This window comes from Barbatula barbatula (assembly GCF_947034865.1).
Source record: "Barbatula barbatula genome assembly, chromosome: 16".
Taxonomy (NCBI): Eukaryota; Metazoa; Chordata; class Actinopteri; order Cypriniformes; family Nemacheilidae; genus Barbatula; species Barbatula barbatula.
Genome location: NC_136779.1, coordinates 15,797,425 through 15,941,603, shown reverse-complemented (window position 1 = coordinate 15,941,603; position 144,179 = coordinate 15,797,425).

Genomic DNA, 144,179 nt, shown 5'->3' with positions numbered 1-144,179 from the left:
CTGTCATTTGAGAACCAGGTCGCCAACACCTGTAAGATTGCGTTTTTCCATCTTAAAAATATATCTAAATTACGTCATATGCTGTCATCATCAGATGCGGAGAAGCTTATACATGCCTTTATGACATCAAGACTAGATTACTGTAATGCACTATTAGGTGGTTGCCCTGCAGGCCTATTACAAAAACTCCAACTGGTCCAAAATGCGGCAGCTCGAGTTCTTACACGTACAAAAAAGTATGAGCATATTAGCCCGGTTCTGTCAACCTTGCACTGGTTACCTATAAAGCATCGCATAAATTTTTAAATCTTACTTATTACCTATAAAGCCTTGCATGGTTTAGCTCCTCACTACTTGAGAGAACTTCTTACGTATTATAGTCCATCACGTGCACTACGCTCTCAGGTGTCAGGTCAGTTGGTAATACCTAGAATTTCAAAATCAAGTGCAGGCGGCAGATCCTTTTCTTATCTAGCGCCTAAACTTTGGAACAGTCTTCCCTGCAATATCCGGGAGGCGGACACACTCTGTCAGTTTAAATCTAGACTAAAGACGCATCTTTTTAATCTTGCATACACTACATTATCATAATATATGTATTTCAAAGATCTAGGCTGCACTAGCTAGATCAACCGGAACCAGGGACACTTCCAATAACAACTGATGCATTTGTTGCATCAAAGAGTGCAGAACAGTACTCTACTCTCAGCCAGTCTTGTCTCATTGTTCCAAGGTTACAAGAGCGGAGCGGGCAGGGCGCAATCCATTCCTAGACCTGACAAATGCTGGACGAAGGAAGTGACGTCCCTACAAAACTTCAGCCACTATTAGATTATTAATGATAATTTTAAATCAAATTTTTTTTATTTTTGCCTTGTGTGCAAGCACTGTTGAGCTTGTGCAGAGGCTGCAGTTTTTGCCAGAGGGGAACTGGAATCCCCTGGTTAGGCCTGGTTTCCCTCCGAGGTTTTTTTTTCTCCTCCAATGGAGTTTTGGGTTCCTCGCCACCGTTTGCATACTGTTTTGCACTGTTTTGCCTGGCCGGGGGGGCTGCTAGAATTTGGTAGTCTTATTTAATTAACACTGCATATAGGAATTTATTGTGTGCCTGATATTTGACCTGTGTTTTGAATTCCATAACCTTTTATGTTTTACTTATAGTCATTTTTTCTTGTACAGCTGCTTTGTAACAATGAAAATTGTAAAAAGCGCTATATAAATAAAGCTGACTTGACCTGACTTGCTCTGTGTTCTCCAAAGTACTCGTTGGTGTCCCGGACTGCTCCATCCACTACCACCAGTCATCGCTCTCCAGGTGCAGGACTATTCTCCACGGCGGTGCCAGACTTTCTTTCGGGTCGGGGGTTATCCCTGCACCGTGAGCTCAGTGGTCAGTGTCTGGTCTTCGGAGGGTCGAGCCGCTCCCCGCTGATCTCTGTGCTGCAGGTGGTTCCGGTTATTGTAGACTTGTGTTAATAAGTTATTTTAAATCCCTGCATTTGAGCTGTTTTCTTTTGTCTACCATGTCAAGTCCCCATCTACAAGGTTTCTGGTATTTTGAGAAACTTGCCAAAACCATAAAATCAATATGTGCTGTTTGAAAGTGGATTACAATTTACCTTTTTTTTCCACATGTATCATCATACCACGTCTTCCTGCCAGAGGTGTATTAATTTGCAAATATTCCCTAATTTAGGAAGCCAAAAACTGCATGTGCAGTAACATAATGAGAAAGATTAGCAGGGCATCGCGTTGACATATTATACCATCCACCCAATTCTAAACCAGTGTAAGTGAAGAAATGTAATCTTCCACTGGAATTGTAAGTCTGGGCGCCTGTTTCAGAAAGGAGGTTTAGTGAAAACTCTTGAGTATATTAACCCTGAAATGAGACAAACTCTGGGTTTTCTGTTTTAGAATGCAAGGTTTGTCAAACAAGAGAAAGCGGGGTTACTCAAGCCCGTTTCTAAAAAAGAGGTAACTTAACCTAGGAGTCAGTAAACCTAACTTACTCTATGAACCTAACCTGGTCGGGAGCAGGATTTCTTTAGTAAACACTGGGTTCCTCCCACTTTTTAAAGCGCAAGTGGTGTACATCATTCATTCATTCATACATACAGTCATTCATGGCACACATTTTGATCACACAGAGACAAACTGTGACTATAAAATGTGATTATAAAATGTGACCATAAAATGTAATATGTGCTTTTATACAGGACCCTGTTTGTGAAGACAGAGGCTGCATTAATTCATAGTTATGTGCTTTGATTTCAGGAGATGAATTTAGGACCAGAGTGGAATTATGTCATTTTCCTGTGCATTTTTATTTAACTGTACTTTTTTACTTTACAGTGAATTAGATACATCAAAACGTATCATCCATCATTACATCAATAACATCAGCCATCTTGCGTGTATTACATAAGAGCATAGTTTTCTATGGATGATAAGAAATTACTTAAAGTGGCCCTGCAACGGTGTTTCATCCATTCCGACTTACTTACAATGTACAACGTGTTGGCTTCTCATGCTTGACATGGACAAATTGTCAAAAAACTAGTTGGACGTATGACGTAGTATTTCTGTGCTCAATGCACTCCCCCAGTGTTTGTACAGGTTTCTGAATTTTTTTTGAACATGAAAAATTGTTATGTAACAACTTTCTTAGTTCCTTATTGGACAAATCTCATGCAAAAGAATGCGGCACACCCACGCATCAATCAAGGAGAGCGGGAGAAGGAGCATGCACACAAGTCACTTTCATTGTGTGCAGAAGAGAGAGAGAGAACAATGTTCGCAAAGTTCAGCTGTGTTTGTCTGTTCATTGCATTTGGGTGATGTATGTCATGCCAGCCGGAATAGCTAAATGATGCCAGACATGAACCGAACCGTTTTGTTGGAAATGTGTGCTCACGTGCTTTAGTTCCGCCTCCTCCCCCCCACAAGCGAAATAATCGTAGAGCTGTATCTGTATTTTATAAATGTGATCAAACTAAAGACTCTACGGATATTTGAAGGGTGTGATACTATTCTGTAAGTACTCAAGATTAACATGAGATATGCGGAAGCTCTGTGTGTTATTGCCGCTTTAATAAAGTGTATAAATGAAGTGCATGAATAAACAAAAATATGAATACAGACATAAATGCAGAAATGAAGCAGTAAAGTAAATAAACAATCAATTTAGACGTGCAGCCATTCCCACTCAAATCTGCTCCGAGCAGGGTTCGAACCAGCGATCAGTCTTACTTTGACACGAGAGTCTAAAAGTGTCCTATCCACCATGATGTATCACCCTTCTAACTAACTTTATTATTTCTGTTTTATTTCGGTTGTTTCATTCATTTACTGATAAATACATTTGTTTTTTGGTATTTATCTATTACACAGTTTGAATGTAGTTGGATTAGTTTTTAAACATGTGGTACATAATGAACTGATTTTTTTATAAATGATTTTTTACATACTTTATGATCAAATATTCTTTCAAAAGTTCCTTGTGAAAAATATGGAAAAACATATTTAACGGTTAATGGAAAATGTACCTAAAGTTGTTTGGGCAAATGGGGATTTTTGCATAAAAGCCAGCTGCCCATTTGATTCTTATCTCACACATTCAGTTGACTCCAGTCCAACAGTATGGTTGTGTCAGTAGTCATACAAGGCCTGTGTGCTGTGACTCAGCATCTATGGACATGTATAACAATAATATACAACAGCCACAAGGCGGTGACTAAATCAGCCACACCTACTGCAATGCAAAAAAAGGCAGCTACTTGATAAAGATAGAACATTTTATGCTCTCAGGGAGAACTAGGAAACATCGTATTTAGTTTTTTGTAAACAATTTACAGAATGATAAAGCAGCCAATGATTGTTTTAAGCAGAGTAAATACAAACATTAAAAACTTTAATTATTGTACAAACAGAGGGGATCTGGATTAGAGAACTACCTCTAGAGCCAAGTACACTGATTACTGAATGAGTCATTGCCTTGAACCCGCCCTCTTGACAACATCCAAAAACTCTAAAGAGAGTTTGATTATGCCATAATCTCTGAATCAGAATGAAGAGGTTGAGTGGACCTGTGCCAAATGCAACTGATCGTGTAAACAGATACACATACGTATGTCATTTAAAGTGGCGTGCAACAAATCTTGCTCCCCTACCCTGTAAACAATGTCCTGGCCGCAATTAGTGACATCATACGCAACCAATTTTATCAGGGTGATGGTATCACTCATGAAGAAAGGTAGTAATTTTATTTTGACAATTTAGCTATCTCTTTAAAAAATGTCTCTATTATTCCCTATTATTTTGCTTTTTACATCTTAAATATGATTCATTAAGAAAATGTACATTAGATGAGGTTAAGGTTCGAGGTTAGAATTAGGCAAACACATGATGTAATATGTGTTCTGCAGCGAATACATTGATTTTGTTATATTTATTTCTGGAACTTACATTAAAATGCTTTTATTGTGTGCTGAATCAACAATAAACATTGTCATTGTTTTCCACATCTGTATTTAATTTACATTTATTCATTTGGCAGACACTTTTATCCAAAGCGACTTACAAGTAGTTTTTTTACAGTGGCACATTACTGCAGAGTAATCAGGGGTAAGGTGCCTTGCTCAAGGGCACTTCAGTCAGCTGGCACTGAGATTCAAACCGGCAACCTTCTGATCACAAGCCCAACACTCTAACCTTCTGATCACAAGCCCAATGATCTAACCACTAGGCCACTGCTGACAATTCACATGTAAGAATACATCTTACCAGCCTTCAAGTATCACAGTCGGATTTACATTTTAGTAATGGAATCATGGAGCAATCCAAAATGGGCAGAATGTTGACAATGCCACCTACAGGTATAACCCTGCCGAACAAGTTCCTTGCATTTAAAAGACAGAAAACATGCTGTTAAATAGGCAAACATCACCTGAGAAAATCTCAAAGTATCATTCATGCCAACGTAATCTTTAAACCAAAAACATATTTAAAAAGTAATCATGTTGGCCACCTTCTTGACAGAAATCTTGCTTGCTTGGTGGGCAATTTATGGATAATTACTGTGAAAAAAAAAAACATTTCAAGCTAAACATTTTATGAGGATATAAATCATACATTTTGTGCTAAATGAAGACAGTATTGTGACATTTTATGGTTGTAAACCATTAATAGAACAAGTCCATAATTACAGAAACATAAATTCACATTAGGAACTTGAAGGTACAATAATTGAGTTCAAACATCCAATAAAAAACATGCACTCTAAAAATGCAGGGATATTTTTTACCCTGCGTTGGGTAAAAAGACTACAAACCCAATTGTTGGGTTGTAAAATGTACCTATGCTGGGTTGTTTTAACCCAAAATGCTAGTTTGTTTCAACACATTTTTGCATCAAACATCAACATTTTATAGGTTTATTCAACCCAACGGCTGGGTTTGTACTCTTTTTACCCAACGCAGGGTAATATAACAGTGATGTTTGTGATCATTTGTTTGCAGATGCCAATATGTTTAAAAATACTTTGTGTCTAACACAATAGCACTCAGACTTTTTAGGTGTGACTGAACTTCCAGGCTCACATATATTACGACAGCACATTGATTGACACAAACCTAATTTTGAGGATCTGATTTGTCCTAAACAGAATGTCTATGGTAATTGTTTCCAGGAAGAGGGGTAGGGGCTTTCTGACCCAGGAAGTGAGGATCCAAATATGCCAAGATTAACATTATCCAAACTGTTTGGGCAAGAACGATACTTGTCTGCCAGCAACCCACTATGGAGAACTAGAAGTCCAGCAGGGAGATTGGAGAAGACAAATGGAGAGAAAAAATTAGGTAGGAAATACAATGTTGCTGTCTGCCATTTGTTCTGCACTACAAATTGTCCAGTATACTGGAATGCACATTATAAATCATTACCGTATCATTTTTCACAGGAGCTCTACATCCTCTCAGAAGGCCAAACAACACAGATCTTCTCCAGATCTGCTCATGATAACCTCTGCCATACACTGCGTATTAAAATAATTTGTGGCTATCTAGAATCTTAGTTTATTTGACCAGGTCATTTTGCAGTCTTGCCAAATGAGGTCAATTGAATTTGAACACACACCGTTTTAATTGTGGAGTGCTGGAAATCATTATCAATTCTTTAAAGGTCTTGCTAGTCTTAATACCCTTACCCCAGGAATATCAAATTATACTCATCTGATCAACTTGATTAGAACAGAAATGATACCCTTCATTCATGATAACTTGTGATACGTGTCATGACCTGGATAACTGACATATACAAGTCTTCTTTACCATGGCAACAGTCCAAAGTATGCCTTATAAACAAAGAAAGTATGTAGCTGTATACCTGACAGCTTTGTGGTCCATTGCATTTGCAATAGAAGTTGTGTGCCCAGACCACAAAAGTCCCAGACCACAAACTACTTGCAAAAAACTTGATCGTGACTTATTTTCCATTTTACAAAGACCGCTGATGACTTTGTGTCTGGCTTTTAAATTGAAAAGTAGACAATGCTGTTGTTAAACATTGCATCACTGATCTGCCTTCTGTTACAAAGTGAATACAGGCATCTTGAGTTATTTGTGTCTTACCATCTGGCTTTTATCATTAGGCTTTGGTTGGCAAATCTTAAATTAAATTTTTCACCAGCATTTATTTTGGGCTATTTTATTAATATTATCACAAGGGTTTTGGACTTTAATCTCACAATCGATTATTTTTACATTTAAGATTAAATTTCATGAGGCATACACGTGTGTTTTGCCTTTGGCCAAAAGTGGACATTTAAGCCTGGCTAGTTGTTTTTCAGTTTTTGTACTCATGAACTCTTGCCTGTGGGGTAATATTTTAAAATGAGTCCATTACTAGAATCTAGCCTCTTCATCGGGAAATGGCCCGCTCACCATTTACCTAAAAAAAAACATGAGCTCAGCCTTATGGTCATTTTGCAGAGGCATTCCATGTTGGGGCCTGGCATTTTGACAGACCACTTTGACACACTATATTTGGTATTTTGTCCTGCAGGTGATGTGATTTATTCTGGAGCGTAAAGAAAGTGCTCCCCCAAATAAGACGAAAAGTCAAATTCACTTAAGTCCAGCGGTTTGGGCAACATGCATCAAATTAACAGGAACTTGTTTCATTCTAGTGTTTCAATCACTTCTGCCCTGTTCCGTGCTCAGTGGCTGAGTTTTGTTTCAAACGATATGCAGCTGTCTAATCTGTAGAATGAGAAGTTGGCATTTTCTTGGCATTGTGTGGCATCTTCAGAATTTGATAACGCACACTGTAGCCCTCGCGGGCTGATTTGTCAAATATCCATATGTATGCTAAAACCAGAGAATATCAGGATTGCTAAAATGTTTACATACTTTTAAGTAATGAATATCTCTGAAGGTTTTAATAATATCACAAAGAAAAAAAGAATCACTTTTCTAATACTCCCCGTGCTGTAACTATTCCCATACTGTTTCACATAATAGATATTTTTGACTTAGTTCACTTGGTCCAACGATATTTTATGACTCTTATGGCTAAATGCAGCCAGTATTGTTCCTCTCATTCTGATCTCATTGCAAGGTAAACCTTATACACTGCCATTGGGATTTATTCCTAAATACAGAAAACTCCCCTTAATGGCCATGTACTGTGGGCTGTAAAGATGACAGTCAGGTTAGCTTTGTTTTATTAGCATCAGAAAGTGTGTTATAAGGTCTTGGACTCAGTATTTCACTTCAATTTCCTGTCCATATGAATTCATATTTAGACCTTCGTTTATGTGTTTTTGACCTGCAATGAACATGACGTGAGAACACTTGTATGCTATTTGTATGTTTACATGGACTCTCTAACCGTTTTTAGCCAGTTACTGGTTGCTACCTTGCTGAAGCACACAATGACATTAAATTTAATTACATTCCCTATCGTCTCAGGATACCTGTACCTCATGCACATCGGTTTACCATTTTTGTAGCATTAACACTATAAAAACGATGAGAGCTTTAGATTTTAAAATGCTTCTCTATAGCGCTGAAACCTAAAGTTGGCTGAGTTTTGATACTGAGCTGCCATTGGCTCATCTGCGTTTGGGGCTCAATTACAAGACAGACTTTTCTGTTTTTCTGTTTTGTGGTCAGATATGTTTGTTTACAAGTGACCAAATGTCTGTTGGCACTGTAGTGACATCTGATGACATATATTATGGAGCATAGAGAAAGTTTGTTTACGAAAAATATTGAAAATGAAACAATGCACATTAAGTAGATTGCTAACCTGAAATTAACTTAAAACTGCATAAAAATGGTTTGAAATGAAAACAAACAAACATTTTGCTCAACAGATAAACTTCTACTTTAAACTGATCATAGTAACCAATATTTGTATCACAATTACTACTGTAACAGTGGTAAATTTAGCAAATTAGGTTGAGATGGATAACGTCACCAGTCCACACTCATACAGAATGAAGCTTAATGCTGAGTGATTGATCCGAAGTGTAATCCAAAGCACTGTGTGTCACTTTTCACACACTGAACTTTGTCCTTTTCTCTGGTCCATAGCTTCTATAAAACCCCAGAACTACATTTTACAATCTCACTGCGATTCACACTTACTGATTCCATAAATCTCCCGGCATTGGATGCTGCATACGGGTGTGGGTCAGGGTTCATGAGGCAATATGTGGCTGAACTTAGAGAAGATTTGACAATTTCATGGTCGCTGGGGCGGCTTGAGGGTCTCGGGAGGCGGTGAAACAAAAAGTGGTTCTGGGTGCAGGGTTGCTCATGCGTGATTATCACTTGCTCCAGTGGGTCCGAACTGTACTTTTAACGGCAGTCGTTTAATGAAGACCACAGGCACGCAGTGACCGTGACTATCCTGAACTGGGCAAACAGACCATGCAGTACAGAAATTGGCCATATTTCAATAGTTTATCAAAACAGTTGGACCTAATGGGTCAGTTGCTGTGAACACCAAATGGAGTATTATTGCCAGGCCACTGAATGCATTAAAGACCCTGATCTGCAGCTGTGTGTGAAGAGTTATTATGGGTCTTTGAAATTGACCCAATGTTCTCCATGAGATCTCCGTTCGGCCATGATATAATGAAACTTTAAAGAATTCCATAAGGGCTACGGACAATACCAAACTAAAGAACAAATCAGTAATATGCAAAAATAAGAAATAATGACTTAAATAAATAAAAAGACTTAGACCATTCTGAAATATAAGTGTTTTTTAATCATTTTATTTGATTTTTTGAAGTACTGTAGCTGATGCCCAGCACTTTGACCTCTCAGAGCGGCTCCTCTTCCGTGGCCTGCCTTTCATAGCTCTTTAAAACAGCAAATGCAATAATTGTACCCAGTTTGCACATTCATGGCCACCACTTGTGGTTATCATTTAATACAAATTGCAAATACTGTAACTGAAATTATTTATTTATGGTTATCCTCTTTACAACAAGCTTTCCTTTAGCTCAGTGGTTAGATCATGGTGCTAGCAAAACCAAGGTAATGGGTTCAATTCCAGGGATTGCAAATCCTCAGGAACAAATGTATAGTCGCTTTTGATAAAAGCGTCTGCCAGATGCGTAAATGTAATTCAGATGTTATTGTATATTGACAGATGTTGTAATAATACACAATGTGTTGTTCTATTGTATATATATATATGTGTGTTTAATTTAATATGATGTACTTTCATTTATAACATGGATTAAACAGTATTTCTAGTTGACACACTGATTAGACATGGTGGAAAATCTACTATGTGGTTTTATAATAGATGGGCAATTCCGTGAAAATGTAAACCTTACCATGAAAATTTTTTTTTTACCAAAGGTTTTTACAAATAGCAAAGATGTCAACGTTTGGTGGTTCAGATACCCATTTCAGGTCTATGCTTTTGTTTTATTTTAGTGCATGATTTTCCATAGCCAGGTAAGTGTCAATTTATGGAGAGTAACTTTCATATAGATACATATTCCTCATGGACACATGAACGTTAAAATAAAGTAACTATTTTATGTTCTGTGAAGAGGCATCCCTTCTCAATTTATTGTGTATTATTGTTTCTGGTTTGTACATTTGAATTCAAAGAAATCCAAAGTTTGTTGTCTCCCCAAAACCATGTCCCTTTTTTTCACATCCATAACGTTTGTTTATTTCCCTCTTTTAATAATAAAAATCTTGTACATATACTGATAGTATTCTAATGTTTAAACTCCATCAACAAGGGTGTAGTAAGATATAAACCAATATTTAGCTATATTTGTGTCATGATTCCGCTATCATGTCATGTTTATTCTTGCAACGGAGTCATGGCATAGCCTTACCACTTGCCATGTGCTTTCTCGTGTCTCGTCTGTGTTTCCCGTCCTTTTGTCTCGTTAGCCTTCCCATTAGTGTTTCCTTGCTTGTGGTCAGGTTCTTTGTGAATTGGTGTGGTCTTGCCTTGCCCGCGTGCTTGCGTGGGTGGTTGCATGCGCACGTGTTAGTCCGAGAATATTTTTTTGCCCCTTTGTGGGAAGTCTTGTTTTCAGTTTGGATTTGTTTTGTCAGTGTTTTACCCCATTGCAGGGGTTTGTTTTGTGTTTTCATTATTAAAGTGTTGTTAACCCCTTCATCGTCGCTGCCTGCAATTGGGTTCTTTCTACCACGACCGTGACATATTTGTAACAAATACTTTCTCTGAGAGTTTATACTGTATGTCACATCCATGACTCTGGAATTGCTCATACAGTATGTGGTTTTATAGATGTCTTGTACTAAGCCGAAATACACTTAGACATTTGAAAAAAGTTTTTCCCCAAAATTGTACAAAGAAAATCTAGCCAGAAAGATGCTACACGATATATTCTCTGATCTTAACATATTTGTTCTCTTGGAATCTTGTGTAATGGAGACAATCTAGCTGTGAGTGAGATCCGTCTATAACCTCAGCAAGGGCAAAAAGAAAATCTCACATCAGACAGAGCAGATCCTAGAGGCATAAGTATCAGTTTGTATGGAGATGTTAAAGTATTTCAGCTCCAACTATAAGATCATCAAGGCTAATCCTTGCTGTGAGCCTGCCACTGCACAGGGTGAGTTCAGAACAAACCTTCTCCAAATCCTCCTTACAGTGTTTGGAACATGGTAGCTGGTTTCTAGCTGGTTCAAGCTATTTATTCACAGGTCCGAGCAGGTTATTAGCCATCCACCAAGTTCCAAAAAGTAACTTGACCATCTCAAATCCATTTGACCTGCAGGTAGCTGATTTGTCCCTTGTCCAAGAGTGAGAGCACCAGCTTTCAACCGGCTAATGACTAGTTTAGACCACCTAGAAACCAGCTATCATGTTCCAAAACACAGCCACCATCTTAAACTAGATTTTCCAGCGGGGACCACATGTCTGCTACTCTTCAGGCATGGAAGAAAGAACCAGAAAGACACAAAAAACTGAGAAAACAAAAAGCCGACAAAGAAGAAGAAACAACAATGTTTGTTTGAACAATAACTGCCCAGACTGTTCATCATAGGGTTTAGCTCACAGTGAGATATATCCCTGGCAAGCAATTTCGGAATGGCTCTGTCCTTGTTTTAATTATTTCCTTAAGAAAACAGAGAAAACAAGATGGAGAGAGGTGTTCCCGGGAAGAGAGAGGAAGCTGGCTGTTTGGTAAGGGCTTTAGGCCACGTGCTCCTGGTGAGGCCATGTCTCTGTGACTTCCTACTGCTCTGTTCTGACTGGGGTCGGAAGTGTGGGGGTGAAGAGGAGATAAGAGAATGTGTCCTGTCTAATGTGTTCAAGGCCGTCTGAATGACACATGCACCCACACACACACATTAATACTTCAGACCTGCATGAATGTCCATGCAGCTTCAAGCTGGTTCGTGCCCGCTTGGTGCTTATTTGGTCTAAAGGTCGCAGCAAAAATGTTGATAAACCAACATTACTTTCTTGTGAAGCTGGTTGACCCTGGACATTTTGCTGGTTTCAGGCTCATGCAATACGATGACATTTGTATTATTTTTGCTCTGTACTCCGAAGCTAACCAACTAAGCAGCAGTGGGTGGATCAAAGAGGTGATTATGTACAGCAGTGGTCTACATGAGGCTGTCAAGGCATCAGTCAATGGTAAGGAATCGGCAAACACGTCATTCAGGCAGTCTGATTTTAGGAAAAGCCCTTTAACGTAAAGGTTTTAAGGTATCTCGTTCTGAAGACCAGTATTGTAGGTATTTTAAATAGGGTTGACATAGGCCAACCGCACACCCCAAATAGTCAGTTTTCCTGTAGCATTTGTCAGGTTCCTTGGCAAACTGCTAGTAAAATACAGTCCAAGAAAAATCCATCCATGTGTGTTATGTCAAGTATGCCCCCCACCACACATTCACCATAATAGCCATTTGATAGAGGCAATCATTCTTAAATGATAATCATTCATTTAGCCAGCCGTTTGAGTGAATGTGTCAGTGTTGCCATTCCCTGTTGGTCCTCATTTATTTCTTCTCCGTTCTAGGCTTGGCCTTGCAAGAACTTGAGTCTGTCCAGGCGCCCTGTGCAATCCACTGGGGTAAAATTAGGTGTGAGGACCGGCTTTCTTTCACAAGGTTTTTACTGGATTAGATGATGTTTAAGTTATTGGACAACTAATATGCATGATTAAAACCATTGATGGTTGCACAAAATGGACAATTATATTGGCCTCCCAAGAGAATGTGCCCTTACAGCCATTTTGGTGAAGGTGGAGATTATAACACTTTATTTAACACTTGATCTCTTGATAGCAGACCCTAGTCTTCCAATGAGACTGAGACAGAATGAGTATGTGAAAGTGCTTTCTCGGCGTAAACACATGGTATAGCAAAACACTTTGTTAAAGGTCTATGTCAGGTTTTGTGTCTTTTTAAAAAAAATCTAATAATTTATCTGCACTGCAAAAAGTATTTATATGTGAAAGGGAGTTTGAAATGAACAAGGCAATACAGGAAATAAAACACAAGGCTTACAGATATGGGCTACTTTTGTTGATATTAGTGTAATAACTTTCTGTTATGGCTCTGGTTAACTTTATTCTGATGGCCAGTTGTGACATTCCAAAGTCCCAGATAACAATCGCATAAAACTGAGTCATTGTGACCTTAAAATCTCTTAACTTAACAATGACAACATGTATTTGCCACAAAAGAGCTAATCAAATATTTCAAATTAATATTTCATGTCCAAAAACTCTCATGTGCCAATAAGGTATCCTAAAATTGGAGTTCAAGATTGGATTAGGTCAATAGAGGCTGATATGAGGTGACAGACATTCAGAGGGCCTGGTGCGCAGCTTCCTTGTCTACTTCTGGGCCTGGTGCTGTTAAACAGTAATATTGATGCATTATCTCGGCTCATGCATGGTGGTGAAAGATGGAAAAATGTATTATAGCCAGATATTATTTAGCTGCCTGTTTATTGACATATTTTCTGTATATAGGCCTTAGATAGTTGGTTGGACATGCAGCCAGTCCTCAGGCAAAGGTTTGGCACATCTGTTTTACACCTAATCTACTCAAATCATCACATTTTCTCAATGAAATGACGTTCTGTCTTGAACGCATTGTCTCTGTCATTCTATTTCCTTCCTGCATTCACTGCACGCTTTTAGGGTGATTTTGTCTAGTAATTTGTCACATAGAGTTGTAATTGCAAAAGCAGATATCTACTTGCTAGTTAGTATGGGTTTCTCAGGACCACTGAGAACAGCTTGGAGAGATAGCTTCAAACCACTAGAAAATTTACAAGGTCCCACCGTTCTTTTTTTCACTCAAAACTTGTACGTAATCCAAACGAAGGCACCATTTATTTAACACTAGCTTATTTAAGGATGTGTGACATGATTTGCGTTTACCTAAAGTCATTACCCACCTTATGGAGTTGGAGTACATTGACTACCTGGCAGTCATGTAAAAAGCCCTAAAGAAACAATGACTAATCACTGTAACTGGCAGAGGCACCGTGACAACATTCGACAGACAAGCATTTAATTCAGTGGATTTCTGATTGATTTCTCTGGATAGCTACATACCTATTTTGCCTCTCACAGTCAAGACAGAAGTTGGACTAGCCAAGACATGCAAACCATTGAGGTAGTACTCAACTATAATAAATCAGTTTAATCCACTCATGCTTGATAACACTCAATTGGCTTAGACATTTCACATCCCAGACTTGCAACAACAGGTGGTTTAAGTTTCTCAGCCAAATGTAAAAATAGATTGCATATTTATTCCACAATTCCATTTTAATAGACTGTGGAAAGAACCGGTTTTATTTGCACCGAATCCACACTAATAATATTGACCGAGTGCTTTTAGAGAAATATGTTTAGGAACCTCTAAAGGCTTAGGAAAATAACACAATGTGTTTGCTGGCACGGAATTAAACTCGGAAACTAATGAGAATGCCTTTTCAAAGAATACCAGGATTAACGCTTTTATCAATCCGAACACCTTATAATTCAAAGCATACATTTAAATGTTGCACGCAGAACACACATTTGCGCCAGTTATTACTGGAAATTGTTTCTGCAGGTCTAAAAAGCCATCAACAGTTGAGAGCTGCACATGATCAGTTGGACACTTAGCAGAGCCCATTGTGTTTATTTCCCTTTAAGCCTTGGTCTATCACACTGCAACTGGGTTTGAAAGGAACCACAGAACCAAATCTAAACTACAGCCAAAAGTAACATCAAGCTATAACAGTGAAGGCGTCGCCATGGCTTGGAGATTCTCCAAATTTTGGCAGAATGAACCAAGATCTGGGTGGGTGACTCTGGCAGCATAGATATGTGCTTCTGAGACAGATTAAATGTTCATGAAATAATATTCAGATAATCTGCTCAGCAGTGAACGCTATTTGGCACACTTGATACATTGTCTTGATCGATGCCTAAAGGCATGGCTTATATTTTCAGTGTTTCAATTTTCAGCATCTTCTGATTTACGCCCATCCTTGTGTTGGCTGGCACAACTGTTCAAATAAACATAAAGAACCAATGATAATTGCATTGTTGGGAGCAGACCTTTCCAGAGTTTAGAGGACATGGCTAATTAATCAAGGTCTCTTTGTGCAAATCTTTATGGGTAATGACCAGAGTGTTAACATTCACACATGTAGAAACCATTTTGCCCCCCCTTTTCAAAATTGAGGCTACCTCTGTTTTGTATGCCTATGCTGTATTATTAATAGCAATAATAAGTGTTGCACCTCCAGGGCCTGTCTAGGAGGTTTATTCTCACTAATTTCTGTCTTATGATGGCCTTGTTTCTGGCCTGTCCACTGGGCACCCTAGTGTGTGTTTGTGTGTGTGTGTGTAAAGAAAACACAAGGTACCAACGTATGGAGCCAAATTGAGTGTCTCTAATATAAATTCATACAAACATATTAGCAGAATCTTGTCAGCATATATTTTCACAACTCTTTAAAGAGGCAGTACAACCGTTGCAGCTCCCGTCTCCGACCATCAGAGGTCTCACTCTCCTGAATATTGTCTCTTCCAATTTTACTACATTTCCCATAAACCCCGGACCTGGAACTCATTACTTACACCTGTTAGCTATTCACTCTCCTTTATAAGAATCACTCAGACTCTCATCCTTTGCAAAGTCTTGTTTTGCTCCAGTGAACATTCTTGAGCGGTTAGTCCTGTTTTTGATGACTTGTTTTGACTGTGCTGTTTTTCCACTTTATATAAAAAATGGCCAGGTTGGTTCTTCCAAAAGTGTTCAGTTAAGCCTGTGATGCATGTTATGGTACAGATGACCACTTACGTGGTCGCCAATATTTTGCACACAATTATAAGGTTTGGGAAAATACCAATGGCTAAAACAGGTCAGTTCTGTGGCCCTGTGGTTTATTAAAACAGGGACTATATAGTTTGACCATTGAATATGCATGTCCATGTACTCTTTCTGGAATAAGGAAACAATCTGCACATGCATTATTTCTGTAAATAAAAGCAGCCACCCACATCCACCTTATGTATACCTCAATGCTAATGCTAAATGTATGTGGGCAAGCTTGGTTCAGTTTGTTTCATATCAGAGCTAAACTCTTGCTGACAACTATTCATTTGCTAAACAAGGTGGATTTTTTATTTTTATTTCAATAAACAGCTATAATGTCAAACTAATGATATTCTAATATGTGTGGTTGCAATGATAATTTGGCTGGTTTACTTAAGACTTGTTCATTCCGATGACGTAATTGGTTATGGTCCTATCTTCTGTTAAAATATGTTTTAATTTGTCTAATTAAATCTACTTTGTTGCCGCTTAAAACAAATATTCTGCAGGGAAGCATTTCAATGTTATTAATATGAGTAGTGTATCTCTAGAAATAAAGAATACATCATATTCTGAAGAAAAGGAATGTTGATTAAAAAATGTAACTATAAATGTGCATTTTGCATGTTTCTCTTTCTTTATTACCAGTTCGTACGGTTGTTTTCCGCATTCCATCGCTTATATGAATAAAATGTAAGCTAACTTTTCTGAACAAGGTTGTTTTTTTACCCACATTGCAATGCTAATGAACATTGCTGTTCATGCTGCCATAAATCGTCCAACTTTTATTAAACATAACAGCCTTACTGTTGTTTTGTTTGTCGCTGTCAGTTTAGAGCTTTAAATCTAACTACTGTGTTTAAAATTTTTAGGTGGCTTTGCAAAAGCTGATTTAGATGTTTTTTGGAATTGCATGTAGTGCAGTTCCTTGTCTTTTCAGATTTTGGTTGCATGGGTTTTCACTTTAGAGTAAGAGTGGTGCACAATGGCTTTGAAACAATGTCGGTTTAAATGTCTAGTATATGAAATATCTTATTGAAAAGGAAAGATTAAGAAGGAGTTAAAAAGCACCCAAGTAATCGCTGTATGCTGCTTTATAATTGGTAGCACATGTGGAAATAAAAAGTTAGACGTGGAGTGAATTAATCAGTGGGACTTTTTGAGTTTCGATCTCATTGTCAAATAATTTAATAAAAAATATCTGCAAAAATGTATTTACAAAATGTGATGAGGTTAAAGACTAAAAGAGTATCTGATATGAGAAGAACTTAAACAAAAATAAAAATATGATCATGCTAATTATGCTGTATGGCCTGGAAGGTCATGGATTAGGTTCTTTTAAACACATTAAAACTTAGTTTGTACTCTTAATCGCCAGTTCTTTGACATGGTTTCAAAGGTCAGACGTTTGCTGACAGCACGTGGTTTAAGCCGGAGCTCCATCAAACGTATTCTTAAAATATCGTTTATTCTTGTTATATCTTAAACATTTGTGTTTTAAATTGTTATTTCATAGAGGGTTAAACTTATTCTTAAGTGTATCCCATACCAAAATCGTCCTAAAATGCACTGATAAATTATTTGTATCCGATCATTCACTATTAGCCCTCATGCTGTTAGCATTATCAGCCATTACTTATTGCCCTTACTGCTTAACTCACTGTTCTTATTATTACATCACTAATAGCTAATTATTTCAGACATGTGTGTACTTCTGAGTGCAGATGAGGAAACAATTGCACTTCATTTGGAACTGGAGGCTGCGGAGAAGCAGATTTACTAGAGAAGGCACAGCTGCGAGAACGTAAAACGGTGCTGGAAACATCCTGGGCTGACGCTCGCAAATCCGTGGTAAGTTTCTCTGCGTGTTTCTCTGCACAGAGCCCAGGCTTCGAGAATACGACCAGCCCAAATGATCTTCACTCACGCACCGGCACACCCGGCCTTCTAGATACTGACCAGGAATCGCTTTGCCGGCCCCTGCGAGACGGAATGCAGCGCTGTGGTCATCAGAGACTCAATCGTCCAAAACTTACGCACTTCCTCTACTCAAGGTAAGGTGCACACTCACTGTTTACCTTGCGCTCTGAATTCTCTGAAAAATCTTTAGAGTCTTTCTTACTGTAACTCAGAGAACATACATTTAAACAATTGAATTTATTTTTGTATTGGCTACTGTGTATAGACTCCCTGGGTCCTACACATATATTTTTTAAAGAGATTGCAGACTTCTTATCGGACCTATTGGTCAGCGTTGATAAAGTAATGATGGACTGAGATTTTAATATCCATGAAGATGCATTAGCAGTGGCGTTTACAGAGCTACACTCTTTTGGAGCAACACAAACATCAATAGACCCAATCATCGATTTAATCATACACTACACTTGATTATGTCTTAGACTTATATTAGTATCAACTATCACCCCAAAAGAAAAGCTACAGTGTTTCTCACCTATAAAACAGGAAGATTTAATTAAAATTATTGCCACATCTAAACCTACAACATGCTTATTAGACCCCATACCAACTAAATTAATTTAAAGAGTTACACCTGTTGCAATTAAGCCAATCAACCGTCAATTAATCTGGGCCATGTTCTAGAACCCTTTAAGATGGCTGTCATTTAGCCTCTTATCAAGAAACCAAACGTAGACCCCATTTAACCAAGAAGCTGTAGACTGATTTCAAATCTCCCTTACATTTCTAAAATACAAAAAATAATACAAAAACTCCATCACCAACCAAGAGCAAAGTTTCCCTGCTTATAGTCAATGAGTGCAGCTGTGACACATCAGAGGGGACCTGGCCTTCCCGGCTGAGACCGGATTCTCCCGAGGTTTTTCTTCATTTATTTATCCTTAGAGTTTGGGTTCCTAGCCACAGGGCCTTGTTGGCTTGATGGGAGACTACATTTATTAGATATAATTTGCTAGAAGGATCCTGATTGTTCTATAAACACCATGCACTGTGCTGTGTTTTGCCTTTTCTGTGTTTTTCTTATTTTCTCCTGTATAGCTGCTTTGGAAAAATGCACATTGTGAAAATCGGTATATAAGTAAATTGATTTGAAAAAATTTAATTGTTTTCTTATTTGGCATATGAAATTAAAGAAATGCGCAAGAACAGGCGAAAGATGAAGCGCGTTTCTAATCAGCAGGGGCCTCATGTATCAACCCTGCGTTCGCACAAAAACTTTGCGTACGCCAGCTTTCACGCTCACGGTCGGATGTACTAACGGTGAAATTAACGCGAGAATGTGCGTTTCTCCAAGCCAATTTCATGTCTGGCGTACATACATTTTTCATTGTTTTTGTCCGTTGGCGACTCTTACAGGCAATGAAGTGAAGTTGTAAACATTACACAATTATTTGTTCTACAAGTCTATCGCACCACCACCTGTGGGAAGCATTGCTATTAATTAGCAATTTATAAATAATTTACATATATTGTCTCACAAGCCTTATGGGATTATATTAATTATATCAATTATGCAATTACATAAGAACATATAAAAGCATACCGGTATGCAAATTGATACAACCCTTAGTCTATGGCAATGGCAGCTTTGGCTTTATTAGAGGACATTGCTAATGGCAGAATCCGAATAGAACGAGTTTTTAGGGACCACAGTGATTTTCTGGCCTAGGATGATTACTGGCTTATCAGCTGTTTCAAATTTCCAAGGGCTATCCTCTTGGAGCTCTGTGCTGAGTTGGGTCCGAATATAGAGAGAGAGACAGCGAGGAGCCATGTAATACCCGTTCCCTTGCAGGTGCTGACAACACTTGGTTTCCTGGCAACTGGTTCTTTCCAAAGGGAACTGGCAGACCGCTCAGGAATAAGCCAGTCGTCTTTGAGCCGCGCAATGCCAGCGATATGGGACGGGATCATCCGCATGTCTACCAGGTATATAAGGTTCCCATATGATGCAGTTGACCAGCCAAACATTAAAACGCAATTTGCAGCGATAGCCGGTTTCCCTAATGTAATCGGAGCAATCGACTGCACACACATTGCTATAAAGGCGCCATCTGAAGAAGAATTTGCATACGTGAATCGGAAACATTTCCATTCAATAAATGTGCAGATAATATGTGATGCACAAATGCGCCTAACAAATATTGTGGCAAGGTGGCCTGGGTCAACCCATGATTCATACATCCTTACAAACAGCATGGTTGGGATGAGGCTCCAAACTGGCAGGGTGCGTGATGGGTGGATTCTTGGTAAGTGATGTTAATAAAGTTATGCTTTATCTATATTATATATTGTTTTGCATTTAATTATTGAATAACCCTTCAGGAGACCGCGGTTATCCACTAAAGACGTAGCTTTTAACCCCCCTCACCAACCCACAAACTGACCAAGAGCGCAGATACAATAATGCCCATTCTCGCACTCGGTCAGTTGTAGAGCGTGCGATTGGGCAGCTGAAATGTCGGTGGCGCTGCCTTGACAGGAGTGGGGGGATGCTGTTATACCGCCCTGACAAGGTGTGGCGCATTGTGCTGGCCTGTGGTGTGCTGCACAATGTCGCGCACAGGCATGGCATACCACTTAGTGAGGTGGCAGCACCGCCAGATGACCCTGACCCAGGACCAATGTATGTGCAGCCCAACCAACAAGCTATTCAGGCCCGTCAACATGTGATTGCAACAATATAAATGGTAATCGGAGACAAAGTTCATTTTTTTACCAATTGCCTTATGATTCCCAAATCTGCATCACTCAATGACAAACTAAATATTGTTCAGATTTCATAAAAGGTTTTATATGGTAGATATACAATGTGCTACAGATCAGGTAACTTACTCTCAGGCCCCTATAATCAGATCTGCCATCACTTCAGTTGCCCATCAGAAACCACCTGATTTAGAGCACAGCCGTTTTATGTGTCACCGAGCAAAAGGGATCAGGTTCTCATCATTTCAAAAGAACGTTTTGTATTTTGAGACTTTTGCAGGCAATTTAATAATTTGATGTAATTTAAACTACCCATAAATTCTAATTTATTAGGTCAGCACCATTGATTTCTTTGTTTAGAAATGTGGTACTAACAGTGCTACTTTGAGTGCTACTTGTTGAGCCACTTACAAACTGAGACATGAATTGCATCTGACTAGAAAAGGTTTGTTACATATTTACATCATTTGGCAGATGCTTTAATCCAAAGCAATTTACATTAGTATACATTGTATCTGAGTATGTGCAATCCCCTGGGATCGAACTCATGACCTTGGCAGTGCTAACGTCATGCGGTATCCACTGAGCTACAGGGCAGCATGAAGATATATTTAAATGACTAATATGTTAGTTACTTCAGGGACCCTTAAACTCTTCAATCTGTGAATTTCTAAACTTTGATCGGCAAGCAGAAAGGATTTTGCCAATATGGGAGGATGACCTTCATACAACATGCCTTCATTTTAATTATCAGAACAGTAACAGGACCTTATATTCTTTGTCCCTGCAAACGGCTGTAACTGATCTCACGCTGCTCTGTAATTTTATTTTTGTATTTACTCTCCACTTTTCTTCTGGCAACAAGGTTCTTCTGGGTCTTTGGAGCCCCAAACTGAAACTTAAGATTTGGTCCGTAGCCTATGATGCAACAGTATGAAATAGCAAATGCTAAGTTGAGGCTGAAACTGGATATGACAATATGTCTGTCTGCCTTCTACAGCGGGATAAAAGTGTAAAACTGGATTTTATTACTTTGTTGAAGCCATCAACTTTAAAACCACGCTATAAGCTGTGAAATTGTTGGAATATGCCTATGGTCTTTTTTGATCAATAAACTGGGACCCCATGCAGACCCCAAAGTGCTGCTCTGCATTGGATAAAAGTGTTTTACAGTTTTATAGAATGTATTATTTTCTGGCATTTTCGTCGTCGGCCCTCTGGATTAGTTCCTCATTATGAATTACATTGATGAGGTCTTTGATTCCAAGAACGTAGTGTGCAGCTGGCATACAGGCATTGATGTTAACATTTATTGTTCCCATTTTTCCTGAGCCCCTAAATGATGCTGCAGGCCTCTGTGTAGGAAGCACTGCTTCATGTCTCCGCACACCAATAATAAGCTTTAAAAAAATGTATTCATCAGAGATTAGAAGCTTTGCTTAATTGTTAATTTCACCTAAGAATCTAAGCCGAACATGTACAAATGAGCAAAATTTAAATCCACATGGCTTTGCATACAGAATACAGAAACAGATGCTCTGTTTGCATACATGCAAACATGATACAATTGAAAATTGTCAAAATATGAATTTATCCTTACAGCAGCGTTGTCATCCTCCCCATGAGAATAACATGAAGATCCATCAATATTTTTACTAAAGACATAAGTTCTGATGGATGTTGCTTACATAAGTCTATGTGATTTATCAGGTTAACACTGTTAAACTGTTTGCAGCAGGTTTCCCAATAATTTACTGTAGATTGAATTTAAAATTTTGATTTAAACTTATATTTACCTATTTTGTATATTATATAAGACTAAATACAGTATCTAAAGTCACTTTTCTTGTTATGTAAATGTATTGTTCAGAAATTAAATAGTTTTACTAGAAAACAAGACAAAAATTCTTAAGAAGAATGTCATATAACTTCTAATTCCAGTAATGAGACCCTTCTCTTCTTGCTCATTTTGAATCTCAAAAGTCAAAGTGTTTTAATTTTGATTAAAGTAAAGTTTGACTCAAATTGAAAACAGTACTAAGTAGTGATTAAATCTACAGTAGTTATTCGAAAGCTGCGGTGGCCAACTGGTGCACAACAACTGGCGCACAATATAACTGTCACAACGTGGACTGAGGAGAGATGAGGACACCAGCCGGGGTAACGGGAATCAGGTAATTTAATAGTTCAGTTCAGATCATCAGGAAGTACAATCCCTTCAAAAGTACTTTGCAGGTAAATTCCAAAAAAAGCATCAGGTAAATAATCCACAGGTAAGTATTTCCAAACCAGGAATTTCGGATACAACATCAAAACAAGGAAACAGGTAGGTAATCCAAAACAAGATTTCAGGTATAATAGTCCCAGGTCTTTACTTCCATATAATCCATAGCGCAGTACAAAACGAAATTGATGACAAGAAAACTCAGTGGAAAACTCAGGCTTAAAGAGTGTGTATCAAATGAACAACAGGTGTGGTGCATGAACAATCTAAGCCGGCGGGTGAGTGTGCGGTGCATGTTGGGAATTGAAGTCCTTTAAAAGTCCAGAGATGAAGATCGTTTGTAACCAGCAGGGGGCGATGATCTGGGGGTTGTGATCGGGGTTCTTACAATAACATGTATATTTTAAATATCCAGAAGGCAATGGCTAATATTAATGACACTCATGTTAGCCACAGTTTACTATGGCATTTTGCAAATATAATGTATTTTAACTTGCAAATCAACCCACTCTTTATTTAAATCTGTGTATTTGTCTTCTTTTTGTAAGGTCATATAACTCAGAGAACATAGTTTTAATAATGTAATTCCCAGTGTTTTGAGCTCAGTAAAATGTTGATAGGTTTAAGCCAGCGTGGATGCTGCTCACGAAAATAGTGCTTGCTGCTGAGAGCCGGGCCAGTGAAAATGGCAGGATTTTGGCCACAGCTTGCGCACCTCCAATGAACCACTCACTGACATACCAGGGTATCATAGTATCTGAGATTTATGTGTTTAAATGCTAGAAGCTGTATTGTGAGCTATACATTGGTCGTATTTACAATATGCTAAATGAAATAATTTAATGAAAATATGTTTTTCATGCTTTGCTTCTATTGTATTTAGTTTTATTTATGAATTTAAATAATCGAGACTTTAAACGACTAAGGACATTTTTGTCTTTAAAAAAACTATTTAATGAGAAATGAAATGATGAGCAATGAAAGGAATATATATATATATCCCCTTCCTTGAACCGCCACCATAACGTGGTGGAGGGGTTTGAGTACCCGAGTGACCCTAGGAGCTATGTTGTCGGGGGCTATATGGCCCTGGTAGGGTCTCCCAAGGCAAACAGTTCTTAGGCGACGGGTCAGACTAAGAGTGGTTCAAAAATCCCTTATGATGTTAAATATACCAAGGACCGTGACATCGCCCGGTATGGCGCAACCGGGGCACCACCCTGGAGCCAGGCCCAGGGTTGGTGCTCGTATGCGAGCGCCTGGTGGCCGGGCCTTTCCCCACGGGGTCCGGCCGGGCTCAGCCCGAAGGAGCGACGTGGGGCCGCCTTCCCGTGGGCTCACCACGTGCAGGAGGGACCATAAGGGATCAGTGCATAGTGGATCGGGCGTCAGTCGTAGGAGAGTGCCTCGACAGCCCGATCCCTGGATACGGAAGATAGCTCTAGGGACGTGGAACGTCACCTCGCTGGCGGGGAAGGAGCCTGAGATGGTGCGTGAAGTTGAAAGGTTCCGACTAGAGATAGTCGGGATCACCTCTACGCATGGCTTGGGCTCTGGAACCACAATCCTCAAGAGAGGATGGACACTTCACCACTCTGGAGTTGCCCATGGTGAGAGGCGGCGGGCTGGTGTGGGTTTGCTTATAGCCACCCAGCTCTCCCGGCATGTGTTGGAGTTTATCCCGGTGAACGAGAGGGTCGTTTCCCTGCGCCTATGGGTCGGGGTTAGGTCTCTCACTGTTGTTTGTGCCTACGGGCCGAACGGCAGTGCAGAGTACCCGACCTTCTTGGAGTCCCTGGGAGGGGTGCTGGAAAGTGCTCCGACTGGGGACTCCGTCGTCCTACTTGGTGACTTCAACGCCCATGTGGGCAACGACAGTGACACCTGGAGGGGTGTGATTGGGAGGAACGGCCCCCCTGATCTGAACCCGAGCGATGTTCAGTTATTGGACTTCTGTGCTAGTCACAGTTTGTCTATAACGAACACCATGTTCAAGCATAAGGGTGTCCATCAGTGGACGTGGCACCAGGACACCCTAGGCCACAGGTCGATGATCGACTTTGTGGTCGTTTCATCTGACCTGCGACCATATGTTTTGGACACTCGGGTTAAGAGAGGGGCGGAGCTGTCAACTGATCACCACCTTGTGGTGAGTTGGATCCGATGGCGAGAGAGGAAGCTGGACAGACTCGGCAGACCCAAACGTACTGTAAGGGTCTGCTGGGAACGCTTGGCCGAGTCTCCTGTCAGAGAGATCTTTAACTCCCACCTCCGGCAGAGCTTCAACCAGATCCCGAGGGAGGCTGTAGACATTGAGTCCGAGTGGACCATGTTCTCCACCTCCATTGTCGAAGCGGCCGCTCGGAGCTGAGGCCGTAAGGTCTCCGGTGCCTGTCGAGGCGGGAATCCCCGAACCCGGTGGTGGACACCGGAAGTAAGGGAAACCGTCAAGCTGAAGAAGGAGTCCTAGCGGGCCTGGTTGGCTTGTGGGACTCCTGAGGCAGCTGACGGGTACCGGCAGGCCAAGCGGACTGCTGCCCGGGTGGTTGTGGAGGCAAAAACTCGGGCCTGGGAGGAGTTTGGTGAGGCCATGGAGAAGGACTATCGACTGGCCTCGAAGAGATTCTGGCAAACCGTCCGGCGCCTCAGGAGAGGGAAACAGTGCCCTACCAACGCTGTTTACAGTGGAGGTGGGAAGCTGTTGACCTCAACTGGGGATGTCGTCGGACGGTGTAAGGAGTACTTCGAGGATCTCCTCAATCCCACCGTCACGTCTTCCATTGAGGAAGCAGAGGCTGAGGGCTCAGAGGTGGACTCGTCCATCACCCAAGCCGAAGTCACTGAGGTAGTCAAGGAACTCCTCGGTGGCAAGGCTCCGGGGGTGGATGAGATTCGCCCTGAGTACCTCAAGTCTCTGGATGTTGTGGGGCTGTCTTGGCTGACATGCCTCTGCAGCATCGCGTGACGGTCGGGGACAGTGCCTCTGGGATGGCAGACCGGGGTGGTGGTGGTCCCTCTTTTTAAGAAGGGGGACCGGAGGGTGTGTTCCAACTATAGGGGGATCACACTCCTCAGCCTTCCCTGGGAAGTCTATGCCAGGGTACTGGAAAGGAGAATACGGCCGATAGTAGAAACTCGGATTCAGGAGGAACAGTGTGGTTTTCGTCCGGGCCGTTGAACGCTAGACCAGCTCTATACCCTCTACAGAGTGCTGGAGGGTTCATGGGAGTTTGCCCAACCAATCCACATGTGTTTTGTGGATTTGGAGAAGGCATTCGACTGTGTCCCTCGCAGCATCCTGTGGAGGGTGCTTCAGGAGTATGGGGTCTGTGGTCCTTTGCTAAGGGCTGTCAGGTCCCTGTACGACCGAAGCAGGAGCTTGGTTCGCATTGCCGGCAGTAAGCGGGCTTGTTCCCAGTGTATATCGGACTCCGGCAGGGCTGCCCTTTGTCTCCGGCTCTGTTCGTAATTTTTATGGACAGAATTTCTAGGCGCGGCCAGGGGCCGGAGGGTGTCAGGTTTGGGGACCACACGATCTCGTCTCTGCTATTTGCGGATGATGTTGTCGTGTTGGCCCCTTCAAACCAGGACCTTCAGCATGCACTGGGACGGTTTACAGCTGAGTGTGAAGCGGCTGGAATGAAAATCAGTACCTCCAAATCCGAGGCCATGGTCCTCAGTCGGAAAAGGGTGGCTTGCTCACTTCAGGTTGGTGGAGAGCTCCTGCCTCAAGTGGAGGAGTTTAAGTATCTTGGGGTTTTTTTCACGAGTGAGGGAAGGATGGATTGGGAGATTGACAGACGGATCGGTGCAGCTTCTGCAGTAATGCGGTCGATGTACCGGTCTGTCGTGGTGAAGAAATTTCAATTTACCGGTCAATCTACGTTCCTACTCTCACCTATGGCCATGAGCATTGGGTCATGACCGAAAGGACAAGATCCCGGATACAGGCGGCCAAAATGAGCTTCCTCCGCAGGGTGGCTGGGCGATCCCTTAGAGATAGGGTAAGAAGCTCGGTCACCCGGGAGGAGCTCGGAGTAGAGCCGCTGCTCCTCCACATCGAGAGGGGTCAGTTGAGGTGGCTTGGGCATCTGTTCCGGATGCCTACCGGACGCCTTCCCCGGAAGGTATTCCAGGCCCGTCCGGCCGGGAGGAGACCCCGGGGAAGACCTAGGACACGCTGGTGGGACTATGTCTCCCGGCTGGCCTGGGAACGCCTCGGTGTCCCCCCGGAAGAGCTAGAGGAAGTGTCTAGGGTGAGGGATGTCTGGGCATCTCTGGTTAGACTGTTGCCCCTGCGACCCGGCCCCGGATAAGCGGAAGAAAATGGATGGATGGATGGATATATATATATATATATAATTTTTATTCTATTTCTTATTTTCTTTAGTAAATGCAGAACAACAACTGTCAAACGGAATACGGAAATAAATAGCTGTGTCCACATTTATCTATAATTGTGTACACTTTTTAATGTATTCAAAGATTTAACTTTGAATACATTAAATCTAAAACCGAAAGTAAAAAAGCAAACGTTAACATTGTGCATTTATATATGACTGAATTTACTCTACACAGAGTGTAAAACAATATAAACATGTTTTATATTTTCGTCTGCCACCTGCAACAGTTATGGATGGATTGGAAATGTTGAACAGACCGAGAGAAATGCTGACAAAAATGAATAAGCTATCATTGGGTTATTATTATATAGATCTTTTTAAATGACAAAGATGGCTGTTTTCGAGAAAAATGCACGTTTTATTTGTCATGATTCTGCCACATCATGTCAGGTTTCTCTTGGTCTAGTGGCATGACAGAACCTCATGTTTAATGTGGAGAGAGGCAATTATTGTTGATTTGGTTTACCATACGCTCTCTCCGGTCTCGTCTCTGTTCCTGCCCTCTTGTCTCCTCGTTATTGATTTGTGCCCTACACCTGTTCATCTCTTGATTTAATACTTTATTTAAAGCCCTCTTGTGCTGGTTCATTGTGGTTGTGTGGTGAGTTCCTGTGTCTTGTTAGGACAGTTTAGTGTATTTTGTAGTCTCGTTTAAGTGTAGTTAGTCTTAGTACTGTCTTGTCATGTTATTGTATCCATTCCTTTTTTGTTATTTAACCACCTTGTGGGTCTTTGTTTCGCAATTCATAATTAAATATCTGTTAACCCTTACCTGCTGTCTGCACCTGGGTCCTCCATTTATTATTTATAGATGCAGAAAAACACAAAGCAGCATGTGCTTTTTCTTCATGAAAAAGAATAGACATCTTAAATAAATAAATAAATTAGACGCTGTGTGTGTTGCGCAACTGCACATTTTCAGAGGGTTAGGCAAGATCAGTTTTGAAGCTCCCCATCCGCCACCCCAACACAATACAGACAATGCAAAAATAAAGTTTTATATTTCCTTTGGAGTCATTCTAGTTATATTTTATATCATGTCAATACATAATTGACATGCACAATGTCACAATAAATTAAGCTGCAATTTATGATTATTTTGATAATCGAATAATCAGACGATTGATCAAAGGCTAAAAAATTTTGAAAAAGATTTTTTGCTTACAACTAAATAAAACTCCAAATAAGGGTATTTATTTTCTTCTGTGAAAAGTGAGTTTCGCTTAATCTATAATTTTGTACCTTTAATGAAAAAAGCTTGTCCAGTTTTAAACAATAAAACTTTTTAAAATATCACAAATAAAGGTAACAACAGAGTTGTAGCCCATTAGATGTGCTGGTCGGGGAATTTTCCCAGTGAATAATAAACTTTTTTTGATCTTAAATGAAAGACATTTAGATTATTCCCTTTAATACAAAAAGTATTATTAACATTATTCATTATTATCAAAACGAATAAGACTCATTTAGCCTACTCGCCTTCTAGGCTAAAAAAAATTTTTTTCCCACGATTGCTTGGTTTGTGGTTCATTAATAGCTATTTAAACATTTTTAAACTGCATTTTACATTACATTCCACGTCAAGTGTCTTGACTAAAACAGGGTTAAGCAAAAGCATATAGGTTGCAATATGTTGACATAGTATTTACTTTTTCATGAATAATTGTATTGTTATATCTTATTATTATTAATAGTAGTAGCAGTATTATTATTGTTAAAACAATTTTTTAAGTTATCCATGTAATTCGTGTTCCACACTCCAGTCCAGTCATGGCGGTAATGCACCTTAAGCTGGTTTGCCAACCGCCAATAAACCCTAAAGAAGAAGAAGTGTCTTGCCCGGTGGTTTGCATCACTGCCGGCGGTTTGTTTGTATCACTGCACTTGCACTTTCTTTAATATTAGTGTATTTTACTCGTAGTATACGGTACATTGTTACTTATCACTGTCATTACTAAATTATCCTGATATCTCAATAACCCTGTCCTGGGTTATTTACTTGAAGATCTTAAACCAAAATTGATAGTTAACTCAGCGCCGTTAGCATAGAATTAGCGGGCTTTCTGTTTACCCTGTTAAATATCATCTTGCCTTCTTGTTGTCTTGTGTGCTAACGTTTAAGCGTATACACTAAGATTCATCGAGCAACCATTCTGATTACAGTCTCAAACAGGTTTGCACCACTCTGTAAAGCACCAACTGAGAAACATGCTGAAAGTGCCATAGTTATTGGTGATTCTATTGTTCGGAATGTTAACTTAGAGGCACCAGCCACCATAGTCAAATGTTTACCGGGAGCTAGAACGCCTGACATCAAGTCAAATTTAAATGTGCTGGCTAAGGCTAATCGTAAATTCACTAAGATTGTTATTCACGTCGGCACAATGATGTTCGAATATGATAATATTAACGAGGTGTGTGAGCTAGCTAGCACGATTTCAGACACTGTAATTTTCTCTGGCCCTCTCCCTGCTTAATGAGATACATAGCAGATTATCATCACTAAATGGCTGGTTGTCTGAGTGGTGCTTGCAGAATGATATAGTTTTTATAAATATTTCTTCTGTCTAGAAATATGGCACATAGTCTTAACTAGACTCACTGGGACCCAGGTCAGGAAGCAGACAGAATGGCATAACCAATGGTCTGCTTGCCGTCCCACATCGCAGAACACACAAAGTGCACAACAGCGATAATCCTTTCTCCCAAATATCATAAAATAGAGATTGTGTCTGTCCCCCGGATTAACAAAAATAAAAAAAAGGGGTTAACCTCTCAATACTGTTTTACGGTATAAATGTGGACGACTTAAAAATCCTTCAGCAGAGCGAAGACATTTCGGATCATTATCTGGTATCATGCTTGCTTCACTAACCTATGGCTGCAAATCTAACTCCTTGTTACAAATATGGCAGAACAATAACTTCAACTACAAAAGGTGCGTTTCTTGATAATTTGCCTGAATTGTCTCAAATCTCTAGAATGAGTAATAACGTTGAAGATCTTGTCAATTTTAACGCCACCTTCTCGGAAAACGCAAGACACAGTTGCTCCTCTGCGCTTAAAGAAGATTAAAAATGACAGCCCGACACTGTGGTATAATGGTATAATGAACACACTCAGGCTCTAAAGACAGAAAATAATTTTGTACAGCATGGAAGGATAGTATTCGAAAATACAGGAAAGGCCTAAAAACGTCTAGATCTGCCTACAAGGGACGTGCACTGGGTTGCTCAGGTTGCCCGGGCAGCTGCCCCTATGCCCTTCTCGACTTACGTTGCCCTTCCGAGGTGGAAAAATATATAAAAATAAATCGTACAATCGATGCAGAACAATCATCATCATCAAGTTTTATGAAATGAATTAAAATCTTCATAAATCCAGGCTGAGTTTGCCACGTTTAGCCTAAATAATAAGACAGATAGCTTGCAGACAAGCAGCCTAGGCTACTATTTTTTTTTTTGGTAGGCATTAGGCAAACTAAATGTAGCAGTGTGAAGTAGGGTCCTGGTGGGTTATTGGCCAGTGTCGTGTAGATCTGTGAGCCAATCAGGGAAGTGTTTAAAAGACTGTTTTGTTGTGGTACCTGGGATGCGTCATTTACTGGGACTGCCCCTCTTGCAGGAAACACCGTTGTGAATGAGTGGTGTATCCGATTGATGTTCGGCTGCTGTGCCTTGCTGTGCTTCCAACAGTCACAGTTGGTATTGGTATGCACCTAGGACCTCCCAGGATGAGTGATACTATATAGGATGACACTGTGACTTATTCATGGTCCAAGGTTAAGTCAAGTCAAGTCAGCTTTATTTATATAGCGCTTTTTACAATTTTCATTGTTACAAAGCAGCTGTACAAGAAAAAATGACTAAGTAAAACATAAAAGGTTATGGAATTCAAAACACAGGTCAAATATCAGACACACAATAAATTCCTATATGCAGTGTTAATTAAATAAGACTACCAAATTCTAGCAGCCCCCCCGGCTAGGCAAAACAGTGCAAAACAGTATGCAAACGGTGGCGAGGAACCCAAAACTCCATTGGAGAAAAAAAAAAACCTCGGAGGGAAACCAGGCCTAACCAGGGGATTCCAGTTCCCCTCTGGCAAAAACTGCAGCCGCTGCACAAGCTCAACAGTGCTTGCACAACAAGGCAAAATAAAAAAGTTAGATTTAAAATTATCATTAATAATCTAATAGTGGCTGAAGTTTTGTAGGGACGTCACTTCCTTCGTCCAGCATTTGTCAGGTCTAGGAATGGATTGCGCCCTGCCCGCTCCGCTCTTGTAACCTTGGAACAATGAGACAAGACTGGCTGAGAGTAGAGTACTGTTCTGCACTCTTTGATGCAATAAATGTATCAGTTGTTATTGGAAGTGTCCCTGGTTCCGGTTGATCTAACTAGTGCAGCCTAGATCTTTGAAATACATATATTATGATAATGTAGTGTATGCAAGATTAAAAAGATGCGTCTTTAGTCTAGATTTAAACTGACAGAGTGTGTCCGCCTCCCCGACATTGCAGGGAAGACTGTTCCAAAGTTTAGGCGCTAGATAAGAAAAGGATCTGCCGCCTGCACTTGATTTTGAAATTCTAGGTATTACCAACTGACCTGACGCCTGAGAGCGTAGTGAACGTGATGGACTATAATACGTAAGAAGTTCTCTCAAGTAGTGAGGAGCTAAACCATGCAAGGCTTTATAGGTAATAAGCAAGATTTTAAAATTTATGCGATGCTTTATAGGTAACCAGTGCAAGGTTGACAGAACCGGGCTAATATGCTCATACTTTTTTGTACGTGTAAGAACTCGAGCTGCCGCATTTTGGGCCAGTTGGACTCCACCTAATAGTGCATTACAGTAATCTAGTCTTGATGTCATAAAGGCATGTATAAGCTTCTCCGCATCTGATGATGACAGCATATGACGTAATTTAGATATATTTTTAAGATGGAAAAACGCAATCTTACAGGTGTTGGCGACCTGGTTCTCAAATGACAGAGTACTATCGAATATAAAGCCAAGATTCTTAGCTGAAGATGAGGGTTTTATGGAACATCCATCAATAGTTAAGCAGTATTCTTGGTTGTTACGTAGGGCGGTTTTCGGTCCGATAAGTAGCACTTCAGTTTTGTCCGAGTTCAGTAATAAAAAATTGCTACTCATCCACTTTTTTATATCGACTATGCATTCCACTATTCGATGGAATTGCTGTGTTTCGTGAGGCTTCGAGGAAATATAAAGTTGCGTATCATCAGCATAGCAGTGAAAGCTTATTCCGTGTCGCTTTATTATATCTCCTAGAGGTAACATGTCTAATGCGAAGAGCATAGGCCCTAGTACTGAGCCCTGTGGTACACTGTACTGGACTTGCGATTTGCGTGATACCTCATTGTTTATTTTTACATATTGGAAATGGTCGCATAAATAAGATCTAAGCCATTTCAAAGCTATTTCCTTAATACCGACATCATTTTCAAGTCTATGTAGGAGCATGCTGTGGTCAATGGTGTCGAATGCAGCACTAAGATCTAGCAGCACCAATAAGGAGATACAACCTCGGTCAGACGCCATAAGCAGATCATTTGTAACTCTAATCAGAGCAGTCTCTGTACTGTGATGTGCTCTAAATCCAGACTGGAAATCTTCATTAATCTCATTCCTTTGGAGGAAGGAACATATTTGAGTTGAGACTACTTTTTCCAGAACTTTAGATAAGAAAGGTAGATTCGAAATAGGTCTATAGTTAACTAGTTCTCCAGGGTCCAGATGGGGTTTTTTGACAAGGGGCCTTATAACAGCCACCTTATATGCTTTAGGCATATGTCCTAATGTCAGAGATGAGTTAATAATGCTAAGTAGAGGATCTATAATTTCTGGGAGCATCTCTTTCAGAAGATTTGTAGGTATAGGGTCTAGCATGCATGTAGTCGATTTAGATGATCTAATGATTTTCGATAGTTCATCGTGATCTATAGTAGAAAATAAACATAATTTCTCCTTAGGGGTGCTGTAGTTAGTCATATGTTCAGCAGGTTTCGCATCTGGTTGCATAGTTATAATTTTCTCTCGAATATCTTGGATTTTATTTGTGAAATAGTTCATAAAATCATCACTGCTATGCTGGTATATAGCATCAGAAGTCGCTGACGATTTATTTTTGGTTAATTTAGCCACTGTATCAAATAAAAACCTAGGGTTATTTTGGTTTTCTTCTATTAATGATGAAATGTAGGCGGATCGAGACGTTTTTAGGGCTTTCCTGTATTTTTTAATACAATCCTTCCAGGCAGTACGAAATACCTCTAATTTAGTCTTCTTAAAGTTGCGCTCCATTTTTCGTGCCGCTTTCTTTAGAGCCTGAGTGTGTTCATTTTTCCACGGTGTCGGTCTGTCATTTTTAATCTTCTTTAAGCGCAAGGGAGCAACTATGTCTAGCGTTTCCGAGAAGGTGGCATTAATATTTTCAATGGTAAAGTCAAGATCTTCAACGTTATTACTCATGCTAGAGATTTGAGACAATTCAGGCAAATTATCAAGAAACGCACCTTTTGTAGTCGAAGTTATTGATCTACAATATTTGTAACTTGGAGTTTGATTTGCCACCATTGGGTATTGAAGCAAGCATGATACCAGATAATGATCTGAGATGTCTTCGCTCTGCTGAAGGATTTTAACATCGACCACGTTTATACCGTAAAACAAAATTAAATCTAAAGTATGATTACGAAGGTGAGTAGGTCCTGACACATGTTGACTAACGCCCATGGAGTTAAGAGTGTCTTTAAAAGCCATTCCTAAAGCATCTGTATCATTATCTACATGAATGTTAAAGTCCCCAGCAACAAGGACTCTGTCTGCAGACAGTACTAGTTCTGATAAGAACCCACCAAATTCTTTAATAAAATCTGTGTGGTGCCCTGGAGGCCTATATACAATAGCCAGAGTAAATTTTAAAGATGTTTTGTCCTTAGTATTAGGTATTGATGCATCAAGTACCATGACTTCAAAAGAATTGTAGTTAGGATTAGACTTCTGGGAAATGCTAAAAGAGTTACGGTAAAGTGCAGCAACACCTCCCCCTCTGCCTTTTAGGCGAGGCTCGTGTGTATAATAGTAATCTTGGGGGACAGACTCATTTAACACAATATAATCATCTGGCTTTAGCCATGTTTCTGTCAGACAGAGCATGTCTATTTTATGATCTGTTATCATATCATTAACAAAAATTGCTTTATTAGAGAGAGATCTAATATTTAGCAATCCGAGTCGTAACAGTTGATTATCTTTATTATGTATTAAGGGTTTCAGGACTTTGAATTCTGTGGCGTGGGAAGTGAATCCCGCTGAAATGATGGCACTGCTGCTTTGCCCAGGACTTGTTTTGGTTCTTTGAGAGCTTTTATTTAAAGGCGATTGTTACACGTCTACATGCCTGTCTCGTTCACTCGATCTGGGAATTCGGAAGCCGAGATCAAGTTCGCTGGTTTCAGGAGCGTAGCATATTTGCATGTTGTCATTGTTTTCTTTATTTGTTTGATTACTGACGTGTAACCATTTCCTTGTTGTATGCATCTGTTTTCTTTATTGTGTATGTCTGCATGTTTCAGTTAGTCTCCTCCCGTTGGTTCGCCAACGGAAGCGTGACAAGGTATTGTGGCATGAAAGCTCTTCCTGAATGCTGAAATCTCACTATTATAAATGCACTTTTGTTAAAATGCTTTGATTGCAGAGATATTTTGTGTTCAATTATTGTTTCGGTTATTTTTCATATTTTCCTTTGGTTTGTTCTGTTAGTTGATTTCTACAGATGTTTGTGATTTAAGTTCATTTGCATTGGTGTGGAGACGCTGGCGGTGGGTGAAGGTTCCTTAAAAACTTTGCGTGAAATGTTGCCGTGGTTTACCAGTGGCAGGTCCGTAGCCAGCCTATTGAAAGGGGAGGTTCTTTTTTTCAAAAAGTGGACCTTTTTGTAGTTTTTCTCCTCATTTGTATTTAATTATGAGGTTCAAATACTTAATTTTGGTGACCTTTAATGCGCTTATTTGTGCTGGATTACCTTGTCTGCTGGTATCTTAATGAGCGCTTTTTGATGCACCTAAAATATTTATTGCATTGTTGTCAAATTGCTTCCTCATGTAACACTTTTGTCAGTCCATACACAGTTCATAAGTTTAAAGCCCACACTAACAACAGAATGGATTTAATGAACTTTACTGAAATATTAATAATAATTCTTCTCATCATCATTTCTTAACCCTCTGTCAATGCCTCTTTACCATGTTTTATTATTATAATTACGCTACGTTTATATGGCTATTATATTGTTGACCGGGGTCCCCAAACTATTTTCTGCAAGGGCCACATAATTCTCCCTGTCTTTAATGGTGGGCCGGGTCGGTTTGTAACAGAAAATTACATGGGCCGGAGGTACTACTTGAATTATTGTGGAGATTTAATTATGATTTGAAATGTATTTATTATGCCTCCTAATGGTAGAATAGTTTATTAATAATTAATAGTTTACTGCTACTCAAATTCAAAAAAATTCTTATACATATTAATGAACCTTTCTCTTTCCCAATCGCTTGGCCATTTTGTCATCTCTTTGAAATTTTCCGATGGTTCGCGCGTCAGTTCTATCGCAATGGTACGTTATGAATTTAACAAATAATTCGGCTATGTGAGTAACTTAATACATTTTGGCTTTCAGACCCAAATTTCATTATCAAATATAGACATGAAATAAGTGAAACTGTAGGCCTATATTAAACATTTTCATTTGTCTCATAGAGTGTTCAAAGCGATTTTGCGTCATGGGAGGGGCTTCTGATGCTCGCTCATGGCCCTACTATAGCAAGCTGCTGATTGGTTAACGCGGTGCGAATGTTCGCCAAAGTTCAGATATTTCAACACATGCGAATCATGCGAGTTGAGTTCACACTACTCTGCCCCGCAAGTAGGTCATCGCGTCTTTGCATTGACTGGGGTGTGAAGAACTAGCGGCCCCTGCTGGTGTTCTCTTTCCAGACTGATCTTGTTGTTTAACTTTTGTTTTGTATTTTGTTTAATTATTTTGGGACCTGGAGTAAATGTTTTTGTGTGTTCCTTGTAATAAGGTTTTATATTTTTCTATTTAAATTCTCTTTATTGGTTTATTGCTCACTTCATCACGACAACGAACCTGTGTGTTTCTTACTTACTTTGTTGGCATAGTCGAGCAATTTTATTCATAAATCTCTTGTGGTAGCCCAGCGAGACCCTTGCTAAAGCTTCTATTCGTCACATAAGCTACATGTCTGCTGCAGTTAGTTTCTCCCATTTCGTTTTAGAATAATTGATGTGGGGATTTTCATAACTCAAGTCATGTCTTTCTGTGTTTTTATTATTAGTAATGTGATTGAGTGCTGTATTTCAGTGTTTTACTTCTTTGTTTATATTTATTTTAATAAAGACCCTGTTATTCTCAGTCCTTCATAAAGAACAGGGCCCACCTAGCTTGACGGGTGTTAAGTCGTCGGGCTTACTTGAGGTACTCGAGGTTCCTGTGATCCGTTATCACAGAGAAGGAATGACGGGCCTCTTCTAGCCAGTGTCTCCACTCTTCCAGAGCTAACTTAATCGCCAGAAGTTCCCGGTTACTCACGTTGTAGTTCCGCTCCGAGAGGGATAACTTACGGGAGAAGAATGCACAGGGGTGTAGTCGTGGCGGCGTCCCCTGCCGTTGAGAGAACACAGCCCCTACACCAGTGGAGGAAGCATCGACTTCGACCACGAAGGGGAGGTCAGTATCAGTAAGACTAGGGTAGGAGCATCAGCGAAGGCTTGTTTGAGTCTTTCGAAGGCAGTTTCTATGGTAGGCGACCAGCTCAGGTACTTGGGCTTCTTCCCAGTCATCGCAGAAAGGGGCGCTGCAATAGAGCTGAATCCAGAAATGAACCGTCAATAAAAATTTGAAAAGCCTAGAAAACGTTGTAGTTCTTTCACCGTCTGTGGTACCGGCCATTTCCGTACCGCGTCTACCTTGCGGGGATCCATGGTAACATGGTTGTTGGAGATTATGTAGCCCAGAAAATGAATGGTCCGTACATGAAACTCACATTTCTCTAAGTTTTAGTAGAGGTGATAACGTCGCAGGCGTTTCAGAACTGTGCCGACATGCTCCTTGTGGTCAGCTAGAGATCGGAAATAGATGAGAATATCATCTAGATATATTACCACGAACCGACCCAGAACATCCCTGAAGATCTCGTTCATAACGTTTTGGAAGACTGCCGGTTGACTCTGCTCCGGAATCGATAGTGGATATATCCGTCCCTTGGGCATGACAACGCCAGGTAACAGCTCGATGCCGCAATCCCAGGGACTGTGAGGTGGTAGTTCAGTGGCCTTCTGCTTGGAAAACACATCCATGTACTAATGATAATGCTGGGGTACCTCAGGTTCTTGGACGGATTTCGGGCTCTTGACTGTGGTCGACTGACAGGACAAGTTGGGACATATCTGTACCGGCCTGGACCGCTTCTTAAGGGATATGAATGCCGGGGACGTATGGGGAAATTGTATCTCTCCAGTCTGCCAGTTAACTATGGGGTTGTGTTGGATTAACCAGGGTCTGCCCAGTATAAGATCTGCTGTCGAACCCTCCAGCACCCAGAACGACCTCCTCTCAAAGTGCTCGGAACCTACACGGAGGGAGATGATCGGAGAATGTTGAGATATTGTGCCTCGACCCAACGGTTTTCCCAGAATGTTCTAGATATACATCCTTCTCTGGTTAGGAATCTTCGATAATCCTAGACAATGAAGTAGGCGAAGGGATATGAAATCTCCGGCAGTACCCGAATCAATCAGAGCTTCCGCTGGGAGAGACATGCGTGGAATAGATGCGGGAGTGTGGATGGCACCGAGGTTCTTCGTGGTCCACAATACAAACACAGGTTTTCAGAATCCTCTGCCATTAAGCGATACTGATCCACCTGCATGGGTTCATGAACAGTACATTTACATTTAGTCATTTAACAGACGCTTTTATCCAAAGCGACTTACAGATGAGGAAACATTGGAAGCAATTATAACAACATAGGCAACAAAATTACGATTGGAAAGAATTAGGATAAATCAAACAGCGAAGTGTTGACGGAAGAGATGCGTTTTTAGGCGTTTTTTAAAAATGGCAACAGAGTCTGCTGATCTTGTAGCAGCAGGTAGATCATTCCACCAATGTGGAACAGATCCAGAGAAGGTACGGGAGAGTGACTTTTTTCCTTTTTGGGATGGTACCACTAGTCGTTGAACTTTATGCGGGCGGCAACAGGGAGCCAGTGTAACCTGATGAAGAGCAGAGTTACATGCGCTCTCTTCGGTTCATTGAAGACCACTCTTGCCACCGCATTCTGGATCATCTGGAGAGGTTTGATTGTGCAAGCAGGAAGTCCAGCCAGAAGCGCATTGCAATAATCCAGTTTAGACAAGACAAGAGCCTGGACTAGGACTTGCGTAGAGTGCTCTGATAGGAAAGGTCTAATTTTCCTAATGTTGTAGAGGATGAATCTACAGGACTGGGTGGTGCTGGCAACATGACTTGTGAGGTTAAACCGATCATCGATTACCACCCCCAGGTTTCTGGCTGTGCTGGACTGTGTAATAGTTGATGAGCCTAGTTGAATGGCAAGGTTGTGGTGAATCTTTGGGTTGGCTGGGATCACAAGCAGTTCCGTTTTTGCAAGGTCCAGCTGCAGGTGATGATCCTTCATCCAAAGCGAGATGTCACTCAGGCATGCCGCAAAGCGAGCAGAGACTGTCGGATCGTCCGGTTGAAATGACAAGTAGAGTTGTATGTCATCCGCATAGCAGTGATAGGAGAAGTCCAAGCACTGAGCCCTGTGGGATCCCCGTGTTGAGCTGTTGGGACGCGGAGACCTCATACTCTCCAGGATACTCTGAATGACCTACCCGAGAAGTAGGACTCGAACCATTGCAACGCCATTCCAGAGACACCCATAGCACTGAGAGAAGCAGGAGGATGTGATGATTCACAGTGTCAAAAGCAGCAGACAGATCCAGTAGGATGAGCACAGATGACATGGATGATGCTTTTGCCAGTCTCAGGGCTTCGATGACTGAGAGCAGTGCAGTCTCTGTGGAATGACCAGTCTTGAAACTCTGATTGCTGTCCAGGAGGTTGTTTCGCACGAGAAAGGAGGAGAGCTGGTTGAACAGAACTCGCTCTAGGGCTTTGATGGGAAGAAGGGAGACAGGCCTGTAGTTTTCTAGCATTGTGTGGTCGAGGGTGGGTCCAGATGTAAGATGGCATAGGTTGTCCAAGCAGGATGCAAGCGTGGAACACAGAGTGTCTGTGGCATTGTCTGTATTAAAAAAGAGAGCTCATCAGAGGGGGGGGAGTGCAGAGTAGACAGTAGAGGAAAAACAGGAGGGAGGGAGGGGCCGCAGGTTGCGCCGGAAAGTGACCATCGGTAAGACATCTGCGATGTCCGAAGCAGTGAGGTCGAGGGTGACGAAGAAGTGATCAGACGTGTGCAGTGGGGTGACCTGAGAGTGATGAGTGGAGCAGTACCTAGTGAAGTTTCCCTCTGAGGTTTTTTTTTCTCCTCCAATGGAGTTTTGGGTTCCTCGCCTCCGTTTGCATACTGTTTTGCACTGTTTGCCTGGCCGGGGGGGCTTCTCGTTTTATTTAATTAACACTGCATATAGGAATTTATAGTCTGTCTAATATTTGACCTGTGTTTTGACTTGCATAACCATATTTTGCTAATAGTCAATGTTTTCCCTTACAGCTGTTTTGTAAACAATGAAAATTGTAAAAAGCGCTATATAAATAAAGCTGACTTGACTTGACATTAATTTACGTATACATAAATACATTAATATACATAAATTAAACTACATTTCATCATTCATAGCACAATTTGAAGTTAGCTGTTCGCTGTTCGGTGCTACTTTCTGGTCAAAAATAATAAATTTGCCTGATTCTGAGCTAATCAGCGTTACACAACAAATTCCGTTCTTATGCCTGGATTCCCATCCTATATTCAGATCTGTGCCATACACACAAAGTGAAACACAGGGCTGTGTCCATTTTTTGCTGCTGTAAATTGATACCAGTGGCTAAGTGAAACAGCGCAAGTGTATAGGCCCATTACAATTATACAAATTTTCACCCTCACTCGCCCATTTTAACTCCTCTTTCTCTCTCATTTATGCAGACCCAGACACACACATACGCACAACGCTGTCTGCTATGACATTTACAGCCTCCAAGTTTGAGTCATCCATTAGCCAGTAAATAAAACAGATGTTCTCACAATACAAATACAATAGTCAAGGCTGATTGCTCTGGCACCAATTCACAGCACGAAAGAAGAGAATCTCGTAGACATTTAGCATGAATCCCAGTTCCCTTTTAATGTGTGCCTAAACGAGTCAATACATGAAACCCTAGTTAAGCTGACACATTCTCACACTCTGGCAAAACTAGACGACAAAATTTACCCACACCCATGCACATACACACACTACTAGCTTAAATGTCTGCTGGCAGTTGTATTTTGATTCTCGACTGACTCCATACTACATTGACTTGGCTTGAATTGGATAAGACAGAGCTGACTCAATCTGACACTCATTATAATGATTAATTTAACAGCTCAACAAGTGATACAGCATCCCAATGCTCTTTCCAGACACAACTTCCCAGAAACTGGAAGTAAAATAAGCACGGGGGTTGGTTAGATTAAGGAGACAAGCCAATATTTAGTTAGGAAAGTGTATGTATGTACCCAGAGGGAAATGTTTTTGCTCTTTCATAACTTGGTAGATTTTTAGGAGAGTTTTATTTCAACTTTGTCTCTGATGATTCCTTTAAAACTCCTGAGGATGAATACAAATTGAATAAGACATTTTCAATGGTAGAAATGCCGATCTATGCAGAAAATAAGATACATTTTTGCAGTTTGATCTGAGAAAAGTTGGTGACATTGCTTCGAGACATGTGAGCCACTCTCACTTTGTAGACAGAAAAGAAATTGTAGACAGCCACATAACACAATAACTTTAAGACCAAACAGATGGCAACCACTCACTACCACAGTAATATAAAGGAATGCGCATCTGTAAAATGATATCAATGTGAATATATTGAAAAATGTTATCACAATTATTTAGTGTTTTCACAATTATTGAGAAAACTAACCTGACTTGGAGAGAGATCGTGGGCTGAGAGAGTAGCTCGGTTTGATAGAGATTGCGGGCTATAATCAGTCATTCACTCCAGAAATGTCCGATAAAGCAAGTGTTACGAGCATCTGAGGTTCTAGGCTGTGGCCATGATTATTGTTGATCGTGCTAGACAGAATGAGCCAAGAACCCACGGAAATAGCGCCAATCACAGACCCACGTTTTACACTGGTGGCAGTGGTGGGATCAGCCATGGGCGCCGTATAGGGGGGAAAGTTAGGACAATTCCAAGGGCCCCTGATTGACAGGGGCCCCAACAAATACAGAAAAAAACTAATTAATTTTTTTATTATATTATACACTATATAAATCATCATCATTTAGTATATTTCAAATAATAATACATTAATGATATCTTTTATTTTACTTATTTTGGCAATAAAAGTTAAATATCCCCAATTGACCAAAAAGTAAACATCCATATTGACCGAGCACCCCCGTGTCTGCATGAAATGGTTCGGTCCTACCTCAGCGCATTCATCAGTGACGGTGTTTACTTGCAGAAAGTCGCGACGCCAGACCACTATGTTGCGCAGTAAAAAAATCGGGTTTTCAAAAAAGAAAAAAAAAGACAATTGAGAGAGGAGAGACAAAAGAAAGGGTGTCAATCTCTATCCCAGTTTTTCACCAAGAAAGGTGTTTAGCATTCAGTCTGAGTAGTATTAACCTGTCCATAGTGAAATAAACTAGCTAGCTGCACGCTAGTCTCAGCCAGCATTTCAATAACATTTAATCAGTGCAGGGAAACGCTTAGCAAGATATTCATATGAAATAATTGTCCATGCCCATCTTAGCAGACTTAACAACAGATGAGTCAGCAGCACCCCAGTCTCCCCATAACTGCACCCCTCCCTGTCCCAGTGAAGAAGGTGAGCAACATTGTGTTAATTACTTAACATCATTCCAGGGAGTCTGTGTGGGGTTCTCTGTCTCTCTTGCTCTTTTTACCATAACAAAAAAGAAAGTGGAATATTTATGAATGACAGAAATCAAACACAAATTATTTTCTCACATAATGACCATTATGACATAAAAAAAGAACCTCTTGTCGGTATTAGATGCATTTAGAAACAATCAACCTGCATGCAAGTTACAGACAATATTAAAATAATCCAGTTTGATGCGTTCATTTAGACATAATTTTGGCCGTTAAATGACATCTATAGATACAGGCCTTATTACTCCCACCATGAAGGGCAGTGTATTTGAGAAGCTTGCACACACACAAATCTATCATATCTAATGTATGTAATCAAGTGATGATAATACAGAACTAGGTAATTTGGGTCAATGTTCTGTAGTGTTAGTGTCATTTATTGGTATATATTTCCATTGTTCTTATTTGTACCATGTTAACTTACCTTTTAATTTGATGTCACTAGTACTGTTAGTTTTGTTATGACCATATTCCAAACCTAGAAAACCTATTGATTTAGTGATCACTTGATCTGTTTTGTAGCACTATAATAACCCTGATGTGGAAATAAGTTGTTGGCATATATGTGCAGTTAAGTAAAAAATCATCTGTTTTCATTGTTTTGAAATGATGATGTTAATTTATTTTGATTAAAAGTTAATATATATTTAGGTTTTTTCTTTTTTTAAATCTGTCAATATTTTTACAATAAAAATACATTGAGAATGGACATTGTATGGTGGCTTTTAATCTTGCATCAATAGTGAACTGCATACTGTATGCAGACTTGCATTTACAGATCACCAGCAGTAAATATTTTGCTAGTTCTAGTATTGAACTACAAGAAGCAAGACAGTTGCAAGCCTTTGATTAGAGTTATTTAAAACTTTTGATTGGACAGTTAGGTCCTAGAGATATGGTGCCAACAGCTGCACCAAAGGGGCCCAATTAGATTTTTTTGTCACGGGGCCCAAAATTCCTGGCAGCGCCCCTGGGATCAGCACCTCCCACAGGTTGCATTAGCTCAAAACACTACTAAACACTCCAGTACAGGATTTACACCCTTCTTATTGGCTCACGACCGGAAGGCTTGTGTCCCTCTGAAAACACTCCTTCAAAATAGTAATGCTGCTAGCTCAGTAAGAGTGGGTACATCGGCAGAATATGCTTACTCGCTGTGTAACAGGTTGACTTCTGCATACCATTCTGCAACTGCTCTCTCTCTCAAGCCCAGCAACAATTCAACTATGATCGTCAGGTAAATTACACTCCTTATAACTGCGGTTATTTGGTGTTAGTGGATGATCCTGCTAACCATTAGCACAAGTTGTGTTCACGTTGGGATGGTCCATATGAGGTGTTACGACCTATTTGCACCACCAACAGCTCCTTTTCATGAAACCATACATCACTGACTCAAAGAACACACATACCCTCATTCCACCTCCCAATACACAGGTACCCCAGGACTCCACATGCCACAACCCTCTCCACCACCACTACCCCATTTACAGTAACCTGACATTCCACAACCAGCAGTGCCGCCACAAAATACAGCGCCACCACCACCCCAGTTTCAACTTGACACAGCAGTATTTTCCAGCTCTATGGACAAGATCACTGTATCGCCCAGAATTCTGAACTGTGTTCCCCGACACGTGTGCAACTGAACCGGGTGTGGTAGCAAATGTTTCAGAGTTACCTACCACTCCGGTGTCCACTCCAAATATGCCCACCATGTCACATGTTGTCCTATATTTGGTATGTTATACATATTGTTGCGAGAGCTCCAGCCTTTGACTTGGAGAGAGATCACGGCCGCGGGCTGAGAGAGCAGCTCTGTCTGAGAGAGATTGCAGGTTTTAATCAGTGCTTTGTATTATTATTATTATTCATGCCAGAAATATCAAATAAAGCGAGTGTTACAAGCATCCATGCTTCTAGGCTGTGTCCCTGATTATTGTTGATCGGTGTAGACAGAACGAGCCAAGAACCACGGAAGTAGAGCCGGGTAAGAGTAGTTAAAGTACACACACATGCACAAACCCGTGTTACAGTAGTGTGCACAGGAATGTACTATTGCTCTTTTATGACATACCACTTATTGCTCCCCAAACTCTTTGTAAGTCGCTTTGGATAAAAGCGTCTGCTAAATTACTTAATGTAAATGTAAATGTTCTAGATAGCTTTTAGGAATGAGAAGTGTTTTTGTGAAGACTGGTCTTGTTACCTATAAAGAACAAACTTGAATGTATCTAAATGTGTTCTGTCCAATAGACAATATATTAATTGTGGTAAAATATGCATTATGTGCCAGTACTATTTTTTTATCTAGACAATGAAACATAGTATTGACTACGTGTTTGATCTTATTGGCTTTCTGAGTGTGTTTAATATTTTAAATATAAAAATTTCAGATTAGCAGTATTCCAGTGGGAAACCACTACATTGTCACTAACATTTGTGCTCACATTAGTCTGCATGTGCATCTGTACGAGTGATGGCATACCTCAGAAACTTACAGTGCAGGGTGAAATATGCCACCTGTCTAAAAAATGACAGTTGAGTTGGGAAGGATCCTTAGATGTACCCTTATACTTTGTAAGCAAATTATATAATTACAATTTTAAAATGTACAAATTATTTTTTTTATAAATATTGAAGTTTCTGTAAAGAATATTCAAGTATTTGAAATAGCAATAAACTAGTGAACTTCATGTTCACATACTGACCTGCATGTTTTTCATTCTGATTTCCCACATCATCCACTACACTGCATTTTATGTCATTTGTAAAATTTATTCAAATAATAAAAATGCCAACAAATGCATCAACAAGTAAATGGCACCTCCTGTCTCCTTTCTCCTTGTGACAGCCGGACTCAGAACTCCTAGTTCCTGTAGTCTGTCGTCTCCCCTTCTCAGAAACATCTGCTTCTCATTAAAATGTTCCTCGACCAGGAGATGTGAAGTTAAAATAAAGCATGAAATGTGGACAGACGCCCAGTTGCCTCCCTTTGTTATGGATAAACAGACACCCTGGAGTCGGAAGCGCACTTCAGATGGCCTACACTTGGGTTTTATGCTTCTTTATATTGTGTTTTCTTTTCAGTCATCAGAGTTCATGATGTTCAACCGGGCACATGTTGTGGTTTTTTTTAAACACTTTACATTAAGGTACTATTATTTAACAATCAGTTTTTGCATTAGCTAAAATGAACAATACTTATACAGCATTTATTAATGTTAGTTTATGTTGATTTCAGCATTTACGAATACATTATTAAAATCAAATATTGTCACTGTTAACATTAGGTAATGCACCATGAACTAACATAAATAACTGTATTGACATGAACTAACATTAAAAGGGATTAATAAATACTGAAAAACTAAATTGTTCATTGTTAGCTACTGCATTTAATACTGTTAACTAATAGCACCTTATTGTAAACATTGTGTTGCCCTTTACATTTATGCAAAGCGGCTTACATTGCATTATACTATATATTTGTATCAGGATATGTTTAGAATTTATGTTCTACTGTATATCACACTGTTATTAATCAGCAAACAATTAATTGTGGATATGCGTGTCACAAAAAAGCTAACTGTGCTGGGTATTTTGCTTTTAAAGATTCCCCAAATCTTTCTCTGCAAATCATTGCCAAAATGGTATATTGTGCACTGGTCTGATTTCGGCAATGATGGACAAACTTGCTCTGCCTGCTGCAAAAAAACTTTGTGGACACATTAAAATGTTTCTCCACCTTTATTTCCCCTGACACCGTAGGCACTGTTTCTTCTGGTCTTAAATTGTACCGGAATCTGCTGTTTGGTCTGTGTGGCTGTGAAAGTTTGGAAAAAGCTTTGCCTGCATCTGTCAGCACGACCTTTTCGGGACACGCAGGTCTCCAGTCCTGGAACCGTTCCTTTTCAACACCCGTTCGCGCACAGGACATGTGTTGCTTATATTTTCTCTTCAAACAGCGAAACTGTCATGATTCTGCCTGCTCTTGTCTTGATTTTCTGGTCTAGGGGCAGAATCATGACAGACCCACGTGTTTTATGTGGAGAGGATCATATTATGGTCAATCAGGACATAATATGCGTTCTCTCCTGTCTCGTCATTTGGCCCTGCCCCTCTCGTTTCTAGTATTGCTCTCCTCCTGTGTCGCATTACCCACACCTGCCTATCGTTATCCCCTTTGTTAGTCTCCCTATATAATACCCTCTTGTCTATTGTCTTGTGCTCGTTCGTTGTACATGTTTCATGCTTTTTGCCATGCCATGTCTTGGAGTCTTTGTCATTGTTATTTGATAGTCTAGTCTAGTCTAGTCAAGTCAAGTCAAGTCAAGTCAGTGTGAGTGTTTTGTTAGTCTAGGTGTTTTTGTAGTTGTAGTTCTTGTCAAGTGTTAGTCTTCAGTTTATTGTGTTCCCTGTTTACCCCCTCGTGGGTTTTTGTTTTGTTCCTGTTTATTATTTATTAAAATCCTGTTTAAACCCTGTTTCGCTGCCTGCACTTGGGTTCTCTTTCCGCGTTCCTGACAGAACGAACGAGCCACTACAGAACCCAGCGGCAGCATGGACACTGACCGGTCCAGCTTGGCCCGTCGCCTCTGCAGTCTTCGCCAGGGGAATGAGACTGTGGATGAGTATGTGGGGAGGTTCCTGGACATCGCGGAACAAGGTGCGTTCGGAGAGGGGGAGCTGGCGGTGCTTTTCAACGCCGGTCTCAGAGAGCCACTCTCTCGCTCCGAGATGAGGGCGATGAGGCCGTTGGATTTCGACGCCGTGTGGGTAACTGCCGCAGAGCGTTCGGAGTCCGCGACCTCATCGAACCCATTTTGCTCATCTCCGCTGGTAGCGATACCCGAGAGTGGTCCTCTGCAGATGGGTGTTGTGGGCATTGCCACGCACCACACTCCAGCCTCGGCAGCCTCTCCACAACCGCCCAGTCTCACTGGCAAGCGGGGGAGACGGGAATCCTGGGGGTCCTCGTCCGAGGCCTCCAATCCTGAGCCGCCCATCCCATTCACTTCGTTCCTGCAGCCGACCACCAGGCGGGTGGCTCGGCAGAAGAAGAAGAGGCAACGGAGGGCGGCTCGGAGTCCGGTGGTCCCGGTGGTCCCGTCAAGTCCGGTGGTCCCGGTGGTCCCGTCAAGTCCGGTGGTCCCGGTGGTCCCGTCAAGTCCGGTGGTCCCGGTGGTCCCGTCAAGTCCGGTGGTCCCGAGTCCGGTGGTCCCGTCAAGTCCGGTGGTCCCGAGTCCGGTGGTCCCGTCAAGTCCGGTGGTCCCGAGTCCGGTGGTCCCGAGTCCGGTGGTCCCGAGTCCGGTGGTCCCGCAGGCGCCCAGTCCTGTTCCTCAGCCGGCCTTCCAGCCGGCCTCAAGCCATGTTCCTCAGCCGGCCTTCCAGCCGGCCTCAAGCCATGTTCCTCAGCCGGCCTTCCAGCCGGCCTCAAGCCATGTTCCTCAGCCGGCCTTCCAGCCGGCCTCAAGCCATGTTCCTCAGCCGGCCTTCCAGCCGGCCTCAAGCCATGTTCCTCAGCCGGCCTTCCAGCCGGCCTCAAGCCATGTTCCTCAGCCGGGGACTCCTACAGCCCCTGGGACTTCGCGCTCTCGAGCGCCGCCCCCCAGGGTGTCCCCTAAGTCCCCTGGGACTCCGCGCTTCCGAGCGCCAGGGACAAGCACTGTTCCCCCTTATTCCAATCCCTACGGATTTACCCCCCCGGACTCTTGTGTTCCCCCAATGAACTCTTGTGTTCCCCCACCCCCCCCTCCCCTGTTTGTTATTTTTATTATGTCACCCCAACCCATTGATTATTCTTGCCTGTCTGCCCTTGTTGTTTTTTACCATGTTTTGTTGGATGTTGTCCGTTTCCCACTCAGTCTTGTCTCGTTAGTCTGCTCCTTTGGTGAACGCCAGGGGGCGTTCATTAAAGGGGGGGGTCCTGTCATGATTCTGCCTGCTCTTGTCTTGATTTTCTGGTCTAGGGGCAGAATCATGACAGACCCACGTGTTTTATGTGGAGAGGATCATATTATGGTCAATCAGGACATAATATGCGTTCTCTCCTGTCTCGTCATTTGGCCCTGCCCCTCTCGTTTCTAGTATTGCTCTCCTCCTGTGTCGCATTACCCACACCTGCCTATCGTTATCCCCTTTGTTAGTCTCCCTATATAATACCCTCTTGTCTATTGTCTTGTGCTCGTTCGTTGTACATGTTTCATGCTTTTTGCCATGCCATGTCTTGGAGTCTTTGTCATTGTTATTTGATAGTCTAGTCAAGTCAAGTCAAGTCAGTGTGAGTGTTTTGTTAGTCTAGGTGTTTTTGTAGTTGTAGTTCTTGTCAAGTGTTAGTCTTCAGTTTATTGTGTTCCCTGTTTACCCCCTCGTGGGTTTTTGTTTTGTTCCTGTTTATTATTTATTAAAATCCTGTTTAAACCCTGTTTCGCTGCCTGCACTTGGGTTCTCTTTCCGCGTTCCTGACAGAAACAGGACGGTGCCCTCACACACACGTGACCGCCCAACTGTTATCAACTCATTTGATCGTCTCTTGTTGTAATCCCATTTTAAATCTGCCTATAATTGCAGTAAAGCTTTCTCAGGGTTGAATTTCACTCTTCCATGCCGGTTCTTGGCAGCTGTGGTTTTGCCCTGACCAATGTTTTGTGTGATAAGTAGTCCATAACCCAGGTTAAGCTGGGCAGATTATATACAGTATGAAGTAGGCCGCTGCGGACCACCTCCTGTGAGGATGGAAACCTGACCTGCACGTGTGTGGTTTACAGTGCCTCGGTTATGATGGAAGACAACTTGCTTTGGCTCTATGTAAATTGTTTGGTTGGTCAGATGGTTCGAGTTAGCCTACCCCCACAGCCTAAAACAACCAACCAGGTGACTGTTAGAGCTAAACAAAGACACAGCACCAGAGGGCTGGAAATGAGTTCAGTATTTATCTCAGAATGATACGGGATCATCCAGGGGAGTAAGGTTCGAAGATATGCAGTAGTTTAGGTTTCGCTAATTCAATCAGGCTTACCCTACTCATATTTCGTTGTTCTGTGGGACAAACAGGTTTGAAAAGTACATTTTGTGTTATCGGAACCGTTTTGAGGGAAATAAATACAGCTCATGCATATCTCCCTGATAACTTGACCTATGAACACTACCACTTGGGCAGAATAGGCAAGAGGTGAGGCAAATGCACAACAGTTATTCATATTTAACTCCCAACCACACATAAAATGTTTGGAAATTGTTTTGCAGTCATACACATGTGCTTGCTTTGGTATAATTAAGAAGCTGAACCAAAACACCCCTGAAGAAGGATTTATTTCCATAATCTCTGCAACTGTTGCTCTGCATATCAATGTGATTTTGTGTCTAGTTCATTCCGGAATGCTTAAAGGGACAGTTCACCGACAAATGAAGATTCTTTCATCATTTACTCACTCTCAGGTTGTTCAAAACCTGTATAGATGTCTTTGTTCTGCTAAACACAAAAGAAAATATTTGGAAAATGTCAACAAACAAACTGCATGACTGCAATAGTATTTTTTCCATACTATGGCAGTAAATGGGGGGTGAGATCTGTTTGGTTGCTGACATTCTTCTAAATATCTTCCTTTGTGTTTAGAAGAAAAAATAAATTCATACAGGTTTGGAGCAACCTGAGTGTGCGTAAATGATGACACAATTTTCAATGTTAGATTAACTATCCCTTTAATTTATGTTACAAGCTCTATTCCTAAAGGCCGGTTTACACTATGATTAATAACTATAATTTTAACCTTATCAATGATAAATTAAAATGTGTGAAGTCATTTCTTAGAAAAGGATAGAAAACACTTTTTAATCACTTTAAAGTATTCAGATGTTTGTCTAACTGTGCTGGGGCACCAAACAGATTGTGCTAGACAGTGGTCTGTGGCAAACCAAAGTCTTTTTATAGATAGTCAGTCACTGTTTTGGTTAATATATTATGTGATTTAAGTAGGCCTGTAGAATGGCCATATGCTACTAACTGTAATCAGAAACAGTAAGTGTTTGATGAATCAGATGGGAAAAATGGTTTTGTGACCTTCACTAGAACTAAAACCCTTCTGAGAATTTCAGTATTTGAGTTAATCTAAAGAAAAATATACTCTTCAATACATGTTCCGGTAATGTGTAATTTTCTCTGCTGTTTCCAGTAATATATAGATTTTGTGTATAAATAGACTTGCCATTCACTGTGGTATGTGGCAGTGATTTCAATTCAAAATATACTAAAGATACAGGCATCAATGACCCATGGTTAAACTTTTCCACTTTTCTCAAAAGAGGGCGCTACTGAATCTCCCTTCACACCCATGCCTTTACTTACACAATGTGATATGTTTTGAGGGAAACATATCACCAACAGGAACTTTTTAAGGCTTTAAAAATGACACTGACATCATTTAAAAACGTGCGTCACTGTTTTTCTTGCACTGAAATTCTATACACAAAAGTGCCACACAATTTAGGGAATTTGCCCAAGCCCTCAGTAAAAAAATTCTTCAGCACACATTTAGTCATGTTGACAATTTGGCTTTGTATTGAACATTAAACATTTTCTTGTGTCAGGTCAAACAGCAACTTTGAAGAGAAAACCCAGGGAAGAACAGTCCGGGAGGAAAACAACAGCTAACCTGATATTTAGACTGTTGGATGGAGGACTTAACGTCTTGTGAAACAGAATTCAAACCTCAAAAAGACTTTAATACTCTCTACATTCCAAACAGACTATTACATTTACATTTTTGATCCTGTGCCAAACAGAGTTAAAATATCACAGAAAGAATCAGATTAACTGGGATTCATCATCGTCCTAATAAATTTGGCACCTATTTCTTTAAAGCTATAATGTTGATGCTGTTTTGATTTTGCTTTCCAATACATATTGTGTTCACTGAACCCCATTGTGGTGTTAGCATCCACCTCAAAAAGAGTCTAGTACAAATAAATTATTTATGATTGACCATGGAAAGCCACCACTGGCCATTTTTACGAATCAGTCATGCCAGTCATTGCATGCAGTTGAACTGGCATCATAAATATCAATGCTGGTTGAACTTGAAAAGATAACAAGGGAAGCCAGAATAAGTCCAATTGAAATATATATATATATATATATATATATATATATATATATATATATATATATATATATATATATATATATATATATATATATATATATATATATATATATATATGTGTGTATATTATCAGCTGTGGATAATTTTACCCGTTCCTAGTAAATATATCACAAACTTTACACAAAAACTCACATACTTATTAAGTTATTTTGTGGCTTGTGAATGTTACAGCTCCTGTCTTGCAATGAATCCGCTGGTTGAGCATGATGCGTTTTTTTAAACAAGTAGAGGAACAACAATTCTTAATTATTATAATTTTTTGTCCAACTTAAATAAACCTTGATTTAATGTTACCCCAGGTCAGAATTGTGATTTTAGCTCTGAACAGGCCTGGGCCTTGTCAAGGTAATTGAATGAGAGATTGACTAAAAACTGAAGTTAACAAGATTAGCAGCTCCGGAAAAGACATTCTGCAGAATTCATTCAAAGTTTATATGATTAATAATGCTGGATGATGTTAAGCATTCTATTCAACAATCTCAAAAAATAACAACAAACACTGCAAAAACTATTTTGCCTATTTTGAGGAGAAACGTTAATAAGAACTGTCAATTTTTAACTCACATTTGTTGATGCAGAATGCTGGAAAAATGATCACAAATGACTTCCTTTTCAATTTTTTGGCCTACAATTTTGTGACACAAATGGTACTCGCAAAGTTACCTCATGTAGAAGCCTACCCTTTTCTTTTTTTAGAAAGACTACCAATTTCTAAACAAACACTGTGTGAGCCAACGACAAAACTGTCATCTGTGCGCTAATTGCCTTGGACTATACTAAGCCAAAAGGGACACAGTGCTCGTGTATAATAATTTCTGATTATTGGGCATGTCTGACGCCGATACTAAAATATGTGGTAAATATTTAGTCATAGCATGCATATGTACTATTTCAACATTTATTTTAAAGTAGGTCTTATTCAAATATTTACTCAAATGATGCCTCCATACCAGTCCATAGAGGTCTGGTTAAACCCTGAATACCCACAGACCCTAGAACTGCCCTTGGAAATTGGAAATTGTTACAAGCAATTAGTTTAATCAGTTTTACACGTTTACTTGCTACTGCAAACAACTCAATGGAACTTATTTGGTCGGCCTACAGAATCTGGTAAATAATTAAATTAATTTTCATAATAACATGGTGCCATGTAACTGAAACCTTTAACCTATTTGGTGCGACTTGTCCATTTATGAAACAAATTCTGTCCATCTACTGCAACATGATGTTTTTAAAACAACTCCTTCATGCAGAAATTATCATCAACTTAGTTTTACCTAGTTACCTTATATAGAATTAGTCCAATGGAAAATTAAAGTTCTTGAGAATTCTTAGCTATTTGTTGACCTAAAGGCAACATCATTTTGTTTCTAATTTCAAAAATAGAAATGTTCACAGTGAGATGATTCAACGCTGTTGTGATTCAATGAATGTTGGAAACACCATCTTCCAGTCTGTGCATGTGTGATTGTACAAATTTGGGTTTAGACATACACTGTAGATGCAGTTTCTGGCAGTGACCAAACTGTGTGAGGCTGTGTGCAGCATGTGTTCCTGCTTTCTCATGAACTCTTCTGACCTCCTGTGAAAACCAGCTGCTTTCCATGAAGAACATGAAATTTGGGAGCCTCTCCCCATAAAATTCTCAACCGGAGCAGGTAAAAGCTGAAATATTTGTGTCTCTGTGTTCGAATAGTGTGTACACTTCTGTAAAGGAACTGGACAAATTTCTTGTTAATGTCCAAAGCATAAACATTTGACGTCAGTACGGAAGGTGGCGCCTCTCTGCCACCTAACATTTCCATTCCAGACGCAAGTAACCCCCAAATTGCTCTCTCCGGGGCCAAGGTGTAGCGTGAGGGGAAAAGGCTGCCTTTGTGCTCTTTGCGACACGTAGCTGTGGTCCGTAAACAAGAGCTTGTAACTGGTAGCGTGTTGCTGTGGACACGCCGTTGTGGATGATGTCACCAGTGTTTTTCCACCTTGGGCGTATTCAGCACAGTGTTGTGGACTCCGTAAACTTTGCATTGTCACTCTGGAGGTTTTGACACTTAACCTGGGTCTCGAGCCCGCACCCTAGCTACACCCAGAGTTTCCAGGTGACTGTGTGTTTATGCTGTCTGCTGTAACGGCTGGCTGACACAGCACACTGAGCTAATAGAGCAGAGCAAAACAAGCCTAATGCACTTCTGCTGAGCAGTCTGACTCAGCCCTGCCTGCTATGGGGAAATGTCACAGTGACACTTCTGTATCATTCAGGTTGACATGTCAGGTTGAACAGGTTAATTTGTTCACAAATATATTTATATTATTTATCTTAATCTTTATGTGCCTAATCTTACATTTCCTTCGTATGAGATGTTAAACCGACGTCCTGTCTGTCTGTGGTCATTAAAGATCCCATGGCACTTACCAAAAATGTAAGGGTGAAACCCCAGGGTTCTGGCCAGATTCCCTCCCTGGCCCTTGTCAAATCATGGCCTCCTAATAATCCTCACCCTCTGAATCGGCTCTATCTCTCTCTCCACTTATAGTTGGTGTGTGGTGAGCGCACTGGCGCCATTGTACTGTGGCTGCCGTTGCATCATCCAGGTGGATTCGATCAAGTGCAGAGAGTAGAAATAAAAACGATTCCCAATCCCGCCCACTTATGCTGAATTTTTTTCCTGTCCCATCCCTATCCTTGATCAATAGTGATTTTGTTTCCGAACCCGCAGGATTCCCGTGACCCGCGCGATTCACGAAACTCTACCTCTACTGCACACTAGGTGGTGGTTGAGGAGAGATCCCGTTGTATGATTGTAAAGCGCTTTCGGTGTACAACTATACACAATACAACGATATATAAATGCCCCATTCATTCATTCGTGTCCAAAGAGATCTTGACAGTATAACAAAAGTATATGTTACGATGCCGAACAAGACATTAAATCAGTCAAGAAACTAAACAAGCTACTATATTAAATGCATAAACCTTTAACAGAGCTTCCATTATTTTACAATTTGTGAATTACATGCATTTATAATATTAAGAAATGTTAAGGCGTTTACTGTTAATATTTCTCACGGTAGGCCAGGGGGCATTTCCATAGCACCAGGAGCTCATTGGGGTGACTGTGATATAATGTGCAAGAAAAAGAACAGGCTTTGATAAACTCTTTGTGTTGACTTGTATGCAGAAATATTACTTACAGTAAATGCAACTATTTAGGTATATGTGTCACATTTTTTCATTCTTTAATTGAGTTGCAGATACGCCTCTCTAATCTACTGACAAAAATGTAAAACTGTCTCTCTACATGTAGACTATTCATAACAAGCTTTGTTTCAAAATAAAGACTGCATGTCCAGTGTATGAGATTTAACGGCATCAAGTGGTGAGGTTGCAAATTGCACCCAATGTCTCATTCCGCCCCTCTCTTATGAAGTACTATGGTGGCTGACATTAAGATGTCATCATGATTTCACTTTGCAGAATGAGAGAACATATTTACGCAACGCTCTCTGTAAAGCAGTTTGTCCGTTCAGGGCTACTGCAGAAACAACATGGTGAATTCAACACAAGGTGAGTCGCAGTGTAGAAATAGCTAATTCTAAGGTCATTAAAACATAACCCTTCATTATGTAAACCTCCGAAAACAAAGTCATGTTTATTAGACGGCTCGTTGGAATGCTTGATTCTGATTGGCAAGTCGCGACATTTGCAAGTTCGTTATTCCCAGACAACAGCCACTCAAAACTAGTTGCACACAGTAACCCGGATGCAGCAAATCATTTTGACAGGTTTTTTTTTTGACAAATTTAATATAAATTTGTCTTTTAATAACATGTATGACATTATATTTACAAATGATTCAACCAAATTGCCTTTTCGTGACATTTGAACATCGTTTCTTACCTTAAAACTGAAAGTAAACGGCTTTTCCTCACCATTTGAATATATTTTAAATATTTAAAATTCACATTTCATGTCCAGTTTTTTTTGTCCAGCTATAATGACTTTTCTTCACATTCTGTCAAAAAGAAAGAAGACATGTTTGATTCTTATTCCCTTTGTCATGATTCTGCCACATCATGTCATGTTTCTCTTGGTCTAGTGGCAGGATCATGACAGAACCTCGTGTTTAATGTGGAGAGAGGGAATTATTGTAGATTTGGTTTGCCATACGCTCTCTCCGGTCTCATCTCTGTTCCCATCCTCTCGTTTCCTCGTTATTGATTCATGCCTTACACCTGTTCCCCCCTTGATTTGGTCCCTTATTTAATGCCCTTGTGTCTTCTGTCTTTTGCTGGTACATTGTGGTTGGTGGGTGAGTTCTTAGTTTAGTTAGTCTAGTGTAGTTTATGTTTAAAGTTAATTTTAGTCTTGTTTAAGTGTAGTTAGTCTTAGTCCTGTCTTGTCATAATATTGTATCCATCCCTGTTTTGTTATGTTACCCCTCGTAGGTTTTTGTTTTATCAGTTATTATTAAAGTCTTGTGTTAACCCCTTACCCGCTGTCTGCACCTGGGTCCGTGTCTCACCCCATGATCATGACAGAATGTACCAGCCATCACAGGACCAAGCAGACAGTGGGATCGTTGCGGCAGCGGTCGAAGCTGCTGGATTCCCCTTCAGGGTCGAGAACGCCGGACAAAACATTATGGGCTTTTGCAACAGCCCTATAGTAGGCTTTCAATCACATTCTGTATATTGAGTATATACTTTAAAGTATTGTGTAATAAAGTCAAGTCAGCTTTATTTATATAGCGCTATTTACAATTTTCATTATTAAAAAGTAGCTGTACAAGAAAACATTGACTATAAGCAAAACATAAAAGGTTATGCAAGTCAAAACACAGGTCTAATACCAGACACACTATAAATTCCTATATGCAGTGGTAATTAAATAAAACTATAAAATTCTAAAAAAGCTGTTCAGCTTTTCTCTTACTCTGTTATTATCAGACAAACAAATAAATACAATATATTAAAACAGAAGCAGTAAATTCATTTAAAAATACTTGACATATGACATAGCGTGAAATAAAATGCAAAAGGTTACATACAAAGTTTCAGCCTGTTATTTTTGGTCAACAATAAATAACTAAAATAAATGTTATAACTAAAATTTAAAAAAAACTTACCCGTTAAGTTCTCCTTGCTAATAACTAGCACTAACAATGATCATTTAACATACTAGTAACTGTGTAACATTTCATTTATGTTACAGAAACACATTTCCCCCACTCACACATTTGAATTTATTTAGTTCTGGCATGGCACCTCTGATCACATGATCATAAAACTGTCAGTATCAGCAGCCACCTCTGGACTTAGTGAGTGATAATCCCTGTTAAAAGCCACACTTCCACAGATTTCCACTTTTTGTGCTAAACATGCCTGTTTACCTGTTGGTTTAGTTAGGTTTTTTATGAATGAGGTCAGCGCCTCATATCCACAGGCCATTCGGCACCCTTTATTTCTTCCAAATTGTGTCTTGTTTGCCTCTAATTATTGCTATAAAGTCTATTAGGCTCTCACTGTGGTCTGTGCATTTACTAGCTCCCCAAACGATGTAAAATGTTGCGTTATTCAGTAGGAACATTGTCCAAGGTTGTTAAAATAGGAAACATGTTTACACAGGTCCCTGGCTTCTGGTATTGGTGTTGGTAAGGTCAAATAGTCATACAGGTCTGTTTTTAAAATAATGTCATTGTTAAAGTTTGACTTGTGCTTAGGTTTATAGATTATTAAATCTAGATATTGAATCTATGTAACCATACAAAAAGCAAAAACACAATTTTGTTAAATCTAGATGCACTTCCTGTTTCAGTTTTTTAACACTTACACCTTAGAACAAAAATACATTGAAAAAAAATATCTAAATTATAAGTCAAATATAAATATATCTCTGAAAGTATAAATTATCATAAAATGTAAAAGACAGATCCAAAACTATAGGGCTTGAGGTAAAGTTCACCCAAAAAGGAAATCCCTCTGCCACCCCATGTATATGATTTAAGATGTAATTATATAATGCAAGTGAAGAGAAGCCAAAATACTTATCATGTCTCTAATATGTATTCATACCTAATAAAAAACACGATGCTATACGTATGTATTTCTATCCATGAATATGACTAAAGATTATTTTAGCTATATTTTGCCAATAAACTCACATTACGACAGCACACAGTAACCAGTAGTGTTGGTCCTGTCAATCTCTCACTCTCTCTTGCGAATCCGCTGTTGCAACGTGAGACTATATTTCCATATCCTAAGGGTGCAGTGCCAAACCAAACTGCCATGCACATAGTAATGTGTGGCTCCACCTACACAGACATGGTGGCTTTCACCTTTACTGGACAGACGACCACACTGATAGAGGCGTACAAACTAAACCGAGTTCTAATGGCATATGACTTTCATTAGCATTGATCTTAAATAATCTCTATACTTTCAAAACTGTTGTGTTAAGAACAACACAATCTGTCCTTAACTGAACATATCTCTGTTCATTTAAAACACATTTTGTGTTACTTTTAACTCACCCTTGTTTTGTCATTTTTAAGTCAAGTCAAATCAGCTTTATTTATATAGCGCTTTTTACAATTTTCATTGTTACAAAGCAGCTGTACAAGAAAGCATTGACCAAAAGCAAAACATATAAGGTTATGCAAGTCAAAACAAAGGTCAAATATCAGACAGACTATAAATTCCTATATGCAGTGTTAATTAAATAAAACTATAAAATTCTAGCAGCCCCCGACCAGGCAAACAGTGCAAAACAGTATGCAAACGGTGGCGAAGAACCCAAAACTCCATTGGAGGAGAAAAAAAAACTCAGAGGGAAACCAGGCCTAACCAGGGGATTCCAGTTCCCCTCTGGCAAAAGCCTCTGCACAAGTGCTTGCAAAACAAAGCAAAATAAAAAAATAATTTGATTAAGGATTTCCTTTTATTTATTTACCACAAAAAAAATAAATAACTCACATTAAAAACATTGTGTTCAAATGTATTAAAGAAAATAATTGACAATATAAATATAAAATTGTTTTGATTGTAAGAACATGAAACTGCATATTATTGTATATTAATTACATTCTCCTACAGAATCTTTAATATTTTTATATTACAATCTTTATATGATATACCTGAGTATTTGCTACCGTATAATAAACTGCAGTTAAATTCCTATGTATACTGAGCCTTTTTTAAAGTTAATATTAAAGAATCATACAGTTTTACTAGAATTTATAAATTCACTTTAGTTAATTCTACAGAAAACTCTATTATGAAACTATTATTATTCAGGTTGTTAATATTTGCTGATGGGGGGCTGAATTAATTAGCAACGCCACTACCACAGGAAGTCCCCATAACTGCGCTTGGATTCCCTTAGGACAAATTAGTGCATAGATTTGTACATTTGGAGGATAAATGGTGAAACCTAACTGTGTGCTATTCAGTCCACAGACTGTTTCAATTTTGGTATTAGTTTTACCACCGGCCAGAGAACACTTTTACGTACAAACCCTTAGACACACCCTCTCTTGTTCCATCCGGCAGTAAAGATAACTGGTCTGTCTATTTCTGCCTCGTATCAGATTCCACGGTGCCAGAATGAGACAATTTAGACATAAATCAACTAGAATAGTCTTGTTAAGCAAGTAGGTGTGCATAGCCAAGAGCCCCCTATTGACCAGAAGGTTGACATGCGGCATATGTAGGTCTAATATCTCAGTTTTACATTATTACACTTTTGATTTGAGATACTGCAATTGAGCCTGTTTTGTCGAGGACTCCATTAACTGGAGTTCATAATGGCTGCACAAAGAGGCCGCTCACTAGGAACAAATTACATTGACGGTTTACCTATTCCCTCCTCATTCATCACACAGTCAAACCAGTTTACCACAAGGACATGTTCCTCAGATTGGAAACACTCACATACACAGTGCAGCGAAGTCGCATTAATTATATATATGTTTTTGCCTCGTAAAAATATATGAAGAAAGAACCAGCCTCGGTGAACACTAATAGTTTGTGTCATTTCCCTCATAAAGAAGCATTTCTTAAATTCATCTGGAACTGTTATTCTACAGCGATGGGCACTTATGAAAATGTTATGGCAATATAGCAACGGATTAGGTGTCAGCAGAAAACGGCCAATGTAGGGCAGAGAGGGAAGTCTCCTTAGCACATTCAGCTATTGGAAGTCCAAACCAGAGCTAAAATGTGATCAAAATGAACAAGAATGGCTCTTTCATTTCACTTCTCTCTTTCCCGACTCTCTCTTCCTCTCGCTCTCCAGCTTACATTGGTCTCTCTCGCTCACTCTTTACGTCTGCATCTCAGCCCTTCCCCCCTCTGGTCCTCCACGTGTGACTATAAGCCACTTGGTGGAGTTATGGATTTGGAAATCACTCTGTCCAACCCTCCCTATCCAGAGTGATGGAAAAAAAGTGCCAGACTAACAGACTCCAGTAGCACAAGGCCACTACTGAGTCAAAGAGGCCTGCGGCTCCGGAGCCAGTGAGGTAGGGGAGACTCTGACCACTCTCAACCTCGCTCCACCACCTATACACTCTTCCTCGGCTTTGGAAACAAACACACACGTACATCCACCCGGGGACACACGCGCTTCCATATGGACGCGTGCGCATACGTAAACATGCATGCTTCCAAACTGTGAGTGTACAGAACACACCTGCCCATTCTCCAGACAGCAGCTCTACTGTATGTCAAAAGATTCCCTCTAATTAGTCCATTCCAACAGCTTGGCTAGGGTTGGGAAGGTCTAGGAAAATAGTGCAAAGTAGTTTTGATTTAGTCTTATGGTGTTTTTGTTTGCAATATTGATACTCTTGGACATTTGAATGTGTTCTTTTAAGTTCTCTGCTTTTTAAACGGGATGCTTTATATGTTTACCCTTTCTCTAGTATGGTATTTTAAGTAAAAAGTCATAGGATGCATTCATGCATCAGAAATAAAGGGGATGCAGTCCTCGTACTTCCTTTTTAAAAATATGAACGTTTTTGAAATAGTTAACCCCACACAGTGTTGGAAACAAGTTGTAAAGCTGCAATCTGTAACGTTTGCCTTATCTGCATCTCTGTTAAAAACATAAAATTGCAGGTTCCAACTTCTCAGTACAGTTGTTGAAGTCAAATGATATCAAACTATTTGGTGAAATTGTGCCCAATAGCTCAACTTATAAATCATTATTATAAGCAATTATATTATATTGCAAACTGGGGTAAGTTAAAAGGTTTTTGACACTCATTTGTTATGTACTGATTGCAGCTTTAATTAATGTACTGCCACTCTTTAAAGAAAACTAATGCATAATAGGCTAAAAATATAAACGTATTTATGACCCAGTCTGTGAAAATCAGGTCTCAAAATAAAAAAAACATTTAATCATTCATTTCACAGTGATTTCCATCTTTGATTCAGTCAATATTAATATACAAATAGAAAATCAAGGTTATCATTTTACAAAGTCTTCTTTACAATATTTAGGATGATTTTATGTAAAACCTTTAGCTGGGTTTTCACAGATTCGGTCATATGTAAACCTCAAATATGAAGCATATTTATTTAAAATTTTAGCAAACTATAGTCAAGATCAATAATCAACTTGTTTGCAAACAATTTAGATTCATATGTTTCATTCAGCCCATGTGATTCATCATACAGAAGCACAGACTTTTTCAGACTATGTCTGTGTTTTTTTATGTATGTGTGAATATGGTAAATGTGTAGTAAAATACTTCATGGATCGCAGGGAACAGGATGTGTCAGGCATGTGTCAAAACATGGTCCGGATGATGTAGCTGGCACCTTCACCCCCACCAAACCTCAGCCATCCTGTAGATATTTGCGGTGTGTGCCACTGCAGTAACCCAGCACGTCGCTTTGATTGTTTTCTCATCAAGCCAGGCTTATTTGCACGTGGGTCGCCTCTCGCATACGGCGTGATTATTTGCTGAATGGAGGTCTTTTAGGTAGCACCTAAGTACCACACGTCTCATTATGCGTCTCTTCCCTGATTGGCTGTCAGAGAAATTTAAGGACATGTTACAGCACAGTGCCAGGATCGAGTTACAGCACAATTGGTGCAACTGGAAGGTCCAGCAGTGGAGTGAGGGCATGGTTAGTGTTTACAGATGAGAGTGAATGGGGGATGACAAGGAAAGTTGGATGTGTTTGCTATCACAGGCTATATTACTATTAGTGTTGGGAGTAAAAGTCTTATTAAATGTAGTCATGTGAATGTTGTTTTCAAACATCATATCTACTAAAGTTATAGCTGAATTAATTCTCACACATATATTCTCCTACTGAAAAGTCTCGGTCAGATTAATGTAGACTAGACTTTTGGCTTTTGTATAGTCGGATTCCTGATCTAAAAGCGAATACCATTTAACATATATATTTACTTGCAAGCGAAATTACCTCAAAATAAATCTTTATTGTAAGCTTTGCGAAACAGTTTTTCAACACTTTATTTCACAGACTGTTTTCAACACTTTTTTTAATGTACTTAATTTACATTATTACCAGAAATTTGCAGATTGCAGCTTTAAAATGTAATTTCACAAGCTACAGTAAAGTTCACTCAAACATAGAATATAAACTATATTTATTCAACTATTTTTTGTATACATACCATTCAAAATGTTTATTTATTCAGCATTTACAAATATTACTTATGTATTGCTTAAAAGTGAATATAAACTTGTTTTCTTTGCAGTATTTGAGGTCTGACAAAAATACAGAGCTTCATTTCTGTTATTTTCACATGTTTCTCTAGTTTTATTTTCTGCCAGAAAAAAATGCAAATAGAAACAATATTTTTAGAGAAATATTGTTAGTAGTTCACAGAATGAAAGAAAAATTATAATTTTACCTAAACGCAAACCTATACATAGTATAGTCAGAAAAACGGAAAATAATTTAGCATTTTCCCTGCGGCTGTATATTGATTCTGTTGTTTTCTGCTGTATTTTAACATTAAAAGTATAAACTGTCACATCATTGCATCGTCTTACTTCCCCAAACACACAAACGCATATTTATCCTTACACGAAAGGTAAGGGAGAGCTGTAACCTCAAAAGTTGATCCATTGTGAATGTTTATCATTCTTTTCTGGGAGACACGTTGTAAAACAGAGGTCTGCATACTCACTGTTTATTGACACACTAATTCTAACAACCATAACTGTAACCTGGCGTAGTTCATTAAGAATCAGTGCCCACCTAAAGACCCTTGCTAACCCCTATTTAATTTTCCACATACACCTGAACTGGGATCAGCCCTTCCAATATGCTCAATTAGCAAATGTGAATCACCACAGGATTTCAAACAGACTCAGAGCAGCTAGTTCACATTTCCAGTTAGTGTGGATGTAGGCGAGGGGTTGAGTGGAGGGGGGAGGGGGGAGGGGGGAGGGGGGAGGGGGGAGGGGGGAGGAGGGAGGGGGGAGGGGGGAGGGCGAGTCACTGCTTTCAGTCATGAATCCACTCCACAGCAGAAAGTTCTATTAAAAGGGCTACTGAGAATAGGTTGTTTGACTTTGTTAGACACATGTTTGTTTTTCCTGATCCTAAATCAAAGGGCGTCTGGTGTCTAACGTAAAAAAAAATGTTTTCAAAAATACGTAATAGCAGCTAAGGGTTCCTGTATGTGATGGAGGTTAAGCTGATGTTGTATTTTTGTATCTGTACTCCAAGCAGAGTGCTCATACATTTAAAACTGCTCAAAATGCATTAAAATGTAATAATAATAATGAACATAACAATAAATAAATAAATTAGCACGCCTGTAATATTGTGTAGTGTTGAACCAATTCTTGACCCCTTGAAAGGAACAAACCTTAAACTTAATGTTATGGTATTTACATGTGCAGTCTCACAGAGTTCTAGTAAGTAAAGGTCTCTGGTAACTTCAGTCAGGTTTTTTATTTCCATATACGTTTTAAATAAAACTAATACTGCATGTAAAGTCTCCACACAAAGAACCTGCAGAACTGTCTTAAAAATAAGAGTCTGCAAAAACATTGCGATAATTCGCCTGTGCTTTCACAAAGCCTAGTATTAAGTTCTCCCTAAGGGGACAGGTTAGCAAAATGGCTACTGCCAACTATATCTGCTGAGTGCAAATGTTTATTTAAAACATTGTGTTTGTGTATTGACAAGATTTTATTTCTTTATCCCCCGTTCTCTCGTCCTGTACTTGGCTTAAGGACTTTTCCTTTTTGTCAAGTGTGCATTGTCACTCACAAGATTTGTTACCTGTGCCTGTATGTGCACTTGAAGCTTCGGTCAAATTCCTTGTGTGTCCAAGCACATTTGGCAATAAAGCTCTTTCTGATTCTGATTCTATATGTCCATCATGCATTTCAACACCAGGCATGTCTCATTAAGGTCCTCTCTGCTCCAATCCAGCAGGAATAAGAGAGCCACAATGCTGGTTGGCCAAGAAAAACACCCTGAGCTAGTTTCATGTTTGAACCTGGATATATATCACATTTGTGTGGAGAAAAATCATCATTACATACTCTTTCTCATTTTCCTTTCTTTCGTTCACAGCTTATATTTAATTACCAACAAATGAGTTTATGTTTCATGTGCAGTTAAACAGCTCTTTCACAATTCTAATAAAATGTTCCAAATTTCTCTTATTATGGTTTCCCGTTCACCCACTGTGTCTGCTGCCTCGGTTCTTTGCCTAAGTAAATGGCAAGTAGTTCCAATGGAACCCGCAAAACATTCGTCCACTGGCATTACTGGCTCTTGCCAAGAGTCCATCTCATTTTGAAAACATAGACGCATCAATATACCTCTCAAAACGATGGCATGAACAACAAATCATAAAGGGGAAGGGTCTCCTTGGAGCTGTCCAGACAATTGTGACAGTTTAACACAAACCATTCCGTCCTTGAGCACATTTTGCGTTGTCAATTTGGGTCTATTCATTAAGTCTGCCTTGTCAATATGAGTTTATTTATTAACTCTGCAAGTGTCGCAGGAGCTTAAAGAATTATTATGCTATGGCTTTTTATTATTTTCTTTTGAGATAACATAAACACTGAATAATACTCCTTTAGGAGACAAACTGCTAAAATCAGGGCAGGTCTATAGTGGGGCAATTTCCAAATGTCTGACAATGGTGGACTCAGAACCTTACTCTGTAAAATCTCTACTCCGATGTACGTTTGAGAAGAGAAACTGAAGGTAAAGGAGCTGGGTCCACAGATCAGTCTGACCTCTTAATCAGACAGCAGACAAGCGAAAAAGGAAAGAAGTGGTGAATGCACCAATACGCTGAATGTCAACTGCTGTACACCAAATGCACCAATCACTACTCTCTTTTCCTCAGCGGATCGATCAACGCTTGACTTGACTAACTGAGCCTCGTTTGAATTAGCAGGATCACCTGAACTAAAGCTAAGTTTTATGAAACCCATTAAAGCCTGACTGATTAGTGTCATGCTTCTGCCACATCATGTGTTTCTCTTGGTCAAGTGGCAGGATCATGACTGAACCTCATGTTTAATGTGGAGAGAGGCAATTATTGTTGATTTGGCTTGCCATACGCTCTCGTCTCCCGTTCCCATCCTCTCGTTATTGCTTGTTAATTAGTTCATGCCCTACACCTGTTTCCCTCTTGATTGATCCCTTATTTGATGCCGTCATGTCTTCTATCTTGTGCTTGTTCGTTGAGGTTGTTTGGTGAGTACCTGTGTCCAGTCCAGTCCAGTCCAGGGGCCCGTTCTTCGTACGTCGCTAACTCGGTTAGCTGGATTTGATTGTTGATGATTTGGCATGATCTTGGATTGTTCGGTTCTTGGACGCTCATCCTGGACTTGCTGTCATAGCAACAGGTCCGTAAGCTTGAACCTGCTCGGGAGCAGGCTAACTTCATGTAAACAGGACTAGATTGCGGCTTTATAAGCGGAGGAGATAGGTAAGTCTGTCTATCCATGTTTTGTCCATTTATACGACAGCAACCTGTTGCAGAAGGTGCAAGAATAATTTGCAGAGCTATTCAAATGAATCGCGTATTGCGTGATAGACAGGATCCTTTAGCGCAGCGCGATAGTGTCATTGTTGAGAGATACCGTTTTTCTCCTGAGGGTGTTATTTACATCATTCATTTGTTGGAACCAAACATTACGTGTTCAACACGGAGGAGTCAGGCTTTAACGACAGCACAGACTGTGTGCATTGGCCTGAGACTCTTTGCGAGTGGCACTTTCCTTTACACTATTGGAGATGCAGAGAACTTGGTGAAAATTGCTGTCTGTCGTGCCATTCGCAAAGTTTACCTGGCGCTCAAGCAGTTATTAGGGGTTTTTGTGGTATTTCCAAGCCACTTAAGACCCCAACTTGTAAAGCAGGATTTTTTTGCTATTGCAGGTACATTTATAATTGATAATGACATGCAATCATGACCATACCAATAAGTATGACTAACAGTTTGTGTCCTTCAGGCTTCCCTAATGTTATTGGTGCCATAGACTGCACACACGTCCCCATCAAGACCCCACCAATTCAATTCAATTCAATTTTATTTATATAGCGCTTTTCACAATTTGCATTGTTCCAAAGCAGCTTTACAGGGGAAAAACGAAAAACCCAAGAAAGGGTAAAACACGCTACATGGTGTTTTATAAAAATCCAATTATTCTAGTAAATAATATCTATGTAAATCTGATTTATTTAGCATATTTGCATTAATTGAATGCTTGGCTGAAAAGATGCGTTTTTAATCTAGATTTAAATTGGGCGAGTGTGTCTGATCCTCGAATAATATCAGGAAGGCTATTCCAGAGTTTAGGTGCTACGTATGAGAAAGCTCGACCCCCTTTGGAGGATTTAGTTATTCTGGGTATTATCAAAAGTCCCGCGTTTTGAGATCTTAGAGAGCGTGATGGGTTGTAGTGTGATAGAAGCTCTGTTAGGTAGGTAGGGGCTAAACCCTTTAGGGCTTTATAAGTGATTAAAAGAACTTTAAAGTCAATACGATACTTAATGGGTAGCCAGTGAAGGGTTGATAAAATTGGGGTTATGTGATCGTATTTTCTGGACCTGGTTAGGACTCTGGCAGCTGCATTCTGAACTAACTGTAGTTTGTTTATTGATGATGCAGGACAGCCACTGAGTAGCGCATTACAGTAGTCAAGTCTTGAGGTTATAAATGCATGAATAAGCTTCTCCGCGTCAGCAACACACAGAATATTTCATAACTTGGCCACATTTCTTAGGTGGAAAAAGGCTGTTTTTGTGACATTTGAGATGTGATTTTGAAATGACAGGTTGCTGTCTAATATAACGCCTAGATATTTTACTGTATTTGTTGGAGTAACAGTACATCCTTCAATTTGCAGTTTATAATCAGAAATATTTGGTTTGCGTGTCTTTGGTCCGATAAGTAATATTTCTGTTTTATTAGAATTTAAAAGAAGGAAATTACGGGTCATCCAGTGTTTTATATCTTCAATGCACTCTGCCAATTTGGATAGCTTGGAGGAATCATCTGGTCTTGATGAGATATATAGCTGAGTATCATCTGCATAGCAATGGAAGCTAATTCCATGTTTTTTAATAATGTTTCCGAGGGGCAGCATGTATATGGAGAACAGAACGGGTCCCAGAACCGATCCCTGAGGTAATCCATAATTTACTTGCGTTAGATTTGATGATTCCCCATTTAAATGGACAAATTGATGTCTGTCTGACAAGTAAGATCTAAACCATTGTAGTGCCTGTCCCTCAATACCAGTATAATTGTTTAAGCGATCTAGAAGTATGTTATGGTCTACGGTATCGAACGCAGCACTAAGGTCAAGCAGGACCAGGAGTGAGATGTTACCTTTATCTGATGCTATAAGCAGGTCGTTTGTAATTTTAACGAGCGCAGTCTCAGTGCTATGATGTGGTCTGAAGCCTGACTGAAATTTTTCGTGCATGTCGTTATTTTGTAAGAAAGAGCACAACTGAGTGCACACTACTTTTTCTAGGATTTTAGACAGGTATGGAAGATTTGAAATCGGTCTATAGTTTCCTAGTTCATTTGGATCCAAGTTTGGTTTCTTGATAAGAGGCTTAATGACGGCCATTTTAAAGGGTCCTGGGACATGGCCTAGATTAATTGACGAGTTGATAATGTTATAAATGGGCTCAATTGCAACAGGTAGTAACTCTTTTAATAATTTAGTTGGTATGGGGTCTAGTAAGCAAGTTGTAGGTTTAGAAGTTGCAATAAGTTTAATTAAATCCTCCTGTTTTATAGATGAAAAACGTTGGAGCCTTTGTTTTGGAGCGATGGTTGGTGCTAATTCATAGGACAGATTTGGAGGTTGAGTATTAACAATTTTGTAGCGAATGTTTTCGATTTTCTCTGTAAAAAATTTCATGAATTCATTGCTACCGAGGTGCGGCGGAATAGCCAGGTCAGGTGGTGTCTGTTTATTTGTTAATTTAGCGACTGTGCTAAATAAAAACCTTGGATTGTTTTTGTTGGTTTCTATGAGGTTACGAAGGTGCTCAGCCTTTGCTGCTTTTAGTGCCTTTTTATAACAATTTGCACTCTCGTTCCACGCCATTTTAAAGACTTCTAATTGCGATTTTATCCATTTGCGCTCTAGTTTGCGAGTTTCTCTTTTTAGGGCCCGAGTGGTGCTATTGTACCATGGTGCAATATTTTTCTCAGTAATCTTTTTTGACTTTGTAGGTGCGACTGCTTCTAATGTATTAGAGAAAATAGTGCCCAATTTCCTGGTCATGATATCGAGCGATTCTTTATTTATTGGTATGGTTATTAAAGGAGTCAGATCTGGCAAGATCTTTGTGAAACTATCTTTAGTAGCGGAGGGGATTGTTCTACCCTGTCGATAACGAGTTAAAGGGCTGATTCCAGACGTGCACAAAGTACCCGTTATAAGATAGTGATCGGTGACATCTTCGCTTTGAGGCGTAATATCTATATTGGTTAGATCGGCTCCGTGAGATATAATCAGGTCTAGTGTATGATTAAATCGATGAGTGGGTCCTTTAATGTGTTGTATTACCCCAAAAGATTGTAGTAGTTCTGTAAACGCCAGTGCTAATGCATCGTTAGCACTATCTACGTGGATATTAAAATCTCCGACAATTAGTATTTTATCAGCGTTAACCAATAGATCCGATAGTAAGTCCGCGAACTCTTTCAGAAATTCAGTATAGGGACCAGGTGGTGTATACACCGTAGCCAATGCAAAAGAAAGCAATGGTTTTTTACTTTTGTTAGGAATAATTATGTTCAACGCAAGCACTTCAAATGATTTAAATTTATGCTTTATTCTCTGAGTTACATTAAGAAAGTTTCTAAATATTGTAGCTACGCCGCCACCCCGACCAACCGGACGTGGCTCATGCATATAACAGTAGCTTGGTGGGGTACACTCATTTAGACCGAAATAATCATTTGGTTTAAGCCAGGTCTCGGTAAGACAGAGTATATCAAAACTGTTGTCCGTGATCATTTCATTTACAATAACTGCCTTTGAATTTAGTGATCTAATATTGAGTAGGCCGAACTTTATAAATTGGTTTTGGTTGTTTATTACATTGTCTTCAGGTTTAATCACGATCAGATTTTTTCTATGACTTTTGCAAAGAATTTTACTTGGTAGTATTATTCGGGGGACACATATAGTCTCTATATATTTTGAAACAGTAACATTTATAGCAGTTGATGCGCACATTCTATGGTTAAGGTTTTGACTTACCTGAGGGAGACTTACCTGAGGGAGACACAGTCAACAGGTGCGTAGCGCCTTCGAGATGTTGTCGGAAAGGAGAGCCGCGCCGATGCTGCTGGGGTGCAGGCCGTCGGGGCGGAAGAGCCTAGGTCGCTCCCAGAACAGATCAAAATTATTTACAAAGAGCAGCTTCTGTTCAATACACCATGACATCAACCATTGATTAAGTGAAAAAAGTCTACTGAACTTATCATTCCCTCGTTGGTAGGTAGGCAGCGGTCCTGATACGATAATCCTCGCTGCTGGCGATGCGTTGCGTACCGTCTCGATCAGACTCCTGAAATCTCTCTTCAGGATCTCCGACTGCCGCTTCCTGACGTCTTTCACTCCCGCGTGCAGCACGACAGCTTCGACGTTAGCGTTGTCCTTCAGGATCGCAGGTACCTGCGCAGACACATCAAGAACACGAGCGCCGGGAAAACAGTGAGTGCGCACCTTACCTTTAGTAGATGTAGCGCGTATGTTCCGGACGATCGAGTCTCCGATGATCACAGCGTTGCATTCGGTCTCACAGAGGGCTGCAAAGCGGTTCCTGGTCGGGATCTCGAAGACTGGTGGCGGCAGCTGAGTCATCTCACCGGTCCTGGCTTGCGCCTTTCGCCGATGGTGTGCCGGTGCAGGAGTGAAGTTCATTTGGGCTGATCGTGTTCTCGTAGCCTGGGCTCTGTGCAGAGAAACACGCGGAGTAGAAGTGGAAGAAGTATTATAATCGCGATGAAAACTTACCGCGGATTTGCGAGCTTCAGCACGGGATGTTTCCAGCGCCGTTATACGTTCTCGCAGCCGTGTCTGCTTCTCAAGTAAATCCTGGATCTGCTTCTCCACAGCATCCAATTCCGACCGTAGCGCGAGCGTTTCCTCATCTGCACTCAAAGGTACAAACACGTCTGAAGCATTAGCATTAGCCATTAGTGATGTAATAGTGACAACAGCGAGTTAAGCAGTATGCAGACTGGTAATGCTAATAGCCTAAGGGCTAACACAGAGTGATCCGATAGAAATAAGTTATCAGTACTTTTAACAACGATTTTGTTTATGCTATACTTAAGGATAGGTTTCACTCTCGCTCAATAACAATTTAAGACAGAATTCTTCAAGATATAACAAGAATAATTAGATTTGGTAGAGCTCCCGCTCAAACCACGCGCTCTCAGTAAACTCTCAGCAAACAGGAAATGACGTCAGCCTGTTCCAACATTTCCCCAATGGGGGGGATTTTGTGAACCGAAAGGGGGTTCACAGTGTAAATGTGCAGGTAAATTACTATTACAATTTATAATATTCCTGATAAGTGAAAAAATTGGAATGAAATCAGAAAGTATGCAGTTGACTAACTAAAATCTCTTAGATGGTGTGTGACTGACTCTATGTTCCATATCACCAATGTGGAAGCAAAATGGCCAGGATCAGTGCATGACTCAAGAACTTTCAGACAGTCACATTTATGCACATTATTTTAACGTGGTAAGGGAACATACATTTCAAGCTCACAGTATTATGCTGAGTCTAACAGAACTGGCATTTTTCCATTATACAGGGGATTTTGACGGGATTTGCTTGGAGACAGGGGCTATGCCTGCAGGCAGTATTTTATGACGCCCTTCCTTGAGCCAAACCCTGGACCACAAACCTGTTAGAATGCAGCTCTAGCCAGGACAAGGGCACGCATTGAAATGACCTTTGGGCAACTAAAGGGAGAGTTGCACCTGACAGGGCCTGTGACATAATTGTTGCATGTGCCATATTGCATAACATTGCCACTATCAGAAAGGAGAGGACCCCTGTGGTGGGGGTGCAGCCTGATGATGACCTCCAGCCAGTGCACTTGGACCAACCTAGTGGCAGAGCTGCACAGGACAGAATTGTGGAACACCATTTTTTAATATAATAAAAGACAAGACAAATATACTTAGTTCCTTGAGTTTTATTGAAAATATTCTTTATAAAGAAAAGCCAGCAAGTCATCTTTTGCCTGCAATAAGAGATAGTTATCTTAAGTCAGAAATACTACGATGTGTGAAATAGTGTATTAGCACTTACTCTGAAGGTCCTTTTGAAGCATCTCTATCTCCAGTGCAATTTTTCTCTTTTTCAAGATGTCGAGTTCTATTTCTCCTCTTAATTTCTCTTTTTTCAACTCAAAATACTCAATTTTCTGTTTAAGATGCCGTTTATTTAGGGTACGGATGTCACCCTGTGTATTTTCGTAAAAAAAAGGGTCAAAACATGCCTCATGCAACAAAACACTGCCCACCTCTGTATCAGTTCTTTGTGCAGACTGTTCTGTAGGCCTTTCTCTAGGTGTGGACTCCTGCAACTCATGTTGCAGACAGAAAGAATAGGTATACAAGTTTATACAAATTAGGGTAAAGTTATTTATGCACTTACATGTTCTTCCTCCAAAGGACAGTCATCTGAGAGGGTTTCTTCACCGTCCTCTGCAATGGAAATAAATGGGTATTACAAAGTGTTGGACTCTTCCCTTTTGATGTAAAAAAACACAACTTACTGCATATGCCTCAGCCACCACTTGCTTGGGAACAGGTAAAAGTGGGGGGAAATAATGTCATTACAATTAACTACACTGTTAAAAAAAGAATGTGATCAATTACTCGTGGCAACATATTTTAAATGAACTAAAAGTTTACAAGTTTTCACTTGCACAAACATTTGAAATGACTGTACCAGCCATTTGGATTATACTTCATTTAATGCAGTAACAAACCATTTTACAGTATACAAGAGAATTGAAAGCTCATTTAGCCTAACAGTTATGAAAGTGTTGCTGCTACTGGTCCCTGGCTTTGGGTCGAAAGAAGAGCTGCTCCCAGGGATGCCCTCCACAATGAGTCGGTTTGAATTCAACCCAAGGGCCAGCTCTTCTGCTGGGGTATATTGTGTGGGTGCAGGACCACCACCTGTAATCTTTCAGCCTTTTTCTTGGTGGCTGTCATAAATAGACACATCATTTAACAGTGGCTTTTAAAATAAGGACTGTATAAGAAGTAAAGGCTACCATTTTGTAGAATATTCTTGTACTTCACATTTACTTGTTCCCATGTTCTAGTGGGTCCCGTGGTGGCTCTGACATAAGTAAATATGAAATAAATAAAAAATACATACTGTAGAAAGTGATAGAAACATCTAACATGGACACCACTTACGCATTTAATTTGTTTGAATGAAATGTTCAAATTGGGCATAACCTTCCATTAAAAGCTCTTGTTCTGCTTGGGAGAAACTGGGCGTGTTCATTAGCCATACTGAACAGCCAATCACAGCGTTGCTGATCATTGTTTCTACTATCGATACATATCGCCTTTTAAACCAGTGCAAGAACGCGCAATGATCTCAGATAACTCAATCCAGCGATACTAATCATAAGCGGCAGGTGTGTTCGAAGAACCCAATTAACCGGATCATGATTACCATGATGATATTATCTTGGATGTGTCTTTTGATCTCGGACGTAATAAGCGACGTACGAAGAACGGACCCCAGTCCAGTCGTTCATATTAATTTTAGTCTTGTTTAAGTGTAGTTTGTATTAGTCCTGTCTTATCAAATCCCCTTGTTTAGTTATGTTACCCCCTCGTGGGTTTTGTTTTGTATTTATTATTAAAGTCTTGTTAACCAATTACCCGCTGTCTGCACCTGGGTCTTCTATCCTTGTCTCACCACCCCGATCATAACAGATTCGTTCAGACCTTAATTCCCGCTTTTTTCAGAGACTTTTAGGAAACAGCCCTGCTTAAATAGATCTCACAGTATAATATTTTCCCCGTTGGAGTTGAGAACAGCCGTTTAAACAAGAGTAATCTGTAATGTTATTTCTCCACAATTCATAAAAACAATACACTTTAATTAAGGAACTCCTGGATCGGATTAATCTACTTACATTGGCAATAGCTTAGCATATCTCCACATATCATTACATCAGGTCATAAACGATGTGGCTATTAGTGGAAGAAATTGCTGTTTGGTCTACAGCACTGAATGAAGCATATCGAGGTGACATGCAAAACAATTTAACGGACGTTCTGCTTTGCCCTTTTAGCTTCTTATTTTCCTGAACATTTCATGATACATTCCTCATACATGCAGTGGAATAAGTGCTTGTGTCATAATTGAGCAAAATAGTCTGATAGATGACAGCTCAAAAATAGATGGACACCTGCTTTCAGTTACGCACAAAAGAGAAAACCATTTGTGTTACTTATAGGAAGGTAACGTGTATAAATATGGAGATTGGATTCTCTTGCTTTCAGGGTCGTCAGACACAGTTCAAATTTTCCTGTTACTTATTTTGAGTAGCAGCAAACTCAAAATAAAGACACTATTTCACAGGGCTGTGGACTGGAGTCTCATGACTTGGATTTGACTCAAAATCAGAGAAGACTTCTCACTTGACTTAGACTTGGACACTAATGTCTCCTGATTTGACTTAGAACACTATGACTCAGCAAGTCTTTATATATTTTAAAACCAAACATTCAAACATCGAAGTTGTGATCAGGTCGGCTCTTCTCTGGAGCGGATCACACAGGTAAGAGCTGAGTAAGTGTACTGTTTTGCACCGTTTCAGAGAAAGCCTCGCCCACTGTGCGGTGCATGCTTGTCATTTATCAAAACTGTTCAGTGTTTTAAACCACATAATGTTTATTTCATATTTCTGAAATAATTAGTCAGTAAATTAGACACAAGTGCTAGTAAACTGTTTGTGATATATTTAGAATATTTACATGTTTTTGGAGGCAGCCATTATAAACCTTATTTCAACCTTAATTTTAAGACTTTCATTCATCTTGAATGCTTACATTTATGTAGAAAATGATATAGCTCACTATTCTCCCTGGAAATCTGCCCGTCTTGAACTGCATTGCAGTGCATAGCCCTAATAACCTGTCATCAAATGAGCATTATCTACTTTAAAATGCTAAATAGATGTACATATGTTTAAACAAAAATGTCAGAAAATCCACATTTATGTGCATGCAAGGTAGCCCATCATAAGCATAAAGGTGATCAGCTGTTTTTATTTTACACAAAGTAGTTTGCCTTATGCGGGCTGACATGTTGAGATCATGTAACCAGGCGAATATTGAGTATTCACCCTGTTATCGGACACCTTTGCTTGTAAAATAAATTAATCATGTTTGACAGTGAATTGCTGTCAAACCTTTCATGTTATCCTGTGCCTACACAGCTAGGTGTCAGTAGAGGTCCAGGACGACTGCCAGCTCAAGGAAACAGTATATTGTTGTTTATCTTGCAACAAATATTACACAGACCGTAATGTAGCTTCAATGTAGTTTTCAACTTTTGTTTTTAAGTAACAAAACGTATCTAAAGGCACTTTGAGTTGTTTGCATTTTGGCAAAAAGTGAGCTACATGATGTGTGAACCAACTTCTGTTGGGTCCTTCAGGTTCAATTTCAGGGTTGCAAACTGACTTTAGCTAGTGCTAGAGTACACTTTTTGGAGAGGGGAGGGAGAGGGCCAGGGTGAGAGAGAGGGTGGACTGGACCTGCCTCATTAGCTGTCAATCAGATAAGCCTGCTTACTGAAATGATTATTAGAGTGTAATTGTGTGTGTTAACCAGGCAGCCTAGACCAAGGCCTCTGGCACTGCACACTATGCACTGTATCTGATGGGTGAGCTTCTAAATTTGGCAAAGAGAGACGCTTCTAGATTCTTGTCACAGCTCCATGTTTCATAGAAATACACAAGTTCTGAAAATTACGTCATGGCCTGGTCAAACCAGTTAGAAACATCACAGAAAATAGCTGCCCCATAAGGAAATCTGATATATGGTATAATTATGTACAGTTGTGTTCAAAATAATAGCAGTGTGTTTTAAAAAAGTGAGTAAAGCTCAACATCCTTGTAATAACGTTTATTTCAATACACAACTGCTTTGGGAAAACTGCACATTCAGTCAAACATTTAATGTATAAAATGAAAAATGTTTGAAGATTTTATTGTGAATCACTGAACTAATAATTAGAACTGCTTTACATCTGTGTTGCATGCAGTCGAACAACTTCTGGCACCTGTGAATAGGTATTCCAGCCGGTCGATTGCACTACAGACCACAATTCCTCTGCACTTCTTGGATTTGCCTCAGAAAAAGGGTTTTTGATGTCGCCCAACAAGTTTTGTATTGGATTAAGGTCTGGAGATTGGGCTAGCCACTTCATTACGTCAACCTTTTTAGTCCGGAACGAAGATTCTGCTCACTTACTGGTGTGTTTGAGGTCGTTGGCTTGTTGAGCATTTCCTCTTTGGCATAAGGCAACATGATCTCTTTTAAACTGATCCATGATCCCCGTAATCCGATAAATAGGCCTAACACCATTGTATGAGAAACATCCCCATATCACGATGCTTGCGCCCCCATGCTTCACTGTCTTCCCAATGTACTGTGGCTTGAATTCAGTGTTTGGGGATAGTAGCCCCCTAGACCCAAAAAGAACAATCTTGCTTTCAACAGTCCACAAAATATTGGGCCATTTCTCTTTAGGCCAGTCAATGTGTTCTTTGGCAAACTGTAACCTCTTCAGCACATGTTGTTTTTTCAACAATGGGACTTGCGGGGGCTTCTTGCCGATAGCTTGGCTTCAGAAAGGCGCCTTCTAATCGTTACAGGACCTCACAGGTAGCATCAGATTTTCTTTGATCAACCTGGAGCTGATCATTGGCTGAGTCTTTGCCATTTTGGCTATTATTCGTTCCATTCGAATGGTAGTTTTCCGTTTTCTTACACGTCTTTCTGGTTTTGGTTGCCATTTTAAACCATTTGATATCATTTTAGATGAGCAGCCTATCATTTTCTGCACTTCTTTATATGTTTTTCCCTCTCTAATAATTTTTTTATCAATGTACGCTGTTCTTCTGGAACTACCCATTTTACTCAGATTTTCAGAGAGAATTGCACAGTTCAACATTTGCTGCCTTCATCCTTTAATAAGGCCCACTTATTTGACACCACTTTTACACAGAATGATTTAACTCTCTAATTGAACGCCTTTTCAATTAATGAGTTAAAACATAGAATTAGCAGCATGCATGTCATGACTGTTGGGTCTGTTGGTTTTCTATTGCTCTACTGTACTCTACCTACTAGGAAAGTATATTCACCATATAGAAATATAATTTCTACCAAAAACAGTGACTGATCTGGTTAGTGACGTTGGACTGCTATTATTTGAACATAACTGTTTATATTTCTAATTTAACTATTTGTTTGATAAAGTAATGACTATTCACTATTCCTTCAACTGGCTTGTTTTCTGTACATTTAAATTGTGTTCCTTGAACTAAAAACTGGGTCATCTGAGGTGGGTGATATTTAAACAATGTTTAAAACATAATATCAATTAAAAATATTTTAAATTCCTAAATTTTTATTCAGCATCTGCTGTATTTCACTGTTCATGTCTATTCTAACATGTGTGGGGTTTCCTTCTAATGCATACATTTGTGAAGCTAATCAGCATGTTTCACACAATGACTGTTCAATTTAGCTTCACTAATCTTCAAGTCTTTTATTTACTAAAATAACGTTTGTGTTTTATTGGCTATGTTGTATTTTCAATGTCGGTATCGGCATCAGCCCATTAAAAATCCCATATTGATTGAGCACTGTTTTAAAGTATATATTAGCCTAAATAAACGAGCATGTGGCATACTTTCACTACTGTAAAATCCCTTAAAATTAATTTGTGTTTTACATGTATTTCCACGTTCCATATTTCTATGAGGGACATGAATATTTGTCCAACACAAAGCAAAGATACAACAGAGAAGAAGATAGGAAGCGGCATAAGATTGGTTCTTTATGAGCTCCCAGTTGAATTATGGGACAGAGAGGCAGACATGGCACGGTTTCATAGCTCATTGGTTTTCAGAGCTGCGGCTTAGTCACACCGCACGGATGTAATTTGTGCCACATGTGTTTGAATGTGCCCTCTCCTAGAAAAAGCTAGCTCTTTAGATACTTTGCACAAGAAGCGTAGTAAAAAATAAAAGTCGAAAGGGTCAGCATTCTCCTCTCACAGTGAAAAAGGCCGTGACCTGACACGAGATGACAAGGTGGAATATTGACTGGGATTGAAGGAAGGCAGGCAGGCGCAGAGGTCAGCTGTAGAGGTGAGTATATGTCAGGTACACTGTCAGGCAAAGCTCCCCGGTGGCTAATAAACCAACACTGAGAACACAGTCACATCAGGGGTGAGCTCTGCATCCACAGTCTCTGCATTATTCTGCAGAGTGCGGTTGCACAAGTCACAAGCTGTGGCATGCTACGGGACAGTTCACACAGGTTGTTCTTGCAGTCAAAAACTGCTATGCAATGGAGAGCAGGAATCTCAAGATCTATTTTTAAATGTTGAGCTCCTTTTTTCTTAAATGTGCGGCCCTCGTGATACAGGATTTTAAGAAAAATGGCAAGATACAGTACATCAGAGCACTCAGAGACATCAGTCTAATAATACAAATACATAAATGGATTTAAACAAACGAGTTTAAGATTCTGGCTTAATTTCATCATTTTTATATCTTTCTTGTATCAGGGAGGAAGTTTGCATGTACTACATGTACTTGTCATGGCAGACAAGGAGGACTCAATTGCGGGGAGAAAACACAGTTTATTGAAAAGTCACAGACAGTAGACAAAGCAAAATCCGAATCGCCCCGGGACGCCAGCGGGAGACTGTGGAAGGGAGTGACAGGGCAGATGAGAGAACAAACTGAAAACGTCTATGCGGGACACAGGAGACGAGGTAAGGTCTATAGATCTGTGGCAGAGACTATGACTACGACTAAGGCTAAGGCTGTGGAAATGACAAGGGTTTCCTTTAGGCTAGTGGTACTAGACCTAAGGCAGTCTGAGCTGGCACTAAACATACAACGGTCAGACACAGGACGAGAGAAACAGAAGGGTAATAAGGAAAAACTACTGAGTGACAAATAGGGAACCGGTGTGCAAAATGATTACTGGAATGAATGCGCTATGGGGAAGATGGGCAGCAAGTGAATCACCCGTGAGGGGAAAGCCCTAACAGGGAAACACAAGGGCGGGGCGAATGACGTAGACCCTGAGCGAGCACGTCAAACCACGGCGAGCACGTGCTCGACAAAACAACAACACACCTCGTGTCAGACAGCGACCAGACAAGACAGAAGTCACAACAGTACTATACAGTAGGTACTACCAGAATGATTGTTTCATCGCCGTCTCCGCGGCGGTACTTCTTTAATGTGTGTTGACTCTTGTTTCTCGCTGAGTGGCAGTCTATTCACAAATCTTCAATCAGCACGAGTTGATGCGACAAGCTCATTGCCTTACTCAGCAGACTGGCAAGAGTTAAGAGGTTTAGGTGTAAAAGACAAACGCTGTCTACAATATCAAAGAACTTAAATCCAAAGGCATTAGTAATTATATTTTATACGAGTCATTAATATATAATTTAAATTAACAAGGGTTTAAATTTGCTCCGTGCATTCAATCAATGCTTTATTTGGTTTGAATAATTTTCAATAAGAATTGTGTAGGGACAGTTGTTGATTTTTTTTTCATTTATTGCTGGGTTGTATCCTGATCTTATTATTGGTATTCGCTCTGTGTTTTGTGCAAATTGAGAAATATAGCGAATGAGATCATAGTGCCTGTGCAAAACACATGTTTGCTTTTGTGTATTGCGATGCACGCCATTCATAGAAAAATGGGAAAACCCAACTCTAACATGATTTAGCTCTATTTCCTTTAAAACAGAATGTGCTCTATTATATCGTTGGATTATCAGCATCTATCCCCTATATAGAATAAATACCACAGCAAACATAGCTGCGCTTCTCAGATGTTAACCCAGGACAATTTATAACCATTCATAGTCTACATTCACATACATTGGGGATATTTTGTCATAAATCAAGAAGTGTCTCTGCAGTAGGCTTTTTCAAAATGTCAGGCTTTTTAAAGTTATTTTGAATGTGGCAGACGTAGTAAATGTGCGTTCAGAGACGAGCCCCGTTTATGAATCGTGAAAGGGTGGTCTGTCAAAACATATAAAAACATTACAAATCAAAGTATTGATCCAGTTTACCAAATGAAAGCAGGTTGTAAAATATATGCCATGGCATTAAACAGGACTTGATAAGATCGTTCATGTGTATCTGTAGGGCGATTAAACGTATATGGCTGAGTTTGTTCTATAAACTGTATGATTTGTATTGTGTGTGTTTTGCATGAGATGTGGGTTCGTGAATATAAAGAGTGTGGATGTTTTAGTGTGGGTTGTGCACTACTTTAAGTAGTACTTTAAGAGCCCATGCATTTATTGTGTATACAATTATATAAATAAGAGAGTTCATGCATTGTTGTGTGTAATGATTGTTCATTTATTGCCACAAATGATTCGCAGTAAAAAACCTGAATGAGAAACATTGTGTCTGACTGTTGATTAACAACACAAAATACAATGTTTTTTCATTTACGTCTTCACAAGGGCCTGTCTCCTTGCTCATTAATAAAATGTGCAGTTCCATTTTTGTCTTGTGGAGTTTACTTTCTCCTGTTTGCGTTCATTAATGATTCTAATAATAGTTATATTCTGTCTACTGTCACGTTTATACACTCATTTCTAGTTTAGCTGTTTGATAACAGTCTTACACCAGGGAGGAAATGGAACCCAGCAACAGCAGTAGCAGATGCGAAAGCAGCCCTCCGACATAGGGACATCGTGGGCAGGTTCAACATGGTAGTGGGGGTCTTGATGTGGCATCAACCACACCCACATAGCGAAAAGCGACACCAAAGATGTCACCTGGTAGTGGAGGAGGTACGGCGTCAAGAGGAAGCAAGTACTGTAGATGTGCAAGAGTGGTCTCTCATGCCCAGCATGGCTGCGGGATGAGGTGGGAAGGCATTGAACACAACAAAATCCCTTGAGTGAGCTGTGGAGTATGGAAACAAAAAGTGGAGTATGGAAACAAAAAGTTTGGTGTGGACAGGATGTGCAGCAATCCTTAAACATATTCTCGTGGGTTGTATGAAGAGCTTGACACAGGAGAGATACACATGGCGCCACAATCAAGTAATAAAGTGCTTGGCTGCAGCAGTAGAGACTAAGAGAGTGGCTGCAAATGCCATCCCCCAAAATGCCCAGCCTAACTCCCTTAAAAGGCAACCCTATATTCGGGAGGGGAAGAAAACGCAGGCCAACTCCTTATCCCCAGATTCAGGTCTAATGACTATAGCCTGTGATTGAGAAATGCGAGTTGATTTAAACCACAGACTTATCACTTGGAATTGCAGCGACCAACCTGCGGCCAGGCATGGTCTGTGGTTCAGATCCAGTAGGACAGTCATCATAGTTGAGTTGACTGTACCTTGGGAAGGGGCCATTAAGGAAGTGGGATGCCAACTTGGCAGCGGAGGCTGAAGATCAGGGAAGGACAGTGAAAGTGTTGCCGGTGGAAGTGGGCTGCAGGGGCTTTTTTCCAATTCCACTACAAGGCTGCTTAAGGAAGTGGGGATCAGCCCCAGCGGTCGGTAGTCAAAGTACTTGTCACTGTTACTGAGAGAAGTGGCCCCTGGCTGTGGTTGAAACGGAAGGACACAATATGGGCTGCCAAATGACCACGTAAAAAATGGTGTTGTGTGTTGTAATTAGATTAGATTAGATTAGATTCAACTTTATTGTCATTACACATATACAAGTACAGTGTAACGAAATGTAGTTTAGGTCTAACCAGAAGTGCAGTTAGCAAGTGCAGGATATACAGTTAGAATAAATACAGAATACAATAGTGAGAATATAATACAGTGGGCATGGACTATAAAAATATTTTGCAGTAGGAATGTTCTATGAAAATATGACAGTAGGTATATACTATGAACAATATATACAGATGACTATATACTATGAACATTAATGTACAGGTGGATATGAACAGATAATAATTTAGACTAAAATAGTGCAAGTGACTTAGGTATGCATAAATTATTGACATTGGCTATTAAAGTTGCAGTGCAATAGGTGAGTTAATGCAGTTGTTGAAGTTGCAGTTATTAAAGTTACGGTGCAGTATATGAGTTAATGCAGTTATTAAAGTTACGGTGCAGTATATGAGTTAATGCAGTTAATAGGTTGCAGTTCAGAAGATGAGTTAATGCAGTTAATAAGGTTACAGAGCAGTAGATTAGTTAATGCAGTTATTGAAGTTAAAGTGCAATTGATGAGTAGATGCAGTTAATAGAGTTACCGTGCAGTTGGTTAGTTAATGCAGTTATTGAAGTTACAGTGCAATAGATGAGTAGATGCAGTTAATAGAATTACAGTGCAGTAGATAAGTTAATGCAGTTATGGAAGTGGTCCATTAGTGCAAATGAGCATACAGTGGTCCATTAGTGCAAATGAGCATACAGTTAAATATTCCTGGTGTGCAAGTGAGCAGTATAGAGTGCAAATGATGCTGTGTGTGTGTAAACAGTCCGGTAGAGCAGATACATGAAGTACTGGTGTGTACAGTTCAGTCCTGCATGCAGCCCTGTAGTGCAATGTAAACAATGTTGTAGCAGCATTGGAGTTAAGGGTATGAGAGGTACTGGAATCAGTGGGGGGCAGAGTTCAATAATGAAACAGCTCTGGGGAAAAAAGCTGTTTCTTAGTCTGCTGGTTCTTGTCCGGAGGCACCGGAAGCGCCTACCAGAAGGCAGGAGAGTAAACAGTCTATGAGCGGGGTGAGAGGAGTCCTTGAGAATGCTGCGAGCTCGAACGCAGACAGCGTTTCTTCTGGATGTCCTCAATGGGAGAAAGTGTAGTCCCTGTGATGCGCTGGGCTGTTTTCACCACCCGCTGCAGTGCCTTGCGCTCAGCAACAGAACAGTTCCCGTACCAGACTGTGACACAGTTGGTCAGGATGCTCTCTATCGTGCAGCGATAGAAGTTCACCAGGATAGTTGAAGACAGTTGGTTCTTCTTCAGTGTCCTCAGAAAGAAGAGACGCTGGTGAGCCTTCTTGACCAGGCATGAGGTGTTGGTGGTCCAGGACAGGTCCTCCGAAATGTGAGTCCCCAGGAACTTAAAACTGGAAACACGTTCAACAGCCATTCCATTAATGTGGATGGGGTCGTGTGTGTCTCCTTTCGCCTTCCTGAAGTCCACGATGATCTCCTTTGTCTTGGAGGTGTTAAGGAGCAGGTTGTTGTCTGTGCACCATGTGGCCAGGTGCCGGACCTCCTCCCTGTATGCAGTCTCATCGTTGTTGCTGATGAGACCAATCACCGTTGTATCGTCTGCAAACTTGATGAAGGAGTTAGATCCGTTCACAGGCCTGCAGTCGAGTGTGAAAAGGGAGTAGAGAAAGGGGCTCAGTACGCAGCCCTGTGGTACACCAGTGTTGAGGGTGGTGGTGGTGGAGCAGATGGGGCCTAACCTAACAAGCTGAGGCATGTTCGTCAGGAAATCCATAATCCAATTGCAGGTAGGGTTGTTGATGCCTAGGTTTCCAAGTTTGATGATTAGCTTGGAAGGGATGACGGTATTGAATATGGGATACATAATCATATGGGACTGGGGGCACTGAGCATGCATTAACGGTGCCAGTGGGGCTAGAACAGCCCTAGGCAACGGGGTGGTGCGTACATTTACATTTAGGAGACGCTTTTATCCAAAGCGACTTACATTTTTGATTATCCTATACATTTATACATAGGTATGTGCAATCCCCTGGGATAGATCCCACAACCTTGCACTGTTAACGCAATGATCTCAATACTGAGCTACAGGAAAGGTGATGGTTGAGGTTATGGTAATGTGTTGTAATACTATGCCATACGGGACTGGGGCACTGAGGATGCTTTAACGGTGCCAGTGGGGCTAGAACTCTCTGCCAGTCTTGTCTCATTGTTCCAAGGTTACTAGAGCGGGCAGGACGCAGTCCAAGGTTACCAGAGCAGGCAGGACACGGTCCATGCCCAGACCTGACAAATGCTGTGATGATAGAGCTGGACAAAGGACGTGGCAACTCTACAAAATTATTAATGATAATCTTAAATCTGATAATTTTTTTTAATTTTGCCTTGTTGTACAAGTACTGTCGAGCTTGTGCAGAGGATGCAGCTTTTGCCAGAGGGGAACTGGAATCCCCTGGTTAGTCCTGCTTTCCCTCTGAGGTTTTTTTCTCCTCCAATAGAGTTTTGGGTTCCTCGCCACCGTGTGCATACAGTTTTGCACTGTTTGCCTGGCCAGGGGGGCTGCTAGAATTTTATAGTTTTATTTAATTAACAATGTATATAGGAATTTATAGTCTGTCTGATATTTGACCTGTGTTTTGACTTGCATAACCTTATATGTTTTGCTTATAGTCAATGTTTTCTTGTACAGCTGCTTTGTGACAATGGAAATAGACAAAAGCGCTATATAAACAAAGCTGACTTAACTTGACTAGAACAGCTTTAGCCAACGGGTTGGCGCATATGGGTGCGTTGATGTGTGATTTCCTCCTAGCTACCAGCACAGCAAGTGTTGTTGAGGCTGCAGTTACTAATTGACACAGGAAGTGGGGTTCAGAGGACAGGTCCAGTGGAGGACATTCCAGAACTGGGCAGTGGTGTGGAAATAAGGAGCATAGTTCTATGTACCATGCATCACTTGCCACATGCACCTTGCAGTGAAATTACGTTCTACTAAATTTCTTAGGCCTAGTGAATTAGCATAAAGTGAAAGGTTATTAATGTTGAAATTATAGTACCTTTCTGAATTTATTAATGTTTTTATGTCATTATGTAATAGTGTTGTAGTTAAGTGTGTTTGCAGCCAGACAGTCATTACAAATTGTGCATTATGCAATTTTAGGTATTTATTTTGCCTTTCCACAGCAGTTGTGAAAAATAACAGACTTTGACAGTGTTTCCTGTCATTGTACAGGTGCATCTCAATTAATTAGAATATCGTGAAAGAGTTTCATATTTTTTGTCACTCATTTTAGAAAGTAAAACCAATATATTATATAGATTCATTGCACATGGAGTGAAATATTTCATGCCTTTATTTCTTGAAGTTTTCATGATTATGCCTTATGTAATATTCAAATTTTCTGAGAAACAGAATTTTGTGGTTTCATTATCTGAAGCATAAGATAAAAAAAGGATATTTTAAACAGAAATGTCAGGCTTCTGAAAAGAATGTTTATCTCTATGCAATCAATACTCGGTTCGGCCTCCTTTTGCATGAATTACTGCATCAATGCGGCGTGGCATGGAGGCAATCAGCCATACAGCCTGCTCAGGTGTAATGGAAGCCCAGGTTGCTTTGATAGCGGCCTTCAGGTCATCTGCATTGTTGGGTCTGGTGTCTCTGATTCTCTATGGGGTTCAGGTCAGGTGAGTTTGCTGGCCAATCAAGCAGAGTAACCCCATGGTCATTGAACTAGCTTTTGGCACTGTGGGTAGGTGCCAAGTCCTGCTGGAAAATGAAATAAGCATCTTGATGAAGCTTGTAAGCAGAAGGAAGCACAAAGTGCTCTAAAATGTCCTCATAGATGGCTGTGTTGACTATAGACTTCAGAAAACACAGTGTACCAAAGTACTCTTTTCAGATGAAAGGAAATTTTGCATTTAATTTGGAAATCAAGGTCTTAGAGTCTGGAGGAAGAGTGGAGAGGCACATAATCCATGTTGCTTGAAGTCCAGTGTGAAGTTTCCACATTCAGTAATGATTTGGGCTGCTATGTCATCTGCTGGTGTTGGTCCACTGTGTTTTCGGAAGTCTGTGGTCAAACGCAGCCATCTACCAGGAAATTCTAGAGCACTTCATGCTTTCTTCTGCTGACAAGCTTTATGTAGATGCTGATTTCATTTTCCAGCAGGACTTGGCACCTGCCCACATGGAGGTACCAAAAGCTGGTTCAATGACCATGGTGTTACTGTGCTTGATTGGCCAGCAAATCTTACTTACCTGAATTGTCAAGAGGAAAATGAGAGACACCAAACCCAACAATGCAGATGACCGGAAGGCTGCTATCAAAGCAACCTGGGCTTCCATTACAGCTGAGCAGTCCCACAGCCACAGGCTTATTGCCGCCTATCTCACTGCATACCCCCATCACCCCTCACAGGCCGCGGGTACTCCCGAGACTGTGCTTGCCCCCCCACTGCCTCGGGGTTGGGTGGTCGCCCAGCCTCTGCTGAGATATCTCCTGGGGGTATGCACCGACGCGACGAGAGAACGAAGACTAGAAAAAAAATTCTAGTCCGGTTCCAGGACATGCTGCCGCTCGGTCCTCAACCAGCCAGGGTACTTTCCTTCGCGGTGCCTTGTGTTGCCCCCTTGGGCAGAAGGACGCAGGCTCCGGCCACTGCCAGGCGGTGGCCCCTCCTGGCTCTTCCGCCCCCTGCTCCTCCCCCTCGGGCGGACGGACTCAGGCTCCAGCCTCTGGCAGGCCTCCCGGGTTTCGGCACCACTGTAACAAGATTCAATAAGAGGAAGGAAGGAGACGGGAACTGGCAAACATTAAACATCTTTAATAAATAAATATAAATGTAAATAGATAGCCGGGAGCCCCCTCACGGGCAACTGCCGGCGACACACACACAAACCATAACTAAAAGCCAGGCCTGGTCCTCTCTCACTGACGGTCTGGTCGCTTGTCCTCTTATGCTCCCGATCTCCTGCATGATACGAATCCCTCGAATCCTGGCTCTCGTCCCACCTACCTCACTACACAGTGGTTTCTAGCGGAAACGGCAGGGGAGGTAGCACAGGTCTCAGCATGCGTGCTGGGACAGGAGCCGTTCCCCTCCACACAATCCGTCATTTACCTTTTTGTCTCCTCAAAGAGCAACTTTTACCAGGCCCCCTTTCACACCCCAACCTTCCCTTGTTATCCTGAACTTCTGCCAGCTAAGACCATAGCTTAATATAAACCTTATTCTCTGATATTCATTGTCAAGCATCAGAACTTTAAGCAGCTTTGAGAGCTATGCGTGTGATGTTATCACTCCTATATTTGTCTGTGATATCATCAGCCGAGGCCACTGAACTTATATAGTTTCTTTCAAAGGGATTTTCTGCACATTAAAAGCTAATATTTGAACTCACTCCTTAAGATTGGGAATGACAGAATTAATCAACAGCCACTTAACAATTCAAAACATTCTGTAAACAAACTGTGATAAAAGTAGTATAAAACATACTACTGTATGTGTAAAGAAATCCACTCTATCACTATTATTCAGCGTCTATAAATGTTCAGTGAGGTCGAGATTTATTATTGTTGTTTGTTGTTGTCCATGCCTAAAAAGTCTGAAAATTAATGTTAAATAAATTAAGGTTCTAATTAAATCTAACACTGAAAAATGAAAAGTACATAATAAAATGAATTACTCCCCTTCATGTTTTTCTAACCTCTTTGACTGTATGAACCATTTTGTGGTCTCAGACCTACAGGCCTTACTTTCGTTATGTGGAACAGACTTTGTGGTCATATGGCTAGGCACAGTTAAGCAGTGAGCACGTTTATGTGTTTCATTCAAAAGCGGAAGAGGTTCAGGAGCAGACAAAAGTCATTAAAACCAGCTTTTTCTGACTGAGCTTTCAGTGGCTGTCTCTACGGAGGGCCATACTAACAGTGAAACGCAGCCAGGACATCCCCTAGAGCCAGATTCTGTTACCTTTGGGGGATGACTGGCGAGAGAACATGCTAATTTGATGAGCCATTGCTACAAACTGACACTTTCAAGAACTATTTCAGCACTTATTAGCTTGCAAAAACTCCAGTGGCAACAGCTGTAGAGATGTTTTGACACAATGCCAAAACACAGTGTCCTGCTAAGGATTAGAGATTTTTCAGCTCATTTGGATAAAGTGATGTTTAGCACAAGTGTCAGGGGACTCTTTAACTTCTTTTTAAAGTTAAGTTAAAATTGTTACCTTAAAGCAAATGTAAACCATAAACAGTAGCTTTTATAAACAACTTTGGCAACTCAGAATATAGCATCATTATCTGTAACGCTTTTGCATGCATTTTAAATCAAATTTACCAAAGCAACATTCTTTTTATTATTTTGCCTAGTCTCCTAACATTTAGTTGGACCTGCCTGAGTCAATTTGCCCTGCTATAGCGTTGCTAAAGCGCACCTTGTGCTTATAGGGATTTTTTGTTGTGTCATTATATCTGAATAAACGTATTGACATTGCATTAACAAGGTACAATTTGTTTCAAATGGTGTTTTATCTAATAAAAAATATCTCTGATATCCTTTTAATGTTAAACACCCTATTTGAACTGTAACATTATCTTATTAGTTACTCCGAACACCTAATGTGTTCATTCAAGGGTTTGCACGTGGCATCGCATGTTCACGTACACACCCACAACAGTACAAACTCATATTTTGTACTGAGCAAATAGACAGCTTGCACTTTGATTTGTTCAGTACTATTATGCGTGCAATTTTTCAATATGTGCCTGGTCATTCACGTTGCAGGCCCCAGTCTTGGCCTAAAACCGCCTGGGTCTGGTTTTCATCCAGATGTCAGTGTTTAGTAGACATTTCCTGTTCGACACACATTTGTTACAGCACAGAGCTGGCACAGACCAGTTAGTGAGGTGATCAGGAGAGGTAAAAAACTCATGCTTCTATTCACAAACATACACACAATCATGTAGCTAAATTGCTAGAAATCTAATTTTGTGAATTGCATGTAAATAACTTACTGGATACAACACATAAGTCATATGGACCTTTATGCTACATTTATTCATAATGTATGGAAACATATATTTTTCATTTAAATATTTTTGTGATTCAATCTGAAATTGGAACAGTGTGAGGTTTAGGAAATTGTGACAGAAATTTGATTTCATGTGAATAATTCTTTTAAATCCTCATGAAATTAAAATGTAACTTTTATGGCCAATCCCCATTTAATAGCAAATGTAAGTATGAAATCATGATTCACGGCTTTAAACAAAATATGGCTCATTACTTTTTGCGAAGAACATCCAAATTTGGGGCTTGAAAGAGATTTTAGCACTTCAAAAATAGCTGTTACAGAGCTTTTGAAGTTTGGCTAGATAAGAAACAGACTATTTGTAAAATGCACCAACATTTCTTATAATCTGTTTGACAAAAACTGTGCACACATCTTCATTTATTCCCCATCTCTACTAAATCAAAGAGTAGATCATCTGCCGATGTCCTACAGTGCAATTCATCTGCTTCCATTTCACATGTTAACACATGCTAAAGTATGTCATCCGACGGCACGGAAACGCATGCAACAGGAACATCCCCTGACATGCTGCAGACAGACATATGTTTTTAATGGGTTTGGTTCAATATCAGTGCATTTCTGCTGGGAGCAGAGCTACTGCTGTGGAGAGCGGATGAGTGGTGCCAGGGCTAATAGTGTAGCACTGAGTTAGTTGTGGTTTGGGTTTCTATATGACCCCTTAACATTACTTTGCTTTCTACAGAAGGTTTTCTATTAAACGTCCATCTGAATTAAAGTAAGGTATCCACAACGCTTCAGTAGTTGTCAGTGACATTGTTTTAATTATATGTTCTAGATACAGCTAAAGGAAGAAGTAAATATTTACATTGATATCAGCATCGAATGAAGTGGCGTACTAAGAGTCTTGACCTCAATTACATTGATTTGGCTTGACATTGAGGACAAAAATATTGCTCAAGTAAAACAGTTTTGTAAAGCACAGTAGTTTCCTCTTATCGTTGCACAGGTCTAATCCACAATTACACTAAAGGTTTGGTTGAGGTTATTCTTCCAAGGGATGATCACCAAGTCAATTTTCAAAGGGATCACATCCTTTCCCAACACTGTGCAATTTAAAGATTTAGGAAGATCGTGGTCGATTCTTTTGATTTATTTACAGGCCAGATGAAATTTATGAAGAAATGCTGTGAATTAGCGTTCTTGTCCATTTCTTGCATTGCAATTGTAACCACTGTAACATATCACATATTTCAAATTGGATTTAAATTGGCTTTACAAGTGAATTTATCATAAATAATATGAATCTGCCATAAAAATAATTAAGTATAACATAGAAAATCTCGTTAAACCTATTTCAATTTCTTTTTATAAATCAGTGACTTTCAAAGTCAGTTTGATTCAACTTAAAAACTGAAAGAAACTGCCCACGGTCATGTTATGTTTTGATCTGTATTCATGTTTTCCTGAGTTACCTTCCTGAGAACCTTGTGTTGTTAACACTGGTTAACAGTGTTGTTTGGTTGTTAATTGCACCACACCTGTTTCTGTTCTCCCTGATTGCGTTTTCCCTGTGTATTTAGTGAAAAGTGAGCTATTTGTCAGTTATGGTGACCCATAACCAAAATGTGACCTCTGCATTAACCCATCCAGTAAGTAGTGAACCCACACCCAAACCCGGAGCAGTCTTTTAAGACCTGTGTTTGCTTGAATTAATTGCCTGGTAGTGTGTTTGTGTTTGTATGTGTATGTTCCTGAGTTTGCTCCTGTATGCTTCTGTGGATTTCTTAAAGAAAACCCTTTTTGGAATTCTATTCCATCATGCGCTTGGGGAAGGGTTCTAAATGAGGGGGGCTGGGGTGATCCCAGACCCCTCATTAGCCTTAAGGGACACCTCATAAAGTCTAAAATAATGAACTTTGGGGTCCCCTGGTGTTTCATTAAAACTAGACTACTTAAAACCCACAACTATTTTTTTTGTCAAATTATCATGCTAAAAAAAAACACTATTGACTTTAATTTGCGTCTTATGAAATTTGGACAAATAACAATGACATTTTTATCTGAAATATTACTATACTAAGGAAGCAAAAATATTTGAAAATTAAAAATCTTTTGCTCTACCCAAGAACATTGTGTTGCTTTGCTAAACATTTTTCTTTCCCCAAGAATATTTTTCTTTCTCTCAGAAAATGTTGCATTCCCCAAAAGATTATTTTGAGCTCCCGTCTGCAAACATGAAATCAGACTTTGACGAGAAGGGTACCCATCTGTTCTCACCTAAAAGAATGACATTAGTTTTTCTTATGCATTGGTTCATATGAATTGTTTTAATATCCTTGATTTATAATATCTGGACATGAATCCTGTTTAAAAGGCTCATAATGCTTCTGCATATGGTGACTGGCTAGTGATATAGACAAACATTTAAAGTTAACTTTGTTGATTATTTTATCCCTATAGCCACATCTTTGATAATCAAAATTACATATTTAAAAGAATCAAACTGTATACATATTTTATAATAATAATATAACGATAACATATAGAATTTTTTTACTCTCTTTGGTTAACTACAGTTCTGTGTTTCAAACAGATGGTTATATAGGCGCAAAATTTATAAGTTGCAGCTTTAACAGGATGTCGATTGCCAGCGAGAGCAAAATTATATATACAGTCCACTTTTTCACACTTTTCAACAGACAATTGTTTGTATCTGAACTAAATCCCCCTAGAGGTTTAATGCTGTCAAATAAAAGGACATGCTAATCCTGATGTTTACATTAGTGAAATGCATACAGACAGCTAGCAGGAACATATGATCTTTTTGAGCTCTGTGCAATTTTCTGAAGGGATATTTAAAGCATCCAGAAAGCTTTAAGGAAAGTTGCGTTTGACTGAAAATACTGTACTTTAAAACAGTCCAAAATGTCTTATTTTATTTTAACAGATGCACTTCAAAACATGGGGCTATTCAAGAGCCCTTTGTTGGTTTGCCAACTGCTAAGTTATAACCATTTGTAATCGTTGAAAACAAAATGCCATTTTCTCCTAAATTTGTGGCTTAAACAAGTGCTTAAAAATTTTCATTTTGTTTTATTGATATAAAAAGCCTTATGCTGAGAGCAACAAAACTAATTGAAAACTGCAAGAAAAATTACTGGTATTTGCCCAACAACTTTTCATTTTTCTCAGTTGACACAGCAAGCATTTTGAAGCAGCTACTATATTTTACTTCTCTGCGGAATCTTTTTTTAAATCCCTCTGTATTAATGAGACATTCTATTAATGAGACATTAATTGGTAATACCTAGAATTTCAAAATCAAGTGCAGGCGGCAGATCATTTTCCTATCTAGCGCCTAAACTTTGGAACAGTCTTCCCTGCACTGTCCGTGAGGCAGACACACTCTGTCAGTTTAAATCTAGACTAAAGACGAATCTTTTTACTCTTGCATACACTAGACTATCATAATATATATATGTAGCAAAGTTCGTAGAAGGGAAGGAAGGAGGCGGGAACCGGCGAACATTCAAATACTAAAACTTTAATTAAATAAACAATAAACAATGAACAAACCGGCAGCCACCTCACGGTAGACTGCCGGCCATAAAACATACACAAACTAAACACAGTTTCGGGCCCGGTCCTCTCTCGTCAACAGTCCTGCCGAACATCCTTTTAAGCTCCCAATCTCCTCCGTGATAAGATGCGGGACCGGTGCGCGCACAGCTGCTTCCACTTATCACTCACGCCACCGGCCCCGCGTCACGGCTCTCGTCCCGCCTTCCTCACCACATACCCCCATCACCCCTTACAGGCCGGGGGGCACCACCGAGACTGTACCTACTCCCCCCCCGGGGAGCCAGTCTCGGAGTCCGCGGCGCCTGGGGGTATGCACCGGCGAGACGAAAGAACGGAGACGGGAGCCCCCGGAGCGACAGGGACGAGAGAGGGGAGAGAGGAAAAGAAAAAAAAAATTGTCCGGTTCCCTGACAAGCTGTCGCTCGGTCCTCAGCCAGCCGAGAAACTCTTCCTCGCGGTGCCATGCGATGGTACTGGACGCTCGGTGGACGGCTCGATCCTCCTCCGCCCCCTGGCGGCCGGCGATAGCCCTCCAGCTGAGGGCAGCTGGTCCTCCGTTCCCTGCTCCTCCCCATCATGGCGGCTGGCAGCAGGCTCGACCCACGGCGAACGGGCCTTGGCTCCCTCCTGGACGGCAGCCACCCCACCTCGACCCAGGAGCACGGCAGCGAGGTCCTCGTCCCATCCGACTTCTTGATCCAGCACCACCGCCTCGGGCAGCCACTCGCGGACTTCCCCCGTCCGCGCTGCCCGAACTCCTCAGCACCGCGATCACCCTCGGCAGCGAGGGCTCTCTGACAGCATGTCCCTCCTTCCTCCCGGGTTTCGGCACCAATGTAGCAAAGTTCGTAGAAGGGAAGGAAGGAGGCGGGAACCGGCGAACATTCAAATACTAAAACTTTAATTAAATAAACAATAAACAATGAACAAACCGGCAGCCACCTCACGGTAGACTGCCGGCCATAAAACATACACAAACTAAACACAGTTTCGGGCCCGGTCCTCTCTCGTCAACAGTCCTGCCGAACATCCTTTTAAGCTCCCAATCTCCTCCGTGATAAGATGCGGGACCGGTGCGCGCACAGCTGCTTCCACTTATCACTCACGCCACCGGCCCCGCGTCACGGCTCTCGTCCCGCCTTCCTCACCACAATATATTTCAAAGATCTAGGCTAGACTAGTTAGATCAACCGGAACCAGGGACACTTCCAATAACAACTGATGCATTTGTTGCATCAAAGAGTGCAGAACAGCACTCTACTCTCAGCCAGTGTTGTCTCATTGTTACCAGAGCGGGCAGGACGCAGTCCAAGGTTACCGGAGCGGGCAGGGCGCAATCCATTCCCAGACCTGACAAATGCTGGACGAAGGACGTGGCGACTCTACAAAACTTCAGTCGCTATTAGATTATTAATGATAATTTTAAATCTAACTTTGTTTTTTATTTTGCCTTGTTGTGCAAGCACTGTCGAGCTTGTGCAGAGGCTGCAGTTTTTGCCAGAGGGGAACTGGAATCCCCTGGTTAGGCCTGGTCTCCCTCTGAGGTTTTTTTTTCTCCTCCAATGGAGTTTTGGGTTCCTCGCCACCGTTTGCATACTGTTTTGCACTGTTTGCCTGGCCGGGGGGGCTGCTAGAATTTGATAGTCTTATTTAATTAACACTGCATATAGGAATTTATTGTGTGTCTGATATTTGACCTGTGTTTTGACTTCCATAACCTTTTATGTTTTACTTATAGTCAATGTTTTCTTGTACAGCTGCTTTGTAACAATGAAAATTGTAAAAAGCGCTATATAAATAAAGCTGACTTGACTTGACATTAATCCCTCTGTATTAATGAGACAATAAATGATCTGAATAAGGTACCGGACTAGTGCTCTTTCCAGAGCGGTGAGGGAGTGGTTCTCCCAACATGTATATTTATGCTGAACTTTTCTCTTGTGATGTCATTGTAGCACTATAAACAGAACATTCATTTTAATAGTTAAGTGAATACAGTATTTTTGCATTGGTTGGTACAGTGTTGTGGCCAGAAGCTCCATCATCTGATTGAATTGACAGGATTTCCTAGTGATTGGGTGTTCCTCTCACAATCTGCTTTTTGGCAAAAATTCTTTGGATGACCCCTATGATTGTATTTTTAACATATGACTAAAAGAAAAAACATTATGAAATAAAAATAGTTGACCTTAGAGATGATGACTTTAGTTTGAAATTATTTTTGACATGGGGTAGTTATTCAAAAGTAGTTATTATGCTTCGCCTGTATTGAAGTCAAAGTTTCCCAAAGCAAATAAACATTTTATTTTATAAAATTTGACAATGAAAAATATAATTTTAAGTGGACTGAATGATTTCTTTTCTGCATGTCTGAACCAAAGAACCAAACCTGAATTTTGTAAGGCCCTGATTTGATGCTTTTATATGACTGAAACCCAAAAGAGAAAATACCATACATTTAAATAAGCACTATAAATGTTTATACCTACCTCGAATAAGAAATACAATAGATTGATTATTGCTTGATTCATTCCTCCGTCTTATGTGACATTTAATGTTTGTTTCAATTCCTGTTTGTGTTTCTCATTGAGTTAATTGGGTCTCTTGACATCAATATTTATTTGAGGATTGTAACGCTGTGGCCATGAGAGTTGCCCATGTGTTCACCAGTAGGTTAAATGTTACAATCAGATGACTGTTTTTTCCATATAAACTGGCTGTTGCAGTAAACTTTGCTTTGTGTACTCTAATAGGTTTACATCATTCTCTGGCCTTTGACCTCTTTTGTTGTTATGGTGTTTTGTTGTTATCTTAGATAATCTCCATCTGACCAGCACCTCCTGAGCTCAACAAGCCTTCACCATAAAGGCCAGTAGTACAATTCGGTGTGCAAGTTGTATTTCAGTTGTGATGGATGTTGCCTTCATTGACCGTATTGTCATTGAACACTGAGATGGAATACTGTATCTTTAGGATCCATTCTCAGTTTCATTGGTAATGTTAACAAGATAAGAGTTAACAGGGAGAAGTAACAGTAAGTTTCACGGAAGAAATAACAAAACTGGAGGGCGGTATTGACAGGTGTGCTTATACATAGATTTCAAAGTATCTCATTTATCAGTAACACAATTAGTAAATCTATTAAGGCACAGCAAACAACAGCATTCAATGAGGTAGTTTCCCACCCCCATGTAAATGTTAGACTTGTTTTTTCCATTCAGTCATGCAAAGGCTGCTGTATATATCTTCTCAGTCATGACAGCCCCAGCAGCAGGAGGTTGTTTTTATCATTGTTTGATGTGTCCACCTACTGGGGCCGCAGCGTGATACCTTGACATGTAATGTAATTGGCTGTATCTTCCCTCGTCTTTCTTAAGGTGATGTCTGGATGGCCAGCTGTGAGGGCTCAAAGGTGGCCTCCATTTCCATTTTGACCCCCCTCCAGTCTGGACCCTCTGGATCCTCTCTGGCTCATTGAGTCACGTTCAAGAGCGGAACCAAGAAGGGAATGTCTACATTCTGTAGTTTTGAGAGCGAGGTGAAGATAGAAATGGAGAGAGAAAATAGATGGTGAGCAGTCACCGGGGCATTGAGGCAGAGTTCAGGAGGCACTTCCAGAATGATCCTATAGTTTTGGCATCAACACAAAGATATTCCACCATGAAGGTGAGGGTAACTGGATATGTGGGATCGCTATTATGTTTCCATTTGCATGTCTTACTAAGAAAAGGGAACTATTCCATCACGCTCATGCGTGCATCATGCTGATTCGAATGTAGGCCAAAAGAAATTAATCAACTTTTGTCAAGGGTCAGCCTAAGTTTGTAACAATGACCAGAAGTAATGTTCTGTAACTACTGTAAAGATGGCAGTCTTGAAATAACTAAAAAAGTGGAATGAAATATGAAATTTTGAAGTCCTTTCACTCTAAAATGTGTTGGGTTGTTTCAATCCAGCGGCCAGGTTTGTCCCTTTTTTGACCCAACTATGCGTTTAAAATAACCCAGCATTTTTTTAAAAGCACTTATACAGTTGTCTCATTTATTCTGATTACAGGTATTTTAAATTAAAGTCCCTGACCCCACTTCAAATAGCTCAGGACGAAAAAGGTTTTTCCACATTTTTGGACAGATACTGTATGATACAGTATACTGTAGGAAATGAGCAGAAAGCAGGGAAATTCGGTGAATACATCTGCAAATTACATTTATGAATTAAGCAGACTGTTTTATTTTAAGCATGTTATAATTCAAGGTTATTATTCTTGTTGTATTTTAATAAACTTTCTGCCATTGGATTTCTTCTCAAAAATCTGTAATAAACGATGCATGGAGATTTATAAAAATAAAACAAGGCAGCAAACAATCCAATACAGCAGGCAAAACTTAGTCAAAGAGATCAAGCGGGTTAATCCATAAACCAATAAAACTGCCTAAAAAGGCACCAAAACTGATCCAGAGAACTCTCACAATGATCGTTACAATAATGAACATGAACTAGAACAACGAAATGCTCTGTATACAGTTGAATTGACAATACGTCAAAATGTGAACATTCAACAGGCATGTCTAAATATACAAAAAACAGGAAGCTATAACAGATGAAGATATAAAATATGTATTTAAATATGTGTTTTCCACAGGAATCAAACCTGTGACCATGCTATTAGCAGGGCCATGCTTTGTAACCGAAATGGGAAAACTGTTCTGTATGTATTGTCTGCGCAGACAGACCAAAAGGCCATAGCTCTAACAATACATTAAGGTGCTTATTTGTTATTTTTTATAATATTTTAAATAAATTAAATACTTAATGTTTACTCCACCTAAGACAAGGCAAAGTGTAAACTAAATATTTAAAGTATATGTCAATTTTAGCATTAAATCCTTTTGCCCGTTCTCTCTCTTGCTCAACACATAAAAACAGAAAATATATTCTTCAGATGTTGCTCTTTCATACCTCATGATATTTTATGGAGTTCTTGTTTTATAGATGTATCAACTGTCTCCGATGTTTCTCCTAATATTCCTAAGGAGAAATAAAAATAGCAACAAATGAATTTTTTTAAAGGTGTGGTTTCCCGGACTGGGATTATTTTAAAACGGGACTTGGCTTTAGGATATTTAAATTGTTCTAAAAACGCATATTTTACAAAAAAGATATGACTGCTGTGTACAGTATCTTGAGACAAAACAATCGCACTGATATATTTTAAGACGCAGTATGTCAGTGTAAATTGTATTCGATCAAGACACCCCTAACATTTAAATTAGTCTGGGATTAGTTTTAATACCTTTAGGGGCAGTTTCCCAGACAGGCTTTCAGTTTAATATAGATTCAAAGAAAAATAATCAGTTGAGTTAATTTGATGAGAAAATATTTATTGCAGATGTGGCTAACCTGACCTACACAGCTTCTCCGCTCATGAGCTACACGGCTTCCCCGCTCAGACCCAAAGCCCTCCTCATTGCCCTCTACAGAATGATTTTGCTTCCGCGCCCTCTCCAGAGTGAGGTTACTTCCGCGCCATCCCCAGAGTTCCCCCCTGGCTCCACCTCCGTGGTTTCCCTAGAGGCCATGGCGTGCGCACGGGTGGCAAAGACTTTCGGGAACCTCTCACTGGAAATTATTTGGGCGGCCATCATCGTCAACTCTCCCGGCTCTCCCTTCATGGCCACGGTGGCCATCATCCTCAGCTCTCCTGACTCCACGGCAGCCGTCATCCCCAGTCCTTCTGGGCCACCGTCACGGTTAATCCAGTACCTCCATGGCTCCCTGAATATCAATGGCTGCCCTAGCCCCCCTGGTGGCCTACCTGGAGGCTTCCCCTTCCTGTCCAGTGTGTTTTTGACCTCCACAAGCATCAGTCAAGGTTCTTTAAAGAACTAGGTCTTTCTTACCTTTCTTACCTTGTTATAATCTTAAGAACCTATTTCCACCACAATAAACATTTTGTGAAACGGAACGTTTCTTTGGATGCAAAGGGTTCTTTATTAAACCATTTAGACAAAAAGTTTTTTCTATGGCATCGGGAAGCACCTATATTTTTATGAGTGAAGCTGAGTGTTTGTGTGTGTGTATTTATAACTGTATTGCAGTCTGTCTGTATTAAGAAAACACCGGTGCCCATTAATATTAAAGAAGGTGGTTGGCAGATTTATTCTATAGATTAGATAGCAAACATGAGGACAATCCCACACAGGAAAGGTTTTTATTTTCCAAAAACAAATAAATTGACAAGAAACCAACCTGCTGTTTCTCAACGTGAGATATGGTGTGTGTCAGGGTGAGGGAGTGAGTGTGTGTGCGGTTCGGGTTCATCAGTACGGTAATGAAGCACAGTTTGTGTATCTAAGCAAGGCGTGAAGTGTATGTAGTTTCATGTTCCTGCTCTGGTTCCTCCTACATTGTCAGGCGAATTCCTACAGCTTTCTGTGGCCATTTTGTGCATTATATTATTGCAAGTTTACACTGTTAGTAGAAGATTTACAGTAAAACTATCGACATATTTGTTGAGTTTGATACACGGATTAGTTTAAAGGGTATTAAATTAAGCACTTATTACATGGACTGTGCACCGCCTACTGCATAAATGTTATATATTTACTTAAAAGCTTTTCAGGTTGAAATAAAAACACATTTAAATGTATGTTTATAATTCTATACTACTCTGCATGTTACAGATAATACAACAGACCTAACATTTTTGGGAGTACTAACTTTTCCTCTTTTTGACAGGCTGTTTTATTAGTCAACCTAGCTGAGACTCTCAGGAGTAAAAAGAGAAAATCTGTGAACACTTACTAAGGATTAATCCAAACAAGAGGGCAAAAAAGCAAGGAAATGTGCCTGATAGGAACGTCTTAACACACAGCTGACTCTGGCTCAAAAAGGTCAGGACCCTGAGTTGACGAAAGGTCAACAGAAACACACCTGTATCCACAAAAGCAAGCTGACAATACCATCAAATGCTATAACAGGTTTAAACCAAAATAACCTGGCCTTCTGGTCATAGCAATTTGGTATAGCTGGACAACCAGCTCAGACTGGTTTGACCTATTGTTTCATGTTTTAGATAATGATTATTACTGTTGTTTATAGAGAAGACATTTTGTGTCCCATGAGTGAGACGCCAACAGATCAATAGAAAAACTGTTTCACTGACCCATTTCTCATTTTTCCTGTTTCTATGAGTTGTCATGGAAACTTGTCTAAACCAGAAGGCCAGACATATGAGAAAAAAGCCCCCTGGGATATAAAGTCCTCCAGGAACCCAAGAGAATGTGGGTGTATGTGTACTGAAACATTCGAGACCACAACCGCAAACCACTGGACTGTCGTAGTTGGGAGTTAAACACATTTACTTATGATAATTTCAAAAGTGAGGCAATGGAAGAAGAGAAAACATAAAAAAATACTTTATTTGTATCTTTTCTTTGGTCTAGTTGTCAATTGTAATTATTTGACTAAAATCTGTAGGTGACTAAGGCAAACATCCCCACCAAAAAACCCAAACATAAACACCACAATTAGATTCACCATCTGTGGGATATGCTAACGATCTTGAGGGTTTACTGTGTTTAACCTTTGTTAAACATTTGAAACATCTTTTTTTGAGGTAATGTATTTTTTGCATCTCTTAGATCTAGAATTTACACTTATGTTATTGTACTCTGCATAAGTAAAACAATGAGCTTCTGCATGCAACATTTGTCAGGTGTGTATTTACTTTCGGACACTTTGGAATGTCATGGCAGTAGCAAAGACACAGTAAAATTTAATTGCATGGACTCTGTTGATGCTGTGGTTTAAACAAGACTGCAAAATCAAATACAAATTGTCCTTGCATTCAGCCACAGAACAACAACTGTGAAAAACATTCTGTCTCCTTCAAATAAATGCCATTTGAAGTATGTACTGTGAACTAACGCTATCAAACTGCTAGTAGCCAAAACAAAAGTGTATGTTTTCTTAAGCCTCAATTTTCATAGTTCACACTACAACGTCATCTCAGTATGGTTTAAAGGCCAAAATGCATTTAAAAAAATATATCGCACAATATGCTTACAGTATCTCACAGAAGTGAGTACACCCCTCACATTTTAGTAAATCTTTTATATATCATTTCATGTGACAACACTGAAGAAATTACAATTTGCTACATTGTAACGAAGAGAGTGTACAGCTTGTATTACAGTGTATACTTGCTGGCCCCTTAAAATAACTCCTCACACAGCCATTAATGTCTAAACTGTTGGCAACAAAAGTGCCATAGCGAAAATGTCCATATTTGGCCCAAATTGTCTAATTTTATTTTCCAGCACAGAATTAACACTCTTGGGCATGGAGTTCACCAGAGCTTCACAGGCTGCCACTGGAGTCCTCTTCCACTCCTACATGAAGACATTACAGAGCTGGTTGATGTTAGAGACCTTGTGCTCCTCCACCTTCCACTTGAGGATGCCCCACAGATGCTTAATAGGGTTTCGGTCCACAGACGTGGACCGAAGTCCATCACCTTTACCATCAGATTCAGTCCATCACCTTTACCATCAGATTCATTAGGTATGTTTGGGGGTCGTTATCATGTTGGATTGCTGCCCTGCGGCCCAGTCTCTGAAGGGAGGGGATCATGCTCTGCTTCAGTATGTCAGGACACTAAATATTGACACTTTGGGCCCAATTTGGACATTTTCGCTTGGGGGTGTACTCACTTTTGTTGCCAGCGGTTTGGACATTAATGGCTGTGTGTTGAGTTATTTTGAGGGGACAGCAAATTGACACAGTATACAAGCTGTTCACTCGCTACTTTACATTGTAGCAAAGTGTCATTTCTTCAGTGTTGTTACATGAACAGATAAAATATTTTTTTACTAAAATGTGACGGGTGTACTCACACATGTGATATACTGTATTTTGTAAGTATACTGTGCTTTGTCTCAATGTAAATTTGGTCTTTCTTTGAACAATCTGTGGAGCCATTTAAATATATTTAAAATCAATGATCCTTTAAAACGGAAACACACACAATTACCATAAAAAGACTAAACAGCTTTAGCTCTTAACAACCACCTGTCAACTTTAACAAGTCACTGCCACTTTTTAATTCTTTCCTTGCTCTCTATTTCTACTTTTTAGTCAATTTTGCAGGCTTAGTCACCAGCCATTGCACATTCGAGCCACATACACAAGTCCCTCTTCAAAAGTGCAACATGGCTTTAACAAATAGGCCTATATATCCTTTAACAATGCCACAAATACTCAACATGCCGTGTGTGAGATGTTTAGGATGCAGCTTTACATGCGTAACTGACTGTTGGATGAGTGACCATGCCATTTTTCCGTTTGAGACCTTTCAGTGTGACATTTTTTTTTTATTGCAGATGAGCCAGACAGACAAGAGAAGCATGAGACTTAACTTTAACTGTCACTGTTCCAATATTGGAACACCTAGGTTTACTTTAATAACTAAAATATAATAAAGTCATAACAAACTTTATATAATTGGAAAGGTCTAAGACTCTAGAATACATATTTGACCAGTGTTTTACAAAAATATATTATGTAGTAGTAATTTATTCATTTATAAACAGAGTGAACATAAAAGTTATTAAATGCTGCTAAATGTAAACCGTTCCAGTGGAACACTGAAATTCCGTTTAATCCTGACAAACTATATATCATTGGAAAATTCTAAGAATGTAATTTTTATCTTCTGAAATGTCTCATAATAGAGCAAAAGTAATGACCTACATGTGGGTCCAATTGGTAGCATTATAAATATTACATATTCATAATCATATTTTATTGTAAATCTAAAAATACATCTCAAAAACTACTATATATTTGGGAAGCTCAAAGAATGTCCTTCTTATATATAATGATGAAATTGACTAATTTGTATGCAGTAAACCATTGGAGCCTATATGACACCTAGTGGCAGTTGTTAGTGTAACGATTAAAAGTATTGCAGAAACCAAATTTTTTGTGATATCAGCTTGAAATTTGAAACAAAACTTGTCTATAAGCAGGCATTTTTTTATGAAAAGTTTTTTTAGAAATTTCTTATTAAAATAAAACCATATTTTTATTTTCATTTTTTATTATTAATGTACAAATACAATTTAAATTCATTTTTTTCGACTCCAGATTGAACTGTTACAATTAAGTATATCTCTTCTTTAAAACCAGACCAAGATTAGGTCTGAAGCATTAAAGAGTTACAGAAATTTTGCAGTTGAAAGGGGAATGATAGTTAAGGGGTTAAAGTGATTCAGTCTTTGTCATGACACTAACATTTTCACTCATTAGTTCAGCTCCTCTTTTGGCACTGTAAATTATTCATTAGATATCTTGGAAGTTGATGCTACTGTATTTTACCAAAAAATACAGTATTCATACTTTTTCTGCACCCAAAACAACGAATAATGGTGATGCACTTTATCTCTACAGGCATTACCTTGGAATTGAACTTCTGGCCTTGACATTACGAGCACAATTGAGCTAGAGAAACTACATTTCTAGTCTCTAGTTTTTTATTGTCAATTGAATTGGAACAATGAATGAAACCCTGCAGAGTTATAGTTCCTCTCAGTAAATCTCAATGTCCTCTGTGAACTAAATCAGTCGAAAACCTTCTGCTTGTTAGAGGATTTCCCATGAATGCTAATAGCAGGCCTGCAGTCGCCAACAACCTGCTATATGGTCTGCACATAATGCCATAAGGCCACATTTAATCCAAGAATGGCAGGCTCTAAAAGCAGGCTCAAGGAAAATGGTCGATCCCACAACTTTACTGCCCATTCCATCTCAGGTAGTGACGGCTTTTCCCGCATTGACTCTTGATATCCAAACAGCTTAAACAGAATGCTTTTTATCAGGCACTGAGACCGGCCTTTGTGACCTGCGGTTACCGAGATGGTGTTCTGGTCCAAACAGACCCCATTTCTCAAAAAGCAGAACCCATATAATGGATGTCTGGGGTATCCTAAAAGCTCTTAAGTGATTCGAATCCGTCCACTGTAAATAAATAAGACTAGGATTAAACAAAGCAAACATATTAAGACATGTTCTCTAATTGGGTCCCTAATTGATGCTTTTAGAGTGAGGTATAAATAGGCAGCTAGTTTTATACTTTAGTTTGACATGTCTTTTTTCCGAGCGATGGATGGCAGAGGGGGGCTAGTCAGAACTTTAGAACTATGCATATAAAAATCTGGTCTGTAGGCATGTGCCAGAGTAAATTGGGTGGAATATGGTTCGAAGTATTTGAGAGAGAAGGCAGTGGTCTTATTTGGGATGGAACAGGCAGTCTGAAGCCAGACGTTGCTTCTCTGAAGCTTCTTTGTGGGCCAGGCATACGTTCACCCAACCACAAATTATCATTGGAGCTGAGGAGGCCTCGGGCTGGGCATCCCACAGCACACCACACTCCTCCTGTTTAATCTAAAGCATACACAAACATATACACATGCATTCAGGTACCTTCCTGAAGTGTCCCACACTTTTTAGACATATAAGTTTCAGTTATATTCACACATTCCTATACATATGACATTCTGTTAATAACAACCCTGGTTTTAATTTTAAGTGTAGTATTTTGAAGGTCCACATGTGCGCTATTTTGGGGGCTAATTTTGAGCTGTATGCATTTTACACTTCCACCATTATAAATCTTGTTTTTCCCCTCAACCTCGAGCAATCACTCTTCCTATCATCCACGCTTTGTTCAACACGATCCTCATATATTTTAATGGTAAATGGAGTGGAGTCTAAACCAAATATCTTAAAAAATCATCTATGTATATTTTCCTTTCTGTCGAGAAGTCACGCTTCTGTGCATGTACAGTGCGCTGTGAAAATGTTTTTCTACGTTTTGCAGATATTTTTAGTCATCGTCCCTAGTTTTTTTCTGTGGTTTGCCCAGCACACCTTGTTCCATGAAATAGGTGATTTTTATGCATGTATAAATATTATAGAAGATGAAATTAAAGTTATTTTCTCACCAAAAAAATATTAAGCTAACAAATGTGTTCTGACTACAAATATTCACCTTTTGTTTTTTGCCACATGTAGTGTAAATAAACAGTTTGTTTCAGAAGTTAAGGAACCTAACTGTAACCTTGTTTATTATAAATGATATAAATATAGTCTGTAATAAAATAAATGTAACTCACATTTCTGAATGTCTTGGTATTGCTATTTTGCTTGACTGCATGTATTTGAGCCTGCATAGAAAGTCTGTAACATGGATCATCAGATTTTCACACGGTGTTCCTAGTCCAAAGTTAATTTTTCCTCTTCATTAGAATCGAGGAAATCTGATCTGATATAATATGGTTAATATGGTCTTAATATTTATATTTAATTATAACATTTTCAGTGAGGTATATCCTATTTTCAATGTGGTATAAGATGTTTGGATATTCCACTGTACTGTAATCACATGTTTTTGTCAATAAGGAGAAGTTAAAAAGCAAGAGTTCACTTAAGTGTATTTCCTTAGATATCTTGGTCCTTTTTTTACTTAAACTCATATTCGGCTACTTTTAATTCATTTAATTTAGAAATGCATGCAATTAAAATTACTTGAATACATTTCATCATTAAAAAACCTTACATAATATTCTCAGTGCTGTAATTTATGGATCATAAACACAGTTTCTTTCTTAGATCGTCTTTCAGTCTTTTTAGGACATGCAGCTTTATGAACTGCACTTTACAGGACTTTATGAACTGCACTAAACAGGGGAATAAGAAACAGTTCAGGGGTCTATTGAGGATGTGGCCACTCAGATAAAGTCTTGAGACATTTGACCTGTCAATGAACATGTAGTGTCTGCAAAAAAACCTAGTAAGCTTTGGTTTATTAATTGTAATATTTGTTTTGTTAAAATAAGTAACTAAATAAAAAAGTTAATTTGGAGGGTTTGTTTCCGTTTTGCTGTTTTTAGCTTAATTTTCGATTTAGTTTGCTTTCTCTAATACATTTTTTTATAATTTAGTATCGTCACATTTCAGTCACAGTTTACAATACAGTGATGCTGTTAACCGTGTAATTAAGTAGGTAAGTAAATACACAGTAATACTATAATGCAGCGTAATTATTTAGTGGAGCGACTATGCTTATATTGTTGAACAAATTAATTATACTATTGTGAAACACGATCTTACCAGTTACAATTCACGTGGTTTGTGCAAAGACGTGAATAGTTGTAAACTCGTGGCAGACGATGCAAATGACGTGAATCGGGCGTCTATTGCCCAAGTTGAAAAATTTCAACTTTAGCGAGAAATTCGCACAAATAGCTCTTTTACGATTGCTGCGAACCAGTGGTATAATCTCCTCTTCCATGCAGGATCAATTTGCATCACTCAAATGAAAATAACAAACTTTTTCCATGAGTAATAAAGTGCATGGAATGCGATTTTTCACGTTTGGTGTGAACCCATCATAACATTTCAATGATAAAACAGCCAAACATTAAACATGTATCAACTTACATTTAACCTTGGCTTCTGTCAATTGCAAATCCCCTTTCATTTGATTGGACAGTAATCCTCGCCTTCCTTCATTTGTTTGGCCACCTCAATCTGATTGACAATGAGGAGCTCAGTCAGATTCAGTATAAATTAAATTTCATTCCGTTTCGATACAGCAAGGTAAACAAAGTAATGTTGTACATTATACAATAATATAATAATAATAATACCAATAATCTAAATAATTATACAGGTATGTATATAAATTATTCATTGGATGCTAACTAATTGGGACAATAACTCTACTAAATTACCTCTAACATTACCATGCACTTAATTACTAAACACCTGTTAGCAATTTTTCTAATATTTACCCAGACGCTATGCCACTAAGTGTTACCCTATACTCAGCTCTTTTGATGCTATGTTTTTAACCTATATAAGAGGTAAAATAAGATAATAACTTTATAAATCAAATGCAATGTTTTACTGGACTTTTTTGGATAATAAATTGTTAATAATTTTGGTAAAAAAATCAGTTATTGGCTTAGAAGTTGCCTTATTAACGGAAAACTGAGAAAATAACAGATGTTCATAAAGAGCGAGAGCGACTTGCGGCATATTATGTTTGGTCAGAAACAGCGAAAGATTTATCGCTGTGTAAGAGTACGGTACATGTGGCCATTTAAAGAGTGCCGTGTTTTTAATGATCTGTGTTTCCTCACATTTCATTTGACATTGCGGTGCACCATGGATTAGGGTAGCTGTAAAACCCTCACCCCTAGTGGTAATGAGTCTGAACTGGCCTGGCATGAGCCCCGTTCCTCTGCTCATGGGTTAAGTGTGGGCCTCTCTCAACAGGGGCATGAGGGGAGCAATCAGAAACCAATAGTATCCATTTATTTGTCTGTTTTCTGGGCCACCTCAACCTTGAACTGCCAGAATCCTGCTATGAAGCGTAAAACCTTCTCATGACTTCAACATCACGACAATTCAAGATTGAAGATGGGTTGGCTTAGAACATACGAAAGAAAAAAGACAAGAAATCAGTCAATTAGAAGCAGAACGGCTGAGGCCACTCTGTACCGAATATTAGTTTGTGTAATGTATTAAACCCAAAGCGTGCTTAGGATTATACAGCACCCTGGTTGCTTTTGCCAAACGAAAATGTAGATTTTGGCTGCATGCTGGTCATTTTTCCCCTGCCTGCACTTTCAGGGAGCCCTAGACACACACTATGCTCGGATGTTGTGAAAAAGGCTTTATGTATTCAATAATTGCTTAACAGTTATATAAAATGTCATTAACTGCTCCAGTTGCTCCGGTGACATCCATGTGCTTTCTGCAGGCTGCGTCCACAAACCCACCCCTCCCTCCCCTTCTGAAGGCTTTAATGGGGAACCTTTGACAGCACTGGCGCCAGCCAGGAGCAATTCTGCAGGCGGTGACCTGTTGAGCTCAAACCCAAGGGCTCAGGTGGCGTACCTGTCTTTACAACCGCAATCACGGATCACTCGCGTACAGCTCACCACCCAGCCCAGAAGCAAATCTTTCCTGATTTTGGACCCCCATGTACCAGCAGCAGGGTGGATTTATGCTTTACCTCGGTTGTTGGACCATTGTATTTCAGCTCCATTAGAACTAATTGGCAGATCAGCGCAGAATAAATGTTTGGAAACTGTGCAGTGGATTAGAATGACTTACCTGCAGTGCGATTGGAGAAGGGTGTCTAGAGAATAATGTTCTGCCATTTTGTCTTTCATTTTGGGGGGTGGGGGTGTTTACCTGAATGAGGCAAGTGATGAATGCAAGTCATTATCCACTCCACTGATATTATATGGTCCCTTCGTTTCAGCAGCGTGCACTAACCACAGATGTGTGCACGTACGTGTTGAAGTTTCATATTTTCACTTTCAACACTACCGTGCTGTTTCCCGACTTCTGCTCTTAACTCCCTATCTGGCAAAACGGTGTCGTTAAATCTGATCTTCCTCTCAATCCATTTTATCTGTTAGTCACTCATTCACTTATTATTGATGCAATTGGGCAGTGATTTGGCCATGGATGCTTAAAAATCTTTGGCCATTTGTGGGTAATCTAACAGCAAGGCTTAAGAAGTTGGCCAGATCTGTCATGTCCTCTCCCCAGGAGTCTGGCTTAATGCATTACTTCTTGAACATCATCACTCTCAACGACTATAGCCAGCCTCTTGGCTTATTCGCTGTAAGTTTAAACAGCATTAGGGTTGTGCGTTAGAATCATAAGGCTTTGGATTTATTCAAACCTGTCCCAGCAGCAAATATGCAGTAAATTAGTCCCATTAAAAGTGATTGATTATTGGATGGATCCAATGGTCTACCACATCCCAAGTGCATGTCTGTGTGGCCCACCTGCTCATGTAATCAAAAGTATTGACTGGCGCCCTGACTTCCTTCTGTGGTTTTCTTTAACCAAGGTGGGCTCATGCCCTCTAGGGTGAGCTGGCAAAAAGCACACAGCCTACTGCTAGTAAATAAACCCAGGGTAGAGAACTTCTTAAATGTTTTCTGATGTTATTGTATTAAATTAAAATTTGCATGACATAAATATAATGTACTAGCAATCTAAAAATTTAAATGATTCTACTTTTTAGATAATGTGTTCTGATTACTTGATGCATTCATTGAGTCCGTTTTTTTCTATTCTAGATTGGGAGATATACATTCTGATCCAAGAGGAAAAACATTTTCTAAAGGGATCCTCTTGGATCCTCAACCAAAAAATTTAAATTGTCACAATTTACTCCAGTATCCCTTTAATGAGTTGGTAAAATGTTTAGGAATTCCTTCTATATAATACCGAAATGTGCTAATCGCATATATCCTGAAATCTTGGATGTCTAAATTTGCTGTTTTGCAGAAAATACAAAATTTTTTTTACTTTACATAATTAAATACTGTGCAATTTTAATACTTTTCACTTATTGGTTAGATATTTGCAAGATCCAATGACAAACAAAAAGAGTGAATACAACTAATGATTTATGGCAAAGAAAATGCTGTATATATATGAAACATGAAGATGCAATGTTTCAGCAGGACAGCACCAAAATATTCGAAAAGCAATAACAAAACAGATCTCATGGCAATTCAAGCCATGATGATCTCATTGATGTGTTGGACATACTGCTGGCTTGTAATTATAATTAATTATGTTTAATAATTAAAAACATTGTCCATTTAGAAATCTTTATCTTTTTTTATCTCTACAGTTTTTTTTGGATATCCCAAATGTAACCAAAGGAAAATTGAGTCAGATTTAAATAACCTGTGGGGATAGATCTGCTCCCAAAGGATTGTTAAGCAGATACACACAACGGCACACTCACAAACGCAGGCTCTGCAGTGGAATCATAACAGAAGTGCAACAAATGAATTCAGCAGAGTATATTTGAGTAGAGAGTCTAGCCACGTGTGGACCATGGTAAAAAGTAACCTCGCCAACACACATGCACACTCTCATGCAGCATCGAGTTGTGCCGCTAAAATGGCATGTCTGTCAACCCAGTCTGCCTCCTGCCTGTCATCGTAGACCACTTTCAACCCCCCCCCACTTCTTTCCCCCGAAAAACCTGCTCCGGCTCATGCCATGTTTCTTTTTCAAAATATTATTGTTGATTTAAATGGCCCTAGAGTCGTGTTCCCCCTTCTCACACAAGCCCTGTCTATCTTTAAAATGAAAGATTAAAAATGGCTAAATTTTTCTTCTCTGTTTATATGGTTTTTATATAGTTTGATTTTGTTTTATAGCCTGGGTCCGGGCTGACAGCACCCACAAGGAGGTTAAAACAAACTTGGGAAAAGCGGTCTGCAGCATCCAGTTACAGAGTAAGGCCTGTAATGTGATTGTGGTGGAAACAGATGTTAAATGTATGGAATAGAAATGTAGGAATAGAAACAGCATATTCGCAAATTTTCTCTCTCTGCCCTCCTCCTGTATCACGGCACATCCATCCCGAGGTAACCACAGATTATGCCAGCTCAAGTAGGACCACTTGGTATCATCCTTCTGTGAGAGCATGCGGACTGACTGACCATCGGTATACCCATCCAGAGGAAACTAAACATTACACCAGCACCAGCTGATCGTCACGTTACATCCTCATTCGAGAACTAGTGGACTTCATGTGTGCCATCCTCCTGCGAGATCTTGTGAATTTAACTGATCATCACAGCTCCAGCCAAGGCAATCCCATCAACATTCAAGAGCAAAAATGGACCCTTGTTATTTAATCCTAATACTTACTTTTGTTTATTTTTGTATATTTCTTCCTGTAAAGATGCATTGTGAAATGCGCTTTATGAATAAAACTGAATTGGACTTCCCATATCTCACTACTCAAACTGAAGCCTGCATTAAATCCGTCCTAATAGTTTTCAAAAGTAGAATTAGTATGTTGCAAATTGTAGTATGTTGAAAATAGATTACCCGATGATCTACTACCTCCGGTAGAAATTTGAAGTGCAGACTGATGCACACTCTAGTGGCTGATATTACCCACAACTCACTGCGAGTAGGAGGGGTTTTGTGATGCTCCATTGCATTAATAAATTATATAACTGTTAAGTCACTAAATTAACAAGTCAGCTTTATTTATATAGCGTTTTTTACAATTTTCATTGTTACAAAGCAGCTGTACAAGAAAACATTGACTATAAAACATATAAGGTTATGCGAGTCAAAACACTGGTCAAATATCAGACGGACAAAAAATTCCTATATGCAGTGTTAATTAAATGAAACTATAAAATTCTAGCAGCCCCCCCGGCCAGGCAAACCGTGCAAAACAGAATGCAAATGGTGGCGAGGAACCCAAACCTCAGAGGGAAACCAGGCCTAACCAGGGGATTCCAGTTCCCCTCTGGCAAAAGCTGCAGCCTCCTTCACAAGCTCGACAGTGCTTGCACAACAAGGCAAAATAAAAAATAATTAGATTTAAGATTATCATTAATATTTTGTAGGGTCGCCACGTCCTTTGTCCAGCTCTATCATCACAGTAACCTTGGAACAATGAGACAAGACTGGCTGAGCCAGCAATATGTTCATACTTTTTTGTACGTGTAAGAACTCGAGCTGTCGCATTTTGGACAAGTTGGAGGCCTGCAGGGAAACCACCTAATAGTGCATTACAGTAATCTAGTCCTGATGTCATCAAGGCCTGAATAAGCTTCTCTGCATATGATGGTGACAGCATATGACGTAGTTTAGATATATTTTTAATATTGGAAAAACGCAATTTTACAGACAAGAAATGCTTTGGGCACTGTTGAGCATATTTGATAATATATGTGACAAAGTCATGTTAATTTACCTGCGTAATGATGTCATTACAACGTGCGTGCCTGCGTGCACTAAAGTGTTATTGTGAGCATGCGCAGTAATAAAAAGAACGGTCACAGTGTGTTTGAGTTCCTAGAGCGAAAGAGACGTTGATGATCCGTCTGATTATTTCTCCTGTGAATAAGTTATCTAACTATCTTGGTGACTGAGATCACGCGAAAGACTGCTGTAGAAATGTCTAACGCTACAGGTTATGGGCCCAGTAATTCAGGCCAAAGATGGTTCAGACTTTTATTCGAAGTTGAGGAGAAAAATTGCAACGATGCCACAAAATCTACTTGCTAGACAGCGAGGGATGACAAGTGAAACGAGATGCACTTCAAGGACGGTGATAACTGGCTGGTCCACAAGGATGGTACCAAGTTCAAAATGGATGTGTATGGTAGGCTGTATCATCTTAGCACTGTAGAAGATAAAAATGTTGATATGGTTGTCATGACATTCAAACGTGGCATAGGATACTTGGTCATTGTAATTTTGATGATGTTGCAAGATTAGAAAAGGTGTTAAAAGGGATGACGATAAAAGGGAAAAAATGACAAGTCCAATCAAAACTGTGAAATATGCACACAGGGCAAATTTACACAAAGTAGAAACAGACAGGCAGATGCTAAAGCTACAACCGTACTAGAGCTAGTACACACAGACTTATAGAACCAGCAGATAAAAATGGATATAGATATGCTATAGCATTTACAGATGATTACAGTGGGATGATTTTTCCGTACTTTATCAAAACAAAGAGTGACACGACAAAAGCTACAGAAAAATTCATAGCAGATGTAGCCCCATATGAAAAGATAAAATGCATAAGATCGGATAACGGTACAGAATTTACCGGGCAGGAGTTCCAATCTCTGTTAAGAGGTAAAGGGATAAGGCACGAGACCAGTGCACCCTACTCACCTCACTAAAACGGAACTGCCGAAAGAGGTTGGAGAACCTTATTTGAGATGTCACGATGCATGCTATTGGAGAGTAACCTCCCAAAGCAATTATAGACATATGCGGTACAGACAGCAGCTCAAATTCGCAATAGGTGTTACGGTAAGCGGTTAGAGCAGACACCTTACCGTGTTTTCACAGGAAAAACACCTAACCTATCTAACATGGAGATATTTGGCTCTGAGTGCTACGTATATATGCAGGATAAGAAGAAGTTAGATTCTAGACGCAAAAAGGGGATCTTTGTAGGCTATGACAAATATAGCCCAGCATATAATGTGTATTATCCTGAGACAAGAAAAGTCCTTAAACACAGGCTGGTGAAATTCATCGTAAAAGGTAGCACAGATAGCCAAACTCAGACAGGTTTTGACATGGGGGACAACATTGAGAGTTATGAAGTTACACCACCGAGGGTAGTCAATTGGGATCAGGGACAGCCTAAAGAGAGTAAAGAGTCAAATGTTGAGGAAGGTCCGATCCAGACAGATAGTACTCGGAGTGAACAGGGAGAAAGAAGGTATCCTATGAGACAGAGAAAGGCTCTGGAATATCTTAAGGAGTACCAGTGTAAAGCTAACTGTAATAATGATGAAAGTGAAAATGTAGATTATTTCTGTAGAGTGACTTATGATGTACCTAAGAAGTTCAAAAATGGCTCTAAGAAGTCAAAAATGTGGACTGATGCGATGAAAGAGGAAATTAACTCTTTCACTCTAATGCCACTGCCAAAAGGCAAACAAGCAGTGGGAGGTCGCTGGGTATATACAGTGAAAGAGAGCCCAGATGGATCTGAGACTTGTAAAGCCAGATATGTTGCAAAAGGATATGGTCAAGTGGAAGGAATTGACTATAAAAATACTTTTTCACCGACAGCCAACATGACCTCTATCCGAGCATTAATGCAGGTGGCTGTACAGGAGGATCTTACCCTACACCAAATGGATGTAAAGACTGCTCACCTCCATGCTCCAATAGACTGTGAGGTATATATGGAGCAACCTGAAGGTTTTGAGATCAAGTCAAAAACAGGAGAACACTTAGTGTGTAAACTCACAAGTCATTGTATGGTTTAAAACAGTCTGGGCGTAACTGGAACATGTTACTGCATGATCACCTTACTAGGAATGGTTTTGTACAAAATGATGCGGATCATTGTGTCTACAGCATAGAATCTGAGAATGAAAAAGTGATTTTGTTAGTGTGGGTAGATGACTTAATCATAACGGCGAGTAACAACACCTTACTCAGTGATGTCAAAGAGATGTTGAAAAGAAGGTTTAAGATGAAAGATATGGGTCCACTTAAACACTTCCTGGGTATTGACTTTAAACAGAGTGAGGCAGAGATCAAAATGACTCAAAAGAGACACATAGAGAAGATGTTAGCAAAATTTGGAATGTCTGAATGCAAACCAAGATCCACCCCATGTGAGCAAAATTTAAATTTTGACAATGAGGGTGAAATTGTTGACTCAACAGGATATAGAGAGATAGTAGGTAGTTTGATATACATTATGACATGTACTCGACCTGAGCTGGGTTGTTAGTAAACTATCACAACACCTAGCAGAACCAAAGCAACAGCATTGGGCTACAGCAAAACACCTACTGAGGTACTTAAATGGTACTAAAGATCAAGAACTAAACTACCGAAAATGTGAGGAAAGCCTACAACTTGAGGGGTACAGTGATGCTGATTGGGCAGCTGATAAAAATGATAGGAGGAGCACAACTGGATACTGTTTCAGCTTAACTGACAATGGTCCAGTCATATCGTGGAAGAGTAGAAAACAATCAACGGTAGCATTGTCCACCTGTGAAGCTGAGTATATGGCACTAGCAGCCACTACTCAGGAGAGTATGTATCTTGTACAACTACTTAAAGGGATTGATAGTAGTAACCAGCATGTACCAGTCAAGATATATGAGGACAACCAGGGGGCGATAGCTTTGTCTAAGAACCCAATATGCAGGCAGAGAAGTAAACACGTAGATATAAAATATCACTTTGTACGATCTGCACACACAGAAGGGAAAATATCTACTCAAAACTCAAGCTTAGTGTATCATTTCACTGCTATGCAGATGATACGCAAATGTATTTGCCTCTGAAACGCAACTCAGATTCTGCTTTGAAATCTCTTTTTGCATGCCTAGAGGAAGTAAAAATATGGTTTACTAAAAATGTGCTATTTCTGAATTAATCCAAAACCGAGGTTATAGTCTTTGGCCCCCATGACAACTATAATATCAGTAATATTGATCTGGCTTACCTTTCTCCAACTTCGCCCTGCACTAAGAAGCTAGGTGTTCTCTGGGATCACAATCTCAAATTTGAAAAACAAATAAATGTGATGATTAGTTCTTGTTTTTTCCAGCTCTAAGGTTAGATCCACCCTCTCTGAGAAAACCTTAGAGATTGCTATCCATGCACTCATTACATCGCGGTTGGACTATTGCAACTCCCTCTACTATGGCATATCGAAACACTCTTTTGCTCGTCTTCAACTAGTACAGAATGCTGCTCGTAAGTTCCTCAAACGAAAACGTAAATTTGATCATGTTTCACCGATCTTAAAATCACTGCATTGACTACCTGTGCATTTTAGAATCGAGTTTAAAATTCTTCTCTTTGTTTTTAAGTCAGTACACAATCTGGCACCGAGCTATCTGTCCGATCTTCTCTGTCCACACAATTCCTCACGAAACCTGAGGTCTGGTGATCAGAGACTTCTGTCTGTCCCCAGATCACGGCTCAAGAAAAGAGGAGACAGAGCCTTTGCGATAACCAGGCCTAGGCTGTGGAATAGCCTTCCGGCTTATATCCAAACGGCCCAATCTCCAAATTTTTTTTAAATCCTCTCTCAAAACCTACTTTTTTTCTTTAGCTTTTAATTCATTGTGATCTCTTGTTATTGAAAGTATGTTTTGTCCCTGTTATCACATGTATTGTTCAGCACTTTGGTCAGCCCTGGTTGCTGTTTTTAAATGTGCTATATAAATAAATACAAACTTGAAACTTCATGACACCCTGAAGGATCTGCCGGAGAGGTAGGATTTGAACCAGCGGAGAAGAGAGCCTGAGATAACTAGTGCTGACAGGCTTGCTAGCAGTATCTGGTGATTTACAATGTCGAACGCTACAGATAAGTGTTGCAGAATCAGGACTGAGGATTTGGATTCCACTTTGGCTAGCCGCAGTGCTTCTGTGACCGAAAGCAGTGCAGTCTCAGAGGAGTGGTTTGTTTTGAAGCTGGACTGCTTGTCCTCCAGTAGTTTATTCTGGGATATGTAGGAAGACACCTGGGTTGAAAACTGCCCTTCAAGTGTTTTTGCAAAAAATGGGAAGAGAGTGACAGGTATGAAACTGTCGGTAGTAGAGGGGTCCAATTTGGGTTTCTTAAGTAGAGGCGTGACCTGGGCCTATTTGAATGTGGATGGAAAAGTGTCGGTGAGCAGGGAGGTGTTGATGATGTGTGTGAGTGCTGGTGTGAGTGTGCTGGATATGGCATGGAGGAGATGGGAGGGGATTGGGTCAAGGGGACAGGTGGTGGGGTGGCTGTACAGAAGTCTAGTTTTGCTAGTGGGGCAAAAGAGGATAGTTCAATGTTAGAAGTGAGGGTAGTGTGTACTAGAGGTCAGCTCGGGATAATTTTTTTCATCATGCCCGCTTAATTTTATTCTGCACCCATACGCTCCCGCTGAAAATTTACTGAGTTCACCCACCATCTGCTTTGAATTTTTTTTGTCTCGACCCTACAGATCCCGCTAAATGAATAAACGAACCCTGTTTCTCGTGCAAAATAACATCCATGCAAGAAATGTCCTGATGACCGTCTCCCCTGTAAAAAACACAAACACTCTCTCTCTTCTCTAAGGTGTACTCGGCCACCTGCCTGCTCTGTCTGGGGGCTGACGTCTAAATTAAATTTATAACGGATTAACTGGTCCATTCGCACAGCACATGCAACCTCAGATAAGGCTCTAAATTTGGTCAGTTAGAAGGATGTTGGGAGTGGGCACCCATCCAAAGACCCGCTTCCGTCCATATTACCAGAGTTTCCGACAGCTTCAGTCTTTTATCCCCAAAATGTGCAGACCTCTAGTGTATACTGAGAATTCTTTGCCGATGGATGATGTTTTTTCAGTGAAAAGGTCAGCGAAGTCCTCCGCCGTCAAAGATGAAGAGGAGGAGGTAGGCAAAGAAGAGAGTTAAACGTCTTGAAAATGCATTACTTGCATTACTCACCTAAATAGTACATTTGAACCTCTGAGATTTGACATCACAACAATCTAAATGGAATCAAATGAACTTTCAGAGTCAGATGTAGTCAGTGACTGTATAATGGTAAGAATCCATCTTTAAAACTGAGGACAAATGAGACGTACACTACACTTTATGCACTAGTTATAAACTAGCCTATTAGAAAAGATACAAACATTCACTCATCAGTAAACAGTTAACATAACATGCTGTTAATAATGAGGTTCATCTAAATGTTTAAACCGAAGGACTGATGTAAATTGAGCTAGTGACATTTCGTTAAATTTCTTCCAATCCAGAACACCTGTAGCACAAGACCAAAAAACAACAAAATTATTAAGTTTACATAAAAATGTTACAGGATGCAAAAGGCAGACTACACAAATTGATTACTTACCAATGCATAGAAATCTCTCAGCTGACCCTACTTCTAACCCTCTCTCTTCTCTCAACAGGTAGTGGTCTAGCTTTTGTTGAAACTAGAAACTTTGTCTTCGTACATATTATACTATTGTTATTTTATGTCATATCGCTTATTGCTCCCGGAACTCTTTGTAAGTCGCTTTGTATAAAAGTGTCTGCTAAATGACTAAATATAAATGTTCAAAATAATAGCAGTCCAACATCACTTACCAGATCAGTCATTGTTTTTGGTGGAACTTATATTTCTACATCGCAAATATTGTGCTAGTATTAGTCGCATCATTTTTAGGTGACGACCCTGGCTTTGTTCTGCAGATCTATTAAACACCCTTTCCCTGAGTTGTTTGCTAAACAATGAAAATATTGCGATGTTCTCGTCCAAAAAAGTGCAGTACTTTTTGCCTTTGCGTCTGTTCAAGGTCGGATCACGTTCTCACCACAAACTAACCACTTCAGGGTTTGTTTGAAAGCGTACTGAGACCACCTCTTCAAGGAGGTCTCGCTATGCTTATTTGGTCCGCTTTTGGTGTGCACTTGCGTGCAAATGTTGCATTTACACCTGCCCAAACTAACCGCACCAAGAAGAAAAACGAACTCTGTGCGATTCAACCGTACTCAGGGTGTACTCTCACTTATCCCGGTACTCAAAAGCGCGATTCCCCCCTCCCAGCACTCACATTGCACTTTACATTCCGTGCCAGCGCACGCTTACGTCATTATTGTGCGACTGTTTTTAAATAACCAGGAACAGACACTCCAGCACATTTATTGCAACCCGCCAATAAATTCGCAAAAGAAGAAGAACCAGGAAGAGAAGAGCTCTCACTCAGCACAATGGAGTCAATATTTGTTAATTTTGGGGTGTATTATGGGGAGTCATTTGAGACTTGTTGACACACAGCCCTCTTAGAATATTGTGAGATCAGACATTTTCACAAACCGGTCATGCACGTTAAACAAGGTTTGTATGTTGGTTATGGAACAGTCACTTAGGTGAGGTCACGGTTCAAGTTCCACGCTGGGGTGCGATTAGCGCTCACACTGCATGCGTACCACACCCGGGCCCAACCGCACCGTGCTCCGGCCCACCTTTTCCAAGCAAGCCAGGGACCACTAAACGAACCACACCCGAGTGCGGTACAGAAGCGATCACACTAGTCAAGTTAACCGGGTTTAGGGGGTCAAATGGGCTCGGGCAAGGTTGAGATTGCCTAGTGAGAGTACACCCTAAATGACTCAGGTGTGAAAGCACTGTTAGTGTGTGTGCATGTGAGAAGAGATGTTGGGTCTTTTCCTGCGTCTCTCCTCTCTGCTGGCATTCTGCGTCCTGTTATTCTCATCCATTAATCATCAGACTAATTTGTTTTCACACGGCCCTGATGACAGAGACAGGCTATTATTACAGTATTGGTGCTCCAGGTTGACTGCCCAACCTTCCACCTCACTCCTCTCCCTTCTTTACCCTAACATCTCTCGGAGACATGGACGATTAGACCAGACTGGAAGTATTGTGCCTCGTGCACTATAAAGAACTCCAGCAGTGTGCGCGTATGTGTGTGTTAAGGGTGGCTTGTTCAGGGAGATTGACAGTCAGTCACACAGCTCAGACCTCTGCTGTCAAATGCATGGTTGACTGCGATGGTAGCTGTGATGTGATGGACAGGCTTCTAGCATTCACTCAAGTTGGTAGTTATGGCTCTGAATTTACCTCATCAGCATCACACAGAGAAACACACATTAGTTCAATGCTAGGTGACAAAGAACCTAGAGCAAAGAAGTTTGTCACACCAATATTTTATTTGTTTTACTTAAAGCTTTTAATGTATGTTAATTGTATTCCACCTCTAAAAAACGAAAGTCCTAATGAAATAAAATTAAAAGTTTTGTGCCTTTTATTATATAGAGTTATAGAGTTTGGAGAAGCGTCTAAATATGCAGAATAAGACACAGCATATGCTATATTAGTACAGTTTTCTTACATTTCTTATATATGATATGATATTATATTTCCCAAACATAGACAAATCCATATATATATCAATTACAATTTTGTAATATTTAGATCATTTGTAATAAAGTCACACACCAACAGCTGCAGATTTATTTGAAAATGAAAATGGAGAAACGGGTCAAAATAACAGAAATGTTGTTCTGTATTTTTTAAACCTCAAATACAGCAAAGAAAACAAGTTCATATTCACCCGTAAGCAATACAGTAATATTTCCATGTATATATACAAGTATTTAGAAAAAGTTGAAATTCATCAGACACTGAACTAGAATGGCCACAGTACATCTAGAAATTATGATTAAATACAAATTTGGAATGGTCTCTTAATTTTTTCCTCAGCTATATAATGAAAATAGTATTGGTTAGCACACGTACAGGGATCATATCATGGTGTGTAGGTGTGTGAATACATGTATCAGGCTATGAAGTGAGATATTATTTGGAGAAAGAAGGAGCATGTGATAAAGTTTACATAATGGATCCCGTGGCCGAGCATGAAAAGTGGATAAATGTCTGAAATAACACACTGAGAGAACCAATCATGGCTTTGGCAACCTGTCCATGAAAAGAACAACTCCATTTGTACTTCTCCACTCTTCCCTCTTTCATATTCCTTATGAAGTTTTCCTTCATACTTTTCCCCTCTGACTCTTTAATAAATTAATGAACTAAACGTCTTTGTGTCTGTCTTTTAACATGCCGTGAATGATGGGACATAGTCTGAAGCAACTCAAAATGCAATCAAAATCCAATCTAAATTTGCTTTTACATAAACATTAATCAGTATTTGATAAAAAAGGACAAAGAAATTGTTTCAATATGTATTTTATGATAGAAGTTTTGTTGTACATTTTTGTTCTGTACAAATATACAGTACATATTTTGTTGTACCTTTGGTTTGTAGATTTAGGTGTGGTTTGTAGATTTTTTGTTTGTGTGTGTCTGTACAGCAACATTATGATTCTATATTAGAGTGAAAGGCTGTTTTTGTTATTTTCTGTCCACCATTAAGGTGTTTTAATTGCTGGTGTCTGGGTACAGATGATCAATGCTGTTCTGAAGGGAGAGTGTATAACTGACACCTTAAGACTGACAGGTATAGACAGCTAGCGAGGACAAATTATGCTCCGATAAAAAGAGAACCAATTTAACAGTAACATTTCTAGACATGTATTTAGGAAAAGATCACCATGTACCAAAACATGGAAGCGCGGAAAGACACCACATTTCAAACACTATTTAATGGTTAAAATGATAGTGTTTCATACACAAGTCAGGAATGCACTATTATTATTATTTGGCAACAAAGTTTCAAATACAGTCTATTCTATAGGAAGTTTTACAGTTAAGTGTGATTTTCTATCTGTGCTCATGTTAAAAAAAACTTTACAATTTTATGCAAAGTAACTACTTGTCCAGGGGCTTAGCCAGGTGATGTTCATAAAAATGTTTAGTAAACTTGACAGTATATACTTCTGTAACTTGATTTTAATCTAACCAAACTGAGAAGAAAGAAAACTAAATGTCTGAACCTTATAATTACTATAATAAATATTCAGTTAACTAGTGGGATGACTGATATATCCCAAACAAACACCAGTACCATTTTCACGTATCATTTAAACAATACACAAACACACTCTCTTTACATAAAAAGCTATTTCTTAGTGTTAGTGTATATGTTAAAGAAACTGACATTTCATAAAAGACTCTTGAAGGATACTGATGCCATTAACAATCAATTCCAGTCAATAAGAACATTTAATTTTTTTGTTGATTTTCTTTTCCTCCCTATAGGGGTGAAAGTCCACCCACAGAACATAAACAGCTTTTAAATTCTGAGAGAGCATTTAAGAGTATGTTTAAATACTTTATGAATACTAGAGGATACCCCATGCTGAAATGAGATTTGAATGTATCACTGTAGTTCATAGGGATTTTAGCTTGAGGAATGCGAGATTGTTTGTATTTATAAATATGTCTGTGCAGGGTAATCAGAGCATGATTACAAGGTACCACATATGGAAAGATATACATTAGCATGCACTCAAAGAACATGCCCCAGTAATGGACCCAGCCGTGTATGAATTTATATCTAATATGTTTATGCATGGAGTGTGTGTATTTATTGCTTCTTGGATGGCTACGACAGGCTGTTGGAAAGTCAAACACGTTTGAAAGACTGTGTTGTTTGGTTTCCAAAAAGCTGGTAGCAGATAAGCTCTTGGGTTGCCGTGGTAACATACCCTACTGGAGCCAAGGCACAATTTTGGCAACCACAAAATCAACAGAATCATGATGGACAGAAAAGGAGCAGAGGAGAAAGAAAGCAAGGTGTGTTTTTGAAAGCCCTAGAGCATGGACGAAGAACAAGCGTAAATGGACTAAAAGATCAGGATCCATCAATAAATGCCAGAGAACATTGATCATTTGGACTATTTAAAGTCAAGGTACAAGTTATGGATACATTACATTACCTTAATGGATACATTGCCTGAAAAAAACTTTTACTTTATTACATGAGAAATGTATTATGTAGAGCAATATCATGCAACATTTACCAAATACAGTTGTGAATATATAATGTTAGAATGAATGAGTTTATTTCTGTAGAGTAAAACAACTTAAAACCCACTCATACATGTTGTCTTTTCTATTAACATAGTTTTAGGGTTACAGTGAAAAAGCTTTCAAAAGCTTTGACAACATCAAAGTTTATATTTATATTATTTACTCCTTGAAACAGTTCTGTTGTAGAATGAAAAAAAGCACAATAAAACGAAGTTAAACACATGACGTTTTTTTGAATGTTTTGGAAGCACAGATATTTAGCTCGAACTTGTGGATCAAGTCAGAAAAAAAGAGACAGCCAATACTAACATATACAGTATATTATATAATTCTGATCACTTGCACAAAACATTATGGCTTTTCAGCACTTCTTGTAGATTAGTTTTTCCTGATTTATAGCACATCAAATGATGATTTTGGCACAAAAATGCTCAGATCAATGTTGTATTAAGTAGTCTTGATCCAATTACGGCTGAGGGTGAATTTCAGCAATAAAAAGGAGAAAAAAACTTGGCTGTGAGATTTATAGACAGAAAACAGACCCACCCGGACAAAAACCTGAACCATCGAGTCAATGAAAATTAGACATATTTAAAAGTGGATCAGGGAGTTATAAATTCAAAGCTTATTCATAGTCTCTCCTCTCAGCGGGTGTAAGCAGTGCATTATGCCATCCCAATAAAGTCGCTCCAAAGCCATGTCGACGTGCTGTTTCATTCCCCTGATAGCCCTGAAATACTGCCCCACGTTTCGTTTCACTGCTTTTTTCTGACCCATTACCAGAATCCACAAGCTCTCTCGAACCAAAGGTCTCGGTGTAAGTGACTCACTCCTTCAGCTGAAAAGTTACTAATTAGTTATTTTGCTTAAAATACACATTTGTGTAAGATTAGCTATTTGTGAGTCATATGATTTATTACACTAGCAGCATGGCAAATAATCATGCAATTAAAATATAAATGCCCAAGGCAAAATTCAGCAGTGGTGCAGAACTATTGTTTTACTTGCCACTCTAATGAATGTTTATCTCTCTTTTGGCTGTAAACATGATCTGGTTTATTTGATTTGTTTGATTTGTTTGGTCTAGAATGGTTTAATAGTACTGCCTTTTGTAAGGAACGATGCCATTAAATTGTCTAAATTATCCGTCAGTCATGGTGGTGTTTCATGATTGGTTATTGGTGGATCCTACCTAGCCGTGATGTTTACTGCTGTTAAAATCTGTCTGCATTAAGAAGCTGTTATAATGGCTGATAAGCGCTATCGCAGTGCCACACCAAAAGAAAACAAAAAAAGTGAGAGACAAGAATGTAAAAGAAAAGCATTTAGTAAAATGAAAATACCTACTAGATTTGTCACACTGTGGCACCACAGCCTTATGTTCAGGCAGAGAATCCAGAGGACAACCACCTGCTGGAGGCATACAGTAAGTTACCGGTCAACACTCCTGTTTTGCCATGAGTCTACCGTTTATCACAGCCACCCTCCCGTTTTGTTATTTTTCCTGTGAATTTCTTTTTTCCAGTTATTTACCCAGAAAGTTGTCATGAACGGACCGACGGTGACCGGAAAGCTTTGGGGAATGGCTTTTTGGTACCCAAATGTTGACAGGTGAAACCGCTGGAGCTGTGTGAGACATTTAAGTATTGTTTATGTACTGTTAAAATGGCAATAATGGTTTTACATGCTTGTCATGTGCATTTAAATATTACTGTAGTGTTTCACATTAGGTTTACAGTATATTTTCGAACACACAATATTAAACGTGCAATAACATTTTTACAATTTTCATTGTTACAAAGCAGCTGTACAAGAAAACATTGATTATAAGTAAAACATAAAAGGTTATGGAAGTCAAAACACAGGTCAAATATCAGACACACAATAAATTCCTATATGCGGTGTTAATTAAATAAGACTATCAAATTCTAGCAGCCCCCCCGGCCAGGCAAACAGTGCAAAACAGTATGCAAACGGTGGCGAGGAACCCAAAACTCCATTGGAGGAGAAAAGGGAAACCAGGCCTAACCAGGGGATTCCAGTTCCCCTCTGGCAAAAACTGCAGCCTCTACACAAGCTCGACAGTGCTTGCACAACAAGGCAAAATTTAAAAAGTTAGATTTAAAATTATCATTAATAATCTAATAGCGGCTGAAGTTTTGTAGAGTCGCCAAGTCCTTTCGTCCAGCATTTGTCAGGTCTGGGAATGGATTGCACCCTGCCCGCTCTGGTAACCTTGGACTGCATCCTGCCCGCTCTAGTAACCTTGGAACAATGAGACAAGACTGGCTGGGAATAGAGTACTTTTCTGCACTCTTTGATGCAACAAATGCATCAGTTGTTATTGGAAGTGTCCCTGGTTCCGGTTGATCTAACTAGTCTAGCCTAGATCTTTGAAATATATATATTATGATAGTCTAGTGTATGCAAGAGTAAAAAGATGCGTCTTTAGTCTAGATTTAAACTGACAGAGTGTGTCTGCCTCCCGGACAGTGCAGGGAAGACTGTTCCAAAGTTTAAGTGCTAGATAGGAAAAGGATCTGCCGCCTGCACTTGATTTTGAAATTCTAGGTATTACCAACTGACCTGACACCTGAGAGCGTAGTGCACGTGATGGACTATAATACGTGAGAAGTTCTCTCAGGTAGTGAGGAGCTAAACCATGCAAGGCTTTATAGGTAATAAGCAAGATTTTAAAGTTTATGCGATTCTTTATAGGTAACCAGTGCAAGGTTGACAGAACCGGGCTAATATGCTCATACTATTTGGTACGTTTAAGAACTGCAGGGCAACCACCTAATAGTGCATTACAGTAATCTAGTCTTGATGTCATAAAGGCATGTATAAGCTTCTCTGCATCTGATGGTGACAGCATATGACGTAGTTCAGATATATTTTTAAGATGGAAAAACGCAATTTTACAGGTGTTGGCGACCTGGTTCTCAAATGACAGAGTACTATCGAATATAAAGCCAAGATTCTTAGCTGAAGATGAGGGTTTTATGGAACATCCATCAATAGTTAAGCAGTATTCTTGGTTGTTACGTGGTTTTCGGTCCGATAAGTAACACTTCAGTTTTGTCCGAGTTCAGTAATAAAAAATTGCTACTCATCCACTTTTTTTATATCGACTATGCATTCCACTATTCGATGGAATTGCTGTGTTTCATGAGGCTACGAGGAAATATAAAGTTGCGTATCATCAGCATTACAGTGAAAGCTTACTCTTTATTATATCTCCTAGAGGTAGCATGTATAATGCGAAGAGCATAGGCCCTAAGACTGAGCCCTGTGGTACACCGTACTGGACTTGCGATTTGCGTGATACCTCATTGTTTATTGCTACATTTTGAAAATGGTCGCATAAATAAGATCTAAGCCATTTCAAATCTATTTCCTTAATACCGACATCATTTTCGAGTCTATGTATGAGCAAATTTGTGGTCAATGGTGTCGAATGCAGCACTAAGATCTAGCAGCACCAATAAGGAGATTCAACCTCGGTCAGATGCCAAAAGCAGATAATTTGTAACTCTAATCAGAGCAGTCTCTGTACTGTGATGTGCTCTTAATCCAGACTGGAAATCTTCATTAATCTCATTCCTTTGGAGGAAGGAACATATTTGAGTTGAGACTACTTTTTCCAGAACTTTAGATAAGAAAGGTAGATTCGAAATAGGTCTGTAGTTAACTAGTTCTCCAGGGTCCAGATGGGGTGGTAGGACTCTGTCCTTCCTCTATTGAGCTTTCTAGCTCCCTGGGCAGTGTCATGATATTGCCACGTCTTTAGGGTTTCTGTTTTATTATGTGTGGAGATACGTGGCTTTATGTTGTTACTTGACGCCATGTGTCTTCCTGTTATGTCTCCTGTAATTTCATAAGGGTTTCATTCCCATCGTCTGCTTTGTGTTTCACCTTAGTTAGGATTTGATTCCCATCACCTGGTCTGTTTAATCACTCTTGTGATGGTTTCATTCCAATCACCTGTCACCACTCTCCCCATGTAATCACTCCTCGTTAGTGTCTCCCTTTATATAATCTCAGTTTCCCTCTGTATAGTTTTGGTGCATTGTCTAATGTCAGTGTTTGTGATCACTAGATGTCTTGTGCTCACGTGATTGGATTACCTGTTGTTCCTGTTTACAGGTTGTTAATATTATTATTTTCACTTTTCTAGAGACTTTGCTTTCTAGTGTTTGTTTTGAAAGTGTTTTCTTTGTGCTGGTTTTCCCCTTTGTGGGTGTTTCATTTAATAAAAGTTTGTTTCATTAATCCCTCGTCTGCCTGCATCTGGGTTCTGTCCAAGCCATTTTGTGACAAGGGGCCTTATAACAGCCACCTTATATGCTTTAGGCACATGTCCTAATGTTAGAGATGAGTTAATAATGCCAAGTAGAGGATCTATAATTTCTGGGAGCATATCTTTCAGTAGATTTGTAAGTATAGGGTCTAGCATACATGCAGTTGATTTAGATAGTTTATTGTGATCTATAGTAGAAAATAAATGTAATTTCTCCTTAGAGGCGCTGTAGTTAGTCGTTTGTTCAGCGGGTTTCACTTCTGGTTGCATAGTTATAATTTTTTCTCGAATATCTTGGATTTAATTATTTGTGAAATAGTTCATAAAATCATCGCTGGTATACAGAATCAGAAGTCGCTGACGATTTATTTTTGGTTAATTTAGCCACTGTATCAAATAAAAACCTAGGGTTATACTGGTTTTCTTCTATTAGTGATGAAAAGTAGGCGGATCTAGACGTTTTTAGGGCTTTCATGTATTTTTTTATTCTATCCTTCCAGGCAGTAGTACGAAATACCTCTAATTTAGTTTTCTTAAAGTTGCGCTCCATTTTTCGTGCCGCTTTCTTTAGAGCCTGAGTGTGTTCATTATTCCACGGTGTCGGTCTGTCATTTTTAATTTTCAAGCGCAGAGGAGCAACTATGTCTAGTGTTTCCGAGAAGGTGGCATTAATATTTTCAATGGTAAAGTCATGATCTTCAACGTTATTACTCATGCTAGAGATTTGAGACAATTCAGGCAAATTATCAAGAAATGCACCTTTCGTAGTCGAAGTTATTGTTCTACAATATTTTTAACTTGGAGTTTGATTTGCCACCATTGGGTAGTGAAGCAAGCATGATACCAGATAATGATCCGGAATGTCTTCGCTCTGCTGAAGGAGTTTCACGTCGTCCACGTTTATACCGTAAGACAATATTAAATCTAAAGTATGATTACAAAGGTGAGTAGGTCCTGACTCATGTTGACTAATGCCCATGGAGTTAAGAGTGTCTTTAACATTCATGTAGACAATGATAAAGATGCTTTAGGAATGGCTTTTAAAGTCACCAACAACAAGGACTCTGTCTGCAGCCAGTACTAGTTCTGATAAGAACCCACCAAATTCTTTAATAAAATCTTTGTGGTGCCCTGGAGGCCTATATACAATAGCCAGAATACATTTTAAAGATGTTTTGACCTTAGTATTAGGTATTGATGCATCAAGTACCATGAGTTCAAAAGAATTGTATTTAGGATTAGACTTCTGAGAAATGCTTAAAAGAGTTATGGTTAAGTGCAGCAACATCTCCCCCTCTGCCTTTTAGGCGAGGCTCGTGTCCATCCATCCATTTTCTACCGCTTATCCGGGGCCGGGTCGCGGGGGCAGCAGTCTAAGCAGAGATGCCCAGACATCCCTCACCCTAGACACTACCTCCAGCTCTTCCGGGGGGACACCGAGGCGTTCCCAGGCCAGCCGGGAGACATAGTCCCACCAGCGTGTCCTAGGTCTTCCCTGGGGTCTCCTCCCGGTCGGACGGGCCCAGAGCACCTTCCAGGGAAGGCATCCAGCAGGCATCCGTAACAGATGCCCAAGCCACCTCAGCTGACCCCTCTCGATGTGGAGGAGCAGCGGCTCTACTCCGAGCTCCTCCCGGGTGACCGAGCTTCTCACCCTATCTCTAAGGGATCGCCCAGCCACCCTGCGGAGGAAGCTCATTTCAGCCGCCTGTATCCGGGATCTTGTCCTTTCGGTCATGACCCAAAGCTCATGACCATAGGTGAGAGTAGGAACGTAGATTGACCTGTAAATTGAGAGCTCTTTCTTCACCACGACGGACCGGTACATCGACCGCATTACTGCAGAAGCTGCACCGATCCGTCTGTCAATCTCCCGTTCCATCCTTCCCTCACTCGTGAACAAGACCCCGAGATACTTAAACTCCTCCACTTGAGGAAGGAACACTCCACCAACCTGAAGTGGGCAAGCCACCCTTTTCCGACTGAGGACCATGGCGTCGGATTTGGAGGTACTGATTTTCATTCCAGCCGCTTCACACTCTGCTGTAAACCGTCCCAGTGCATGCTGAAGGTCCTGGATTGAAGGGGCCAACACGACAACATCATCCGCAAATAGCAGAGACGAGATCGTGTGGTCCCCAAACCTGACACCCTCCGGCCCCTGGCTGCGCCTAGAAATTCTGTCCATAAAAGTTACGAACAGAACCGGTGACAAAGGGCAGCCCTGCCGGAGTCCGACATGCACTGGGAACAAGTCCGACTTACTGCCGGCAATGCGAACCAAGCTCCTGCTTCGGCCGTACAGGGACCTGACAGCCCTTAGTAAAGGACCACAGACCCCATACTCCCGAAGCACCCTCCACAGGATGCCACGAGGGACACAGTCGAATGCCTTCTCCAAATCCACAAAACACATGTGGATTGGTTGAGCAAACTCCCATGAACCCTCCAGCACCCTGTAGAGGGTGTAGAGCTGGTCCAGCGTTCCACGGCCTGGACGAAAACCACACTGTTCCTCCTGAATCCGAGGTTCTACTATCGGCCGTATTCTCCTCTCCAGTACCCTGGCATAGACTTTCCCGGGAAGGCTGAGAAGTGTGATCCCCCTGTAGTTGGAACACACCCTCCGGTCCCCCTTCTTAAAAAGAGGGACCACCACCCCGGTCTGCCATCCCAAAGGCACTGTCCCCGACCGCCACGCGATGCTGCAGAGGCGTGTCAGCCAAGACAGCCCCACAACATCCAGAGACTTGAGGTACTCAGGGCGAATCTCATCCACCCCCGGTGCCTTGCCACTGAGGAGTTTCTTGACTACCTCATTGACTTCGGCTTGGGTGATGGACGAGTCCACCTCTGAGCCCTCAACCTCTGCTTCCTCAATGGAGGACGTGACGGTGGGATTGAGGAGATCCTCGAGTTCTCCTTCCACCGTCCGACGACATCCCCAGTTGAGGTCAACAGCCTCCCACCTCCACTGTAAACAGCATTGGTAGGGCACTGTTTCCCTCTCCTGAGGCGCCGGACGGTTTGCCAGAATCTCTTCGAGGCCAGTCGATAGTCCTTCTCCATGGCCTCACCAAACTCCTCACAGGCCCGAGTTTTTGCCTCCACAACCACCCGGGCAGCAGTCCGCTTGGCCTGCCGGTACCTGTCAGCTGCCTCAGGAGTCCCACAAGCCAACCAGGCCCGATAAGACTCCTTCTTCAGCTTGACGGTCTCCCTTACTTCCGGTGTCCACCACCGGGTTCAGGGATTCCCGCCTCGACACGCACCGGAGACCTTACGGCCACAGCTCCGAGTGGCCGCTTCGACAATGGAGGCGGAGAACATGGTCCACTCGGACTCAATGTCTCCAGCCTCCCTCGGGATCTGGTTGAAGCTCTGTTGGAGGTGGGAGTTAAAGATCTCTCTTATAGGAGACTCGACCAGGCGTTCCCAGCAGACCCTTACAGTACGTTTGGGTCTGCCGAGTCTGTCCAGCTTCCTCTCCTGCCATCGGATCCAACTCACCACCAGGTGGTGATCAGTTGACAGCTTCGCCCCTCTCTTAACCCGAGTGTCCAAAACATATGGTCGCAGGTCAGATGAAACGACCACAAAGTCGATCATCGACCTGCGACCTAGGGTGTCCTTGTGCCACGTGCACTGATGGACACCCTTATGCTTGAACATGGTGTTCGTTATAGACAAACTGTGGCTAGCACAGAAGTCCAATAACTGAACACCGCTCGGGTTCAGATCAGGGGGGCCGTTCCTCCCAACCACGCCCCTCCAGGTGTCACTGTCGTTGCCGACATGGGCGTTGAAGTCCCCCAGTAGGACGACGGAGTCCCCAGTCGGAGTACTTTCCAGCACCCCTCCCAGAGACTCCAAGAAGGTCGGGTACTCTGCACTGCCGTTCGGCCCGTAGGCACAAACAACAGTGAGAGACCTAACCCCGACCCGTAGGCGCAGGGAAACGACCCTCTCGTTCACCGGGGTAAACTCCAACACATGGCGGGAGAGCTGGGGGGCTATAAGCAGACCCACACCAGCCCGCCGCCTCTCCCCATGGGCAACTCCAGAGTGATGAAGTGTCCATCCTCTCTCGAGGAGTGTGGTTCCAGAGCCCAAGCCATGCGTAGAGGTGATCCCGACTATCTCTAGTCGGAACCTATCAACCTCACGCACCATCTCAGGCTCCTTCCCCGCCAGCGAGGTGACGTTCCACGTCCCTAGAGCTAGCTTCCGTGTCCAGGGATCGGGCTGTCGAGGCACTCTCCTCCGACTGCCGCCCGATCCACTACGCACCGACCCCCTTATGGTCCCTCCCGCACGTGTTGAGCCCACGGGAAGGCGGCCCCACGTCGCTCCTTTGGGCTGAGCCCGGCCGGACCCCGTGGGGAAAGGGCTCCAGGGTGGTGCCCCGGTTGCGCCATACCGGGCGACGTCACGGCCCTTGTAATTTTAAACATCATAAAGGGTTTTTGAACCACTCTTAGTCTGACCCGTCGCCTAGGACCTGTTTGCCTTGGGAGACCCTACCAGGGGCATATAGCCCCCGACAACATAGCTCCTAGGGTCACTCGGGTACTCAAACCCCTCCACCACGTTAAGGTGGCGGTTCAAGGAAGGGCGAGGCTCGTGTATATAATAATAATCTTGGGGAACATACTCATTTAAAGCAATATAATCATCTGGCTTTAGCCATGTTTCTGTCAGACAGAGCATGTCTATTTTATGATCTGTTATCATATCATTAACAAAATAAATGCTTTATTAGAGAGAGATCTAATATTTAGCAATCCGAGTCGTAACAGTTGATTATCTGTATTATGTTCATGTTTAGTTAGTTTAATTAAATTACCTTTAAGAGGTTTACGCATTATTTTATGTTTGCTAATCCGGGGGACAGACACAGTCTCTATTTTATGATGTTTGGGAGAAAGTATTATCGCATGTTGTGTATTTAGTGTGTTCTGCAACGTGAGACTGCAAGCAGACCGTTGGTTAAGCCATTCTGTCTGCTCCCTGACCTGGGCCCCAGTGAGTCAAGTTTTAGCATTAAGACTATGTGCCATATTTCTAGACAGTAGAAAGGCTCCAGCCCAGGAGGGGTGGAGACCATCACTTTTCAACAGGTCAGGTCTGCCCTCAAAACTCTTCCAGTTATTTATAAAAACAATATCACTCTGCAGGCACCACTCAGACAACCAGCCATTTAGATATGATAATCTGCTATGTATCTCATCACCACGATAAGCAGGGAGGGGGCCAGAGAATATTACAGTGTCTTTGACAGTGTTCGTGCTTGCGAGCTCACACACCTCTTTAATATTCTCTTTTGTGATCTCCGATTGACGGAGTCGAACATCATTTGTGCCAACGTGAATAACAATCTTTCTGAATTTACGTTTAGCCTTAGCCAGCACATTTAAATTTGACTTGATGTCAGGCACTCTGGCTCTCGGTAAACATTTGACTATGGTGGCTGTTGCCTCTATGTTAACGTTCCGAACAATAGTTGGTGCGTCACTGAGCGGGGCAAACCTGTTCGAGACTATATTCAGAACGGTTGAGTGGTATTTTGACCTGCGACTACGCCGTCTCACAGTCACAAAGTTTCCCAGCTGCCGGGGTTGTTCAAGCGGAACCGAACTGAGCGCGCTAATATTGCTCGCATCCAAAGTGTTTTCTAAGCTCCTTACATTCTACTATCCTCAGATAAAGATTGGATGCTAATTCTGAGATCATCTCTGTCAGCCTAGCTATTTCCCTGCATTTATCGCATGTAAAGCCCTCGCCGCTGACAGAGAAGGCTAAGCTTAACATTTGACATGAGGTGCAAGTGACAATAATAAGAGAAGAAGCCATAACTCACCGGGTTTGAAGAGTAATTCCAACTTACCAAGGCTGCTCTGTGATTCTTAGTATATACGCTTAAGAGAGAAACCGTTAGCACACAAGAAAACTAGAAGGCGAGATGATATTTAGCAGTGTAAACAGAAAGCCCGCTAGCACACTTGTGCTATGCTAACGTCGCTGAGTGTTTTGGTTTAATATCTTCAAGTAAATAACCAGGAGATGGTTATTGAGATATCAGGATAAGTTAGCAACGACAGTGGTAAGTATCAATGTATGCTGTGACTAAAATACACTAATATGAAAGAAAGTGCAAGTGCAGTGATACAACAAACCGATTCCGCCGCAGTAAGGTGAAACTCCGTCTACCGGAAGCCACGGAAGTTTTGAGTCCATACAATTTAAGTGAATGGGTGCTGGCCATTCACAGCAGTCCAATCACAGTGGAGAAGAGGCGGGACAAACACTAATTAAACACAAATTAGTTTGTGGTCTTATTCCAGAATGCTTGATGTTATTGTCAGGGAACGGAAGGAGAAACCCAAGCACAGGCAGCAGTGAAGGGGTTAACAGGTTTTAATAAATAATAAACACAAAACAAACACCCACGATGGGAGAAAACACTGACAAAACTAAAATCCAAACACAGAAAACAAAGACTTCCCACGAGGGGGCATAAGACAAAAGACTTAAGCTATAAAGACAACACACAACTTACTACAAAAACATCCACACAAGGAGCGAGGTAATCCACAGGTTCCTTCACCAGCAAAACAAGACACGACTGAGCTACAAGGCATAGAAACAAACACAACGAACAAGCACAAGTCAATAGACATGAAGGCATTAAATAGGGAAACTAACAGAGGATAATTAACAAGGGACAGGTTTGGGCGAGTTCTTCGAGCAGCTGCCCTTTGTGAATGCATTACAAATATTGCAAAAGCTGAGATAACCCTTAGGTAAGGTTAGCTAGGTAGCATTACTGATGCAATAAAGTGTTCATGCAACCGGTCTCTCATAACTTTTAAGATGCCCTTGATGTTACATCAAATGGCAAATCTCTGGCCCACACTCAAGTACAGGTAGGTGCAGAATTACGTCACATGATCATGTCAATATGGCAGACGACATCCGGTTCGCATTCATACAACACACATTCAGGCAAAACAGTACATGCCCCTTTAACCCTCATTAACTATAAGTACTTACTGAAATGAAGTACTCAGTGAGTATGCGATTTCGGATGCAGCCATGGTCTGCTACTTTTTACTCGTTTATGTAACCATATACAAAAAAAAACCAGGCTGTGTTACAAAGATTTTGAATACCTGTCTGTTTATGTAGACCTGTTTAGTTCAGATGAATCCACCCCAAACAGCATATAACAATTAACTGGGCTTAGAATGTCTTTACCTCTATCTAACAGGGTGGTTCTAGGTCAAAATAAGCTGAAATGTGGACCGGTCCTTTATGCCAAGGTTTGGCTATACAAGACCACTCAGTCCTTCACTTTCTTGCTGAGGAACCCCATGATCGTCAGTTTCATCAGTTCCCCAACATTTACAATAATATCAAATAACAGGTACTCTTTTAACGGCATCAATTAGATCTACTAAATGAAATGTTCTTGTGTAGGTTTCCTCCTTTAGTTTAGAGAGATGAAATCAATAAAAAGCTGATACTGCTCAGGCCTCTCTGATCTCTTAATGAGCATACTCAGGCAATTACAGGCCTTTTTTACATACAGACCTTAGCCTGGCACGCGTGTGTGCCCGCTTGCTTGAATTTGGCTGTCAGTTTTACAAACACACTGCTTCTTGCTTCAATTTGACAAAATCCTTGCCACACAGGCCGACTTTTTGTCTTGTTGCAGTTGAAGGTTTGAAGGAGAGTCTGGCCAGAATAGTCTTTGACTAAACTGCTTAAGGTTTCGTTCCAGATTACATTTTATGTTAGCCAAGAATCACCTATTCCGACAGGAAAAGACTGTCTGACTGGCATGTGAAATGGTCGATGACACATGTCGTTTATATAATATATCTAATAATATATAATTGATGGGCATAAAAAGATAATTAATGGACTGGAAGTCTTCCAAAACAGTTACGGTAACTTCTGCAATAATCATAATTTCTATGTAACCATAAAATAAATATATGTACTGTATATAAGTCCAGACTTTTTACAGAAATTATGTATTGCTTGTGGGAATGTGTCTAGTTTTAAATGTGCCTTTCATCTCATTCTCAAAATCAATTGTTGTATAGCTTGCTGACTTCAACCTGACACACTGTTAAAATCAAACTATATGTCATTATTCCCAAAGTTGTGTATAAAGTCAAAAAATTAAATTTCTGTTTGCCAATTAAATAAAGTGCTTACAATGTTTGTGTGCAGTATACCTTATAGACGGTCAGTGCAGGGACTGTGGGCGGTCTGAGTGCTAAACACCATTGGGGAGATGAGGGGCAAAATAAGGTAAGGTCCACGCGGTGGCAGAGCAGTATCTGTTACATTTAAACATACAAACTTACAATCAAATGTTTCTTAGAAAAAATAAATAAATTGTGTGTCACCTGGCAATTCTGCAGTAAAGCAGATCCTTGCACTGATAAACCGCTTTTTTGGGTTTGAAATCTGATTATCTGAGCTTTAGCTATTACTCCCCTTCACATTTAGAGCACTTTATTTCTGAAGTACATTAGAGGTTGTCAGCTAATAGCCAGACGCTGAAGACTGACATACAGGTTAATGCTTGTGTCACTGTAAACAGAGAATGCCTGACCAATCCCATTTCAGGGGCTCCAGGTCTCAAGTGTCCCTTTAATTCAATTTAAAACCACTCTTCATAAATAAGCATACCTACATGCAGGCCCAAGAAACGTTATTCTCTCTGACACTTTGCCATGATGTGTTTACTGCACTTATCTGGCTAACACAGTCCAGAGTGGAGCGAGAGAGTCCATTTATATAATCTTGAAATCTGTTCAAGAAAGAAAAAACTCCCACTCACTTTCTCACTTGTAATTTTTTCTCATAAAACTTCGGGTGTTCACCAAGAGCTGAATGTGCGCACAGATGGTTAGCTTTGTCTAAGCCCTTGGTAACAACAGTGCATGTAAAATTGTATGAACATTTCCTAAATGCATATTTAGTGCAACCCTAATACTGCTTGTGCTGACTTTCAGTCTATATGCTTTGTATATTAATTCAAATTAGCACATCGCTGTTTAGATTATTTTAACAATAACCTAAATACATTGTAATTTATGTTTTTATGCATATTTATAATAAAACCTCTTAGATCATTAGGGTTATATCAGCTACAAAAAAGTGGGAGGAGCTTACGCCACGAACTGTAAGTGCACACTGCTGGTTTATCTTTAGGCTAAACTTTAGGCTAATCAATAAGTTTATGACACTGTACAGTACGTGTGAAAGGACCTGTGCGTATGTGCACATGTGAGTGTGTACTTTTCTGAGAAAGCATGGCTCCCTCTCCCCACCCTGTTTTGGCACTGTCTGCTCAGTGACCAGGCAACCTTTCTCTGTTGCACACACAACACAAAAGGGATGGGGGGCAAATTTTCTCCATCGCAGACTTATGCAACCAGGTCACAGTCTGGTCCCTTGGAGGTCAAAAGCCAAGGAGGCAAAGGAGGAGGCAACCCCAGGAGGCAAAATGCCAAACTACCAAACCTTCACAACAGACCGCCTCATTCCCTGTTGGACATGACCCAGTTAGGTCCATTATAAGCGAAAAACCCTGATTGCTGCATACTTGCACTCAATGTTCAGACTCGATTCATTGAACTAAGATGAAAGGAGGTTGATGTTTCTGCTGATATTTTATCCAAATCTTAATGCAGGGATGGGGTTTCTGAATCATCCAAAGCATGCCTGTAGTGTCATTAAAACTACTCCTTGGTTTTCCTAAAACATCTGGGAACAGATTGTTCCTTGCTGACCTTCTAATAGAAAAGAAAAGATTGATTGAAATTTCAACCATGACAAAATGGGGAGTAATGTAAATGTGTAGTCAATCATTTCTGTGATTGTGCTCTTGGCACTGATAAAGGGAGTGCATGCTTGAATTGTGGTGTCTTGTGTTGCAGGGTTACCGTGGCAATAAACAGGCCAAGCGCAGCCTGCATCGCAATGGACCTCCCATATGCATGGCAGCCAAGTTTATTATAAAAACGTTGCCACCTTCAACAGACCACATGCTCTGTTATTTGTTTTTATAGGTCTCTAACCCCGTCCATCACAGCTGTGTTGATTCCCAGGAAGAAATAAAAAAGTTTAAGCTGTCAGTTAAAAAGAGAACATTTGGAGGATACAAACATTTTGTGGTAAAGTGGGCCTTTGTTGAGTTTCTCAAGGTGAAGTTTGATGGGTTTCCTCCACATCGAGGGGATGAGAGTCCAAAGCAGCATCTTTCACTTTGCCCATTGCCACTGAAATCTGTCACCTCACATCACACAAAATAACAGCTCTAATGGTTTTAGCAATGCTCTGGGGGGCTCTGTCTTGATTGAGAATTAAGTGCTCTTAGTGTGGAGCATTCTGCAGAGGTCGACAGGGAATCTGAAGGAACAGAACAGGCACACGAGGTCGGGCCTTATGGAAACTGCAAATATCAATTCATCTAGGAGGGAAAGATTTACAAATGATTACTTGAATTTTGCTGATTTTCAGGTAGATTATATGATGTAGATGTATATTGTGATTCAGTCTTTGCGAGAGACAGATAGAACCCATTCAATCTTAGAGTTTAGGGAAATTGTATGTTTTTTATGCTTTGTACTATGAGCCAAATAAAACATGACCTGATATAATTTTCCGTTTTATTTTTTACAACATTAATGCAGCATTTAATTATATGTTTAGTGAACTTTAGTGCAACATTTTATCAAGCACCACCAGCTTCCCAGACGTCTTTCACACGGACCCTCTTGTATGAATTGTATTGGCTATTTCTCTTATGTCTAACTAATATAAATATTCTGTAACATTGCTTGGCAACAATACAAAAGTGTGGAAAAAACGCAATAGAAATGAATGTGAAATTATTGGAATATATGTTGAATAACAAAACTAAGCTTTATCAGCTCAGTCGACAAATAAAGTCAGGAGGATATTCTTAGACTCTTGTCAATTAATGTGCTATTAAAAATCTTTACATGTAATAAAATGTGAATTATATGTACATACATTTTTAAAGTATAAGACCCTGCTGTATACCTAAATTGTCCAGCTCACACAGACTTGTCTCTCATTAAAGTAAGGGTATATTTTTATAATTATTTAAGTAAATCTTGAAAAAAACGAAGAAAAACACACTTTAAAAGGCTGCATGCTGTTTACATTCAGAATCATAATGCTTATGTGAAATAAATTTTGTATAATCAATCCGATAAAGCAGGTGAGAAGAGGCTAATATCTGATAATTTAGTGTAGATATACCTGCTCTCTTCAAACAGCAAAAAGACCTGATTTATAAGCATCACGTTTTTCCATAATCCATATTAACGCTATTGCCAAGAAGAGCGAGGGAAACTCCCGCTGCTGATATTTATACTTTCCAATTTACCCCTGAAATGTATCAGCTCTTTTTGGATTTGAATCATTTCGACAGTTAATAACCCAGATAATGCTCTTACATTTTTCATTTAAAAGCATTATCCGCACTACCTGAATATCAAGTTATAAATACTTTTAATAATTTTCAGCCATGCCAAAATGATTACCCCAAAATAGCAATTATTGGTCATGCACTGTTATTTTTGAGTTTTTCTTTTTAAAAATTATATTCAAAGAGGTATTATAACAGTCCATAATGCATTTCTGCTATATTAATTCCTCTGTATTTATGATCCTCAAAACTGAATAGGTAGTGTTTTTGGCACACATCTTTAGTGAGCTGCGGTGCGTTGCATGTGGCAGTGTGTGAGTTGTCATGACGTGGTTTGTTAAGTTCACTGCACACATACTAAACCGTATTGGACACCCTATAAATCGTGGTGCTCCGAGAAAGCAAACAGTAATCATGATACATAGGTGACTGATGAATGAATGACTGAATGTAAGAGACAAGAGAAGCAGAGGTTTGTGGGTAAATAGGTTGGAGTCAGTATGGAAAGCCAGTGCACTACCATTTGAAGGCCACCTCATGTCTTGGGACCCTCACGTAGGGTTAATTGGTGTGTTTTTAAAACACAAATAGGGATAAAGAATTCTGTGTCTAGCTGCTCTCCGAATGAACAAAACATTTTATTTTGCCACTGGGAACTGGCAGAGGAATCGAGAAGCACTTTGTCCTGGGTCAGGCTGTTTTTTCCCTACATAAAATAACAGAAATGTAACCTTCCAATTCATTCCAATTTACATATCCCATGCTCCAGTTTCCAACTGGGAGAGAAGTCCCCGGGACGCCATTGCCTCTGTTTGATTGGCTAATTCATACCTCCGTCAGTGCTGCCATCAATTTGAAATTAGGCAAACAGATGGGCAGCACAGGAGTATAGGTGCCCACCATTTCGACAGCTCCTCCGCGCTACTATAAACGAGGAATCCCCCCGCACGCATAAGCAGTCACACACATGCACAACAAAACAGTACAGTGGCCAGGTTTTTTGGAGAGATGTGTCCAGTTCTGCCACTTTTCTCTCGTTTCTGACGCGCAACATAATAAATACTGCCAGAGATTAGTGCAGTTTGTTTGCTTTTTGTTTCATTAACGCCACCATCAGGGACCTGGCACCACAGCTTTACAGTTTGTCACCTGCTCCATGCTACGTTTAAAAAAATATGAAGTCATGGCTTTCAGAGAGTTGGCAGACTATATGCACCTAGTGCTCTGGTCTGGGTGTATACAAGCAGTGATTCCAAAGTTAAAAAGGTTTTGAGTTTCCTTTGTTAAAAAAACTGAAATGTTAAGGGATTGTTCATCCAAAATATAAATTAGTGCGTAATCTTATTGTTTCTAGCCTGTATGACTTTATATTACACTAAATCTAAGGTTAGAGAGAATGTAAGGATTCTGATTCAGTCCCCATATATTTAAATATCATCTGTTTGCCTTACAATAAAAGTGAATGGGGATTGAGGCCTTTAAGCCTCTCTTCCAATCTCCTTCTGTGTTTCACGTAGAAAGAATCTCGCATGAGTTTAGATCAACAAAAGGGAAAGGTAGTACTGAAAGAATTTTCCTTTGCAACTTCCCCTAGGAGCCAGTGGTGGAAAGTAACTAATTATAAATTATTTTGTTACTCTACTTACATTTTTCTACTTTCTTGAGTATAATTAAATTGCGGTACTTTTACTTCTACATGAGTAGAACAAAAAAAAACAAATTTTCAACTTCGCTACCTTTATTTTTAAAACGCAAAAAGTTAAAAATAAACACAGTTGCCAACAGAGAAACAAGGCACAGGCACTTTTACACTGCATCTGTGGAGCCCTGCACTTCAGACAATAACTGACAGGTTATATTTGGAGGCAAAACCAGATCGGGGCAGGATGCTTAAACCGTGCATTGACATTCAATCAATAGTTTCAGTATTTAGTTAACAAATGCAAGCTGTACTCATATTCTGATTGTAAATTGTGATTTAGTCAGCTCCTGAAATGGGTCATACCATTGATATTACCAGAGCCCTTACGTTAAACAGCTGAGATAGAGAGATTGGGCTCATACAAGGATGTAATAATTGCATTGACAGAGCGAGGACAATGTAACATAAGTGTCTAACATGCACCCCACAACTTTGTGATGTTGTTTGTGAATGTTCATTAGAATTATATTTTGGGACACACTTAATTTAAAACTTTCTTCCGAAATTCGTAATTCTTACGAAAATACCAGGGATGACTTGAAGTACACAGATATACAGTATGTGTTTATTGTCTTCATATATGCATCAGTCAACGTCACATGTTTTCTTGCTCTGTAAGTCTCACTTGTCCTCCGGCCCACACTGAATGAATTATTACATGAGCATGTTTACCTCTCCATAACGCTTACAAAACCACATTCGGGGTAAAAATAGAAAAATAATAGTCAAGTAGTTTGTAAAACTGTACTTTGAGTAGTTTTTCAGCAAACTACTTATATTCTTACTTGAGTCATATTGTTGTTCAGTACTTCTGCTTGTACTTGGGAATTTGCACTTCAGTAAAAGTATTGTTACTTAAGAAATAATTTACTCAATACTCTTTCCACCACTGCTGGGAGCAGTCAAAAGGTTCAGGTGATAGTTCACCCAAAATATTTAATTCTGTCATCATTTACTCACCATCTTGTCATTTCAAACCTGTATGACTTTCATCTGCACAACACAAAAGGAGATGAAAATGTATCCGAACAATGGCGGTACCCATTCACTTCTATTGTATAGGCACAAAACCCATGCAAGTCAATGGGTACCGCTGTTGCTCGATTACCGACATACTTTAAAATATCTTATTTTGTGTTCTTTAGAAGAAAGAAAGTCATACAAGTTTGAAATTACAACAGGGTGAGACAATTATGACAAAATTTTCATTTTGGGTGAACTATCACTTTGATAATCCGAAAACAGTATGTCAATATATTATATACATTAAAATAAACATATTCTGGATTGCTGTTGATGAAGCGGTACTTGGGCCTTGATTGGGTTGTAGGCATGCCAAAAAGCATTGGGAAACACTGCCCTACAGCAAAAAAGCATCTGTACGCTATAACAGAACCCAATATAACTTGGATTTTGGCATTGCAAATCAGATTTAAATCATCACTGACAGTTCTCTTGTGTCGGATAGACCATCAGTGCCAAGCCGACCTAGTCTCATCAGACCCACAGAGAACTTGAATAACACACACAATTCTTCTTCCCCTTTGACAGGTTCAAATGGCAGAATCACTTCACTATGTTGCAAAATCATGAATGATGGCAGAATGCATTAGTCCACAATTACCCAGGTGCAATTAGCACCAATCACAATTAAACCTGGGGTGAAATTATGCAAGCAGATGCCAGTGAGTCATGCTGCTTTGGCTGGATGAGCGATGGACAAGGGCTGACTGGATGAGGGTGGTAATGTTGACTGGGTTAACCCAGAGCAGTCTCGTGTGTGGTACTCAGCCCAGGTCGTCCCTGGCGTGTGGGGAGTAATTGGTCTAATCCCTCCCTGCAGAAGCTGGGGGTCACGTTCACAGCCACCCGTACACTAGACACAGGTGCCTTCCAAAGCCCTACGAGCTGTTTTGTTTTGAGCTGTATATTGAGCACCACCCCCAACCAGAGTTCCTTTGCGACTCTCGCTAGGCTCCTGCATTAAGCCTTGCGGCCAAGTCGGCGCTAGATGGTTGTTTGAATAAAGTCGAGGGTAAATATTGTCTGAGACCAAGTCAACACTTGTGTCATACATTTTCAATTTGGTGTTCAATTAAGTCCATTTATTTTTTCCCCTATCCGAAGGGGGAAAGAAAAACAGGCTTTACAGAGACCAGGGAGATTTGGTGAGGCTAATGAAGATGGCAGGGTTGCACTCGCCTTAGAACTTCTCAAGATGAAAAAAGTAAATTGTAATAAACAGTAAGACTTAATAATAGAGAGCTTGTACAAATTCACTACAATGAATTGTAAAATAAAGAGAGAGCCCTCTAAGGCATCTTGACTATAATTATTGCCACTTTTTGCATTTTTGTATAAATTATTTTGTTTATTTTATAAACGAATATGATCATGGATACAAGCTCTGATCCTTTTCAAGCTGGCTGGTGGCCAGGTGCTGCACTAGACAGGTAGTGCTACTTTATTTCCACAAGAGGGGGCCATTGTTGCCAAAGTCCATAAAAGCACACAAAAAAGCACACTTTATGCATCAGTATAACACTGTATCTGATGCGTTCATGTATTTTGTATATTTTGATTCACATGTGTCCATAATCCCTGATTTTTACATGATGCAAAGTAAAACACAAACAGCCTGCAAGTTGCCAATGTTTTGTCAGAATTAGTGTTTTCAGTGGCTGACACCCAGTTTTCTCATGGTTTCAGTTCTGATTTGCATCCAGTCACTGGTGTCTTTTTCACCATGCTTGACTTACACGTAAGCAGCCATGACATTGCATATTATACATCACCTGCTATCAAGTCAAAACTAACCACTGTGCCAGTCAAAACACGCTTCTGTGATTGATTAGTGCTGCCTGAGTTGAGGTGCATGACGTACTGTGGTAAGCATGCCAGGATCATTTGTGAGTCTGCCACTCGACCACCTTCCCGTTCTTGCAATGAGTTTTACAATAGCTAAATTACCAGACAAACTTTGCTCACCGTTTTTTTTGCAAAGATATAGTAAGTAGAATTTAAATAAAATGAAGCACAACGGCACTTGGCTAACTGTGACAAAACAGCTGTATACAATAAGCGAACTGCTGTTTGAAGGGTGCAAGGACAATTTGATAATACCGTAATTTGATAATAAATGTTGACCGTACAGCATAAATAAAGATCCACCTACAGAGTGGGGACCCCAGGGGAATCTAGTAGTCACCAGGAAATTAACTAATAAACAAACAGAATGGTGCTAATTTGAAATGCAAAAAAGGTTTCTGAATCGGTTAGGTTTAAGTGTGTGGGTTAGGGGTTAATGATATAAATGACCATCAGGTCAGTACGGCCCTATGAAATCCATAAATTTGTTTCCCATATTCCGTAATTGTTTTACCCAAATTCCCTTTTTATTTTTCTGGATTCCGTGTTTTTCGATTTTTACTTTACAATTGTAAGTAATATTTGCCCACATAAAACATACTTACTATAGTTTAAACTTATTTAAAAACCTACAATGTATACTTTAAGCCATACAATATATATATATATATATATATATAACGTACTGATCTATGTTAATAAACCATTTTACCAATACATTTTCTATTGCCTTTTGTTTTCAGGTCTACTTTAATTTAAGGACAATTTTAAATAAAGTAATACTAGCATATTAACTTACATTTACTTCAGTAAAAAATATTCCCAGTGGGCGAATTATAAAAATATTCTAGGGGGGCGGTATGGTAAAATACGGGTGTGTTATAAACTATTCAAGTTAACCAGACTTCTATTTTGACGGGCTGCCACAAGGGATGTTTCACAGTAGCTTCAATGCAGTTTACATTTTTTAAATTTTTTATTGAACAAATATTAATGTACAAACATTATGGCAATAATAACAGTTCTTACCAATAAAACGTACAAAACGGGTGCAGGTACATAAAAAAACATTAAAAAAATTAATTAATTAATTAATTAAAAACAAAAGGGGCTAGGGTTTTTCTTTTAAATCATATTCTTCTATGGTAGACAAAAGAATAATTGTATTTTTCTTCTTAATCACTGTAAGGGCTTTTGAAAAATGAAACAAATTCACCATGCATAGAACCTGTAGGTATTTAGATTTATGCACAAAAAAATTCCCAAGCATGAGGATATTATTAACCAGGAAGTTGTCTATTGTTATTTCCCATTAAACGTCCATATATGATTTCCTTTGCTGTGAAGTCTTCGAGGTGAGGTATCTTTGGATAAAGCCAGTCATAAATATCAGACCATAAAACATACAATGAAAAAAAAATGCTTTGAGGTTTCAATATCATCACAAAATAAACATTTATTTGAGTCAAACCCAAATCTAATTCGTAAAAATTCACTCGATGGATATATCCCATTTAGAATTTTGAAATTAACTTCTTTAACTTTGAGGGGCAAAGGTAAATATTTGGTTCGAAGTCTGAGATAGGTATCAGCTTCAATGCAGTTGAAAGCACCACAGGGGCATTACGCGTGCAGTACACGCAACCATACTACTTTTAATACAAACGCGCAAAACAAATTGATTATGTAAACCACATCTGTATTATTTATAGTACTCTCTGGTTAAGAAGAAACATTAATACATTTGCCAGATTCTGTGCCATTCCTTGTAATACAGCAAATTCTGTTTTTATGTCTGGATTCTGCGATTCCGTCCACGTTTTCCACATCGTGGAATTCACGATGTGGAAGTCAAGTCAAGTCAGCTTTATTTATATAGTGCTTTTTACAATTTTCATTGTTACAAAGCAGCTGTACAAGAAAACATTGACTATAAGTAAAACATAAAAAGTTATGGAAGTCAAAACACAGGTCAAACATCAGACACACAATAAATTCCTAAAAATAATATTTTTTATAAAACAATAGAAGTCTTATAGCAAGTCCATACCAAAATAACAATACAATCCTTTTTGTTGGTGTGTGTTGAACAAAATAGTGAAAATGTGAAATAAATTTAAATCTAAATTTTAGAATTGTTTGGTATCTCCTTACATGTTTGTGTTAAACCAAAATATCCATAATATGTTATGTTTCACTGACAGCAAGGACATCTGTTTTTTAGTTGCTTATTTGATGAGTGATCTACAAATAATGTAGAATTTAAATGGTTCAAAATATAAAAAAAAATTTTTTATTTCAGATTTCTGATAGAACCCATTTTAGAAAGGCATTTACATCTGATGACCACATATCTATCCAACTTACACACGAAGTGACCATGTGTAAATAACCACTGACCTTTTTCACTTTCTCTGTCCTCCAGAATGACCAGCTTTTGTTTCTTCAACAAAAATTCCCATTTGATTTGCCTTGGCCTAATGAGGATAATGAATTGGTACTCATGGATTATTGCAATGAGCCGCTGAAACATGCCTCCCAAAGGAAAACATGCAGATTGCTGCTGAGAAAATAAATATCAAGAATGTGAGATCACTACACACAGATGAATAATGATAACATGTTTTGCTTACCATGCGCCTGTGAAAACTGAAACTTTCTCAAACGCCTCTAAGCTGATTTTACTGTAGGCAAAAATACCAGAGCTATATAAAACAAGATTCATGGAATGCTGTACCAAAGAACCTTCATCAATGCTAACTAACTGTTTTCAATTATATTTACATATAAGGCAAATGCATTTAAAATGCATTCAAAATGTACATTTTGTCAGTATAAGTGTTCCTTGGGATTGAGAATCAATCCCACAACTTCTGTGCTCCATATGCAACGCTTTACAGGAACAATGCATTAGCATTGTCATGATTCTGCTGCATCATGTCATGTTTCTCTTGGTTTAGTGGCAGGATCATGACAGAACCTCATGTTTAATATGGAGAGAGGCAATTATTGTTATGGTCTTTCATACACTCTCTCTGGTCTCGTCTCTGTTCCCATCATCTCGGTACCTCATTATTGATTAATGCCCTACACCTGTTCCCCTCTTGATTT